The sequence below is a fragment of the Lipophrys pholis genome, assembly GCF_963383615.2.
Source record: "Lipophrys pholis genome assembly, chromosome: 1".
NCBI lineage: Eukaryota > Metazoa > Chordata > Actinopteri > Blenniiformes > Blenniidae > Lipophrys > Lipophrys pholis.
Genome location: NC_137635.1, coordinates 7,174,233 through 7,314,872, shown reverse-complemented (window position 1 = coordinate 7,314,872; position 140,640 = coordinate 7,174,233). Strand labels below are relative to the sequence as shown.

The following is a 140,640-nucleotide window of genomic DNA, read 5'->3' as shown; positions in this document are numbered from 1 at the left end:
CTCAGTTTGGCTTGAAAACAAAGTGTCTGTGAGCCACAAAGAGAAGAAAATGATGAAAAGGGTTAATAGGGAGGAGATACAAATATTGATAGATTCCAAGTTGGTGGAGATTCACCGATACCAATACCGATATCAGGTCCGATACTCCACGGAGCACCTGTACTCGTTAAAGCTCCGCGACACAACCCAGCGAGGCTCAGTGACGTCTTGCTTCGTAGTCTGCAGGTACTAAGAGAGCCGGAGCAACATCTGCGGTTTGGAGATTCTTTAAAATGAACTAGAACGACAAACGTAAGTCAGGCTGTGAATTATTTTCCGATAAAATATCATGAGGAAGAGAAAGATAGTTTGTACAAACAACAGGAACATCATCACAATTGATATTTGGGACCAGCAGAGTCAGCCTCATCAGCATGTAACGCCGAGACGTGCTACATGCTACATGCTACATGCTAAAGAGTTTTCAGCGCTCACACACAGCGGTGCTACATGCTACATGCTACACATGATTAAGTGTGACTGATAAACTTATTAACAGTGAGTTAATAAATAATAATATTATAATAATAATAATAATAATAAAGGTAAATAACTGAGTTAATAACTAATAATATAATAATAATAAAGTTAAATAACTGAGTTAATAACTAATAATATAATAATAATAATAAAGTTAAATAACAGATGAGTTCAATCCTCAGTTTACAGTTGACGTCACACAGCATCGGCACATATAGAGTATGAATTATGCTTTATTGCATTTAATAAGTACTCGCATCTGTACTCATATCGACAAGTAGCTAAAGGTTAGTACTCATACTTGTACTCTATATATAATTGTAATTGCTCTATATATAACTATGTATAATAGTGTTATCGGTGCATCTGTAGGAACTGGTGAAAGCGTTGAAATGTAAAGGTCAAGCCGATGATTGCTGAATGTTTCATAGACTGCGTATGGCTGTATTCATACACTGTGTGCAGGTAACCGGTACGTGGAGTTTGTATTGTTGGTGAGTTCTAGATGGTTCCATCATGTTCACTAAATGTCTCCCTTTTGTGGGTTTGTGTCGCTGAGGCCCCACATAATCTTCCAGTTAACAATCCAACAGATTTTACTTTTTCTCCTCTCTCTGCCATGTTCCTGTCACCTCTGGGCATTTACCAAGTGATTCATAACACTCTGCAGTCACAGAGGTGTTTCTGGACAATTCCACACACACTTTAGTTTTTCTACCAACTTCGCAGCTTGTTTGTTCCTCTTTGTTTCTTCTCTCACAGCCTCTCCTGTCAGGTTTCCCATGGCTGGTACTGAAATCAGCTTGTCAGACATCAGACTCTGACCGTCACTGAGAGAACAAGGGTGGCAGCATCAGTGTTTAATTAGAGACACACCAATCGGGTTGTTTTTGACTCGTGTGTGTGCAGTACCACTGTCTGGCCAGCGGTGGCACTGCAGCAGCTCTGTGCCTGGTGTTCAGAGGTTCAGGTAAACAAGAGAAGATGTGAACACACAGGTAGCTTATGGGAGTCCAGCCGGGCTGCAGGACTGGTGGAATTCAGCTCCACTTTGTCCAGGTTGTTGGTGAGATAAGCAGGATGTTCTGAGGAATCTGCTGTTTGTATTTTTCTAGCCTCAATGAAGTGAAGGATTCTGCTGCAGAGACGAACCCGCAGGGAGCTGCTGTTTCCTCACATGCTCCCTGAGGTTTGTGTGACAGGGAGTCTTGTCCTGGCTTTGTTTATGTGTGTGTGTGTGAGTGTGTGTGTGGTTGGATGGTGAGATTTTCACCAGCTGTCTTTCGATTTCATCCTTTTGGCCACTCAGCACTTGAATCACTCATTTCAACCAAGTCTGTTTCGGAGGGTGTTTGGTCCCTCTGAGTGGATATTCCCACTGTTTAGCAGTGTGTGTGTGTGTGTGTGTGTGTGTGTGTGTGTGTGTGTGTGTGTGTGTGTGTGTGTGTGTGTGTGTGTGTGTGTGTGTGTGTGTGTGTGTGTGTGTGTGTGTGTGAGCTGATGAACCCCCCCCCCCCCACTCCTCCTAATGTTATCTCACTTCCTCTGGGCCTCTGACAAACCCACCAAACAGGGAGAAAATCGAGCTCTTTATTGGGACGCCTGTCAGGACTCCCCCTGGATTTATGGCCAACAGACAGCGTTTATCACTCAGCCGAGAGGCAGAGCAACAAAAAAAAAAGGAGGGGGGGGCTGAAAGGGAGAATTGGGAAGGAGGAGGGGGGGGGGGGGGGGGGTAAAGGAACATAGTGATCCTGTTCCCCATTTGCATAGAAACAGACTGGAAACCCCTTCTGGAAAAAACTCATGAAATTATGACACAGTTAACATCTTGAACACATTGGAAAGACAAACCAGGGCCTCCGAAGATCTTTGTTGAATTTATTATGTAAACTGTTGAAGATCGGTGAAAATTAATTGCACATTTTTTGCCCGTGTGCAAAAGACAAAGCCGGCGGAATGAACACAAGGTGACAAGGTGCTGAGAGAGAGAGAGAGAGAGAGAGAAGAGAGAGGAGAGAGAGAGAGAGAGAGAGAGAGAGAGAGAGAGAGAGAGAGAGAGGAGAGAGAGAGAGAGAGAGAGAGAGAGAGAGAGAGAGAGAGAGAGAGAGAGAGAGAGAGAGAGAGAGAGAGAGAGAGAGAGAGAGAGAGAGAGAGAGAGAGAGAGAGAGAGAGAGAGAGAGGAGAGAGAGAGAGAGATACTGAGAGATACTGAGAGAGAGAGATACTGAGAGATACTGAGAGAGAGAGAGATACTGAGAGAGAGGTTATGTTATTACTGTGTCTCATGTTCACCAGAGACTTTGACTTTTGCATTTTCTTCCCACTTTGAAAGTGAAGTTGGTGTTTATGTCGTCACTTTGCACTCTGAACCACCAGAAGACCTGCTGTCATCAACGTGTGGATTGTTTGAACCTTTGGACTGGCCTCACGGCGATAGCGGCGGTTTGTCTTTAGAGTCGTTCACGATGTCGACACACGACTCCTGCATGTTATTCTGCAGCGTTAAGTTGGACTATCTATCCTGAATCAGGTTTCCTTCGTCGTGTTTGTAAATGTGACTGAATACTTCTCTGCCAGGATATTGCAGTTTGTCCATCGACCTCGTTCTGCTCAACACAACATGGCAGGAAAACGGAATTTGACACCTGCCTCCACTGAGAGATGAACAGATCAGATAATGACGCCATAAAGCAACTAGTTGTTATGTTATTCGTTTTTTTATGCGACCAGAGTTCAGACTCATCACGTCTCGTTATCGACCCGGAGGAGCAGGAGGAGCAGGAGGATCAGGTTGGTGTTGTTCTCCTGCTGCTGTGGGTCAAAGGTCACTGTGGCCTGTCGGGTTCCAGGAACAAGTTTAGTCTTCAAGTTTGTGTGAAATGAGAAAGATTGTCCTTAAGGAATTCAGTTTGCAGGATTGATGAATTTTGTTTGAAGGTGAAGTTCAAGGTCATGTGACCTCAGAGAAACGGAGTGGAAGGATCCTTCTTAGGCCCCGGCTCCATTCCCACAAAGCAAATCTTCCGTTGTGTTTCAGTGTCTGTTTACACGACGACGGTGGTCAGAGCTGCTGAAAAACGCAGCTTTCTGGAAATGGCTCCCAAGGTGGAACTTTTTGAAAACGCTCCGTGTCGACGGCAGAAACTCTGCTAACGCACGACCGCCACCGGCTGTAGTAACTAGTTCCTCTGCACATGCTCAGTAGAGCCAATCAGAACAAAGTTTCCTCTGTGGTGTCATCACTCCCAGTCCTTATTCTCCTGGGATTTTTATTTTGAAAGTCACCGCAATAACAATCCACCTTGGTCTGGTCATCTGTCCATATTTTGCCATCCATCCATCCATCCATCCATCCATCCATCCATCCATCCATCCATCCATCCATCCATTGTCCACTGCTTATCCGGGGCTGGGTGGCGGAGGCAGCAGTCTAAGCACGGATGCCCAGACTTCCCTCGCCCCATATTTTTCATTTTTGGAAAATAAGAATAAAGAAGAGGTGGACCACCGGTCTGTCAGTCTGCTAAAGGTTTAACTAGCATTGGTGACTGGGCAGGAGGGGGCGTGTCTTTCCATCTCAACACTGCGACGGCTGTAACGGTACCAAGGAACAACCCCGATAATGTCAGATGTTATTGGCAGGAACTATTTATAAAAGGGCCGGAGAGAGAGAGAGTTCACAACCCTTTATTATCTCCCCCTCCCCACTTCCTCTCACCCTCTTCTGTCTCTGTCTGCTGGGAGGATGAATTAGGGACGACAGAACCTCTGGGGGGGGCAGGTTAACGGAGTCATTAACACATGATGATTTAACCGGTTTGATTTACTGTCGTGCTACGATTTTCTGGCATCTTCCGCTTTTCTCTTGTGGATTGGAGGGAAAAGAATTTTCTTTTCCTTTATTCGGGCCCCTGAGGAGTTCCCCTCGGTGAGTTCCTCCTCCCTCCTCCTCACTCCTGCATCTTCTTCTTCCTCCTCCTCCCTCCTCCCTCTTCCATCTTCCTCTTCCTCTTCCTCCTGCTCTCCACACCTTATGTTCAAACCCTCTAATTATTCCTCATTTTCTCTTTTTCCTCCGTCACATCTTCAGTGTTTGTGTGTATTAAGATTTAATGCCCCCAAACAAGCTTTCAGTGTCGCCCCACTGAGAGGCAGCAGGGCGCTCTGCCCCCCCCCACCCTACAACACACACACACACACACACACACACACACACACACACACACACACACACACACACACACACACACACACTGCATTGAGTACCTCTCTAAGCTGATAATGATAAGATGTAGCCCTGATTGTGTTAAGGTGAAGTGTGTGTGTGTGTGTGTGTGTGTGTGTGTGTGTGTGTGTGTGTGTGTGTGTGTGTGTGTGTGTGTGTGTGTGTGTGTGTGTGTGTGTGTGTGTGTGTGTGTGTCAAGCCACATCCCGACCAATCACATCCCACCTACCCCATGGTTCCTGTCTAAGCGGGGGGGGGGCTTCCCACCTGACCATCAGGAATTGGATCATGCAGCATCATGATTGGATTTGATCTTTGATTGACACATTGTCTGCTCCTGCTGTCTCCGTAAGCACCCTGGAGGACGAGGACCGGCAGAGTGTGTCCACACATCTGCATACACACACACACACACACACACACACACACACACACACTGGAAACAAGGGAAACTGGGGCAATAGTTGTAGCACTAATCTTCCCTCTTTCTTTTCTCATATTCTTCTTTCTCCTTTTGGGTTTTTCCTCCCTAAAGCCCTCAGTCAGAGGGAAGACCCCCCCCCCCCCCCCCCCGCTCTGCCCGCAGGCCGTCCCAGTTCACCAACCTGGTGAATAATTAATGCCGGCAGGCCGAGTTGATTAAAATAACACATTGGGTCTCCTTCGCTGAGAAGAGGCGTGATGCTGCTGGTGATGTGGCCACAGCTGAGGGGAGACTTATTCTTCATATTAACTCCCATTAATATTTTATAGGTGCAAGACCATATGAGCCCATATGTGGTTTTTGGGTTATAGCAAGTTTTGTAGGACGTGCGCTTTGGGGGGGAAAAAAAAGGGAAGGGGGTGCGAAACCGCATCAGTTTTATACCGTTAAGATCCCAGCATGCACTGGATTGACGGTTTTAACCTAATGGGAATGAATACGTTTCAAGTGTCTTATTATCCAGCTGAAACTGTGAATTCAAACTGCAACTCTTTAGTTATTACCGCAGGAAATGAGTGACTGTAGTCAAACAGCTCAAGGTTTTATTGAACATTCATGGAGGCAAAATAAGCAATAAAGCAGAGAAGTTCTTTTTCGGTCGCAGTAGAATCTGTGGAACAGAGGATTTATTCACTGTTTGCATTTTGATCTCACGAAAGCCGTTGAGGAAACCCCCTAATGTGAAAAGTCACATTTCAGTAGTGAAACGTCACAGTGGCGTCACGTTTGTTCCAGTTCTGTTCATGTCTTCAGCCCCGTTTTCCATTTCCACCGTTTCAAGTGAAAACACTAAAGTTCCGTTGCGTTTTGCTCCGAGCCTCTGGAGACGCAACTTTCTGAAAACTTCTCCCAAGTCTCAGTGTGAACGGGAGGAAAACTTTACTTTGTTAAAACGCTTCAGCTCCGTTTCTGTAGACGGCGGAAAAGCTGCTTCTGTTTATGCCCACTACGCTGTCGTAAATAGTTCTTCTGCACATGCTCAGGAGAGCCAATCAGAACAAAGTTTCCTTTATTTTGACAGTCACTGCAAAGACAATCCAACTTCATTGTCTGTCTAGTAGAATGTCCGTTTACAGTGCAATGTTCTCTGCCCACGTGTCTTTCGTTTTAATTCAAAAACAAACAACAGCACCCACTAGTGGCCCAACATGAAAACTACATTCTTTTCAGCTGTTCTGGTATTTCTGTGTAAACAAACATTGTTTTTAAGATGTTGCAGCGTTAAATGGGAACATTTTCTGAAACCAAAACGTTAAATCGGTGTGTTTTCACTTTGTCGTCGTGTGAACAGGACCTGACACTTTGTTCCTCATCGTTCACAACGATGAACGTTGACAATCAGTTGTGGCAGGATGTGAGTAACAAAATACAAACTACTGTAATGCACTAGTATTTTGAGATGGTATTTTTTCATGTAGTTTCACTCCCAAAATTCTGTATACTAATATAATATACAAGAATCTATATTTGTTATGTTCAGTGTTTTTTGAATTTCAGTGTTTTGGGGATTTGGTAGTGTTTTCTGAAGTTTGTTGTGTTTTGCAGGGCCAGGCCACCGTATGATTTCATAGTTTCTCGTTAATGTTGTAAAATGTTCGATATATTTTTCAGCCTTTTTAAAAAAACAAAACAAAAAACGTTTTTCTTCAGAATAAATATAAACATGTACCATTGTCCTCCTCCTCTCTCTCTTTGTGTGCATATTCTCTCTCTCTCTCTCTCTCTCTCTCTCTCTCTCTCTCTCTCTCTCTCTCTCTCTCTCTCTCTCTCTCTCTCTCTCTCTCTCTTCATAAAGTTTCAAGATTTGCTGGTGACACATGATGCATGTTGACTGATTCTCTTCTTTAAAGAGGAAACCAATGAGATCACTGTGTGTGTGTGTGTGTGTGTGTGTGTGTGCGTGTGTGTGTGCGTGTGCGTGTGCGTGTGCGTGTGCGTGTGCGTGTGTGTGTGTGTTAATAGTGACAACAAGTGAGGCTCAGAAGGGAAATGGATCCAAGGTTGTTTCTCACTTTCAATGATTTATTCATTCATGACCTTGTTGCATTTTCAATTCTTGCTCGTAAGCATCTTCACTCGTTTCTCCGGAGCGCTGCTTCCTCTCCCTCCGTTTTTCTCTTCGTCTCTGCTTCACGTCTCCCTCCCTTCATCTGCTTCTCCTCATTTCTGCACTGAGCTCTTCCTTTATGTTCTCCCATGTCCCTCTTTCACTGCAGTCATCCTTCGCTCACATTAGGAATTCTGTCGCTGTTGACTCTTTGATGTTTCTATTTTTACACACAGATAGATGTTGAGATGTTTTTACGTTGCAGCTGACCCGCTCCGCTTGTTTTTCTGTGTTGATGCGTGTGTCTAAAGCTGCTTAGCTCAGCAGTTTGCCACAGTTACTTGACCCCAAAAACACTCGCACCTCCACAGGTGAGTTGGAAGTCTATACCTACTATTAATAGGATTACTGCTTGACCTTTGACCCTCCTGGGCCAGCTCGCTAAGTATACAGCATGCACATGATGACTGGAGGATTAATGCCTTGATCCCCGGATCTCTGAAGCTCGTCACCGCCCGGGCGAGCGAGCCAGTGAGCGAGTGAGTGAGCGAGTGAGCGAGTGAGTGAGTGAGCGAGTGAGTGAGTGAGTGAGTGAGCGAGCGAGCGGGTGGGCGGTCGAACGAGCGAGCGAGTGCAGGCAGACATGCAGATCTAGTGATCACACACTCCGATACGCCGGACGCCAACCGACACCGAGTGACAGTTTTATTTTTACAATGAGCTTTCTCTGGGTTGTAGCTCAGGCGGTACTGCCCCAGTCTCCCCCGGCTACCCTGGTCCCTGACCTGGTCCCCCCGGTCCTCCCTGGTCCCCCCAGTCCTCCCTGGTCCCCCCGGTCCTCCCTGGTCCCTCTGGTCCCCCCGGTCCTCCCTGGTCCCCCTGGTCCTCCCGGTCCCTCCTCTCAGAGCGGCGGCTTTACGAGGGTCTGGCTGCAGTAAAAGCACGGGGTTGCAGGGGGGCACAGAAGGCTGTCAGAGAGGAAGTAAATTACACAAATAAAACTCCACACTGGCTCTTAGCCTCCCCCGAGAGAGACACAGAGACCTGGGGGGAGGAGAGAGGAGATATATTTCCTATAACTTCAGAGGGCGAGACAGACAGAAGGAAGAGCGAAGAGGTCAAAGGTCAGGATCTGCCCAGAGTCCGGTGGTCGTAGATGGGAAGAGAGGGAAGGGGAAGAACTGATCCCGGCCTAAGATTTAACCACGTTCCACGAGGAAGAGACGTTCACAGATTCACCATCATTCAACTGTGTTCATGAGCTTTCTGGCAGCTTCCCTCTTTACTGTGGCGCCTGCCGCCTCCTCCCCTCGGCCTCGTGCTCGGCGCCGCGTCACGCCGCCCGTCGCTTTGGGTAACAGGTAATTCTTGCTGTCAGAGATCTGCACCAAGTTCTATTTGTTCTGTTTTTTAACGTCGAGCTGCAGGAGCAGTGGGCAAGTGACCAGCAGGAGGAAGTCGGGTGTGCTTTGTAATGGGCAGACATTATTTTGTAACTTGGCAACATTAACAGTAAGAGGAAACCCGACTCTATAAGAGGGTTTCCGCTACTCAAACAAGGGAGTGAAGAATGGACGTTGGCGCACCACTGCGATGAGTAGTTCATTCATTCAGTCATTCCAATGTGCTGACACATATTTCTCACTTTGTTTTTATCCTCGTCCAACAGTTCCAGGTTTCCATCTAGTATTTATTTCCTCAGCTATCAAAAAGCCAAAGATAACCACATTAACCCAGTGAACACTGAGAAAACTAATCCATCAATATTGAACTCCACGTATTCATGTTAGGAGTAGATCTTCACCAGGACCCAGCCACACAGTGCCAGCGTTTGTAATCTGTAGTGTTTGAGGTCCTTCTATTCGCTGCTCCACCAACCGTGAGCAGGAACACATGAGGCTCCTGAGCTGCTGCCGCCCCGAGTTCTGACTGCAGGCCAGAAGCCGAAGGCCTGCAGTCATGTGACCAGTAAACCTCCTGGCAGCTCGGCATGGCGGCAGACGGCAGAGCGGGTAAGTTGATTATATGGAGTTTTTACCTTCGTTAGAGAGCTAAAGAGACATCGAGTAATCCAGGAAGGAGAAGAATAAGATATAAGAGAAGAGAGAGTCATCATCATAAAAGCATTTTTCAGGTCTGATAACTTTCTGCTGGTGAATAATCTGTTATCAGGTACATTTATAGTCCTGCTGCCATCCATCATCCGTCCATCATCCATCCATCATCCATCCATCCATCCATCCATCCATCCATCCATCCATTCATCCATTCAATGGCCTTGGGCGGCTGGAGACGATCTGTGTCATGTGGGGGTCAGCCATATTGTGTGGGACAACAAAGATATTCTTAATGATACATCTCACTCTGCTCTTTTGCCAGGTGATTGAGTTCTTGGCACAGGGATGGAGGGAGGGAGGGATGGGGGAGGGAGAGCGAGAGGGATGGAGGGATGTACGGTGGGATGCAGGGATGGAGGCTATCCATTGTTATCCCTTTCTCTTTGCTGCATGTTGCTGATGGTGGAGTTCCTGCTGGTGGGTGTCAGTGTGACTTTACATTATTTAGCTCCTTTTTAAGAGTAATTTCATTTCAAGTCTGGTTACATTATCTTAAGGTACACCTTTGAAATGAAACAGAAAGGTCATTTCCATATTCATTGAGTCCTGAGTCGCTGATGGCTCGGCCCAGCCGTCCTCCCGTCCCACTGATTGTTTGCCCTCATCTATTGACTCAGCCTGTTTAATTAGTGAGAAACAACTGACTGTGTGTCTGTTTACAACCTGTGTGCATCTGCGTCCGACTCCCTGCTCAGCTGCAAACAGCAGCTGCACGCCGCTCATTCCGCTATTATTAGGCGGCATCTGCAGAGCCTGAGCTGCGGCCGAGGCAGTGCACACGGCCGTCATTGCATTATTGGCTGCCGTTACTCAGGAGAAGCTGCTCCGACTCAAATTATGATCATTGCTTCAAGTTGAGCCTGGAGCGCTTTGGCTAACGGCCTGAATCTGACCGTCCAATTCAGAACTGCAGTCGTTCAGTGACACGCCTGCAGGGCATCGTGTGTGTCTGCCTGTGCATATGAAGAGATATATAAGATATATGATATATTAGCTGTGAATTCACTTATGAATCCACGTGTGAATTTGCCTCCTTCCCTGTTTGTGTCTCCCTCCAGGACACAATCTGCCCTTGTCTGGCTGCTACGCATGTATTTGCATGCTGCTACACTCTAACACGCTTATTTTATAGGGAATTTCATTTTGGGACAGATGAATGTCAGCAGATCCATTATCCTTTATCTGAACTCCCCAGAGCAGGGAGGAGAAGAGAGTGGATGAAAATGGCTGGATGGATGGATGGATTGAACGTCTGTCCTATGACACATTCCCTGTTAACTGTCATTTTCTGCCCTTCATGAATTATTCACACACAGTTTCTTCACTTGGTCGATGCTATCACCTCTATTGGAAAAGCTCACACTCTTTACATTCTTTCACACCGTGGCGTGTGGCTATAATGGATCTTCATACATCTGTTTTATCACAGCTATTTCAAATCCAGATTTCTTTCACATTCGCGTCTTTTTTTCTTTTCTTGTTCCCATTGTCAGTGTTACTTGGATTACTTTCGATCAAGGGAAGCTCTTATTCCATGTTGCATTTTGCAGTATCAAATGTACTTTAATAGTATTGTCAATAATGATATCACAAAGCAACATACTCAGTAATTTATGGTGCCATTACATCAGTACAGTTTGCAATAAATCAATAAGGATGTGAGTTTCACTGGCTGTGGTACTTTATTGTTATATTGCCTCAATGTGTTGGGGCAGAAAGGCTGTTTGACTGAGCAACACTGCAGGATTTAAGGTGGAAATTCAGTAAGAGGTCACAGGAATGATGATGTGGCACATTTCAGCTTCAGCTCTCACTATGAGGAGACTTGGCTCACTACATGCAGGGTTTCATAAGGAAATAATACAACAAATAAAATAGAATTATTGAACAATCATCATTACATCACGTAGGTTGAGTTGTATTACGCTCACAGCTCGGACACTCCGCAGGATTCACAAGATTCGTCAGTTCTTCGTATTGACCGTATTGTCCTCTGATACAAAAGTCCTCAGGAACGAATGAATTCTGCTTTTTATTACCTTTATTAAGATGATTTAAACCATAAGATATTAATGGTGGGAAGCGAAGAGGGAGGAGAAGAGATTAATAAATGAGATGGGCTGTTTGTGGCTTCGAGGTTTTTCTCTTCATCTCCCCTCAGTTTAACAGAAACTATTGGAGGAAAACACACAAACCCGACGTGTGCCTTGTGGTCAGACAGTCTGGACGTCCTGATGCTTCACGGTGTGACGACTCTGGTTCTCTGCAGGGAAATGACTTTTTTTTTATTCAACATCCAGGAGAAGAAAGTGAAAGGAGAGGGCTGAGGCTGTTTGCAACGTTTTCTAGAGAAAAGGGAACATTTTTGTTACGTTTTGGGGGAAAATGTGAAGCATTTTGTAAATGTGGACTAAAGTCCCAGGTTTGGTCCCACTCATCAGTTCATCAGCTCTGTGTTTTCTCCTCAGACACTCGGCCTGATGGAGATGTGGGATCAAACCACCGTTATTGGAAGACGACTCGCGTTACCAGCCGAACCACAGCAGCTCAATACAAACAATTCATAGTGAGGAGTGAGGAAGTTACACACCACTGGGTTTGTCTCTTCTGTCAATCAGTAAAGATTTAGATTCGATGCTGCCAAAATGCATTATTTGTCCAAAGACATCAAACATACGGCCAGTGGGCCCTAATCGGCCCGCAAGAGGCTCCAATCTGGTCTGAAAAACCAGCCAGCAAAGTGTAGAAACATCAGGAAACGGAGATTTTAAAAAAACCTTAGAAATTAGGAGTAACGACACTGAGATATCAGTGATGCTGCCATGAAAGAAGCTCGCTGGTTGCTTTTAAACTAACCTCAGAGCCACACTGTCAGGGGGAGTTTGTGAAAACACCCAGAATGCAACAGCATAGGAGAAGAACTTTTCACTGTATTTTGCACCAGAAGGTTTCATTAAATTTTCTGCAGGAATTGTTTGGCTTTTGCGAAAATCTCGACACTCACACTCTGCGCCAAGAGAAATAAACAGTTTGAATGTAAAGCTTATCGTGGCTCCATTCCACCGGTCCGGCCCACTTCAGCTGGAATCGTGCCGCGTTAGTAGTTGTACTTGTCCTGAAATGTGTTTGACTCACTGGTGACACGTGATGGACACACTGAGAAATGAAGCTGCATCATAAAGGAAAGTCGCAGAGCAGAGAGGCTGTTTTGACGGGTCCTGCTGGATGATTCTGTTAACTCCTGATGAGCTCTGACACGGCAGGCCTGTTCTCACCCCACCCCACCCCCCACCCCCCCACCCCCCCACACCTTTTTACACATTTTACTGTGGCACCTTTTGCTTATTAAACATGCAAACCCTGATACACAGCGATCCATGCCAAAACACCCCAAGGCGCGCGCGCACACACACACACACACACACACACACACACACACACACACACACACACACACACACACACACACACACACACACACACACACACACACACACACACACACACACACACACACACTTTCTTACATCGTCACTGAAGCTTAGCCTTCAGTTTTACTTTGCAGGGTCTGTTGGCAGCTCGGATGGAAAGACAGGGGAAGCTCCAGAGACGGACGAGTGAGAGAGAAAGAGAAGAAGGGAAGAAAGGGAGGCAGAATGGGGCTCTCCATCATGCTGTCAGTAAGGTGCAGCTTTAGACTTAGCAAGGAATAAAGAGTGTTTTAAAAGGTGCTGCAAGGTGCAGCAGAGATGAATCGGATAAATGACTTCTCTTTCATTCAAAGAGCCCAGCAAGGCCCAGAGCTTCAGTGTGTGTGTGTGTGTGTGTGTGTGTGTGTGTTGCACGTACAAGAGGAGAAAGTGATGCTTCCTGCAGTGTGAGCTTGAGAACGCAGAGTTGTTTCTGGGCCGGCTGATGTTTTTGTTGCTCCTGACACTTTAACATATTATGTTTTTCTGGCTGTTGCCCCTCTCCTTTCACCACCGAGTGGGAAAACTAATGTAGTTCGGAGGAGGCATGTAAAGTGGGACAATGGCTCAAAAAATATTGAATAAGGAGTGAAAGGGAGCGGCGGTCTGAATGACAATAGGCCGGAGCCCAGGGTGAGGACGGATGATGCCGGGGGGAGTAGGTCCAGATTAATGACAGATCTCCACTGGTTAAATATTATCAGCTTTCTTTTTTTATGTATCAGCCCCCCTCCTGTCCTGGTATCACACAGAGAAAGGCAAGATGTGGCCAGCTAATGATCTGCCTCTCTGGGCCATTCTCTTTTTGTACTAGCCCATTTACTTACTGCTCAGTCACTCCCCTCTCCGTGGGCTGACAACACAGATGGTTCGGGTTGCCGTAGCGACGGGCTATGGACGCCATCGGTCCAGAGACTAATCTGCGTGCCTTTATATGGAGTCTTGAATGGTGCTGCAGACATACGCCCGAGTATTTTCCTTCATTTAGCTGAAGTCAGAAGAATAAAAATAAATGAATTGATCCTGACCTGCGAGATTCAAAGTCCCAAAGGTTGTTTTTTTCATGATGCAACAGTGAAAAGAGAAAACATTCGTTTTAAATAGTTTTCTATTTATCAAGAGTCGCCTCATATTATTAATATGAACAAGTACAGAAAGTGATGCTGGGAGATGCAGCCGGTCAACGTCGAAAACAAAACGGTTGTTTTATTCTGTGGGCGTCTGTTTACGCCTCACCGGAGCGCCGGGCCTCGGAACTTTGTGTCACCTAATGTGGAACTTTTTTAAAAGCGCTCGGTACGAACGAACGGAGCCTCAGTCACCTCCCCTAGTTACCTGAAAATTCTCTGGTGATACTTTTAGATGCATGATAAACCGAACTGAATCCATTTTGACACAAACCATTGAAAAAGTACAAACTTGGTAAGCCGGTCCAGGATTTCTTGGGTCTTTGACAGGCTGCAGGTCTGTTTGTTTGAAAGTTTCCGGTTTTTCAGAGTCCTGCCCTCAATATCGCAAGAAACTGTGTAAGAGTGTTGAGCAAGAAGACGTCTGCAGCTTCTGAGTATGAGACGCTGACGTGTTCTGGTGTATGAACCGCCATGTGAGGCCGCTCATATTTTCAGTTCTTCCTCTTTTTTCTTCTTTTTTTTTTTTTGTTTTAAGCCCTGCTGGTGTTTGCGTTTGCATTTCCACCTAAATATGACGGGCGGGACGAGTCGGGCCCGGAGGCCCAGAGGTTGACATTGATATCAGTTTCCACTGTGAAGCAGGAGGTTTTATTCCTGCTGCCTGTGGCTCAGTTGAGTCGACCTTTTGACTGTAAAAAAAAAAAAAAACACAACACAAAGAAAATATGTTGTGATCAGGCAGTTTTGTCCGTCGGTCTTGTTCCTCGGTGCCAAAGTGTCGTTGACCCTTGAGAACCTCCTCTTGTCCGTCCAATTAACTGCTCTCTGTCATTCACCAGCATATGTATTTATACACACACACACGCACATGAGCGGGGCTGCTGGGGGGGGGGGGGGGGGGGGACAGTAGCACAGAGGGTGAGAAGAGGAGGGGGGGGGGGTGTCACCTCCCCTCCTCCTTTTGAAATGCTGATGACTCCTCCTCCCTCACCCTCATCGCTCTGCTCCGCTCTCTTTTAATGTGGCCGAGTCATCCATTCCATTCACACCCCCCCCCCCCCCCCCCCCCCTAAAAGGCCGGGCAATAGGGGCCACGGCGGTAATGACGGCAGGGGTATTTGTCATGCTCTGAGCCGGGGCAGTGTGTTTCCCTCCCCAGGGCCTTTGTTGTCCTCTGATACTCAACTTGCTGGCTAAGCAGAGGATTTCACATGTTTCATTAACGTCTGAAACGTCTCTCACACACAGTCGTACTGACAGTGACATTGTGTGTAGATGCTCTTAAAACTCAATCGACTGGAAACGGCGTCGGTCTTTGGACTCTGGAAAGGTTTTGATCGCCGTACACATGGAAGCTCCAGCCAGGCTGAACGCGCTGTAGCTTTCGCGCTGGGATCCTAGTCGGTGTTGACTTCGTGGTATCAAACTCTACATGAGCGGTGCTGTGGTGTTTAGCCCGACTCGATATCCACTGCATACCAATAACGGTCACTGCCGATCCCGATGATGGTGCAGTGAATGGGCTGTTGCGTTCAAAAGAGTGAGCAGTACTCTAAATCTGAGCTTAGTGTGTATTGTTCCTGGTTTCAGAAAAAGTTGTGTTGTTCTTCTTTACCTTCAAACATAAAGACGCTTTTCGTTTCATCGCAACTAATTTACCCTTGATACACAGTGAAAAGCCAGAACACACACATTCCCAGGAGAGAGCAGCCGGTTGCACACGCACACGCACACGCACACACACACACACACACACACACACACACACACACACACACACACACACACACACACACACACACACACACACACACACACACACACACACACACACACACACACACAGTTTCAATGATGGCTGAAAACACATCCAGCCTGCAGTCCAGCCTCCGTGCGCTCCATGGCACACATTCAGTCACCACAGTGAGCTGCCCGGCCCGGTGCCGGTGTTGGGGGCACCACTCAAGTGGAGGTCAGTCGCCGAGGCGTCATAATGCTCTGGGCTGGGCACAACAAGACCCGGGGCAATCCACTTAAAGCGAACCACTAACCCCCCCCCCCGCCGCTGCCGCCGCCGCCTCTCGTATCCCCTCCGGGAGCCACGAGTGTCACACTTCTGAATGGAAAACAGGAAATTGCTCCTCTGTTGCTCTTGAAAACGTGAAGAGGGAGAGAAGAGGAGGAGGAAAACACTCGGAAGATGAAATTGTTAAATTGGGGAAACATCGGCGAAATCAAGAGCGTGAGAATTTGTTCAGTGGAAAGAAAAGGGTTTGGGGGTTTATTCCACTCTTTCGTTGGTTCTGTGAAGTCGAGTTAATCCAGTGAGGGGAAGGTTAAGAGGATGGATGGAGGAAATACATGCATGGATAATCAGAATGTAGCCGAGCTGTAATCACATCAGTGATGCCAATCTCTGAGTGCTGCGCCTCCATTGGTGGAGTTCGATTCCCTGTCTCCATCTGTCCGTGTGTCGGTGTGCCCTTCAGCTCAAAACGTGAAGCTTTTCTGAAACATAAACGCAACAATGATGTTTTCACTTGAAACGTGGCGTTCAAGTTCCAGGTGGAAAGTAAAAAGCCGCTACACTAATCACCACCACTGGGAGCCTTCAGTAACGCCCCGAACCTCCAGAGGTTCCTCAGGCACCGCCCACTGGCCCACCGCTCTTTTGGCTCAAATCTCCTGCACATGTGGCAAATAAAGACATGTCTTCTTATTCTCCGTTATTGAGGCCAAACAAAGTTTTCCAGCTTTCTTAAATGCTCTGCGATAACTAAACTCACTCGATATTTGGACATTTTCCTAGATGTTAAAATAGTGGAGACAAAATGGAAATCATTACTGCTGACGCGGCACATTAATAAATACACTCTTCTTATCCTAGTCTGACTTTCTGTCCAGCTTTGCATTCGGTGGTGAAATATGAGAGATGCACAGGATATATAGGAACATTTCTATTTCTCAGGGGACGGAGATTCGGCTGTTAGAGAGACATACATCACTGAGGACTTCCTTCACAGTCTGAACTTGTTCTCTCTTCCTGATGTCTCATCTCTTCTTGCTCTTTGTCTCTGCTCCATTCTCTGTCCCTCTTGTCTTTCTTAATAGAATTAGTCCCATGTCCATCCGTATGTACTAAACATCTCCCAGTTTCTGACAGCTAATGGGGGCCATTGCAGGTCCAGGATGACTGATATTGAGATATCCTTCCTCCAGGGTAACATCCATAGCAATTTCCTCTTGATTTTCTGGGTGATGGACTCGTAGCAAAGGAACATAGACCTAATGGTCATTGAGGAGATGAGCTCTCTAACTCAAGACTGCACGATTACAAGCTGTACAATAAGCTAAGTCCCCCCCCCCCCCCCCCCCCCACTGAGGTATTTCCAGAATGCCGCCGGCCACGATGGATTTATGAGTAGGCCATACTTTGGTAAACACCGATGGTGGGCAGCTTTGTCCAAACACCCCCCCGGCTCCCCCCGTGATATAGTGAAGGTCCCCATAAAAAATGGGAAAACCAGGTTACGGCCACCATAGAACCAGGCTAAACAATAAAAGGCTTTATGGGCAGATATAGGCCTGTACCATAAATGCTGGAATCTCCTGTCGGAAGGACATTAAAGGGATAATGATCAGGGGGGGGTTTGAGTGGGTTTGGGGGGGGGGGGGGGGGGGGGTCACAAAGATCCATGCAGCCACTGAGAGGACCTTTTTTTTTTTTTTTTTTTTTAAAGAGAAGACACACAGATGCAGACTGGGGATGTGGAGCTCCGTGGGTCAGAGTTTGTCTGAATCCGGTAGATTGACAGGACGGAGGTGGAAGTGATGCAGCGTTCGTCGATAACTGGAGCTTGTTCTCACATCGAAGGGTCGGGCCCTCATTACACGTTGGCTCGCTGTCGGGAGGCACAGCTGCTGGGTTTGGCTGCCGATGCTTGTACGGGCTGCACAAAACCAGCTGCGCAAACAAACACACACACACACACACACACACACACACACACACACACACACACACACACACACACACACACACACACACACACAGAGTGCAGCCAGGGGAAAGGAGTGGTAGCAGACAGGCCGTGGAGTTTCAGGTAGACTTAAAGGCAAACATGCACCTCAGCACTCGGGCATGAACTCGGTGGAGATTTTCTTCTGACTGGGGAGACGAGGAAGTTTGCTGTTCAAGCTGCAGGAGTCGGGGCGGAGATATGGAGGATTACCAGACTGATCATCGCCGTCGTGGGATAAAGCTGCTGACAAGCAAACAGTCCAGCACATTTTGTCCCTCAACGTCACGGAGAAATGGACATAGGATCACTGTCGCTCGGCACATTAGGACACATTTCAGCTTCCTGGAGTGTTTGCACTCACAATTTCTCTTCCTTTAAATCTCCTTGCTTTGGAGCTTTATCAGGTCACTGAGAAGATTTGAGGAAGATGGAAAGCTTTACTGAGGCTTGCCCCAACTTCTTTATCGTCTGGGCATTAGCCATCTGCTGGCACATGTGCAGGAGTGTGTGTGTGTGTGTGTGTGTGTGTGTGTGTGTGTGTGTGTGTGTGTGTGTGTGTGTGTGTGTGTGTGTGTGTGTGTGTGTGTGTGTGTGTGTGTGTGTGTGTGTGTGTGTGTGTGTGTGTGTGTGTGTGTGTGTGTGTGTGTGTGTGTGTGTGTGGGCATGAGCTCCTATGTTTGTGTAGTAGCCACTAAAGCAGACAGGAACTCTAAAATTAGGCCCAGGTCATTCTAACTCGGACATGTCTGGCTTTATCGTGTCAGCAGATATCTTTGACTCAAGCCAAGTGCCGCCCAGCGACACGGCGGTCCGATCGGTTGTTGTCTAACCCTCAGCCTGGTCAGCGTCCGCAGGCGGCCGGAGCCTCGGCAGACTTTTCCACCACTTTAGGACAATGTGAGTCTGCCTTGTTGTGATTTGACCATCCACTCCTATAAAGACCACACACTGCAGGAAGCCCTGTAACCCGGGGGGATTTATTACAAAAAACAACCCACATCTCCATTGTGCAGCAACACGAGTGTCAGCGGACTGCAGGTTGCAGATGTTGGTGGATCATCTCCAGAAACTGCAAAACGCTCAGCAAAGCTTCTCAGTCATCAACCAAACGGTTGTGTTCTGCTCCGACACTGCCGACCGCTTTGCAGTGAAGGTGTTCCTCCTTCTTTTATCATGCACAATAATCCAAGTGACCAAACAAGCCATTGTTTGTTCTAACCTGTCGGATCGTCTCCTCGGGGAAGGAATGGCGAGGGGGGCACTTTTTACGGCTTCCTCACAGCCCTGATTGGACGGAGAGAGAAGGAGAGTAGTGGCAGTAAAAATAGTTTGACACCCTCAAGGTCCAGCCAGCAATCTCCTCTCCACCCTGGCTCATAAAACTCTTTGAATTCCCCCCTAAAAATCCGTCTCCCACTCTTCCCCACCCCCTCAGGCCTCCGCCCACCTTCTCTGTCTCTTCACTGGACTCTCACTGACGGCTGAGCTGTGAACCAGGGACGTTTTGTTTACCTCTCCTGGTGTCCCTTCATTATGTGTCGTTATGAACCATGTCTTCCTTTGAGCCGTCTGCTTCTGCTTCGATCGAGCCCCTCCATTGGCTGCCTGGACTTTATGCAGCCGCACTTTGAAGCCTGAACCTTCAGAGGCGGCGACTTGGGGGATCGAGGCACAATCTCATTTCTTCCCGGCTTTTCAGTGCCAAAGTACTTTTCCATGTTCTCAGGAGTGTGGCGCTTGTTGATGCTGGAACAAGAAAAGCCACCTGGGCTGCTGTGTTAATGTTAGCTGAGCCTCTTGTGGCTCTCTCTCTCTTTCTTCTCGTTCTTCATATCGGCTTTACATGTCTGTGAAGGTGCACTTCAGAACACCAATGTCTCTTTCTTTTCCTGTTTTTGTGACATCAGTTCTCAAGTATGTCCCAGGACTTGTGTCACTCAGACTGGACACCGTCCAGCACTAAGCCAGGACTCATTTTTCCACTGACGTAATTTAATTCTCCCAATTCTCCAAATGTCTCGCCATAGTCTCCTGTTCCAGTTTCTCTGGACGCCTGTATGAACGAGTCTATATATTAAGCTTATTTCAACCATAATAATGATGCGTCTTGGCCTAAAGATGAATGTTTGGGAGGAAAAAAATCTGTGGGAAAGTGACTTTTTCTCCAGTTAAATCTTGTATTCACCCCTCCCCTAATAAGTAATGATCAACAACCCGTTATCTCTCAGCTTGTTCTGTGCAATCACAGGGTATTACCCCAGGATGAATGCTCTCCCCTTGGAGAAGAAAACAGAGCCTGGAAAATTAGCATTTTCTGACAGCCATTACTCATAGTGCTAATCCTGTCAAGGAATGTGTGTCTGCCACTATCTAATGCAGCGAGGGGTCGCGGCGGCCCAGGCCTGCTCGCTGGCTCTTATCAGGCAGGGTAAACACACTGGGCCTGCTTTAAATAAGTGTCACAGTCGGTGGGGGCGGAGCAGGCCGAGCCCCCCGCCAGGCTCCATGCAGATAATCCCTCTGAAACTGAGTGCTTAGACCCAGCTGTGGTTGGGGGGGGGGGGGGGGTTCCACTAGATAACAATCAATAAAACCACGCTATTCAGAAATGTACAGAAACAGTCCGACAGCTCGCATTGCGAAGAATAAACTGCTTTCAGGAGAGCAGAATGCTAGTTGGTTTTAGTGTCTTAATGATGATGTCGACATTCGTAGTTCTCAGATACAAGCCAGTTTCACATTCGGCGTCTTGAGGCTGTTTGGTCTTTAATCTTCATCATTAGAGATGCATGTGAGCCTCCATCCATCCTCTGGATCACATGGCCAGCACAGCTCAGCACAAGAACAAAACACAACACGAGCCTCATGATGTATTTGTGGCGGAAACGGGACGCCGCTGCTTCATAGCAGAATGTTGTCGTTGCAGCGCCGCCTGAGTTTTCCTTTATGGCAGGGGTCTAAAACTGTTCAGGGGCCACATGGCAGCCCAGAGTCATCGTGGACCGGACCGGTAAAATAGAGCCACAATAAACCTTTAAATTTAAATGTTAGGATTTTCTTTGTTGCGGCGCAGAACGTGATGAAAATGTTTCTATTTTCACAAAATCAAACAATTACTACCAGAATCTCAACATAAAGCATATTTTAATGAAACCTTCTGGTGCAAAATACAGTGAAATGTCCAAAAACCGTCTTTTTACAAACTCCCCCTGACAGCGTGGCTCTGAGGCTGAACGCTAGTTTGCATTTTCTTTTTGTTTGACGAGTTTTAAAGGACGTATCGTCAATATCTCAAGTTGAGTCTCAGGCTCCATTTACACAAAGTGAAAATGCTAAACTTTGGTTGCATCAGTTAACAACCGTGTCAGAGCTACTGAAAACACAACGTATTGAAAATGCTTCGGGTCCGTTATCCGTGTGGATGTTGGAAACATTGCTACTGAGCGGTTCCAACTAGAAGAGCATCGTCTGATACAGGGCCGTCAGACTGAGGTCCTGGAGGTGCCGCCCTGCATGTTCTCCACGTCTCCCTGCTTCAACACAGCTGATTGCAGTGAGCAGCTCCTTATCGGGCTTTAGTGTTGAACTCGGTGATGAACCATCAGGACACTCAGGCGTGTTGAAGAAGGGAGACATTACAAGCATCGTCTAATAAAAGAACATCGTCTAATAGAAGCATCATCTACTGAAAATGACCACAATCTCAACATTAAATCAATTTATATGAGACCTTTTGGTGCAGAATACAGTGAAATCTAAAAATAAAAACTCCTCTAAATCCTATATAACCACGTTGCTTGGAGGCTTGTGGGGCCGGATGGGAGCGTGTTGCCGGTGGGCTTTGGCCCGCGGGCCTGATGTTTGACCCCCCTGCCTCCTCTCAGCTGGGACCGCCGGAACCGACTCACACCCTGCATGTTCATAACAAGTCACAACAATATTGTGTGGAATGTGGCTCAGTAAACTTTGACATTCCTTGACTTTCCTCCAGCTGCATGAAAAGTTAGTTGGAGTTAGTTATTGTGACTTTCCCCAGGTTGTTGAAGCCTCCTGGGTGAGCAAGGTGGGAAATGTTGAATAATGTGGGATGAGAGCGAGTCAGCCAGTGGGTCACCAGGAGGTGAGGCTGCCTACTTCCCTGGGTTCAGGAAAAGTTCAGCCGCATAGCATTAGGCAAATTAGGGAGACAGCGGCTGGGGGAGAAGGAAAAAAATCGGAGGGTAGGGACTGATGAGAACATGGGGGAAAAGGGTCAAATTAGTTGGAAGGAGGAGTCCGGGTGACGCGTAAAGAGACGCGCACTGCCACGGATGTAGAGAGACGCATTCCGCTGCGGCGCTCATCACGTCCACGAAAGATATGAAAGACCAATTACTGAGCTTATATAACTCCACCATGTCCTGAAATACGGTTCTATTTAAAGCTGGGTCCCGGAGAGAGAGGGAGATCCGCGACGGCGGTCCTGAACGGGTTAACCGGAGGAGGAGGAGGAGCGACGCATGAAAGGCTGAGGGAGGAGAAAGAGGAGAAGGAGGCCGGTGGAGGTGGAGCCTGGGATCCTCAGCTGCTGTGCCTTGTCACATTGCTGCAGAACATGAGAGCAGCTCGGTGTTTCTTGGGAAAGATTTAGCTGGAAACCCAAACGCGAGGCGGTGCTGCGCGGTTCTGGACACCGGAGGAGCGCAGCCTGAGGCCGGGGGGGGGGAACCGAGGACACACCGCGACGAGAGCTTCGTTCCTAACGGGACAACCGAGCCGTAATCCAGAGGACAGTCACTCCACAACTCTCCCGTCTGCGTCCCCGGTAGTTATCGACTCGCACCGGGGAGATCCGTCCTCCATCTGCTGGGATTTTATTCACCGTGTGGATTCAGGCTCATCCGGGCCGATAGGACCGCGATTTATCCCTGCTCAAGTTGTTTCCTCATTCCGTTCTGTGTGTGAGTGAGTGAGTGTGTGTTTGTGTGTGTGTATGTCTGCGCCGGACACAATGCAGACTGTTCTTCTAAATTATGTGTTCAAATTGAGCGCAGCCGATTAGGCAGATTTACGCACCAGCGTCTTTTCTTTCTTTTTTTTGTTTTGGGTGCGCACCGCGCCGTGAGAAGATGCCAAATGTTCACATGTTCCCGCTGCGGTTGGATTCCCCACTTTTCCCTCGATTTTGATGCAGTTTCCCCCCCGCGTTTGGCCCCTCTTCGCCGGTGGCGAGTTGAGCACCACAAGGCTCGTGCGTGACAATAGTTGGCGTATTTTCTTTCTCTGTTATTTGATAATATCCCCCCGCTGTCGCCCTGCTCCGTATGATGTATGAGAGTGTGGACGTAGTGGGACTGAATCCCAGCCCGAACCCGTTTTTAATGATGGATTACTACAACCAGAGCAGAGGATGCTTGATCCCGGAGAAAGGACTGGTGCCCGGCGCGCCTCATCCGTACAGCACGTCCATCAGGAACCAGCACTGGAACGGCTCCAATCACTGTAGGTGCCTGATCCTGTCCCTGTCTGTGTGTGTGTTCCATTAATGTTGTCACCAATCTTTAATTCTCACTCTCTACGCACCATAACGCGTCCTGATCAGTCCTGCATGTCATCGCCATCACTCCTGCTTCAGAGCTGCAACATACAGACTTGACCCACTTTCCTCCTCATGTCTGCGCCCAGGTTGTTGTTTTTTTTTTTTTTTCTCCTCTCTCTTCCTGAGAATAAACCTCAGCTCGACTGCAGCAGCAGCAGCAGCTCTGATCCGGGCCACGTTATCCCAAAGCATTTGCGTTCCTGAAATATGCACTTAATACAAGCGAGGTTTTGCAAGCCATGCCAGCGTTAATCAGATCAAACTTTCCTGCCAGTGTTATCCCTGCTCCCCTCTGCTAATCTGGACAGCTGCACCCACAGGCTGCAGCTCTTGAGCAGCACTGGCCTGAGAACTCAACATCTCCTGTCTTTATCAACAGCATGCGCTGCTGAGATAATTCATGTTCAGCCTGAAATGTCTTGTTTTAATAATATTTATTTCTCATTATTTTAAGGTTCACTGCATGATATTTGTGCAGGTTTATTAATAGCATGTCAGTGATTCATGGTGCTTTTGATAATGAGTGAGACTGAGTAATTTGGCCTTCAGGTTTCCTTGGCTGATGTTTCTCAGTATCTGCAGCAATCAGAGTTTTATTGCAACAGCAAAGTACAGCAGGGCCTCGTCTCCCTTCTCCCCTCAAAGGAGCAGCAAGGCACAAAGCTCCGGCAGGCCTTTAGAGAACAGATAGCTCTGTTGTCCTTCACTGCAGAAGGAGCGTAAAAAAGGCAGGAATCTCCACGGGCTCTCAAGGGCCAATTTCCTCCTCGTCTCAGGACTATAGAGCCACAAAGGGAAATTTAAAACAGGAATTTTTTGATGTGTAGCGAGAACAAGAGCAACCAGAAGTATTTTGTTTATCATCATTTTCTCTCATTTGGCTGCTGATTCTTTTGGACAAGAGCAGAAATTCCTGCTGTCAAATCCAACGTGCCACCTTCCTTCTCCCCCCCCCCCCCCCCCCCCCCCCCTTAAAATGAGAAAATATGCGGCGCACTTCACAATATTTGTTGAATTGGTCCAATGAGTGGCTGTAGTGGCAGCATTGATTCAAACCATGTGAGCTTGTCTGAGGGAGACTGTGGGGGTTTGGCCCAGGAAGAGACCTCTGATCCCTCGCTCCACTCCACATTGTTTTGCTCAATGAAGGAATGGCGGGAGGGGGGAGGGGGGGGGGGGGTGTAGCTTAGCTGCTCTTTGCCATACTGCTTGAATGTTATAAAAAATTTAGTGCACAACCAGGGAACATGGGCGACGAGCCCGTTGAGCAGCAGATCAGAGTGTCGTCACGTGGCCTCAGCTTATTGGATCATCGGAGTTGGAAACAAAACGGACAACAGAGGAAGATTTCTTCTTCACCTCCTGCTCTTAAGCAGGAATTCAAAGCAGTCAGGCTGAAAAGCGCGAGACGACCCCAGAAACATCTGTTGGCTTTATCAGTTTCTGAACTTTTTATTTTTTCCTCACAAGCTGGAGCCTCCTGCTCTTCAGCATGTGGCTTTAGAAACAAATTGCTGGTCGCTGTTGTTTTATTTTTTTTATTTTAAAGCTCCTCAGTGCTTTTCTTTTTTTTTGCCCCGTTGTTTTTTTGCCCTCTCTGCTCTGGATCTAAGTATTCATTATAGGCTTTACTGACGGAGTGCACTCTGTGACATTTTGGCAGAAGGGAATGTGGCCTAAAACGGCCTTCTGGGCCCGTTAGGTGGCCGGGCAGGAATCCAGATCGAATGGATGCTTCATCCCCGGTGTCATTGGTTCTTTAGAGATGCTGCCCCTGGAGATGTTTGGAAGGTTTTCTTCTGAGCTCCATCGGCTCTGGTTGGTCCGGTCTGAAGCAAGCGGCTGGTCGTCTGGTTGGTAACGGTGAAAAGGCTCTGGCCGTGCAGATTCAATGCACTGGGTTCTCCAGCCGGAATCCTTCCAGCAGCTACGAGCTCATGCATGAAAGAATGTGCTTGGTCTTGTTCACATGACTGTCACACACTAAAAACTGGGGGTGTGAGGGAGAGTGGGATTGCGTGGTGGACTCCAGCGCTCCGTCGCCCATAGGCCTCTTATTCTTTTCATCTTTCCTCCTTTCTTTCTCGGGCTGTTCTCGGTATAAAGAAACGGGCCACCAGGGATTTCCATAGAGCTCATAGGAGGCCGAGCACGCAGAGCAAGCTGCTGCTCGTTTCCCTTGTGAAGACGAGCGATGCCAAGTGGGCTACATGAGCAGTGTGTGTCTGAAGGGCAAGTGACTGGCAGCTTAATCTGACTCATGTGGTATTTAAGTGCGGAAGTCCTTTGCTTAGCGGGAGACGAGGCCCAAGAAAAAACAGATGGTGTTTTATTGTTTCTCGGTGCAATGGACTGTAAGAGCAGGATCCATTTTCAGTGATGTTGACGGGGGAGGGTCCAGGGAGAAAATAAGTTTGAAATTTGGTGCGTGTGTGTGAGAGAAGCATCAAGTTTCTCTTCTGCCTTTTTTTTTTTATTTCTGTGTGCATTTCTCATTTGACAAATCTTGAAAAATGGGGGGGGGGGGGAAACAGTCTTGGAAGAGGCCAGTTTAATTTAATTCATTAGAGGTTGACAATCGCCTGTAAAAGCAGAATTAAACCAAATGTGCTTTCTTGACCATTAAGGATTTCTTAAGAGGCTCCATACAATTTTACTCCAGTGCAATGATCTGATTCTAAACATTCAATGTTCCCAACCTGTCTATTATTTCTTACCTGGTGGGCCTTGATGTTATGGCTGATGAAAGAAGTTTCTTTGCTGTGAGGCTTCGTTGGTGCAGGCAGGATGGATGGACGGAGCTGAGGCAAGTTCCTGTGTTCTTCCAGGGGGATGGAAGCATCAGGGCGGCTCCTTATTGCACCACGTCTGCCCCCTTTCAGCCAGCAGCGACAGTGATTTAGTGTGTGTGTGTGTGTGTGTTGGTGAGAGAGAGATCAGTGTGTCCAGGGGAACACGCCTGCTTTCACCTTCAGGTGAACATCAATAACACATTTTGTCATCAAGGTATGTTTGCAATGGTGAAGGGGTGAGTGGAGTTCAGCAGCTCTCCTGGGAAGAGCCGCAGGGCAGCGTTTCACAACCTGCCATCACTCGCTCCCAAAACAGCACCTTACCACCAACCTCCAAAGCTGTTGCTGCTTTTTCCTCCTTTTCTTTTCCTAAATGCAACTCATAGTTTACTAAATAGAGCAGGACCTTCACCCTGCTGAAGGTTACTGGGAGCGGCCCAGGCTGCATTGGATGGTGGCCGTTCTGAGCTGTAATGAAGGTGTAATGAAGGTGTGTGTCGTCACCTTGAATGCTGGCAGGCCAAAGCCTCTAACACACAAACACAGATAAAGCTGAGTGGCAGCTTTGATCTGCTCTCGGTGGCGTGAGGCGGCATATTGAGTTTATCAGGGGGTGAGAGTTATTTTTATCTTTTTGGTGTGTGTGTGTGTGTGTGTGTGTGTGTCTACACACTCAGGCCCCACTGATGGGCCTCAGCTTGTTTGTAGAGAGAATTAGCTGGAGGCATCAGTCAGTGTACTGTACAGCGGTTTAGTTTGACACTAAATCCCCCGGCCAGGCTGGTGTTCACTGCAGACGGAAAAGGTCCAGGCAGTGCCATTGATTCATCAGGGCTTAAAGAAGGCAGCTGATTGCAGACCTTGTGACAATAGGGCCATAATCTCACTATCAATAATTACATTCTGCTGGATGTATGTCCTGTTACGCCCTGGCACGGCGGTGGGAGGGAGACCAGGACTCCTCAGGTTAAGGGGGTTCACCCCTCTAAAATATTCATAGCTTCTTCATTTAAATCAATTCGGCTCTGGAGGCGCAGTCGAGCGTCAACTGTCAGAAATTGAGCTGCGCCTGTTGTAATCACTTCTTTACTTATCTCTACAGATGGCTTGTTCGCAATGGGCTCTGCTTGGCTAACTCCACAGCTCTCTCTCTCTCCCCCTCTCTCTCTCTCTCTGTCCTTCTCATCTCTCCATCCCATCTCCATGTTTTATCCCCGCCCTCCCGTAATGGAACACACATAAATTCATCGGGGTATTGAACCACGGACATTCATCACCCCAGAATTCATCTGCGAGGCATTTCCATTCCCAAAGTGTCTCCTTTTCTTTCTTTCTTTCTCTCTCTCTCTCTCTCTCTCTCTCTCTCTCTCTCTCTCTCTCTCTCTCTCTCTCTCGCTCTCTTTCATTCTCCACGGTGGCATCCTCGGCGTGGCAGGCCTGAGCAGGGCAGTCAGTGTCACGATTAATCTTTAATGCTCGCCTGCCCTAATTTTTCCTCATATTTTCCAAGATTTCCTGCCCCCGACCCCCACCCCCTCTTTTTTTCCCCCCAACATCCACTATATATAGAGTGATTACATGGAGCGTTGCCTTGTTTCATCAGTTGTGGAGGAATACTGGCTGCCTCTGCCTCTCCTGTGTACACACACACACACACACACACACACACACACACACACACACACACACTCGGACTGTTGCTTCCTCCCTCCGGGGATCCGTGTTCACCTCGAGGAGCTCGGGTGCCACAGTGGACTGCTCTCTTATTTTGACAGCGGGACGACCAAGAAAATAGGGTAGAGGTTAGTGTGCTAAAAATACAGGAGCTTGGCAGTTCTTCCTGGGCAGAAAATAGCTCTGTGTTGCTGTCGTCTCTGGTGGTGTTGTTCACTGAGAGAGAGAGAGAGAGGTGAATCACTCAAACTAAACCGTGTTTATCACGTGCACTCGAAAAAACATCCCTGTGGTGACAACGGTGCTTTTAATAAGCAGCAGTGCCGCTCCTGAGAAAGACGACTCAGTGTTTCACCTGATCTCACTGAGTAATACCTGGAGTCTTTCTTTCTTTCTTCATTTCACTTGGTGTCGGTGTCTCAACAGGCCCGGGGGTCTGCAGGATGACTGCGCCCTTCTCTATGTCTTGATTTATGGAGGCATGTTGAGAAACCTTAGAGATCCAGGTTGTGTGTCGTGGGCTGGGTTTGGCTCGGTCTGCTCCGTCCAGCCTGCAGACGGAGGAGCTGGGACCGTCTGGACGCCTCCTCCTCCTCCTCCTCCTCCTCTCTGTCTCCCACAGCCGCTTTGAATCATTTCATTTCGTTCTGTTCCTCCGACATTTGAGTCTTAAACACCCACCTGGGACCAGGATGAAATGGACTGGAGGTGAGACGGAGGGGCGGAGTGCTGGATGGTGATGGATAGGACGGCGAGTTTGGCTGGAAGAGGCAGACGAGCTCGGGTTACCCCCCCCCCCAAATAACCTTGTTTGTGATATGTTTATGCATTGTGCGGTGGAGAGATGGATCTGAACACGTGTAGGTTAAGAGAGGTGACGAGTCGAGGCCCAGAGCGACTGAATGGAGGCTCTGTGTTTCCAGGGAGGGGCTCTGATATCAAGCTGCCTCTTTTCAAAGAGGGGAGAGAAGGAATGAGATCTTCCGCTCTCCTCGCTGTACTGTGTAGCTGCTGCTGGTACTTGGTCCTCGAAGGGTTAAAAGCTGGAGGACAGAAAGAAAAACGAGTCTTTTCTCTTTGGGTGAAACACAAAGTCTGGGCTGCTGGTGGGGAGCTCGGTGATGCTGCGTCAGACTGCTGATGGAGAAGTCCGTCGCTGTGCAGGACTTCGAGTGGAGAGGACACATTCTGTTATTCCATGAGATTTCTGGCAGGAGCCTGAAGAAGGCTTTATATAGTCGACGAGAAACGTCAGGGAAAAGGAGGAAGAGCAGGAAGAGGAGAGAGCCCACTAAAAGTGCGTTTTAACTGACTTCCAGTCCTGTTGCACAATAAGTTAGTCGCTCTGGGATTAAAAAAAGAATTCGACCCAGTGCTGAGTGAGGGTCTGTGCCCTCCTCTTCCTCGCGCCGGAGCTGACTAATGGAAAAGGTGACAGTGGTTTGAACTGGAGTGGTCAGGCTCCTCTGCTGCTCGCCGTGCCGCTTGGTGGCTCCGCCCTCCGCCGGACGTGGGAAACCTTCTGCACTGTGGCGGCTCCACAATAGAGCTGGATTATTGTTACGGGGCTGTCAGCACCTCTCAGCTGAGAGAAAATGAGAGAGAGGGAGGGAAGGGGCTCCAGGAGAGCTGGCATTTTCTAACCATAATCTCTGTGGAGACTTTCAGCCGGTTTAATGTCATTTTTAGGCTTTTGGATTTTTTTTGTCTCCCCGTTTTCAAACGGCAAGATATGGCGAGCAAAGAGAAAACCAAATGAAGGGCTGGAACCGAGCGAGAGGCAGCTTTGGCTCTGTGACTGATATTATTAGTGTTGTAGTGCCACTGATAGAGACTTGGCCTTCATCCACTGGCTGCCAACAGGCCAGAGTGGGCGAATCGACTGTGGTACTGAATGACCTACATCCCCGTCCTATTTAACACTTTACAGCTTTCTTTATCTTGCCCATCATTTAAGCTTTACCGGCGTAGCAGCAACTGCCTCAGCCGAGTTCCAGCCACCGACACCATCCAGCCGTCTTCAGGTCCTCAGTCCAGCGGAGGAGGAGACGCTGAAGCGTCATCTTGCTTTTCACCGAGTGCTTCGCGTGCAAATGTGCTGCTTCTGGTGACAGTCGAACGAACACGGTCCCACTCACCCTCCTTGAACTGTGAATTATGGATTGGATGTAATGCAGCGATTAGACACACACACACACGCACCGCAGGGTGTGTGTGTGTGTGTGTGTCGAGGTGCCCTCCTGCTCTTAGTCGGTTTTTCGACATTCGTCAAGAGAAGAAATCTGCCTTTCATGGCTGTAATCCCCAACGCCGGGAAGACCTGGGAATCTTGGTCAGCTGACGTTAAAAGAAGCGGTGGAAGGTGGAAAGGAGCTGCGGAGAGGTTGTAGTCCGCCTCCCGCTCCACCCCGCATCCCCTGCAAAGCCTGCTGGGGCTCCCCCTGGGCTTGACGTCTCCACCCCACCTGCCCCGGCCGCCCGGCGGGGGGCCGCATCACGGAGCTGGCCTACTTCACACTGTTTGATGTGCAGGAGGAGAAGCTGGCGGCGGCCTGGCAGGCAGAGAGAAGCCCTTGATGCCGGGGTTGGAGAGGTGGAGCAGGCATCAGTGGAGAGGCTTAATAACTGTATTAACATCGGAGGCTCCCCCAGGACGCACGCCTACACAGCTGGAGCGGCGAGGAGGCGGAGCTTCTCTCACTGCTCACGCTCTGGCCTCATTTCTCTCAGCGCTCTCTCGCTCTCTCTCTCTCGCTCTCTCTCTCTCTCCGGCTCCATTTACTGTCATTTTCAAGTCAAAACATATTAAACTAGCTAATTAAACACAAAAGCCCTTTTCCCCTCCACCGTTTGTCGTCTGTGTTGCTTATTTCATCCATTTCCACACAACGTGGATGTTCTCTATGACCTCCTCTTTCTAATGTCTCATCATCTTGTCCCCTCGACTCTTTTATTGTTGCTCTCCTGCTGCTGCTATTCATTTCTGACTGACATTAGTTTCTCTAAATGTCTCTTCTCATCACACCAGATTAAAAAAAACAAAAAAAAAACTCATATCAAATTAAACCCCAAATTAAACGTACCGTACTCCCTCCTCACCTGTGTGCCACTATTCATGACAGTCCGCTCATCCATTGAATTATGCATTGAATACTGTTGAATAATTGATGGTCCCACTTAGCGTAATGGACAGAGTTAACTGGGATTGCTGTGCGTTGCTGTTGCAGTGAAACTGGGTCGCAACAAGCAGGGCCTGGTCGCAACGGGACCCGGGGTCACCGGGCCGGCCGGGCTTAACTTGACCCGTGTGTGTGTGTGTACACACACATGAAGACCGACATGCTTTCTTTTTAACCCCCAGCATTCGATAGACATGCTTACACTCACCGATGAGACGTGCTTCAACCACACACACACACACACACACACACACCTACCAAAGAAGCATCTGACTTTACATTAAAAAAGGAAATGTTTACAGAAACATTTTTTTTTTAATCAAGTATTATGAAGGTTTTAGTTGAGTAAATTAAAATGAATTAAGTTCAAATATTCCAACTGACGTACTGATTTAATCCTGTTTTGAAAATAACTCTCGGTTGTTTCATAGAAACAAAAGTGATAGAGAAGAAAACGGAGCTGCTTTTGTTAAAAAAAGAAATTGTAAGGTAAAAGTAACTGTCCAAGAGTACCATTTTTATCAATGTCGGAAAATCTTCATAATTCAACTCGAAATGCCCATTTGATGAAGCCTCACCGCAGTGAATCATGAAGATGAATCAGAAAATGTTTGTTGAAGGACGTTTACTCCAGAAATGAGTCGTACTCGTCGTTCCACCTGGTTTAAAGACGGTTTTGTTCATATTTCTATCGTGTGTGAAATGTGCCCAGACTACAAGGAGCCTGTCATTGGATAACTTTCTATCAACAATACTTCTGACTGGTTTTCATCCCGTTTTTATTAGTGGACAAAAGTGTAAATTATTTCCATCTTAGTTTTCATGCCCAAGCTTTTGTTTGAATCTCGTTAAGTCGGGTCCAAACGTATCGTCACGAAAACTCCAGAACTTTATGTCCTAAGCAACAGTTAGATTTCAGCCGAGAGCAACTGATGAACCAGTAAAAGAAAAGTGAAAATTAAACAAACGGAGGTGCTTGAAACATTTGTAGAGGTGCTTTCATGTAGGGGTGGGTACAGAATTCTGTACTTTTATATTAACTGACTGAATCCCCTTAAATCAAACGGTACAATTTTCGGTACCTAAACATCCTTGTGACTGACGCAGTGGAAGAGAAGGAGATTTTCCGAGCCGGACTTGAACACAACATCGCACACGAGCATAATGACGTCAGCCGCTGCATGATTCAGAGGACGAAACATGACGGAGGGAAAACGCTCGAGAGGCTGGGCTTTTCAAAACGCCGTGCCGATTAAGCTCGCTGCAATATTCGTGAGGCGAAGTGCGCGGCCAGCGGCGAGAATACTTCTAATCTGAGGAAGATCCTGGTTTGGATTTTACTAAAGGCTGAAGAGTGCACAATTTGACAGTCTCGGGTCTACCGTCACAGATCTACAGCTCTACTGTCACAAAGTTTCCAGAGAGGAAATGAACAGGAGGAGCTTGTTTTTAATATGAGCATGATTAAGAAAAAGTACTGCCTAGTTGTAGTTAAGTTTTTATGCTGTAGAAATTTGTGAAACTGCGACGTTACAATACAAACAGTTTAATGTATTAAGAAATGAATATATTAAATAGAAAATGTCCATATTTTATCATCACATAAATACACAAAAGTACAGAGAACTGGTACCGTTTATCGGTTCAAAGGTGAAAGGTTCCATCTCGAACAGCCTCGAAGAAACTCTGCAGCACTTTAACAAAATGTTCCTTCAAATGTAAATCGCAGCTTTTTTGAGTTGTGTGAAAGAGGTTTTTTTTTGTTTAAACCAACACCGTAGGGAAAGATCAACATCGTCTCACTAAAACCAGCCGACTGACTGGTGAGCCGCCATATCACAGGAAATGATGTGTGTTTTGTGTGTTGTGTGTGTGTGTGTGTGTGTGTGTGTGTGTGTGTGTGTGTGTGTGTGTGTGTGTGTGTGTGTGTGTGTGTTGCGATCAAATGGCTCCCCCCAGGCTACAGTGAAAGGTCAGGATCCATGCAGGAAATTAGTGTCTGCAGAAACACACACACACACACACACACACACACACACACACACACACACACACACACACACACACACACACACACACACACACACACACACACACACACACACACACGGAGCAAGGGGAAAAGCATGTCCTACATTAAATTCTGGGAGCATCCCACTGCACTCCTCTCGTCAGCCATTCGTCCTGAGCACGGAGCCTAATGTCCCTATTGACAAGCACCTCCGTTTTTTAAATTTTTTTTTTATCTTTGCATTAGCACTGACACGCAAGACAAATGAGTCTGCCTCTTCCCGCCCACCCGCTCACCTCTCGCTCTGCCCAAATCTTCCACTAAGGAGCCCCCTGACACGGCGGCAGCAGACATCTAAATCAAGCCAGCGTCATCACTCATCATTAGGAGGAGCAGCAGAAGGCCAGGCTTCCAGAGGGAAGTGTGAAGAGCTGCTTCTGAAACGCTCCGTGTCTTCAGCCGGGATTCAAACAAAACATTGAGGACTCGTCGGCTTGTGGTGTGACTTTCTGCAGGACAAAAGAGGAACGATATTAAAGTTCATTTCTTGAACTGAACGTGGGGTTTTGTGGCGTTATCTTGGCTCACCCTCGTCTCCGTGACACTTCAACTGGAAATGCATCGTTTTTGTGTTTTTGTTGAAGGAAAGTTTCACGTTTACACAGTGATGTTTTAAAAACTCTGTTAACACGGAAACTCTGGAAAAGAGGAAGTTTTCATGTTGGGCCACTAGTGGGTGCTGTTTCTATTTGTAATTAAACCACACGCGTTCTCTGCGCCATAAACATTAATACTGGCGAGTATTTTAGTGGACAGACGGAAGTGGGATTGTTATTATGGTGACTGTCAAAATAAAAGTACCAAGTCCAGGAGAATAAGGACAGAGTCATGACACCACGGAGGAAACTTTGTTCTGACCGGCTCTACCGAGCATGCCGAGAAGCAGCGTTTCAGAAAAGTCGTGTTTTCCTCCGTCTACACGATGACGGAGTCGGGTCGTGCTGAAAAAGTTGCTTTCAGTGGCTCCAAGCGCCGTTGTCGTGTAAACAGACACCAAAGGTACATGGAAAGGTTTTCACGTTGAATCAGACACCAAAAAGTTCTGCCTGATGAACATGTGGCTCTGCCGCCTGTCACTTCCTGTCTGGCTGCCAGATTATCCCACGTTACCTGGTGAATAGAGGCGAGACGATGGACGGCAGGAAACGTTCGTGTCTATCAAAGATGAATTCGAGGAACAGAGTTGAGGGTCCAGTGCAGGGAAATGATCCGAGCTTAGTTAATTAACAGAGCAGGAGAGGAAACGTCGTCCATCGATAAGCCAATATTTGTATCTTAGTGATGGCGGGCAGAGCGATCCTCTCCGTGAGCAGAGCTCCACTCCTGCTATTCTAAATATGCCGGCTGTCTCGGAGGCATGTTTTAGACACTTTAACCCTTGTCCTGACCCAGTAACCCCCTGGAGTTCCCGCCACCGCCGAGCTCTTTAGCGGTCTCGTGACAGGATAATAGCTCGCCTGCTGCCTCCTCTCGGTCAAATCCCTTCACTCACGTCCAACAGGAACCCTAACGTCGGTGCTGGGAGCTCATTTATGAAGGAAACTGTTGTCATTCTGCTCCTGGGGTCCGGTGGAAGACTGCACTCCAGTCCGGTGGGGCTTGAAGGCAAAGGTAAATTACTCACGAGTTCAACTATTAGCTGCAACTCGTGTTGACGAGCACATGAAGCGACGGCCCTAAAGGCTTTCTGGGTTTTAAGGGAAACGGCACATTATTTAGCATCAGTGAACACACACATATCGCCCGCTCCAGTCACGCACATGCTTTCACCAGCGACCTCGCCCCCACTTCCACTGTCACGCTGCTGCTCTGAGGCTGAGGAGATCAAACCCTCCTAATCTATTCCTCTGTGATTGACTATTGTGTTCTCCTGGGGGAGGAGGGGGAGGAGGGGAAAGGGAGAACATGGGTGGAGAGAGGCACTTTAACATGACAAAGCCTGTCCCCGGTGATCCTCTCTTTTCTAACTCGATCCTTGTGAGCTCTTCTCTTTCTTCCTCCTCTCTTGATCCCTTGTTCCCCTCTCTCCTCCTCCCAGCCGCTCCAAGTCTACTTCAGCCCTCTAATGCAAATCGCTCCTTTAGCGGCCTTCATATTTATGACCCCTCTCCTCCACTGTCGAATATGCGCTTAAGAACAGCGGGCCTCAGATCCTGCCAGTCACTGTGGATTAGAGCGTCAATGGGCAGATAACCTCTCTGTTCGACCGACTGCAGAGCAAACACTTCAGCATTCATGAAGGTCCTTTGGCCTCCAAACACTGTGTGGCACTGGGCCCAGCAGAGATGAATGGGCTCTGGTTAATGTGTATGTGGGCTTGTGTGAAGTGCATTTTCCATTATTCCTTCACCTGCGATTGTTTTTAAACGCCGAGGGCGGAAATGTGTTCACAACCTGCCTAATTTAAGTCATGTGTCCCGAAAGCTTTTGACTGTAATGTTCATAAAAGATGTCTGGGGTTTTGCTCTTTTCATGCTAATTTCAGGGTCACGGGACTATTTTCAAGCCTCTGACCCTTCAACTCCTGACGACTGGGTTCTTGTAATGTTGTTGACCTTCATTTTTATGAGAATAGAGGGACTTGAGTCCTTTTGGGCTGCTGCTCTGTTGCTCCGGGGCTTTAGAAGAAGCTTCCAGTCCGACTGACTCTGAGGCCCGGGTGCTGCCGTGTCCCGCCGCTGACTTCTAATACGAGTGAGGAGTGTAACTCGGCTGCACGTGTAGAAAACGGCACGCACAATTCCATAATTACCCGTCGCAGGCTCTCCGTTAAGGAGGGTTTTAATGTTTCATGAAGCCATTTTCACAGTGGAAGCACAACCATTAGAGAAGAGCTTGCTGAAGGCCGAGCTCTCGCTCGTGTTACGACCTTGATCTGGAATCGTGTCGTGAGGCTGCAGCTGCCAGTTGTTCTGTCCGACGTTTTAATTCACTGCCAGAGTTGACAAAGGGAGGCGACGCTGCGGCTTCTTTTCCTACTTTGAGGAGTGTGTCTGGGAGCAAACATGGCGGCATGCAGGACTTTTATTTGAAATGTTTATTTTGTACCTCGCAGTTCTCTCTCTCTCTCTCTCTCTCTCTCTCTCTCTCTCTCTCTCTCTCTCTCTCTCTCTCTCTCTCTCTCTCTCTCTCTCTCTCTCTCTCTCTCTCTCTCTCTCTCTCTCTCTCTCTCTCTCTCTCTCTCTCTCTCTCTCTCTCTCTCTCTCTCTCTCTCTCTCTCTCTCTCTCTCTCTCTCTCTCTCTCCCTCCACGCTCCGCCCTGCTCTCTCGCCCTCTGCCTCCTAATCTAGGTCAGGCGTGATACTCAGCTGATGGTATGCGTCTGCTGAATGCGTGTGATCAGCTTGTGAATAAAAGTAGCAGATCTAACATTCATTATGTGGATTAACGGTCCAAAGCTCTTTTATGGGCGAAGATCTGATCGTGCCCGTTTGCATTCCCCACTTAGACATTTCAAGTGAAAACAGGATGTTTTTGTTCACAGTTTACACGGCAACGGAACAGAAACGCTGTTAACAGGGAATAATAGAACATAAACATTGGGAGTACATGGACATTCATATGGACGGTTCCACCTTGGGAGACGGTTTTCAAAAAGTATTCCGTGGCTCCGAGCACGGTTGTCATGGAAACGCAATGGAAGTTAAGCGTGTTCACTTAGACGTTAAACGGAGTCTCACTCTCTGCATAAAGCACACGGCAACTGTTCATGACAATGTAGGAACAACATGATTGCAACTCTACATTCAGAGCGTTACTGATTTCAACCGTCTTCAAACTGCCTTGGCAGAATGTTGACCATCAACGATACCAAAGCTTCTCTTTTTTACAGAAGTGCTCATCAAAACTTGAGGGTTACACCGTATGTAGAAAATCTACAAATAGACTCATTCTCAAAACCACAGCATATCTATATCTCTATATCTATATCTATATCTATATATCTGTGTGTGTTAATCCTGGTGGGAATGTTTGTGACAGATTTCTATAGTTACCTCGAAGGAACTAATGCTTGATATACAATAAAATCCTTGCCTTCAAGTATTGCAACTAATTTTGTATTTTTCTGGAAAAACTTTTTTCCAGTTAATTATACATTAATTTGTTCCAGCAAAACACTCCAAGAGCTTCAATAGATTTCTACTGGTGATCTCATCTGTGTGTGTGTGTGTGTGTGAGTGTGTGAGTGAGTGAGTGAGTGAGTGAGTGAGTGAGTGAGTGAGTGAGTGAGTGAGTGAGTGTGTGCTTTCAGCACAGAAACAACCAACAGCACCCACCAGTGGACCAACATGAGAACTACATCATTTTCAAAACGTTGCCATGAAATGCGAAACTTTTCTGAAATGAAAAATACCAAAATGGTGGTTTTTCACTTGAACTGTTGTCATGGAAACGAGGTCTAAATGGCCTGAACATGTGAGCGTGTGACTGTTTGTTTCAGTCGTAAAGTTTTTATCTGCTTTTCCTTCTTCGGATGAATGTTCTTCTTCCACTCAGTCTTTCACCGTGTTGGTGTCTCACATGTTACAGGCTGCTGAAGTTCACCACGGCGCGCTGTGCCACCTCCTGGCATCCTCTGACCCCCCCCTCCCAGCTCATGCCAAATACCTCCACTCACCCCAGGGCAGGTGCCAGGTCGCGTGGTGCCAGTGTCAGTCATCAGGCTCAGACAGCTGCTGGGTAGAGTTACACCGTGTTGCTCACGCTCGCCGCGGCGCCATGTTGCCCGGGATTTTGTGCTTCTGCAGTGAGCGAGCCGTCTCTGGATACTTTCAGATGTGTTTGTCTTGTGCTCAATTAGATCCTTACACATTAGCAGAGCCTGGAGAATTTATGAAATGCATTTGTGCTGCAGATGCCCCTTTGTGTTCCCTGTTTGCCAAGAGACTGGCGATGAGCTGTACTCAAAGCGGCGACCATGGCTAACAGAGTCTTCGCTCAAAGTCCGCCCCCTGCCGGCCTCACCTTTGCCATCTGTTCAACCAATCGCTGCCCCTCCCCTCCCCCACCCACGCTGCAGTTTGTCCACACATGTTCTCAGTTCTGTCTCCATTTGCCGGGGAAGCGGTGATAGGAAAACCTGGTGTGTTGTTGTTCCAGAGGCCTGGCAGCGCTGAGAGGGAAGTTGTCTGATAAAAACCAGGCCTGACCCAGACCACAACATGCTGACGTTCACACGGCCAAGAGATATCGCGCAGCGTGCGCTCAGAGTCCGTGTGCATGTTTTCGTTTAGCATCGCCAAGAAACAACTGGAAATATGCATTCCTTTATTCACCTTCACATTTATACCTGGAACAAAGCCTGGGCTCACACACACGTGAAGATCTCATAGATAATCTAAGACTGAGTGCAGCTCGGTGTTTTCCCTCCTCTGGGCCAAGAAAAACAAGCCCGTTTCCTGGCGTGGAGAAAAGCCTCCTCGCCCTGCTCCTCCTCGCCCTGCTCCGCCTTGCCCTTCGGCCTCTGCCCAGACCCTCATCTATCACACACACATCTGTGTGTTTTTCTTGCCGTAACACTCTGGATGGGGGAGTTCTGCAGCCCCAGTCTGGAAGACGATCCATCAAAACGTGTTGGTGGCCTTCAGACGCGGCGCAAAATGCAAACTGGGTTCTGTCACGTCGATGTCTGCTTGCTCTGCAAAATGAGAAAATCTGCAATGGCTGCAAAACAACTGGCTGTCACTCGTCTGAAGTTTCGACCAACGTGACCTCTTCTCAAGTGGAACTGATCCGTCATTTACTTCAGAAAATGATATTACAATCAGACTAATCTCCTTAAGTCTGCTCCTTTTTTTTTAACACTGGGAGAATCACAATGTCATATTTTGACAAATCATTCGTCTTTTCAAAGTGATTATTCTCAAATGCTGTTGCACAACACTGCAGATGTATTCTGATTATTTTGAGATTTGTCAGTGACAGAACTGTAAATGTTCTCTGTAGCTCCATCTTCCTCTGCTTCCTCTTCTTTCTGAGGGATGATGGACGATCCTGAGTAATGTTTCTGCCAATTAAATATTAAAAGATCTTGTTTGGGTTTCCTGTTTTAAAGACTAAAGTCTCAAACTGAAATCGTCCACAAATCCTTGGCTGTTTCTACTCCAATGTGAATGTTTTTGGATTTCCTTCGTCTCCCATGTCGATAAACAGAAAACATTGAGATGTGGATCAACGTAGGACATGTTGGCTGAGCAACAGCAGGGAGATTTATCCAAAGCAGAATTAGTCACAGTGAGTGATTATAGTTGGCTATTGCTGCGGCTATAGTTCTTATTGGATTTGTGAGCTGCCAGTCTTTTCCCATCACTATGAGGACGGATCGGAGGTGACGTCTGGACACACTGACGGAGGGTTCAGACCACAAAAACACCAGAGAGTGCATGAGAGCAGGTTAGTTGTAAAGAGTAGGAGGAGGAGAAGGTGGAGCTCAATCAGAGGAACTGGTGGGAATATGAAGATCAAGGTGAAAAGAGTCGGAGGAGGGCTGGATTCAGTTAGAGTGAATATCTGAATGTGGGACCCCCCCCCCCTCTCTCTCTGTGTTTTCACTTATGCCTGTGTGCTCCCCCCCCCTCTCTCCCTCTCTTGTTCACACTCTGTGTTTGAACACAAACACTCCCCACCTCTTCTCTCCCTCACAGCTGTCGGACTCGTGCACGCCCGTGGTCATGTGATCGTGCACGCTCACCCGCCCTCACCCCGGCTCGTGTTGCGATGGCGTGCGCGGCTCTGGGTGTCAGTAATCAGTGCAAAGGCGTCGAGCGGAGCCGAGTTTATTTGGAGCGAGGAGCTGTTATGACGCTCCGTCAGAGAATGGCAGGATTTCCCTGTAAGCAAGGAAACGGTCCCAGTTCCCCTTTCGGTAATTGAAGAGTGCTGACACAGCATTCCCCTACTTGTGTGTGTCACTTTCCTGACGCTGAGCCACATTCCTCACATGGAGGCTGAATATTTCTTACAACTCCAGTACTTCGCCTGGTGATGCCCTCCTCTGCTCACTTGGTGTGTTTGACTGCAACTGTTGCTGCAGGTCGTTTGTGTTCATGATGCAGTTTCCCAGGGTTCTGTGTGGCGGGTTCTGTGTGGCGGGTTCTGTGAGGCTGGTTCTGTGAGGCTGGTTCTGTGAGGCAGGTTCCATCCCGGGGCTGTTTCATTCACCGTCCCACTTCATTATTTTAAGGCACTCCAAAGCCTGTGGTCTGTCTGGAATCCTGAACTCGGTGTGGAAAGACAAATGGGACTATATGCTCTTCCTGCTATGCCACACATGCTTGTTCATGTGCAGATAATCTACTGGAAGCCGGAGAACACGACGGTTCATGAGGACGATTCAACAATGTGGAAGATTGTTGAGGCTCTTCCTTTATTTCTCTGTCTGCAGCCCCTCTGCCTTCTTCTGTTTCTGCAGCTCTCTTCAGCACAGTGCAGCCGGCCTGCTAATGCAGTTAGCCTCCTCTAATGATGGTGAAATCTCATTAATATGCTTCACAGCTGGACCAGTAACCAGTGGGGATGAAGGTAATCAAATCTCCCAGGACTAACCTAGAGCTGAACCTCAGGAGCCGCTTCAGCAGGCTGCCCAGTGTGTGTGTGTGTGTGTGTGTGTGTGTGTGTGTGTGTGTGTGTGTGTGTGTGTGTGTGTGTGTGTGTGTGTGTGTGTGTGTGTGTGTGTGTGTGTGTGTGTGTGTGTGTGTGTGTGTGTGTGTGTGTGTGTGTGTGATGCTTTTGAAGTGCTGATGTTAGCCAGGCTATTTCCTGTCAGGACTACAGCTCAGGATAGTTCATCATCAGAATAGATTTCATTTTGGTCTCGTGCATATTTGTCCATTTAAGTCTCGTCATGCTATAATTGCTTAAGGAGGATGTGGCTGCGACGCCCGGCCGTCGCTCTGAGTGCACTTGTGGCTCATGATGTATGCAAAGTGAATTTGAAGAGCGGCATTACAGACCACTCACACTTGAACTTAATTAAATCACCAATGCTTTGGCTCTGAGTCCAAGAACATCACACTACATTAAGTTATTAAGACATCTGGGGGTTTTGAGAAGGGGGGGGGGGGTTACATGCACACACACTTACATTCAGATGCACACAAACACACTTTGTCTATAAATTAAAGCAGAGATGAAAGTAAGTTAAATCAAGACACTTTGGTATATTCATCACTCAGAGAACTAACTAATGGCCGAGTGGCCTCATAGTTTGCACACCAATCACAATAAGTGGCTTATTTTTTTAATAAATTATAGAATTAGCATCTTGTTGTATGCAGTTGGAGGAAGTTTGATGTGACTGAACTCTGCTGCTTCCTGTCTCTGCGGCGTCGGGCCTGTTTCTGCTGGTATCACCTGACAGTCGGTGCTGTTTGTTCCTGAAGCGGCGACTGGTCTGACAGCATGCCGGGCGCCACACTTTGATTCAGCCTGGTGTCTGCTGAACAACAACTGCTGTGACCATATGCTCCCCCCCCCCCCCCCCCCCCCCCCCCCACCCCCACCCCCACCACCACCACCACCAAACTACAACAGACCTCTTACTGCTCAGTTTTTGGTTTGAAAGCAGCATTTCCATAGTTGCTGGTTCTTCACGGCAAATAGTGTTATTGTCTATTCATCTGCGCTCCGCCTTGGATAAAGGAATGATATTCTAGCCGTAGCCTGAGTATTGGTTACCGCGGCCACTCTGCGGGCTCTGGAGGGGCTCTGGTCTGAAAACCCTGCCAGACGCACACATTTTCAGCGTTAACATGTTAACATGGAGGGAAGCTCTCCAGGCGAGTGTGAGTCAGATCCTCCAGTGTTTGCGTGTATGATTTTCATTTTTTCTTCATGCATCACACAAAAGGCAGTGTTGTAAGATGGTTGGTGTTGATCAGAGCTTGGATGCATGCTGGTGTTGAATAATGGCTGAGGGAGGGCTGCTGAGGCCTAAGTAGCTCCGTCCTGCCTGCCTCTCGGCCCACAGGCCTGCCATTGTTTTGCTTCATGCCTCAGCTTGACGAGGCTCCAGAAGCTCGCCATTGTATTTAATTACAGTCGCCAGCCCCTCACAGACTCTTGTCCTTGTGTCCCAGATTTCCATGGGTGCTCTCATTAAGAGTGTGTGTGCGTGTGTGTGTGTGTGTGTGTGTGTGTGTGTGTGTGTGTGTGTGTGTGTGTGTGTGTGTGTGTGTGTGTGTGTGTGTGTGTGTGTGTGTGTGTGTGTGTGTGTGTGTGTGTGTGTGTGTGTGTGTGTGTGTGTGTGTGTGTGTGTGTGTGTGCAGGAAAGCCCCTTCACCCTGCTTACATGTAGGCAAAGATGCAACTTCTGTGTTTATGTGTGTGTTTGTGGAAACATGGTGTTTCTAATGAACGCAGCTTCAACGTGGATGAATAGCTCTGTGGCCACTAATAATGGAGGACCGTAATCAGTCCACATCAAGTGAGGCGGAGGAGAGCAGCAAACTGTGTGTTTTCTTTTTGCTAATGAGAAAGTATGCCCTGTTACGTAAGGGCCGCTCTATTTAGGTTTAATTTGTTTGACATGAGTGTGGTGACTGTGGCCCAGTGGCATCGGCAGAGACGGCTCATAATGACGCCAATAACACGGCAATAAACAGTGAAGGGCAGGCTCTCCTCCCGCCTGCACTCTGTCCTTCTCAGATTCACTGTGAGCAACTCTGTAACCTCCCGCGCTCAAATACTGTGTCCTCATATTCCTCCTGGAACACAGCGGGGCGGGAAACACTCCAGACTTCTGTAAACTAAGACTTTCCTCTGCAAAAAGAAGACTTCTGCTTTTCATTGCTTATGAATCCAAACAATCACTATGATAAATTCACAAAACGTATTCAATCAGGAATCCCCCGATGGTGTTGGACAGAGTATATACCAGCTGAGATTTACTGCCGGCCCCGTCCACTTCACCCAAAACTACCTTTTTTCTGTCCATGTGTCCATGTGACACCGAAACTACTCAAAACAATGTAGTTCACATGCCAGGCCTATAGGTGCCGCTGTAACCCTGCCACAGAAATACACTAAAAACAGAGAAGACAGGGAGCATGGAAAACCAGACAAATCAGACTCATGGCCTTATTAATCCAAATATCTTCTGCAGCTCCACCTGGAGGAAGCAGTCCGCCATTGTTGTCAAGTGACGTCACGCAGACGGTCATGTGGTTTTCTGGTCTAGAGGTGGAGCGATGACATCATCGTTTTCATCAAATGTGCGTCTTGCTTGTTGACACGTCAAAGTCGCGTTTTCAAATTTCTCCACTCTGGAACCCGTTTTAAAAAAGAATAACTCTTTCAGCTCCTAAAACGCAGCACCGTGTGGCTGATCGGACAAATACCATGTGGTGACATTAAACAGCGTTGTTTCAGGGCCAGACTGTGCACCACAGCGCCACCATGAGGGTGGCATAGCTCAGTTGGTAGAGCGGTCGTCTCCCAATCGGAAGGTTGCAGGTTCGATTGCCATCTCTGCATGCCTCCATGTCCTTGGGCAGGACACTGAACCCCATTGCAGTGACAGCGCCTTGCACGGCTGCAGCCTCCAATGGTGTGTGAATGTGTGTGTGTGAGTGGATGTAGTGGATGTGTGTAAATCGCTTTGGTGCTGTTGTCAGCGAACAGGCGCTCTATAAGTTAGTCCATTTATTTATCATGACTCCCAGTCCAGGTTCTCCTGGCCTGGCTCGCTGACTACAGAGTGTTCAGCGTTTCTGAAACCAAGACATAAAAACAATTCGTTTTCACCTGAGACGTTGTAAGCCCCCCCCTCCCCCCGGACTCCTATTGGCCAGTTTACCCGGAGCACTCCTGGAGGCGGCTGCCAGTGTGAAAGTGGAATAAGACATCTGCACCTCATAAATGACACGTGTTAATGTCCTCTGATTGGATATCACTCCAAGGTGTCGCCCTGCCAGCTTTATTACTGTGTAGCTTAACTGTCCCGGTCACCTGAAACCCGGCTGGACTGGCGGAGTGTTTCCTGACAGCAGAGAACCGGCCGCCACATTCTGCCGCCGCGACCCTGTCTTATTATTTTTCCAGGAAGCCTTGAACATGCGTATTTGTTCATCGGGTCGGTTTATTTTGGTTGTACTGAATGTAATCTTTCCCTCTCACCATCTGCTGCACACACACACACACACACACACACACACACACACACACACACACACACACACACACACACACACACACACACACACACACACACACACACACACACACACACACACACTGGCAGAATGGCTCAGATCCTCCAGTTTCGGCGGCGTGCAGCGCGCCGCTCTCAGCTGTGTCCGATGTGAGGAGGATGTTTGTTGTCTGGGGAGCCGTGGCGTCACGTGGACCTGCTTCACACTACGGTCCTGCTGAACCAGCCCACTGAAGATAAATATAGGTGGATTATTTACGCTCAGGCACTGTGATGCAGGTTGCCGCTGAGCCTCTTGCCAACCCTCCAAATCCCTCTGTTGAGTTGACAGCAGGCAGAGCCAGGCACACTTACATATCCTGTTCTCATTCCCACATGGTGCCACAGCGCAGAGTATTCAGAGTACACGTCGTTTTGTATCTCAAATGAAACTTGAAAGCATAACCCAGGCTTTTTCTCTTCAATCCTAGACTGGTACGATGATGGAGCAGATTTCATTAAAGAGGGGAAACGTCACTAGAATGGTTGGTCAAACAGCCTAAATAATGCTGAGACTGAGAAGTATTCCCTTCAAAACACCAATAAAATGTCAGAGGCTGTATGGTACTTCAGTTTTTCTCCTCTGAGGATTTAAGCATCATTCTTCTCCTGACATTAAACTTTGATATGATAATGGAATAACAACCAATAACCTAATCACAACCCATACATAATAATAGCCAATAATGTAGTAAGGGCCTATAGTATAATAACTACCAATGGTACACTAATCATGACCTATAATTTTATTAAAGAATAAATAAATTGCAAAAATAACAAATAATGGCATAACAACTAATAGCAGAATAATCAGCTTTTATTGGGACTTTGAAGAGTTGCACTGAAAGGTTTGTCTTTATCCTTTATCTTGAGTTTTATAATCTGCTGGTGTATTCAGAATAAAAACCATCATGTTATAATCTGTTTAAAAAAACAGCTCGTAAATCCGTCTTTGTCAGATTAAGACAAGAATACTGTGCATTTCTGTTCAGCTATAGTAAATAAAACCTTTAACAATGCACCCAGGGGTCATGTAGAGTCGAAGGAGAGCAGCATTAGAATAGCGCGGAAGCCTCTCTGCAATCTAAAACTCACACAAGCTCCTTTTCTTCAGCAGAAAATGAAAAAAGTAAAGCCTGACAAGGAGCTTGTCTTTGTTTGTGGGATCCTTGTGTAAAAGGGCCTAAAGGCCGTGCGTTTGCAAGCAGGGATTATCCACTTAGTTGGTCAACTAAAGGTCACAGGGTGAAGGTCTGCCCTGTGAATGTATGTTTTTATATTTGATTAAAGAGCCGTGTTTTGTAACACACAGGATATTGAGGTCAAAGTCCAATACATATTGCATGAAGGCAGGTTACTTGCTCATAATCCCCGGGCACTTTGTTTACCACGTACAAGCGTGGCTCGCCCATAAAAAGACTCTGTGTTGTTTGGTTTGTCGTCCCCTGATGAAGCAAGAGTGTATAAAACCTGCTGTTTGTTTGTGTGATTGTGAATAAGTAAAAAAAAAAAAAAAGAGAGAGAGAACGAGATGAAAAGAGTTTAAAAAGACCTGGTTTTCTCGGTCGGAAGCGCTCGGCAGTGTGTGTTGCTCCTCACTGCTCCGGCTTGCACATGATTCATCTTTTAATACTTTGAAGTACTGCAACTTGAAAAGGCTGCTCAATTTAAAAATAAAGGCACAACTCCAGGCCTTGTATCAGAGAAACAAACCTTTCTTTGAACCCTGCCAGCATTTCAGCCTTTTGCTGTAACACACACACACACACACACACACACACACACACACACACACGAACAAGACCTAATTGAAGCAGTAAATAGGGCGCTGCAGAGGCTGGATTTATTGGCGCTTTGATGATCCCGGTGCGTGGGGAAGCGTTTGCTCTTTGAAGGCGTTTGGCGGAGCTCCTCCTGAAGTGGCTGATCTGAGAACACCTGATCCAGACGTGTCGTCCTCACGTTCTCTGATGCTCTTTCAAACACGCTGCGAGGCAGGGAGCAAGTTCCCCTTCTGGTGATTCGTATTTGATGTTGTCAACTGTGTTTGTGTGTGTGTGTGTGTGTGTGTGTGTGTGTGTGTGTGTGTGTGTGTGTGTGTGTGTATCGATTAGTGCTGACTGTCTGCTCCACCTGATGCTGCTCTCTAACGGCCGGTCGCTCTGTCCTCTCCACAGCGATAGAGACCCAGAGCACCAGCTCGGAGGAGATCGTGCCCAGCCCGCCCTCGCCGCCGCCGCCGCCCCGCGTCTACAAGCCCTGCTTTGTGTGCCAGGACAAGTCCTCGGGGTACCACTATGGTGTCAGCGCCTGCGAGGGCTGCAAGGTGAGACTGCCGCTCCTCCTCTGAATCTGCCAAGCAAGCAAGATGCTCGTCAATCTTGGCGCCTTCACGCCATCTTGCGCCGGGAACAAAAGCCTCACATGGTGGAAATGATAAGTCTCGTCATTTCTGAGTATTTCACACCCTCGTGGATTTTCTCTGTGTTTAATGCTGGAATTTGATATTGGAAACGGGTCAAAAGTCTCTTTCTGTGTAGAATCATTGGCTGTAATCTGCGGCGCTGTGCTTTAGTCTGATAATGGAACTGCTGAGGCCTCTGGAACGTTGCCTGTGAGCGCGGCACCTTGATAAGTTGTTGTTGTCTTGTTCTCTTAGTGGAGTTTGTCGTCTGTTCAGGTCCATTGTTGTTGCTCCTCGTATCTCCTCTGCTGACGTGGTCACGTCGCCGTCACGCCGCTATCAATACAGCTGAGGAGGCGACGATAGTGACGATAGTAACGTGAATAGTTTTCCTCCTGGGAGGATAGAGGATGAGGAGAGGCTGGATGAAGACAGGCTAGGTGGCTGCAGGAGCGGCGGCTGGAGATTTCAGAATTTGGGGGAGAAAATAAATCCTGTAAAATATACTATACATGTTGTTATTTCTAATTGATAGATATATGTCTAGTTTGTGGCTATATATATTTAGTATTGTATCATATGGATTTGTTTCTCATGAGAATTGCTCAAATTTAGCTTCTCACACCTCCACTGGCCTGGTCACACCTCCGATCTATTCCCTAAAGACTGTTTCATAATGAAATCTATATTTTATGGTTCTGTGTCAAATATACTTTAAATCCTGGGGGGGGGGGGGTATGTAAAGGGAAGAGAGGAATGCAGACGAAGGGATTGAAAGGTATAAAATAGAGGGAGTGAGAGAACAGAGAGAGCAGCAGGGAGGTCTGGAGGGGCAGCAGATCAGGACAGGGGTGAACCCGGTGACTCCAGAGAGAAAGAGACCGGGGGGAAGGGAGGTGAGGGAAGAATGTGCCGATGGAGGAGGGCAGCTACACACACACACACACACACACACACACACACACACACACACACACACACACACACACGGCCTGTTTACAGTTATCAATGAAACTCAAGCCGCTTCCCAAAGTAAATAAACGCTGACGCTGCGTCGCTGAAGATCCTCGGTGACTCGGAGATCTTCACCTTCACTGGAACCAAAACAAGAGTTGAGACACGACCAGTAGGATCCATGGTGATAAAAGCAGCTGCTGGTTGCACTTTTAATGAAGACTAACAAACGGGTCAGTGACGTCAGTAGTTTTCAGACGGTGACCAGGACTCCGGCCCGGCGGCAGGTTGTCACTCAGAACTCATTGCTTCTCCTTGTTCTACTGCCTTTTCCTCCAGTCGATCAACATGAGTGCTGGAGATGAGAACTGATGAGATTTGTAGGATTCGGTTCTTCATCGATTCTCATCTGGAAAAAGAAAACCTGCAGTATGAAGAGCAGATTCACTCTGAAAACACGACCGTCATTCAAAGTTCTCGCTGCTGTGAACCAGTCTTGCATGTCGGTCACATTTCCTCCCTTTGATGAAAAATCCGCGTTGCAGGTTTTGCAAGTTACCATGTTGTCGTCCTCTTTCCTGAAACGGAACCAAACTTCCGAGGGTTTTTTTCTAGTTGTGCGCCGTGTTTCCTGCTGGCTGCTCTGGTGAATGACGTCATTCTCGCCCACGGGAATCCATGAAGGGTTAGAGCGACCGGTGCCACCGTGTCACTCCGTCTCGGATCCCGTTTACACAACATTTAAAGTGAAAACGCCTCATTTTTATGTTTTCATTTCAGAGAACTTTTATTTTTACTCACCAAAGTTTTAAAAACGGTGTTCGTTTACATGGGAATTTTTTAAAACCTGCATTTTCAGTGTCTCTGAGCACCATTGTCGTGGAATCAAACACCAAAACGTCTTCTAAACGGGCCTCAGTCCACAGCTGCAGGTTGTTTTATGAAGTGGTGCTTGTGAACTTTGACCCCAGCCTCCGTTATCTCCACTACAGCCTCCGTCTGTGTTCATATCTCCTTTTTTTTTTTTTTTTCCAGAGGCGCTTCCACAGAATAAACTCTGACTTGATCTGCGAAGGTGTTCAGCAACGAGTCCTAATCTGCTTTTAATGTTTCCTCTAAACACGGTTCCCTATCGTCTAATAGGCGTTGATTAAAAAGGGCAATAAGTAAAATAATAAGGCTGAATCGCTCCTCCCCGCAGCGAGTGCGTATAAAAGTATGATTGTTTTGCGGTCTGGTGTCGGTATTGGGACACATGCTGTGACACTCAGGAACAGGCGGTTTTACCATGTCGTCTGTGTTCCAAGCGAGCCGACAGGAAGCGGAGCTCCTCGGGACTAAAGTGACTGTTAATACTGATATAATACCTTTTAATTATTATAAATGTTTCCCAGCTTTTGAGTGAAAACCAGAAACGAGTGGAGCAGGTGGTAGTTAGAGTCTTAATTCTCCAAACATCAAAGCTGCCATAGTCTGAGAAGTGGGTTTTAATTTGTTTGCATCCCAAAGGTGTCTTCATAAGAAATGAAATATTTTGGATGTACCCCACACACACACACACACACACACACACACACACACACACACACACACACACACACACACACACACACTCTGACAGTTGCTAATGGATCATAAAAACAACATCACAGCGGGACGACGACATAAAGAGGACAGAAAGCACGGAGTCGACACTATGGCCCGTCTGCTTTTAAAGACTTGTGCACTCTGGGGATGTTGCAGAGATTTTAACTCATCACTTTATATATGGAGGAGAAAAAAATCTAAATGAGTTCATTTCATTAAACGTCTCTCCACAAAGCGACCGACCGGCTCTGATTGCCTCTGTAGATGAATAGGCGCCGTCCCAGATGACGAGGTGGGTAATAGTCAATCAGGGAGAGAAAATGTGCGTATTGACTTTATTATAATGGCAGAATCGTTCTATATGATGAAGTACAGAGAAAAACACTTTTTAAAATGCACTTCTGGAACAAGCAGCTTGAAATCCAGATATTGTTTTATCAATACGGCAGATGATCAACCAAACGCTGGCGCTACAAGAATCCTCGTTGTAGAAAGTAAAACGAGAAAGGACAGTGAATTAGCTTTATATTTGTCTGTGTGCGACTGAAGGAGCAGTTCTAACTTTATTAATCCTGGTTTTTGTTTACAAGACGACGTTTTGAGTGAAAACGCATCGATTTTACAGTGTCAGGAAAGTACCACGGAGGAAACTTTGTTCTGATTGTCTCTACTGAGCGTGTGCAGAAGAACTATTCATTGCGGCAGCGTGTTTTCAAAAGGTTGTTTCCAGTGGCTCCGTCGTCACGTAAACAGAACCCAAAAGGCCACGATAGTTTCACGTTTTCACTCGTAATCGTTGCCGGAAACGTGGCTTCCTGCCGGTTGTCGGTCCACAAGCTGCTTCATAGCTGCAGTGCTAATTTGAAAAATTCAGGATCCCTTCAGTATTTCTCTGACTTCAGAGGAGATGACTTGGCACAGCACACTCAATAATTCAGCACTACAGGCATGTGAACGTATACGTCTCATCTGAGAGCGGGGTAAGTCGAGGGTTAGCTGTGTGGCTTTGCTGCAGCATGCCAAACTACAAAGGCATTTCCTGGGGGGGGGGGGGGGGGATCGCTCGCTCGTTTGTTGTTTAAGTTCTGCCGCCTGCACACTCTCAATAGGATTGCACTTCTTTCTCCCTGCAGATATTAACACTTGAAGATTAAATATGCAGGCCAGCCCCCTCATGTTTATGTTTTTGTCTTGGAGGCATGGCGGCGTGGAGCAGCTGACTCCTCCCCCTGATATCCACTGCTGCTGTTCCTCCCAATGTGCTGCTGGAGCTGCTTGGTAATAAAGACGGAGGCCAGGTCGACACGTGCTCGCGCGCAGTAGGAGGCTGGGAACACTCTCCTAATCTGGGCATAGTGTGAAAGTCACGTAAGAGAGGATTCCTTCGCCTCCCCATGAACTCGGCAACCCCAGTACCCCCACCCGTCCCCACCCTCGGTGAAGCGTTTCAAGGCGAAGGCCGGCGCGCTCTCAAACACACGGCAGGTAGACAGCTGCGATCTGAAGAGCACATGACACAATCATAAATGTGCCGTTGGCCTTCACTCCTCTGACCCCCCCCCCCCCCCTCCCCCGCTCGCTGCTCTCATCTCCTCTGAGCACCGCGGGGGGGCTGACAGCCCCGCTGAGGGCTCTTGTCGCCGGGTGGATTAAGCGGTGATACAAAAAGAGGCTTAAGGGCTGCAGGAAGCAATGACTCCTAAAAGAAGGAGGGGGGGGCAGAAACAATTCAGCGGCCCACGAGCCGGCGGCGGCAGCCAATCAGGAAATGCTGCACCGAGGCACCTGAGCCTGATGGAGTCAGGAGGAACGGGTCAATCCCCCGGTGACCCCGGGGTCAGGGTCAGGCCACCGCCGGATCAAACAGGACATGATACACGCCGGCATGAGGACCAGAGTCTTCCTCCTGCAGCAGCAGCAAGACTCTTCCTCTCCAGGAGGTTTTCTCACTGGTTCCTCCTGAACGGCTGCAAGAAAATCCAGTGTTGAATGAGGAAGGCCTCGTGCTGCACCGAGCTGCAGGTTGAGAGCTTGTTGTTGTTTCTGTGAAACGGAGACGAAGGTGACTGGAGTTGACCTCGTGGCGTTCACGCAGTCCGTCGTCGGTAACGGGCGCCGGCGGTGCCCCGCTCCGAGACGTGACAAAGTGCCCACCACTTCCTCTTTGTACTGAATCACTTCCTCTCTGCGGCGCAGGGCGAGATGTGAGAAGAGGCCGGTGATCCGCGAAGGACAAATTGCGGGCTTAGGTCCACCGGCCATCTGTCGGGCAGCAGAGCTAATCCCCCCGCATGGGACGGGGCTCCCTGGCAGCTCCTGCCCCACCAACCACCTCCACCCCCACCCCCACTTAGCCGGACCCACCCACCAAAACACCCCACTGTGTCACGTCGATACTGACACTGACCTGTATTACATGCCGCCGGCGCCCTGCTTGCTGGCGACTCACTCGGTTGTGTCTGATTTGCATTAACCTGGTTTTTACGTCGTCTTTTTGACTCTCAGGTTTCCACTGATTCCACTACAGCCAAAGGAAATACAAGCTGTGCAGCTCCACAGAGAGAAACACAAGTACACAGCATTTACTCTGGGCATTAGAGGAATCCCTCTTATCACATAATTACCATAAACAAAAATACACAGTGGTTGTCATTTTTATGAACCCCTTGAATGTAAACAGATTTTCTAATAAACCAAATGATATATTTAATAACAGTTGTATTACTTATTGTTCACATTTCTGCAGGTTGAATTACGTTATTGTTTTGTGCTCTTAAAGGTCAAATATTCCTCTGTCGTGGAACAGTGAGTGAAATCTACAAGCTGCAGATAACGACATGAGAAAGTGCAGAATTCATGTTTTGATGGTTTGTGGATCTAAAGCAATGGAGGTTTTCTGGACTCTTCTTTGTTGAAATGAGTTGATTTTAGATCGCAGGGTCAGATTTTTAAACGTACGTCTGACGAAAGCTCAGCTGAGGATGAATATCAGTTGTTATATTGATAAAAGAGAAATTCCTTCCAGCCGAATGTCTCCGTCTCCATTTAATGAACTTGGCCTGGATGTTGGATCGTATATTTCAGGCTGTTTAAACTAGGCTACAATAATGTGTCACCAGGGCCGTGTGCATTTTTCCCATGATGCTTTGGGACCCGGAGTGTCTCCAACGTGTTTTATTAGTTGTTTGTGCAGGAGGAGGTGAAGAGGTGGCGGCTGCTCCATGAGCGCTGTGAAGAATTAAAGCCTTTAAGGACTTAACTGTGTGGACGTCCTTTGTCTTTTAACTGCAATATCGTTGAATTCTGTCCCTGATCTCTCTGCTCACCGCCGCTGTCTCTCCATCACGCAGGGCTTCTTCCGGCGGAGCATCCAGAAGAACATGGTGTACACTTGTCACCGAGAGAAGAACTGCATCATCAACAAAGTCACCCGTAACCGCTGTCAGTACTGCCGGTTGCAGAAGTGCCTGGAAGTGGGGATGTCCAAGGAGTGTGAGTATAAATCCTTCTTATCCAGCCTGCGCTGCTCCAACCGGGCTCATGGTTCCTTTAGGCCCCGTTTACACCACAACGCTTTAACGTGAGAACACCTAATCCGTTAAGTAAAGTGTTGTTTCCACTGCAGCAGCGGCCACTCTGACACCATGTCTGCTGGGCCACGGGGGGGGGGGGGGGGCGCTGTCACTTTGTAATGAAACTACACAGACGTGTGCAGAGAACAAGACACTATAAAGGTGAAGAAAATGGAGAGAACCCGACATCCGTATGGACTGATGAGGAATCAGATGTCATCAGGGAGAGTCTCAACTATTAAACTACTGATCTGGACGATAAAACTAGAATACGACCGCCAGTCAAACCACTACGGGTCGGCCATGTTGGTTTACAAGCGGAAGGAAGGGACTATTTTCAATGCGAGCGGAGGTGGGGGTGGGAGGGGGGGGAGCATGCGCAGTAAGACTAAGAGAATCTTTCCACCTTTAGAGCCGAGATAAGAACTTTGCTGATGCAGTGGATCAGAACACCGGTGTCGTGTAAACGGGGCTGAGCAGGAGAGTCTTCATCAGCGTCTCTGGGAGAAACTGTTGCAAATTAAAAGCAAAATGAAGCGTGTTCCTGTTCGCGAGCCGTTAATGATAACATCCAGCATGCAAGCAAACAAAGGGAAGCCGTGATGGAGGCGGGCGAGAGCAGCCAGGGTGTCGCCAGGCTGCCAGGCCTCCCTGATGAATCTGTTCTCACCTGCAGAGAGTGAAAGAGCAGGCGTCTGCTCCCATCACTGCACCCCGAGGGCTGTGTGAACACACACACACACACACACACACACACACACACACACACACACCCACACCCACACCCACACCCACACCACACACACACACACACACACACACACACACACACACACACACACACACACAGAGTCAGATTTGATAAAGTAATTGGTTGAGGTGTGACCGCAGAGAACTCAGAGGCCAGCAGGCTTTTTTTTAACCTCAACTCAATTACACAACACACACTGTTATACACACACACACTCACTGGCTGCAATTTCACACTTGGCGAGACGGTGTGTATGGGACACATTTGGTCTAATAGGAGCAGATAAAAGGTTGGTGAGCGGCGGCGTTTCAGGGGAGGGCGTGTTCAGGTGCAAGGTGTCACACACACACACCTGTTAAACACACACATCCATGTAAAGAGCCTCCGTCTCCGGCCGGCTGTCTTCCCAGCGCTGTTTACCCCGTCTTTCTGCCGCGGTGAGTGCAGGGAGCGCTCCCCGTGCCACCACTCCATGGCTTACAGTAAAAGAAGTTATCCTCTGAGCTCCTTACCTTTGAATGGGGCCATTAATCATGGTTAGAAGGATCACAGCAGCCGCCTCTTTCTCTCACACACACACACACACACACACACACACACACACACACACACACACACACACACACACACACACACACACACACACACACACACACACACACTTCTGCACCAATCCATACTGTGGCTATAGCCTGGCATTTGAGAGCCATCTAGTGGTGGGTTACCAGTACTGCATCATAGCGTGACAAGCAAAAAGGTTTTTTTTTTCTCTAAATGGAGGTCAAACTGGGAATTTTCTGAAAGATAAACAGATTTCCATCGAAACTTTGCTGAGCTGATTGTCTTTTAGGAGATATTCCTCTAGACTTTGGTGCAGAGTGTGCAGATTGTCCGTCTTGTGGTCGCAGCGGTGACTTTGGCCTCTCAAAGTGTTCCGGGCCGGGCCGGCCATCTGGGGGCCAGCAGGGACTCTCACTGCCTCCTGACACGGACGCGAGAACGCCGGCACGCCTCAGAGTGCACGTTTTGCATAATGTCAGGATGCACAAATTATGCACATACTAGATGACGAGCCGCAAAACTGATGAACAGAAACAGACTCCGCCGCCAACAGGCGCTGTCACCCGCAGGCAGAAGGTGGAGCCCCGCGAGCGCCGGGGGGACGTCGGAGTGACCTTGTGTCTGCTGGCAGGCGGCTCCAGGTGACGGTGCCAGGCCGGCTGCCGGGTGGCGCTGCCAAGCAAGACGGTGTCGGGGGCGGGGGCGGGGGTGGGGGGGGGGGGTTGCTTTAAGCTGGTTTACTGTCGGTGTCATGATGTGTGGAGCAGGTCAGCGTGAAGGGCCAAAGTTTGTCCCTGGAATTAATGTCAGGATCATATTTAAACATCTGACACGGTTGGATCTGCTGGAATGGGCTCGTTAATGTTGGGAAATATTTAAAATGGTTTATGACGTTTGAAGCTGATCTGAACCGTTTATCATCCTCTCAAAACATGGATATGAAAGTTTATTTACGTACAGACAAATTTTGATATAAATGTAATTTTCAATTCATGCAGTTTCACGTTTTTTCATGTGTCTTGAAACTGGTACTTAAAAAAAAAAATCTAAAATACTGTTTCCTTGCTGTGCTCTCTTTTGACGAATAAAATAAAAAAAGACCCTTTTATTAAAAAAAAACACATATATATATATTTGTTATTGCACATTAACAAATCTGACAAAGTTTGAATATCCTCAATAATCTGCTTTTTGGTCTGGAGACATTATTCCACTAATTTCCTCAACATTTTTATTCCATGTTGAGTTTTTGTTGATGCTCCCTCAGTAAACTGTACATTTATCCTTTTACCTTTTAGTTTGAAAGATGGGCCTAATTTCAAGATTTAACGGATTAATATTTAAAGTTTAACGGAGTGTCTGAAAGATCAGGAGAAATCCTCAGTGTCTCCAAAGGAAATCATTTTTTTATTGAAGGAAATTTAAAGAAAACGAAGCTCAGGTAGTTGAAACATTCAGAACCACAGGTTCTGCATCACGTCCAGCAGGTTGAGAAACAGACATTCATCAATATCAGGTTGAGAAGCTTTAAAAATTAAGTGTGGCTGGATGAAGCTCCTGAACTGAGATGAGCTTTATCCTCCTGGTGATTCCAGCAGCTCCTGGAAGCTCGCAACCGATCAGAAGCAGACGTTGCCACATGTAAATAAAAGTCTGCATTGAGTCAGATTTCAGCTCCAGCAAGTTTCCTGAAGCGCCGAGTCTCTTTTCTTTCAGCTCGGAGGATTTCCACTCGGCTGGAGTGAAGAACATCCCCGACACTGTATTTATGTTGGAGTTCAGAGCAGCCGCCGTCCCTCAGCTCCCCTCCCCCTTTTATCTGACTCACAAAGTTATCGCCCACGTTTTCCTGGAGGAAGGTGTTATTCTGCGATAGAAAAAGTAATAAAAGTAAAATAAGATGAGGCACAGAATGATGGAGAACAGCACAAAGGGAGGATAACATCAGCTGGAGAGGCAGGATAGTGGAGAGAGATGAAGAGTATTGAACCCGCCGTGAGAGAGCATGAAAATCTGGAGTTGAGAAAGTGTGTGTGTGTGTGGGGGAGGAGAGGAGGGGCGAGCGAGGCTGGAGGACATGGGGATAGAGAGAGAGAGAGAAAGTTTCATCACTGTCGTGGACGGCTCTGCGCTGCGAGCAGCAGCACGAGAACATTGACATTTTTATCTTTCCATTGAATTTAATCTGTGTGATGGACGAGCTGCCAGCGCTTTAATTTTCCTCACACGAATTATCCCTGTCTGCCCACCTCTCTCTGCCGTGTACACACAGACACACACACACACACACACACACACACACACACACACACACACACACACACAATGCATGCACGCCACCGCATCCAAACTGTCCACAATGAGAACCAATGATTGAATGGTGTGTGTGTGTGTGTGTGTGTGTGTGTGTGTGTGTGTGTGTGTGTGTGTGTGTGTGTGTGTGTGTGTGTGTGTGTGTGTGTGTGTGTGTGTGTGTGTGTGTGTGTGTGTGTGTGTGTGTGTGTGTGTGTGTGTGTGGTGTGTGTGACTCGTGTAAATCATTTTTTTGCAATGAATCCGCAACTGCAAACAATCCAGGATGTGAGTTCGTCCATTAGCATTCATGTTCTCATAACACATTTTGAAAGATGCATCGCTTCAGCTTGACACGCTGGCAAACATCTAATGTGCATTTGGGTCCCCACACACACACACACACTACACACACACACACACACAACAATAAAACACCCCAGCAAAGCAGTGCCCCCTCCCCCCTCCCCCCGCCGCCGCCCCCAAGTTATTGCATGTGGCAATCCGCCATGACAGATCGCCAGTCGTGCCTAATAGTTCTTTAATGACTTCATTAAATTGTGTTGTGCGGCTTATGATTGTGCTGCCAATTTGTCAGTGTGGGTAATGTCTGGGCACGAGGGATGCCCCGCTTTTATTTGTGAATTAATTGGACATTGACTGTGATGCAGCCCCCCCCCTCATCATGCCGGTCAGGACACACAGAGTCACGACCAACCTACATCAGGACTGTCCCAGATATTCTCAGCAGCTCACTACAGTTTTTATGTATCCGGCCTCAGAAGCTGCTGAGTGTCCAACAGGATGTCACTTCTGCGCTTTTCAAAATGTTTGCTGCTTTTAGTTATTATTGTTTTCTCAAGATCTTTTCATTGACAAAAACAAACCAGGACTGGAAATTGAAATTTTCACAGTGTAGAAACATAAAACGACCAGAGATCTGGACCGATATGAACAGAAACGGTTTATTAGTATATCATCAGAAGCACCTTCACTTCAGGCAAACATTTGATTTCCAGAACAGTGATAGACAACATCTTGCTAGTAAAGGTGTAAAAGCAATAAAACAGACACTGGGAATCCTGAGTACAGCAAGAACAGTACACTGCAAAAGAATAAGAGCCCAAATATAAAATACAAACACTATATTAGAGAAGAAAATGACTTAAAACTGGTGAAATTATGTGTCCATGTACATTTTACTTGATAAGAAATCTAGATTTAAGATTATGCTGTAAAATCAAGGATTAAAGATAAGTAATTAACTTTGAAAAGATAAGATTTAAATCTTGGCTGCTGATTGGGGCCAAACAGAAACCTGACGGAGGTGACGAGGAGAGCCGTGTCACACTCGTCCTCCTCCTGCTGATAGAATTCAGAACCTGAACAAGTCTGAGAGGAGCAGATGAAGCTTTACGCATCTTCTTATCCACAGCATCTTTCCTACGATTCATCATGCAGCTGCAGTCCCTCTGGCTTTATTACCTGGTGTCACAATCGCTTCTTTATTCATTTGATGGCTCGTCAGCCTGGCTGGACTTGTTGGGAGACAAACGGTTGCGTGAGCCGAACATCCAGCGGAGCGGCTCTGATTCCGTCTCTGCCGTCATCTGGACCGGCGCTCCGGAGGTTAAGCCGGGATTTACTGCCCCGGGTCACCAGAGGCTGCGTTCGGCCTGAATTCTACAAACTGGCACTTCTCTGGTGCGACAGGCTGTCCGGGCAAAGTGACACTATATCCTCAACAAAACCATCTCACTTCCTCTGTCTGCTTCAAATTAAAAGCCCTGGCCTGGGACCGGAGGCCACGTGGGTTAGAGCGGCCTCTGGTGGCGGGGCAGGGCGACGCCAGCAGAGGTCGTTCAAGGTCAAAACACAAAATCAACAAAATCAAAAGATTGATGAATTATTCACTTATAACAGATTTTAAATCATAAAGTGAAAGATGATGAAATTAGCAATGATAATTAAATAGCGCATTACAATATATTAATAAGTACAGGTGATTCTAAAATATGACAGTATGTTCTAAAACAATCAAATTCACAAGATCAAATTATGAAGACTGTGACAGAAAAGTGTTAAATATGGAATTTTATATGCAACAAATCCTAAATAGGTATAACGATATGAAAACTTTGGTCGATGCCGATGACCGATAACAACATATAGCATATATATAAAAAAAGTATCTCCCATTATCTGCATTTGTAGATAATGAAGAATAGACAGAAGCAGTGGATTTGAATGTTCTTTTCTTTTTATTTCAGTACAAAACTCTTATTTTGTACAATTGAAACTATAATTATCTACTGAGATATATTCAGATCAAAGATTTTGACGTTTTTACAGAAAAACTTATATGAAGTGTCGTTATATCGTCCTCTGATATCGAACACTCCATCACTGCTCGCTGCATATTTCTGTGTTTTGATTGGCGGAAGCGTCAGTCGGCCACCAATCAGCATGGAGGAGTAGCGCAGCGCCGCCATCACAGCAGGCCGTCTTGGTTTAGGAACATGTTGCAGGAGGAGCCCGGTAGCCCCGCCCTCTCTGCCGCCGTGTCCTGCCGGGCGCCGAGGCCTGTCGACTCGCTGATGAACGAGCAGCGGCGCTTCCCCCTCCGGACCCCCCTCCGTCAAACACCCTGATCCCCCATCGGCCCCGGCGCCGCCGCCCTATTGGCCGAGGTTAGGATTAAGACCAGAGCAGGCTGATGTGAGGTCAGCAGCCGGGGGGAGGCGGGCGCCTGGAGGGCCGCTGATAGAGAGGAGTTTAGAGAAAAGGTCAATGATTTAACATGGAGGAAGGCGAGGCGGCGACGCGCATCGTCTGAGGGCGAGGCAAACCCAGAGCGTGTTGTTTCACCGAGCGAGGGAGAGAGGAAAACGCTGGAAGGGCTTTTTTCTTCTTTTTTTTGCTTGTATGGTCGGCGAAGCCGAGCCCCTTTAAAACCATTAGACGCAGGTTATTTGTCATATTATGTTATTAGATTAGCCGGGACCCCTAATGAAAGCTGTGGCAATTTGTCAGCCTTATGGAGAGCTCCAACCCCCTCCACTATTTATCAAAGAGCACCACATCCACATCCACATCCACCCCCAGCCACCACACACACACACACACACACACACACACACACACACACACACACACACACACACACACACACACACACACACACACACACACACACACGGCGTGGTGTGGACGGGCCGGGAGAAATGGATCCAGCTCGTAATGGGATTCCGATGCTAAACACCCCGCCTCGTGTTTTTTGTCATTTGGGGTGAGCACACCAGTCTCAGCCAGATCGCCCAGAGGGAAACGATGGCGGATTATTTCAAGGTCCCCCCCCCCCCTCCATTACCATAGTCCTTCTAGGATGGAGCTGTCCCTGAACATTCATCATGCAGCGTGGGGAGAAGAGGAGATGAGAATCCTCGCAGCATTTCTGCTGATGACTTTGCTTTTGATCTTGATCTTTACCTTGAGGTTGTTAATGTGCGTCTCATATGACTTTCCTACGTTGTGCGCGGAAACTTAATGTTTGATATAGGGCTGGGCGATTTGGCCGACAAAAAAAAGAAAAAATCTAGAGTTTCGATTTGATTTTCTTTCTCAGGGCATTTAAAAAATGACTGGAGACGTCAGATGCTTTGTCAAAAGTGCAACTTTACTGCTGTGATTGTCCTCAGAGTTAAAATGCATATAAACAATTGCAAAATAAAACCCACAAGGAATGGGAGAGAACTCTACAACCTCAAAAATGCAGAAAAACGGGAATTTGGAAAATAAAAATCTTCTTTAGCTCCAAATTTGATAAATCGATTAAATGTTTATTTTGCTCAGCACTGGTTCAATACGTGCTTCAATCCAAGTGATGTAATAAAATATGAGACGATTTTGTCCGGATATTCACCTGTCCTGGTTGTGTTTCCTGTAGCGGTGCGGAACGACCGGAACAAGAAGAAGAAGGACGAGAAGAAGCAGGAGTGTACGGAGAGCTACGTCCTGAGTCCCGACACCGAGCAGATGATCGACCGGGTTCGGAAGGCTCACCAGGAGACGTTCCCGTCTCTCTGCCAGCTGGGGAAATACACTACGGTCAGTGGTGGGAAGCGCTTTGCTGGTGGGCGCCCTCCGCTCTCAGGCTGACGTTGATGTTTAATGGCGTGTCTCTGCAGACCAACAGCTCAGAACGCCGGGTGTCTCTGGACGTGGACCTGTGGGACAAGTTCAGCGAGCTCTCCACCAAGTGCATCATCAAGACGGTGGAGTTCGCCAAGCAGCTTCCCGGCTTCATCACGCTCACCATCGCAGACCAGATCACTCTGCTGAAAGCTGCCTGTCTGGACATCCTGGTATGCCCCCCCCCAACCCCCCCCCCCCCCCCCCCCCCCCCCCCTCCCCCCCCCCTCCGGTGACGCCGTTGGAGTGTGTGAGTCTTTAACCTGCTCTGTTTCCGCCCGGCTGCAGATTCTGCGGATCTGCACTCGCTACACGCCGGAGCAGGACACCATGACGTTCTCAGACGGACTCACGCTAAACCGAACCCAGATGCACAACGCCGGCTTCGGGCCGCTCACCGACCTGGTGTTCGCCTTCGCCAACCAGCTCCTTCCCCTGGAGATGGACGACGCGGAGACGGGGCTCCTGAGCGCCATCTGTTTGTTATGTGGAGGTATGACCCTTCGTCCGCTTCCTGGGTTTCAGCCGGTCCCTGGTGGTCGATGCAGCCTTCCATCGCAGGGGAAACATTTTCACACGTTCCCACCATGTCGATCAGTGGTGTGAAAACTCATTTTAGTTCAGAGGCCACAAACATCCCATCTTGACTGGATCAGAAGCAAAATAAAATAAAATATAGCCATAATAACATTTAAAAACTTTCTTTGTTGTAGCGCAGAGTTTACGTGTTGAAATGTTGATATTTTCACAGTTAGTACAGAAAATTGCTGCAATTTTAATGAAACCTTCTGGTGCAGAATGTCCATAAGAACTTCTCCTATGCTGCTGTAGAATTCTGGGTGTTTTTACAAACTCATATTTCAGCTCAGCTCTCAGTGTGTCTGCTACTCATAAGACACTTGTAAAAAAATAAAGTCAAAGTTTTCTTTGAAAATTTAACAATTTGCTTGGTGTCTTGGCCAGATTGGAGCCGGTTTTGGCCCACAGGTCTTATGTTATAAGATAAGATATCCCTTTATTTATCTCGCATGTGGAGACATTTGCAGTGGTACAACAGGATAGTAAAGAGAAAGAAGCACACATAGCAGGAACAAAAAAAAAAGCAGATAAAAATACAATATAATAGAAAAATTATAATTGTTAATTGTAAATATAAAACGTAGCCTTTGAACAGGTTCAATATTTTCACTATCTCTTCACACAGACTCAAACTGTCTCCTCGTTCTACCATTTTCATGCTAAAGGTCGTTTTCAAAGTCAGTTTGAAAATCCGCTTGCGTTTCCACCGAGCGCCACCAGGTGGCAGGCTGTGATCACAGCAGGATGACATGTACTGGGATGTGTTTGGTCACAGATCGACAGGACTTGGAGGAGGCCGACAAGGTGGACGTGCTTCAGGAACCTCTTCTGGAGGCGCTGAAGATTTATGTGAGGAAGAGGAGGCCTCACAAACCGCACATGTTCCCCAAGATGCTGATGAAGATCACTGATCTGAGGAGCATCAGCGCTAAAGGTCCGAAAGAGTCACCGGATCCGTTTTACGACTCGGTTCAGGACATATTCATGTGAGTGACTGAGTGAATGCTAATGCTGACGTGTTTCTCCCTGCAGGGGCTGAACGTGTGATCACGCTGAAGATGGAGATCCCGGGCTCCATGCCGCCGCTCATCCAGGAGATGCTGGAGAACTCGGAGGGCCTGGAGAGCGGGGCGGCGGGCAGCCGGCCCGGCGGCGCCCCCCCTGGCAGCTGCAGTCCCAGTCTGTCCCCCAGCTCTGCCCAAAGCAGCCCCGCCACACAATCACCATAGAACACGGCCACGTGTTGGTTCTTCACAACGCTCTGGTTCTCCTCCCCGGATGTTTGGAGGCGGAGCCTCGGAGGAGGTGGAGGTGGGCCTTGACCGTTAAACTGCTGAACCCTGGAGCCTGGCAGAGCCGACCTCCTCCTCTTCCACCACACAGACCCCCCCACCCCCACCTCCCGCTCCGCTCCCCCCACCTCCCGCTCCGCTCCCCCCACCCGCTCTGGAAACACTGGCCAGACGGGAGGGGCGGAGCCACCAGGGGCGGGCCGCGGTTAATGGGACGCCTCCGAGACGTCACGCCGTAAACACTGCTGAGGACTCTTCTGCCCGCCCCTCCCCCCACTGTCGCCTCCACCGCGCTCCTCCTGCTGCGCCTCCTCCTGACAGACGCAGTGGAGAGCCGCTGGAGGGAAAGGGGGCGGGGCATGGTGTGACGTGGGCGGGGCGCAGCAGGACTCGGGACGATGAAAACAGACTGACTTGACAAACACCAGACACTTTTTTTTGTTGTCGTCCTCTGAGGCAGACTGCAACTGTGGGACTCGTCAAAAGACCCTCCTCCTCAAAGACTCTGGGTCTTTTCCTTTTTGTTTTTTTTTCAATTTCAAAAAGCAGATTTCGTACAAAAGATATATAAATATATAGAGAAAAATTAAGGAACTATTGTGATGGACATGTCCGGGAGAAAATGGCAGGATGAAATGAGGACATGCTTTCTGAGCTGAGATTAGAAAATTGTTGTTACTCCTCCACCGTTTGAATCTTTTCATACCCACAGAGAGTATTGAGAGAGACGTTTCACTTTCACATTTGTACATTATTCTGATTAAGAAGAAGAATTGAAATGTTGGAATTTCTCTGCAGTCCACACACACACACACACACACACACACACACACACACACACACACACACACACACCAGGGAAGCACAATATTGGATATGTGCCGATATTTGAAAACAAAACATTGCCAGATGTGTTGATTCGTCAAAATCACGTGTCCACAGGATCCGTCAGTTTCCCACATCCCATTCATTGTCTATGTGAAACGCACCGCGGTGCATGCTGGGTGCGGGTGCGGGTGCGGCGGTTCGAGCCGCCGTCGGTTCATTTGCATAAAGTCAAATCCACGCAAACGTTATGCAGACGAGGCGTGGAGACTGAGCGGAGGTCCGACGCAAAGCGGGACTTTTCCTAAAGCATCTGAAGTCGCAGTATTCGGAACCAAAACCAGGACAGATTCAGTAACAGCAGATTATTTCTCACCTCAAACGTTTTCAGTGTTTTAGTAAAAAAAAGAGAAAGATGTTCCATTTTTCAGTGTTTATGCGGCAGATACCGACGTCATTGTGCTTCCCTAACACACACACACACACACACACACACACACACACACACACACACACACACACACACACACACACACACACACACAATTGTGCACAGAAAACAAGTCGCAATGAAAATCACCTCCTATTCCAGGTTGGATTTGTTTTCCTTTTTTCTTTGTTTTGTTTTTCTTCCAGGAGAACAGAAAAAAAAATGATTGTATGAACTTGGTTGTATGATATGGTCACAGGTCCTTTCAAGAAATCAAATTAATGAAGATTCATTATCAAGGTATATTTTAAGTAGCCTTTGAGTTTGTGTATATAAGCTGTATTCATTTCTTTAAAACTATGAAGAGTTTTAGGCTTCACCTGATTTTTTTTTTTTTTTTTTTTTTTTTTTTAAGAATACCTTTTATGTGTTTTGTTTATAGGTTTGTGATTCAAGAAAAATACATTTTTGAGCACATTTAACTGAAGGAAGTACTTTTTTTTTTGTGTGTGTGTCCGGCTGAAAAGTGGGACCGACCCTTCACCAATCACTGGCTGTTCAGAATATGGCTCACAGACAGTTTCAACCGTCGCCCCTTTCATTCTGAAAACACGGCGTTAATGTACAGCAGAACAAACAAACAAACAAACAAACAAACAAAAAAACAACCTAAGTAGCACTCTTGGTGGGGCAAAGCTTTTTGTGGCCATGTAGCAGAACGAGAAGGTGTTTGTGAAAAGCTGGTGAGTGAGAGGCCGTCGGTCAGGTGGCCGGCTCAGGTGAGTGACCACAGAGAGTGGAAATGTGAAGAATGGTGTAAATACACTCTGTATTGAACCCGGTGATTCTCTGATGGGATCAGTCTGCAGTGGACTGGAGGAGACTAGACTGTAGCGCCCCCCCCCCCCCCTGCTCCGGCCAGTGGTCGGCTCTCTGAGCTCCCAAATGTGATGTTGGTCAGCTTGAATCCTCACCGATCCTCCTCCCCTCCCCCCCGACAACCTGTGGGAGAGGAAACAAAAGAAGAAATATGTGACTTTTTACCAGATCCAGAGCAACCTCATGCCCTGTGACTCACTTTACACCAAAACGCCTTCACTATGATCACGCGTCATGTAGACCTTCATTACTGTACACACACACACACACACACACAAACACACACCAATGTCTCAGGAAGGAATCATTCTGTATGCTTGGCCTGTTCTATGTAAATGTCCTTGTGTTGCACCCCCGAAGCCTCCAATCACAGATGCACATGTACACACACTTCTGCTACTGAGCCCCTCGAGTTTTATTTTTTATTTTTTTGTTTTCTTCTCTCACTCACCTCGGTTGGCCTGGCAGACCAGGACTCGTGCAGAGAGACGCCGACGCTGAGCGCTCGACGTGACGCAGCATAGGATGCCAGTGTGGAGTCTCTCCGAGTGCTTCATGTGTACCTTTTTTCTTTTTTTTTGTACGGTCAAAGCTGCTTTCATCATTTTAGGACTTAACCTGTCCAGAACAGCGCACAACGTTTCCCTCCACAGCTAATCTGGAATAGCAACAGACACGTCGTCAGTTTTGAGAAGTTATTGAATATGTTGCAATTTTGTCAAGATTATCAAGCGACTTTGGAAAAAAAACCCACAAAAGAATAAAAAAAAAAAAAAGAATAAAAATAAAACCAACATTTAATAATGAAATGTGTTTGTGTTGTTTATGTGTTGGGTGTTAAACCAAATATGCATCGAGTCAAATTCATGAGGATGAGTTTCAAACTTTAACTGATAATCTAAATATGAAATTAACATTTTCTCTGCGTTGCACCTGAACATTCGTCTGACAAAAAATACTGACCAATTTCAATCATGAATCTTTATTTATTGCGTGAACAGAAACACGTTTCCATGATGAAACAGCACAACTTTAGTCTGCAACAGTTTGCCCAGTCAGTCTGGAAATATGTTCAGATTTTTGGTGAAAGAAATGTCATAATTAGTTGTATTTACTGACCTCTGGATCCTAGTATTAGTTGTTTTCGCCAGAAGCTCACTGCTTCACTGGATGTCATAAATAGGGAAACGAAAATCTGTTGTTTGCTCCGTGATTTTAACATTAACGTCTTCAGCTCAAATAATAATGAGCGTAATGCTGATTTGAAAAATAAAATAAACATTTGCAGACCATATATAAGGAAATACCAGATTCCAATGCCAGTAGGCAGCATAAGAAGATATATAGTATTTATCCCTGTGAATCTTTGTGGAGCAGTGAAATAGGCATTTCCATAAGTACTAACTAGTTTATTATTGGAGGCACCGAGAACTGACAGCCGCCGGTAATACCAACATCGGCCAGTTGGTGGTGCAATTGTTACTCCCATCACATTGGCAGTATCGCCGCTTGAAGTCTGGATTTACAGATTTATTCTGTTGCGTTTGCTTGTTCTCGCTGTGTGGGGGGTTTTCTTGTCCACAGCCCAATGCAAACATGTATTTGAAGTCAATCTGTGACCTTTGCCCCCTGCATGAACCCAGTCCGCAGGGGTTGGCGCCATGCGCTTATGTTGAGCGACGTGGTACAGAAGATGGATGGATATTTCCAGAAATAACTAAATACTCAACCAATAATTATAATGCACAATAAAATCTGTGGCGCAAACAAATGAAATATTCAGATCAATACTCTGAGTTTGTTTCATGTAAACTGAAGTTTGTTTTGGTCTCGCGTCACAGTCTTATGTGACACTGCTTTGGCAGCTGCTGATGCTAATATTATACATTTATATAAAGCCTCATTTCCAGCATGAACAGGTCCAAACATGGACAAAGCCAATATATGCACGAATGTACACGAAGGGAGTAATGATCACATTGTTTTAGGCTGCTATCATCATGATGATGATATGAACACATGCAAACCAAACAGGTATGATGAGGTGAGGCCGTGCTGCAGGCGCAGGCGCATCACAAAACACCAAAACAAACTGTTTGCACCACAGGAAGTGTGGTTAGAAGACAGTAATTGAACCTTGTCTTCATATGCTTATTTTTAGAGAGCATTCGATTAAAACTGTTTTTGTATGTTCCTTTCTAAAAATATCAAACCATTTGTGTTTGCGGGAAAAGTCCAGTATTTGAAATCGATACAGCTCCATCATCATGTATGTGACTGACACAAAACAAAATTCTGAAACTGCAACGCATCGCTATTTAATTCTATTGATTAAATAAAGTATAATGTGTGATCGAGTTCTGGAAAACGAAATAGAAAATGTGAATATTAGTTTAAGAAGTACGGAAGAGTTTTAGAGCCACTGAAGAACAGAAAGAATTCAGAGGCTAAAAAAAACCAAAAACCTTCGCGCGCTTCAGAAAAAGTCGAAAATCAAAGTCGAGATATTTTTTTTTTCACGGTGGGAAATAAAAAGTCCGTCCATCCACAGGCCAGCGCGTGTGACTGCTTCCTCAAAATGCAAATCAGGCGGTTTAATGAAGTGATGAAAAGATGCTTCAGGATAGAATCGAGCTCATAAACACGGTGCAGTTATCATCAGTATCAGGACCAGAAGAGACGGAGCAGCCTGCTGCCTGGTTCCGTCGCGGAAGTTCGTATAATACGAAGGACAAAGACACGGATCCCGGGCTGCTTATTTAAATGTGTTCTTATTAATCAAGGAAGTCCTGTGTAAACTCACATGTCCATAAGCAGTAAGCAACCCGATATAGTCACAATTAAGTGATTTAATGTGAATTCACATCTACGGTCAAATGATGAGGGATGGATAGAGGTCTCTCCGTGAAAAAAAAACAAACTCGAATTTGATTTTCGACTTTTTCTGGGGACACGAAGGTTGTTTTTTTCAGCCTCCGAATTTTTTTTTTTCTTCAGTGGCCCTAAAACTCTTCCGTAAAGAAGTCAATAATTGCTCACAGAAAAATAAAAAAAAAAAATAAGAATTTAGAGGTTCACGAGAGCTGAACAGCTTCCACTCGTCCATAAGTCCCGCCCCGACGTGTACTAGGCCCCGCCTCTAACAAACTCTAAACCAATCAAACTTCTTCGCGCGGAATTTCAAATATTTTTAAATCACGATCGTGTCACCTCAGGAAAATCCCTCCGCCAGAATTGTAAACAAAATAGTTTCCGTCGCGGAAGTTAAAGCTTTTTGAGCTTATTTCGCCCAATCACGAAACACGGTAACATGTCTAAATTAATAAACTCCACACAAGTCTTTTGACCGATTTTAAAATGCAAGCAGAGGTTTTTTTTCTGTGTGATAGGTTTGGCGGAGTGATACAGACACACCGCGGCTTTCCGGCTATGCCTGCGGACGCACGCGACTGTAGTTTACGTTCGTCCCGCGTCGTCTCGTTAAAAGTTCGATTGTTCTTAGTGCGATGAAAATATCGTGAATTTGTTCTTTATTTCGTCTCGGTCAGTGTTTATGGATCGACAGAAGTTCACACGTATTTGAACGGACTTTCAGGTAAGAGGGAATTCAACGGACACGATGTGTGTTTATCGTGTTTGCTTGTACTTTAGTTCGACCGTCGAGTTTTGACGTTCAACACATGAACCCTTTTTAATTTCATCTTTAGTCAAAACATGTCGACTTTCTTTTTTAAATTTGCTATACCTACAGTTGAAGTGACACATCGCGCAACATATTTATAGTTTTTAAACTTCTTACTTTTTATTACCGTACGTACTTTGTTTATAAAGTACATACTTTCAGTAATATTTATTTTTATCTGTATACAAATAAAAGTCTTGTACCATTTCTTTATACTGTATGATGACAATACAAGTTATTGCGATAGTGACTTGAGCAACGATACACGTGGGGTGAAGCTGAATCCTCGTGAGAAAAGCGAAAGATTTAATAATTCAAACGGGCTACATTTAGAAAAGAAATATGACGAAGTAACTTTACTCCCTTCAAACTCCAGATTACTGCAAAGTAACGCCATTCTGTTCGCAACTTTTTTAAAAGCTTTGTTCCCTTTGAGAAGTAAACTGTGACTTCCTCCCTGGTTGATGGTTTTTCTTTCTTTTGCAGGTAAAATATTGAAAATGCCCCTGCGAGGGAAGATAGTGGTGATTAAAAGGAGCGGAGGAGATGGAACCGAGTTTCCTCTGACTGCCTCGTGCTTGTTTGGAAGGTGAGATTAAATCTCTGGCCTGTGTGTGTGTCTAAGGATTGACTTCATAATCTGCACAAATCCATCTGAATGTGAAACATCCAGACCTGTGGTCCTCGGGAAGAAGTGTTCCTATAGATAAATTCTATATTCTATATTGATCCGGCGGTAGAGTCTTCAGCAGCCGACAGACATGAACAAAAAGTCATAAATAGGCATGTTAGTAAGCACATTAACCATAAAGGTTAACCTATGCTCCGAGAACACCGTTTTGAAATCTATTGAAATGCTAAATATATTAAAAGTCAATATCTACATATTTATAATACTCAGTCAATATACAATATCTACAATCACATTGGATCTATCAAACTGATGTTGAGGCAGCTTTTAGTTCCTCTGCTCACAAACCTCCTGCTGACACACTCGCTCCTCTTAAATCAGACCATAAAACACTATTATCTGCTCAGGCTTTCCATTAAACACTAGATTTCACTTATTTTATTACCTTTATCCTAATAAAGTTATTCTTTTTAGATATACTAATTTGTATGTCTTTCTTGCCTTGTTTTATTGTTTCCTTGAAAACCCTGTGGATTGTCTGAATGCTGCTATAGAAATACATTTACCTTGCTTTAAAAAGAACGTATTGCTTTTATCGGTCTAATGATCAGTTCACAAGTTCTTATTAATTCCAACCACGATCTTGGATCTTTGTTAGTCTATGATGTACAAACTGTAAACCTCAGTCACATGTTTAAAGATAAATATTTGAAGCTTTACTTGATTTTTATATAGATAGATAGATAGATTTGTGTAATTTGTCGTTTATAACCACAAATGTAAAGAAAACACTTAAAATATTCTTTGATTCACTGCTGACATCTTAGAAGACTGATGATAATTGTTTGCATGAAACTTGTTTTTAACAAGCTTGATATTTCACTTCTTGTTTCAATATGAAATATTAATGTTTTGTTTGGACTGATGTGATTTACTCCTGATACACTGATTTATTGCGCGCCATGTCTGCTCTGAAGCATCGACAACAGACCACATCAGGAGTTTGCATTATTCTATCCCATGATATTTAATTAACTGGCAGCTACATTAGGTTCTGTAGTTCCTCTTGCCGTTATCTAATTCTGCGCCTGTTGACACTGTGACGTTACAGGAAACCTGACTGTGATATTCGTATTCAGCTTCCTCAAGTTTCCAAGGAGCATTGCAGGATTGACTTGAATGAGAATAAAGAGGTAAGATCACGTACAGAACCACACCGTCTGAACTTCTGTTCAAACTAAAGTCACTTTAGTCAGGGAGGAGTGACGTACCAGTCCGTGTTCTTCACGACTTTTAAGAAAAGGGTAAACCTTGTTCATATACAAGAGACGAACCGCAGATTTTCTCTGGATCAATATTAATCTCGGAGCTAATAAGGTGGCGAAGGCTATAAGGTTTTAATGAGTGTAGAACGTGAGGGCAAAGGAGGAGCAGCCGGCAGCATTTGATCGTAAATCCACCGCTTTACTTCCGATTAAGTGCAGAAAATCCCCGTTGTGTTGGATAGCAGCAGCTGACCAGGAGCACGAGGTTCGCCGGGGACCGTTAACTGACTGTAGACCAGGATGTGGGCTTCTAGAGCTTCAGATGAGCTGTACTCCAGAGAATTATTAGAATTTGATTAAGACTTTATCTTTTCCCAAACAGTTCTTAGTGAAGATCAGAGGCGAGCAACGGATTTTCTCAAAATGAAATATTAGCACTTCTACTGAGGGCCGAGACACCAGTTAACTTGAATTATGCTCAATGACAATTCTCTTGTTAAAAATCTTACCTTATTTTATATTTATTTGGTTTTTTGACACACTTTGTATGAGCTGCTGTTTTCTCAGTCTTTGTTTGGGAATCATGACTGCGTTTTTCTAAATTTCGGGTTCAGTAAACATCATCAATTTAAAAACTACATTTTCATCAAACATCTTTTTTTCACTGTCAAACGCCCATTTTTCTCTTCTCGCCAAAGTCAAACAATAATGTAAAATCGGCGTGATTTAGATGTTATGAAGTCAATGTTGGCCACGTTTGGCCCCCGGGCCTTATGATGCTCAGCTCTGCTGGAGATGCTTCGCTATCTGTACAATCTCTCTCAGACGTACTCGGATTCAGGTCCTGTTTGCACGTTTCAAGTGAAAAGAAATCAATTTTGCATTTTCATCTCTGGAAAGTTCCACCTTGGGGGCAGTTTTCTAAAAGACGTGTCCTTTTAAACAAACACCTGAAAAGTTTTGTGTTTTCACTTGAAATAGATAAAACAGGGCCTGAGTTGTCGTGTTTTTTTTTTTTTTTTTTTTTTTAATTATGTGTACTTATCGATCATCCGCTGTGGAGAGAAAACGCTTTCATTAATCCTTAAAAGGGGTTGATTCTTCTGTCCTAAAGTTGCAGTCTAATAATAAAGATGTCGAGTCTTCCTTCACATTTCATCGTCTTTCTGCTCCAAGCTGATTTGATTGATCATAATAATGGTGTGTTTTCTCTTCCAGGTCATTTTGACTAATTTGAGCTCGGTGAACCCGACCCGTGTTAACGGGGAGGTTTTGCACCAGGCTGAACGTTTGAAGCATGGAGATGTAATCACTGTTATTGATCGTTCTTTCAGGTGAGTAGTGGGGGAGGTTTTTTTTTCTGAATGATTTTTTTATTTGTATTTTTTTCCCTGAGGGTAAAAGGCATTTGAAAACTAGCGGCTATTCTTTACTAAACTAAATATAGTTCAAGCCAATTTGTATTGAATTCAGTTGAAATAAAACCTCTGACATTTAATAATCATGACTTTAGTATGACAGCTGAATATAAAGTCTTGTTTTGTTTGAAACTTGTTCAGGTTTGAGTATCCTCCAGCAGCCACACCAAAGAAGAGGTCTTCCAGAGGAGGCAAACTCGACACTCTTAAAGTAATTAAATTCATATTTTTACCAGTATTTCAGTTTCTCCGTTGTTTACTCTGATGTTAGATCTTGTTATACATGATGTGTACATCAATGTGTTTTGTTCAGGTTCTGCAAGATCAGCAAGTGGGTGACAAAGCCCAGAAGAGGGTTTCTGAAGTGTCCACAGGTGAGATTGTAACTGTTAAATGGAAGTTGTCATAATTCTTTGTATCGATAATGTTGTTGAAGTACAAACCCATTGATCTCATTGAAGTTAAAGAAATAGTTTCAGAATTGCATTGAGCACACACTTACTCCAGTCTGCTGTCATACAACCAGACACTAACCTACATGATCATGTCTTTAGATCCTCTGAAGGATGGAACCAACAACAACAACATTCAGCAATCTTTGGAGAAAACCGTGTTGGAGTCCCAAGAGGGCGGTAGCTCCCGACAAAGCAAGAGCTCCCCGTTTAATGACCTGTATCAAATGATCAAACAGTCTCTGGATGTCAAGACTCCTCGGAAATCCTCCATCAGTCTCCTGCAGACACCGTGCTCAAAGTTCTGCACCCCGAAGCCTGTTTCAGTCAGGAAGAGTGAAGTCAAACCTGCCACTGTAGGCATCGGCGCTCACAAGAAGGACGATGCTAACGTGGAGGGCGGCGGCACGCCGCAGTCTGCGAAGAAGAAGAAGACGTCCTCCCTGGTCCTTCCCACTGAGCCGGCCGGAGCCAGAGACCAAGCTGCTTCACCTCAGCGAAGGAGTAGTGGCACTCCTGAGAAGAGCACTGTGAGTGAGGTTATTGAGCAAATCACTCAAACACCCAAGTCACCTGTGAGGAGGCGGAGCAAAGAAACCACACCAACCAAACCTTCAGGGACAAAAGAGCAAGCAAAGCAGCTTCAGAGGGCATCACCAAGAAACTCTGCCAAAGGTTTTTACCTTTTTGATGTGTCAGTATTGACCAAAGTAGAGGTTTTATAAGACACAACTGCTACTAAGCCCAATGTTTTTTTTTGTTTCAGGAAGAGAAGCCTCGAAAAAGCGCAAGAGTGGAGAGCTTGGTCCAGACTTGGCTGCTCAACAGTTGAAAAGGAAAAGAGTTTCTTTTGGAGGTCAGCTGAGTCCAGAGCTGTTCGACAAGCGTTTGCCTCCTGATTCTCCGTTACGCAAAGGAGCTGCTCCGAGGAGAAGCTTATCTCTCCTGAGACCCAAACAGTCCCTCCTCAGACGAGCCTCCGTCATCGGCATGCTCAAGGTAAACAACTCACTTTTTGATAGTTTTGCTTTGTACTCTGCTTTTACTGAACTTGTCGGGTTTTTCATAGGAAAGTCCTGGAAGAACTAAGAAGTCATCAGCTGCCAAGACAGCTTCGCCTAAAACTCCAACCCCTGAAAAGAAAGGACGGAAATCCAAATCTTCTCCTGCCATGAAGTCACCAAAATCTGCATCTTCCTCTCCTAAAGCTGCAACTCCTGCAGCGAAATCCCCCAAATCGGCATCAGCCTCTCCTAAAGCTGCAACTCCGGCAAAGAGGTCACCAAAGGCTGCAACTCCGGCAACAAAATCTGCCTCCTCCTCTCCCAAAGCAGCAACTCCTGCAGCGAAATCCCCCAAATCAACATCAGCCTCTCCTAAAGCTGCAACTCCGGCAAAGAGGTCACCAAAGGCTGCAACTCCGGCAACAAAATCTGCCTCCTCTCCCAAAGCAGCAACTCCTGCAGCGAAATCCCCCAAATCTGCCTCCTCCTCTCCCAAAGCAGCAACTCCTAGAAGCCTGTCCCCAGCAGGCAGAACACCAGCAAGAGACCAAAGAGTCCCGACACCAGCAGTCCAGGGACGTTTCTCTGTGTCTCGCATCGCCACACCGTCACCAGTTGCAGAGACAAACGCCTTCACCGAGCAACTGCCTTCAGTCGCCGTCACCCCCATGCTGCGTTTGAAGAGGAAGAGCATGAAGAGCACTTCGAAGAAGACTCCAAGTATCTCCAAGAGCGCCATCAAAGTGATACAGAGACGAAGTGGAATTTCACGAGCGTCCTTGAAAGGTACATCCTTTGTACCTCTGACGAAGTTTCCTCTTTATGTTTAACTTTAAGTCACTGACTGATTCCCTGTGTCAACATAACAAGTTCACAGTGACATCTTTATCAATGCTTAACATCGTATGGTACTTTTACCAGTCAGAGTGTCTGTTTTAGGTTTCAGGAGGGGGAATCCCAGCATGATTTCAATTGTTTGGTTTCTTTCTGCTCTACAGTTTCAAATTGCTGGGCCGACATCGTGAAGTTTGGGAAGCCAAAGGCTCAACTTGGAGCTCAGTCACATGTAAAGATCACTCAAAAGACTGTGAAGAAAACGGCGCCTAAACCTCTGCAAAAGGTAAGATTTATAAAAGTCACAAAGCTCATTTGTTTCACCACATTTACAATTTTTTGACTAGTGTCAAAACAAAACATTTTACTGACTCACTTATTTAAACATGAGGCTGGATGGACTGGTTGGTTTGTATTAATGACTTAACATGTTGACCTTGTTGAGTGAAGTATTGTGCCACTCTCTCCTCAGACTCCTGCGAGGAAGCTGAAGGGCCATGTGAGCACCGGACACGCAGACTCGCCCGCCACCATTGTCGTGGGCCGAGCTCACAAGCGAACAGTGAACCATCCGACCGGCGCCGCGCCGAGGGTGATCACCAACATCGCCCTCTTCAGGAAGAACATGAGAATGGATGAGGACTTATCGGGTACTTTCTCTAAACAGCCTCACACTTCAGCTCTCATTCAACTTGAAGTTCTGTAACTGTTTTCTTTGTGTTCTGCATTTCCAGGCATTTCTGAAATGTTCAAAACCCCCGTAAGCAAGAAGAGATCTGTCAGCAGTGCAAACGGCGACGTGGCAACGCCAGCAGGTCCGGCTGCGTCAGTGATCGAGCCGTCGCTGCTGAACACACCAGAGGAGCCAGGTAACGCCTGGTTTGTTTTGTTGTCAGAATGAACTACAGAAATAAAACTTTGTATTCTGTAAGGTGTTAAAGAGTCAGTCAAATAATTCCTGTAGGGAGAATAACAAGCATCAAGTGAAAGATGATGTCTCTTCCAGGTGAAATGGTGGTGTCTCCTCTGAGCGTGGCGTCGGTAATAAAAGGTCGACGATACAACAGTGAGGCAGTTCAGCGTCTGCTGAATGGAGATGAAGAGTCCAGCTTCACTAGTGACGCCTCAGCTTTGCAGATTGAATCTGAAGCAGCCGCCGTGAAGACTCCCGGACAGAAGTCCGAAGTCCCAGATTGTCTCACTGGAGTGAAAAGAATCATGAAGACGCCGAGACAGAAGGCGGAGCCCATCGATGATATGAGGGAGAAACTGCTCAAAACGCCTGAACAGCAGGAGTGTCTCACTGGAGTGAAAAGGATCATGAAGACCCCCAGACAGAAGGCCGAACCTGTTGACGACATCCGAGGAAGACTTCTGAGAACTCCCAGACAGAAGCCTGAACAGGAGGAGTGCCTCTCCGCAGTGAAGAGAGTTTTTAAAACTCCTCAACATGACGATAAACTCCAAAGCCTGAAGACACCTGAAGCTCCACAGGTGGCTGACGTTCTGGAAACACCATCAACCATGAAAGTATCTCAAGATCTGTCTGAGGCAATGGAAACTCCAATCACAAAGATCTCTGGGGAGCGTCTCACGGAGATCAGGAGAATGGTGAAGACACCAAGAGAGAAAGGTGCTCCAGTGGAAGACATGGTTGGAGTGAAGAGGATCATGAGAACTCCCAAGGTGAAAGGTCAGCCGGTTGAAGACAACTTTGGTATCAAGAGACTGATGAGATCACCGAGGCTGAGAGGAAACAGCCCAGTGGAAGACTTCCAGGGACTGAAGGAGCTGATGGAGGAGCCACTGCCTGAACCCGTGGAGCAACAAGAGACCAACCAGGTGAGAATCCTGAGATAAGAGTCATTTTCAGTGTTTCCTGAGGGAAAGAGTAGCTTGAATAGTAATTAATGGAATCATCAGATTGACGTCTCAAATGAAACAAAAGTTTCTGACAAAATGAATGAGTGACACTTAAAATAACTTTATTTTGACAGGATGATCCGGAGCCTGTGCAGTGTGGCGCAGACGTAGTCCAAGGTCGGTTAATTTTCATCAGTTTCATCGTCCCGTTAAGTCGGAGTGTGTCGGTTAATGTGTCGCCTTTTCTCTTACAGAACTGGAGTTTACACCACAAAGCGACGAATCGTCAGACGCTGTTAATGTTTCCAAACTTGACGTGACAAAAGGCCAGTTCTGTCTTAATTAAGCTTTTATTCTTTGCTTCTTCTTTTGAAACTTGATTCTGGTGAAAATCTGTAAGTGGGAAAGCTCTAAAGAGTTTCTGTGTGATACAATGAACGTTGTTTATTAGACTTCCTGGTCATTATCTGTTTTTATGTTTACAGCTATTGAAGCCGTCGATGAACATGTCGATCTGCAAAGTGTTCCCGATGTTCCTGGGCCATCAGATGTCGAGGAAATCGTCCCTGAAGCAGCTGCTGAAGAGAATCTACTCCGCCAACAGCGAAACTTCGATAAAGTTGACGAGGATCTACAAGCCCAAGAAGAAACCACTGCTGGGAAGAGTGCAGAGGTGGAGGCCACCGTCCCAGAACCTGGACAGGAGAAAACCATTCAGGGGACAAGTCCAGCAGCTCCAGTCAGAGGACGACGAGGGAGGAAGGTTGAAGCTGCAGCGCCCCCTGCTGTTCCACAGATGAAGAGAGGCAGGCGTGCAAAAGGCGCAGAGGTCGTAGTGGAAGAAACTCCTGAGGCTGAAGTGGCAGTCAAACCCAAAAGAGGGAAAAGAGCCAGAAAAGTTCCCGATGAGGAGGAAGTTGTTCCTGCAGCAGAGAGCGAAGAGAGCCGACCAGCTGGAGCTCAACTCGCTGCAGACGACGACGACGACAACGCTGCTCCAGAGAAGCTCGCCGCCAAACCCAAGAGAGGGAGGAAAGCTAAACAACCTGAAGGGGCGGAGCCAGAGCAGCAGGGCGATTCCCCGCCTGAGGTGACTGAAGGTGAGAGGTTCATTTTATTGTTCAAAACTATCAGCAGTACCGTGTCTCATGTTTTTAAACTTGCACTAAGAATTTAAAACCTTGTTAAGGCAAAGCTGAGTAAAGTGGTCCTTCTCTTTTTGTGCACTACTTTTAACTTGTTTTATGACTGAATTGAATTTAACTGATATGCAACTATGTTTTTGTTTTTTCCCTCAGAATCAAATCCAGACGTCGGTGGCAAGTCACAAAGTGAATCTGAGTTAAATAAACCAGCAGACGCTGATGAATCTCAGAGTTCAGCTGCCGGTCAGAGGAAATCCGTCCGAGGCAGGAGAGGAAAACAAATGGAAGCTGAAGAAAAGCAGGAGGTGGCAGAGGAACCCATCAGAGGACGACGAGGGAGGAAGGTTGAAGCTGCAGCGCCCCCTGCTGTTCCACAGATGAAGAGAGGCAGGCTTGCGAAATGCGCGGACGTCGAGGTCGTAGTGGAAGAAACTCCTGAGGCTGAAGTGGCAGTCAAACCCAAAAGAGGGAGAAGAGCCAGAAAAGTTCCTGATGAGGAGGAAGTTGTTCCTGCAGCAGAGAGCGAAGAGAGCCGACCAGCTGGAGCTCAACTCGCTGCAGACGACGACGACAACGCTGCTCCAGAGAAGCTCGCCGCCAAACCCAAGAGAGGGAGGAAAGCTAAACAACCTGAAGGGGCGGAGCCAGAGCAGCAGGACGATTCCCCGCCTGAGCTGAATGAGGGTGAGGTTCTATTTTTGATTTGAACATTCCTCACTTTTTATTGTTCAGCACTACAGAAGATCTACAGCACAAAGTATTTAAAACCCTGTAAATTCTAGCAGCCATATTGTTATTTTCCTCTTGTTTCAGAAGCGACACGGAACACAGACGTCAGTGAGAAGCTGGAAGAGTCACAAGCTGATGAAGCTCAGAGGAAATCCGTCCGAGGCAGGAGAGGAAAACAAATGGAAGCTGAAGAAAAGCAGGAGGTGGCAGAGGAACCAGTCAGAGGACGAAGAGGGAGGAAGATTGAAGCTGCAGCGCCCCCTGCTGTTCCACAGCTGAAGAGAGGCAGGATCGCAAAGACTCAGGAAAACTCTTCCCATCAAGCTGCAGATGAAACTCTGCCAGAGAGCGAGAAGTCTGAGCCTCAAACTGAAGTCCAGCCTGTTGAAATGGTTATTTGTGAGGAGGCCGTCGTAAAGCCTGCCGCTGCAAAGCCCCGCAGAGGAGCAAGAGCCAAGCCAGAGGCTCCCAGCGTCTCCATCCAGGCCCAGGAGGAAAAACCCAAACGTGGCAGGAGAGGAAGACAAGCCGCTGAAGAGCAAGAAGTCGCTTCTCAAAACCAGACCACAGCTGAAGAAAGTGGAAACGGCGAGCCGGATGCTGCAGTCCTCAAACCCAGTAAGACCAGAGGAGCTAAACCTGCACAGGGTGTACCTCTGCCAGTTGTTCCAGCTAAAAGAGCGCGACGAGCAGCAGCAGCGCCCCCTCTGGAGGAAACGGGTAGTGCGAAGGTGAATTCGTCTGAAGACTGGAGCGCTGGCAAAGAGGCAAAAACATCCAAAACCGTGAAGTGGAACGCCGAACTGAAGGTCATCAAAATCCCCAAAACCGCAGTGCGAGCAGGTCGTGGGGGGAGGTCAAAGGTCGCAGACAAATTCGACAGCGGAAGCCAGGATGTACCGGAGGCAGAACAAGCTGAAGAGGATCTCTCAGGTAAAGCGGTCGATGCTCCGCCGGGGAAGAGAACCAGACGAGGTACCAAGACTGCCGACGTGTCCGCTGATAAAGAAGAACCTCCGGAAACGCTTCCCAAAGTCAGGAGAGGACGACCAGCCAGGAAATAGACCTGCTTGTACATAATTCTTATCTGTTTTATACTTGTGGGGCTTGTGGGGCATTGTAGTGTTAGTGCTTTACAATTCAGCACTGATTTGTTTTGGGGGTTTTTCTAACCTTGCTTCAGGGAGATATTCTTTAATTTGCTTTTATTTGTTTCGGGTTGTTCTCAATCATTCTGCTGATATTTTATAATGGAAAAAGTGATTAAACTTTGTTATGAGATGAAAAGAATCTTGTGGGGTGTTTTTTTTTATTTATTTTATGTATTTATGTAAACTGATCTGTTGTGTTTTTGACATGTACATACAGGGGAGGGTTTTATTCATTCTAAACATACTAAGACGACATACTTCTTTAATAGACTACTGGTTTATCTTAAGTGCAGTAAACACCCTCATGTTTGGTTTATAGTTATAGTAAATGTGTAAGTACATAAATCACTGGAATTTGACAAGGACCATAAATCTGTGGTCTGTTTGCTTGGTTTTTGAATTATTTATGTGAATTTAAAAAATAATTCAGTTAATGATAGCAGATATCACGAATCAACGTACATTGAAAGGCATTTACAGTTATCAAATCTTATTTTAAAAAAAAAACATACAATCTCCGTAGAGTCTCCGTAGTTGAAGTTCGAAGGGCGGAACCTTGTGACTTAAGCGCGGCTGCAGCCCGGACAGAGTTCGTGGACGGACGAACGTAGAAGGCGCCTGGCCTTGAAGTGGCGTCGGGCTTTTTTTTCTTTCAGTCTTTTGAGTGAAATTTGATTTACCGCCATCATGTCTTCTGTTACCGACGTCCAGGCCACTCCGAAAGGTTTCAACTGCAAACTCTGCAACGTCAACTTACCGAACCGTGAGTACCGGAAGCGAACTGAGCCACGCGCGACTTTACGTTTCAGTGTCGCTTCACTTTTTCTACAACTGCAGTTTCTATAATCGATATAATCCTCTAATCTTACATTTTGGATGCAGGAATTGAAGACACTCTCCTCAAAGCTGTCACAGTTCGATCAACCGCATCTTCAGACTTTTTCAATAGAAACCAGGTTTACAGTTAATCAGCCTCCATCCTGAGTTCTTCATGACTGATCGATCCAGTCCAGACTAAACTGCATTTGATACTATTGATCATAACATCTTATTACTGAGACTGTAAGATATCGTTGGGGTTAAACTGGTTTAGATCATATTTATGAGACACGTTTATATTAATGACTCTACAGCTCAGACTAAAGTTAAACATGGGAGTCCCACAGGGTTCCGTCTTAGGACCTATTCTTTTCACCTTATACATGCTTCCTCTGCTGAATATTATCAGATAATGCACTCATCTATTTATCAATGCAACCAGACAATACCGGTGAACTTTTTAAACCAGAAGCTTGTTTAAAAGTCCACATGAGATTTTATTTAATTTTAATCCGAACTCAGATAAAACAGAAGTTATTTTATTTGACCAAAAGCATCTGATAGAGCTTTCTGGCACCCTCAATGTTTATCCACTTTTGTATCTGGGCAGTGTGTAACATGTAACTGTGTAGTTTTGGTCTTGTATACTTCTAAGAGTTTGTTGTGTTGTGGCGTCCGTCAGAGGCGAGCCTGGATCAACATGTGAAGGGGAGGAAGCACCAGACCCTGAGCACCGTACGGACCACCAGGAAGACGCAGGAGGAGCACAGCGTGTTCGTCAGCGGTATCACACCTGATACCTCCCAGACGGACTTGGCCGAGTATTTCCAGCAATTCGGCTCCGTCTCAGACGTCGTCATGGACAAAGACAAGGTCCGGCGCCTGGACTTACTGAGATTTAACAAAGTTCTGATGACCTAGCCACAGATACAAACATATAAATTAAGTATTTTATGCTCCTTGATACAACATTTTTCTCAAACTATTTACGAGGAAGCAGAAGTTTTTGTTTTGCTGTACTGAGGAGGACACATGAAGAAGAAGCGTTGACTCATTTTAGTTTGGTTGCCACATAAAGTCCAGAGTGGGCTGGACCGGTGAAGTAGTCCCTTGATATCCTTTGAGTGTACTCTGTAAATGTCTTCTTTATTGAGGAGCAGAGTGCACGTTGTGAAAACGTCTGTTTTTCCAAATCTGAACAATCGGCACCAGAACTCTCTGCAACCTGAACGTAAAGCCAAATGAATTATTTTGGACCCTTTAATAAGATGTTTATTTGACACATTGCTTGCAGTTATCATGGTGCTCTCAGGTGTGCAGTGTTATTTTTCTTAGATGTGGATCCTAAAAGCAGAACCAGTGACAAGCTCGTCTCTCCTCTGGTAGGGGGTGTACGCCATCGTCCAGTTCACCGAGACGGAGAGCATCCAGGCCACTCTGTCCTGTCTCCAGCACCAAATGAAAGGCTTGAAGCTCCGCGTCAAGCCTCGAGAAAAGAAGGACTTCAAGCTGATTCCCAAGAAGAAGAACGACTCCCAGAACCTCCAGCAGCTCCTGGAGAGGCTGAAGCCTCAGCTGTGTCAGCAGGGATCTGTGAGCTTCCTCTCTGACCTCCTGACCTTCACTTCCCCCGGAAAGTTCTCATGGTTTCCTCTGAACCAGGCCGCCGTGTTTCTTCTCTCCTTCAGGTCGATGCTCAGATGAAGTACGTCGCCGAGAGATTTCAGCTGGGAGACAACGAGAAGAAGGCCCGAGGGCTGCTGGTTCAACTCCTGCAGGAGGTTTTCGTGGAGTTTTTTCCAGGTGACTGTTGCAAACACACACACAAACAAACCATGTATTTGGAGTAACGCTCAGGATGTTGGGTATTCCTGGTGTGTTGCAGACAGTCAGATCCTTCCCTTCGGCTCGTCTGTTAACTCCTTTGGGATCCACTCCTGTGACCTGGACCTGTTCCTGGAACTGGAAAACACCAAGGTGTTCCAGGCCCGCGCCAAGTCCACCTCAGAACAGGTTGAGCAGCTGCACACCTTTCGAGAATCGCTGTTTATGAAAAGGTTTTGGCTTCACGCGGATAAAGTTCCTCCTGGTCTTGCAGGCGGGGGAGGGGACGTCGGACGACGGCCGCTCCGAGGACTCCATCCTGTCTGACATCGACCTGGCCACCGCCTCTCCGGCCGAAGTCCTGGAGCTCGTGGCCACCATCCTGAAACGCTGCGTGCCGAGTGTGCACAAGGTGCAGGTGGTGAGCGGCGCCCGGCTGCCTGTGGTCAAGTTTCATCACCGCGAGCTCAACCTGCAGGGAGACATCACCCTCAACAACAGGTCGCTCGCTCAGGATCTCGTGAGGAAGACGTGTCGTCGTCCTGGAGACTATCTAAATCTAAAAAGTTTTTCCCGTGTCCTCCACCAGACTGGCCGTGAGGAACACCCGCTTCCTGCAGCTGTGCTCGGGGGCGGAGCCTCGGCTGAGGCCGCTGGTCTACACCATCCGGTACTGGGCCAGGCAGAAGCAGCTCGCCGGTACGACGCTATCCAAGGAGGAGGAGCCTAACCCGCCGTGGCCCTCAGACCTGTTCAGATGCTCGCTTAAATCTGAACGGTTCACTCAAAAAGTCAAAAGCAACTTGCAAGTTGTGTGATTTTCTCTTTAATTACCAGCAAAATGATTTGAGGAAGAATTCTGTAGCTCAGAAAGTCACCATGTTTGGATTCCACTAAAACTCTGGCAGTCAATACTTTTTATTGTTGGAATAGAAATACAGAATTTTAAATCTAAAGGAAAAGTGTGATTAATCTCATCAAAACTTGTACAGAAAACAGATTAAGTTCTTCGAAGCCCTGGCCTAAACAAAAACTATTTGATGCAACTCTCTTCAGTTGCAAACATAGCCAGCAGAGGTCAGTAGAGGATCATATAATCCTTTATATGCCATAAAAGCTTAAAAATATACAAACATCTCAAATACAAACTGTTCACTGATAGAAGGAAACAAACATGATATACGTTCTTTATTAAGCAGCACAATGATAATCTGCTAGAGGAAGAATGTCAGTTTACAGTACAAACTGCTGTTCAGATGTTTGACACTAATGCAGGATGTTTCTGTCTGCAGGTAACCCCAGCGGTGCCGGTCCGCTGCTCAATAACTACGCTCTGACGCTACTGGTCATCTTCTACCTGCAGAACTGTGAACCTGCCGTCCTGCTCACAGTGGAGCAGCTCAAAGACATGGCCTGTGAGTCCACAGCTTCTCCTTTTACCCTGATAAAACAGCCACCGGAGCCCATCGGAGAGGACGAGCAGTCATCCTGGTGTCGGCTCAGGTCTCTTTGTTGTGTTGCTTCACTTAAAACATTTTCAAAATGTTTTCTTTGGGACTATTACATGTTCCTGGCGGTTCAGTGGCCAGATTGGATCCTCTTGCAGGCCGGTTTTGGCGACAAACATATTTTAAATCTCATCTTGAAAACAAAGGCATCTTTCAAAGCATGAACTGGGACATAGCGCCACCCGGTGGCGTGCAGGGCAGGCGGAAGGAAGGAGCCTGTCAGCCTGAGCTCGGAGCACAGAAACCCAGGCTCTACAGGTAGAACCCTGAATCTTTTCCCGGGAAAAGAGCCAATTGTGGAGCTACTCGACTCGTAACTGGTGATTTGTCCGTTTTTTTTCAGCACATGTAGCTGAATACATAAACTTTTCAATTATAAATATCTTTGCACATATTCATACAAACTCAGGATTTCTGATGAAGATAAACCTTCACGTTTAGGATGTTTCCGTTCATGTTGTTGCATTTGGATTGCAGGGATTGTGACCTAATCTTCCTAAATGAAGATAATGTTTGTTTCAGTCGAATGTAGTTTTATTGGTTGTTGTTGACACTCAGGTGAGGAAGAGGAGTGTGTGATTGAAGGCTGGGACTGCACCTTCCCCACTCAGGCCATCGCGGTTCCTCCCAGCAAGAACTCACAGGACCTATGTGAGTATCCCTCAACTCTCTTTATCTTCGCCAACGAAAGGTGGCCAAGAAGATTATGTGTTAGTCTCCCTGTATATATTTATACATTTACTGGTTTGCCTGTAGTTTACCAACTCTTCACAAAAATTATTCACCCAAATTACATGAAACCTTCAGGGATGATTTGTCGTCATCAAAGATCAATCTATTAGATTTTGGGACGTTAGCGGCTAAACGTTTCCGAATAAATCCCAAAAAGCTGCGAAAAAACATCCCAAACAAAGCGAATGAGAGAGGCACCTCATGGAGGAGATCAGCGCCTGTTGCCATGGAGACGCTCCCTGCTCAGTGTGTCACACAGTGACGTAGCTACCTGACAGGCTAGTTAGCATCGATATGAGCTAACGACTAACACGCTAGTGACGCTAACTCGGTTCCCCAAACAAGTGTGGCGTTGGAGAAGTTCTGCGATCTACCGAGTGTAGCTCTAGTTTGTTAATGGTTCCCTTCCAGCTTGGAGCCTCTGATTTGATTGGACCTTTGGTACGTTTGTTTTCTCTTCGGGCTCTTTACTCGCCGGGTTTTTCTCCTTCTACGGCAAGTTTGATTTCGCCAGCAGTGTCATCTCCCCTCGGTCGGGCCGCGTCCTCCCGATCACAGACTTCCTGAGTCAGCCCCGAGAGGGCGGGGCCATGCAGGAGGACCGCCCCCCCCAGCCCAGACTGGGCCCCCTCAACCTGCTGGACCCGTTCGAGCTCTCGCACAACGTGGCGGGAAACCTGAACGAGCGCTCGCAGCGCAGCTTCCAGAGGGAGTGCCAGGAGGCCGAGAAGTACTGCCGCAGCCTGCAGTACCAGCACAAGTCCACCAGGGGCAAGTCGTGGGGTCTGGTGCGCCTGTTCACGCCGCACGGCGCCGCGCCGCCGTCAAAACCAGAGCAGCTGAGCATCAGTGTCCCCTTCAACCTGTCCTCGCTGCCCGAGGCGCTGCGCGACCAGCTGCACCAGGCGGGCGACGGCTTCCGGCTGCTGTGGTTCCAGAAGGTTTGTTCTGCGGTGGAGCGAGTGCTGGGCGCCGTGTTGAGGTGTCAGCTCGCCGCCGCCACTGACACCGCGCTCGGCGAGGACTCGGCGGCCGCGGAGGAAATGGAAACTACGTCGGCTTCCCTCGATACGTCGGCGGACGACAGCTTTGACAGCGGGAGCAGCCCGCTGGGCTCGGCGGTCCTCGGCGCCAAAAGGCCGCTGACCTCTGGCAGCGCCACCGCCGCCACCTCACCTCCAGGCAAAAAGCCCCGGCTGGCGAGGAGGGGAGGGTCCAGCCCCGCCCACTGGGTCTGCCTGCAGAAGCACGTGGTGTGGGCCGGCAGGAGGAAGGTGAGAAGGGAGCTGATGAAGGACGCCGACTCGCGGCCGGAGGGCAGCTGCGTGGAGCTGGAGTCGCAGGTCACGGCTCACATCGTGGCGAAGGAGGCAGAGCTCCAGGAGCCGCTGGAATTCCTGGTGAAGCCACAGATGCTGGGGGAGACGGAGAGCACCAGGGCGGAGTTCCGGCTGGAGCCCACCAGCGACAAGACGGGAATGTTCCAGGACTTCTTCCACTTCCTGGAAGCTTTCCTGCCCAAGATGGCGGAGACGCTGCTAGAGACGGGGGGCGGAGCCACATGAGCGTTCGCCTGAGAGAGCATCGCCGTCGCCGTCTGTTTTAGTCATGTAAATACGAGTTTTGTAAGAAAAGAAGGTTTCCAACTGTTTTCATTCAAACTGTTTTTCAAAAAAGACGCGACTTTTCTGTTCAAATTAAACTTTTAATGCAGAAACCTGAACGAACTGAAGTACATTTTATTTGAACTTTTCCTAAATCACAAAGGATCACTGATGATCAAACAGTCTCACTTTCTGTTCTTTACTTTTTGTGGAACGCCATTTCCAAAATGTTGAAAAACATGAACAGTTTCACAGTAAAAGTCAAATTCAACATAATTTGGGACTGAATCAGTATTAGTTCACTTTAAGGATTAAAAATAAAAGTGTTTTAAAATACTTTCAGGGTTCAGTCGATGTGAAGCAAACTACCAACCTGCTGAGTAAGTAACCAACGAAGTCGAGTCTTTAGTTAATTATAAGATATCCTTTATTTATCTCCCATTTGCAGTGGTACAACCGGATAGTAAAGAAAGAAGCACACATAGCAGAAACTAAAAAAACTGATAAATAAAATATAATAAAATAGATATTAAATATTATGTGCATATAAGTGTGGACATGTACAGAATATGGGGGTGGATGTATGTTTAAAGCATAAAACTCCACAGTAACAAAAGAAATGTGAATTTGACCTTTATTGACTTGAACGGTCGTCTCGGTCATCAGACTTAGTCGTCCGAGTAATAATTTGCTTTAAAAGTCGACCGTCTTTAATAAAAACAGACATTATGACTCTATTTTATGTGTCTGGAGAAAACTAACCTGACGGAGTTGAGAGAGGAGGATTACGGTGGAAGCGGCTGGATGATGATGCAGCACATTTACACACGATACTTTAAACTATTAATTTTCTGGAGGAACTTTAACTTCAATTTGGTGATTTATGAGCCAAAAACGTAAAAAAAATAAAAAGTAATAAGATGCATTTTGTCGCGTTTCATTTCCTCATTTTTTTGTTTCTCTAAACACTTTAATCATTTGTTCAGTTTAGTTTCTGGCCGAGCCTCCCGTCCGTCCTGACATTCGAGCCGTCGCACACCTTAAAGCCTCCGACTCTCAGTGACGGATTCTGGACCACAAACCGCCTGATGACTTTCATCCCTGATGTTTTCCTCGAGTGTCTCCACCCGGAGAAAAGCAAAGTGGAATAGAGGTTCAGTCGCACCAGAACTCCCTCATGATTACGTGCGACTCCTTTGCTGTGATTAAATAAAGAACGGACTCTGGGAGGAAAGCTATTTATCAGCGATTGATTTCCACAGAGAGAATCCAGAGTCGATCCCAGAGGAGGCCTGAAGCCTCCGGGCAGAAATCAGCCGCTTCGGAGTTGCAGTGAGTCACCGCTGCTCTGACGGCGCTTTGTTTTGCAGGCCGACGCTGCTCGAAGTCATCAACATGATCAAACTCCTGGAGGTCAGGAAGTTCAACGTTTACAAGGTCAGGTGAGAAATGGAAGATTTCATGCAATTTTCAACAAAAAGCGCCGAAAGATTTTATCTTCAGGTGCACGAGGAGACTCTTAATATAAATACTCTCAAAATGAACGTGAAGTTCATTGAAACACCCGTCAGACAATCTCTAAGCTGAATCGTGTTACAAAAAGATGTTTTGTTCTGGAGCTCATCTCAAGTGAAATGACATAAACGTAATAGTAATCTCATGTTATTGAGGTTATAAGTCTTCAGTTCCTACAAAACAACATGAACACAAGCTTTAACAACTGATGTCTGTTTTTCCATTTGTGACAAAAATCCTCCGTTATGTGCAAATATGAGTCCGTGTGTCTTTATATATTGTATAAATCTGATTAATGGCAGTGTTCCTTTATCATAACCAAACCTGACTTCTTCTGTTCACATTCTCTCTCTCTCTCTCTCTCTCTCTCTCTCTCTCTCTCTCTCTCTCTCTCTCTCTCTCTCTCTCTCTCTCTCTCTCTCTCTCTCTCTCTCTCTCACCATGATCACACGATATCTAGTTCATCTTTCACTTCTTCTACCAGCTGGCTGTGGCTTGGCTTGCAACTGCAGGTTTGGGTTCGAATCTGTCCACATATCAAAATGTCCCTGAGCAAGACACTGAACTCCACACTGCCCCCGGTGGACGGACTGAGCACGTTGTATGGCAGTGCCTCCAGTGGAGTGTGAACGGGTGAAAGTGACTAACAATGTAAAAGACTTTGGGAAAGTGAAATCTATTTAACCTTTAATGCCACTGAATCGTCGCTGCCTTCACATTTTCTGAGCGTAAACATTCTAAACCCTGGAAGATGTTTGATTTGTGGTTCGGTGAATCACCACAGTCTCCTGGGAGCCTCCAGTCGTTCGTCATCCCTCTGCTTTTCCTGCGGCCTCATAAACGTATCTGCTGTGATTGGTCAGCTCCGCCTCCCAACAACAACAACAGCTAGTGCACGCCGCAGCGCTGCTTTCAGCCTGGTGGCGTTCCTCTGGGGAGCCGAGGAACCAAGGAGAGAGACAGAACAAAGGAGCTGAGGAACCAAGGAGCTGAGGAACCAAGGAGCTGAGGAACCAAGGAGACAAGGAACCAAGGAGACAAGGAACCGACGAGGGGCCCATTCCATGCTGCTTTTGAAACCACAGGAGAGAGAGAGGTAGAGAGAGAGTTAGAGAAAGAGAGAGAGGGAGAGAGAGAGGTAGAGAGAGATGGAGGTAGAGAGAGAGAGGTAGAGAGAGGGAGGTAGAGAGAGAGAGAGAGAGAGGGAGGTAGAGAGATAGGGATGTAGAGAGAGAGAGGTAGAGAGAGGTAGAGAGGGGGGGAGATAGAGAGAGGTAGAGAGAGAGAGTTAGAGAAAGAGAGAGAGTTAGAGAAAGAGAGAGAGAGGTAGAGAGAGGTAGAGCGAGAGGGAAGTAGAGAGAGAGAGGTAGAGAGAGGGAGGTAGAGAGAGAGGGAGGTAGAGAGATAGGGATGTAGAGAGAGAGAGGTAGAGAGAGGGAGGTAGAGAGAGGTAGAGAGGGGGGAGATAGAGAGAGGTAGAGAGAGAGAGGTAGAGAGGGGGAGAGAGAGAGAGAGTCACTCATCACCATCAGAGCTTCTGATTTCTACTCATGAATTACTGTGTTTTGCTTTTATGTGGTAATCAAACCTTCATCCTGCCTCCTGCTGAGCAAACAGCCTGAGAGCTTCTCTCCTCTGTTCGTCTCTCAGCGGCGCCACACGCTGGAGATAAAGATAAATAAAAGAATCATTTCCCCCCCGATCTGTCTGACGGCAGGAAGGAGTCCCACATTCTACAATGTTCTGCGTGTGTGTGTGTGTGTGTGTGTGTGTGTGTGTGTGTGTGTGTGTGTGTGTGTGTGTGTGTGTGTGTGTGTGTGTGTGTGTGTGTGTGTGTGTGTGTGTGTGTGTGTGTGTGTGTGTGTGTGTGTGTGTGTGTGTGTGTAATCTTCATATTTGAAGTAGAGAAATGAAAATGGAGGGGGTCTGAAGCTGAGAGGAGAAAAGCTTTCAGAGAGAGCAGGTAGCTGATCACACTAAGTAGATTCACAATGTCCTGATTTGTCGCCTAAATCAGAATAAAAAATGTTACGTAACGAATCACAAGACTAAATCAACCCCACCGGGAAAAGTTGTTAAAAGTGGAGAAGATGTGAGTGAAAAGTTTGTTAATGTTGGCTGCTGTTATCTGCCCCCCCCCCGCCCCGGGGGCCATTAGCCTCGGTTTACTGGACTGTGAAAACTTCACCTGTCGGCTCGTCTTCTTATCTGGACGCTGTTACATCCTCAGTGTTTCCCTGCAAACACGGCGGCCGGCTAATGAGTTTGTCTTGTGCCTGTTGTTGTTTCTTGCCATTGAGTTTTATGGGCGGTGGAGGAAACACACTCACCCTCACCCTCACACACACACACACACACACACACACACACACACACACACCGACTACTGAGGTAGAATTAAGTAAACGTTCAGGTGAGCCACCGTGAGCAAATATCAGACCATTTCTCCGTTATTGAATCACTTTCGGCTGCGTGGCGACTCACCGTGTCGTCGGCCTCCAGTTTGTTTGGACGTTAATCGTCCCTCGATGTCAGCTTGAATCGCAGGACAATAACGACTCCGAGACGGAGGATCAATGTGGAATACCAGGAGCCACTCGGGCCTTTATGGCCGCTCGCACACTTTAATTGCCTGTTTTTGTGGCTGGTCTGCTGTCAGCTGAGATTTACGTCGGAATCAAGTCGTGTTTCTGACGGGGGCTCAGGGACAGACAGCTTTTTTTTATGACTCTATAAACAACAGGTGAGGGGAGACATGACGACTCCCCCGCCCCCGGGACAAACACACTCATGCGTTTTGTTCTTACGCTGGATTCATCCAACAGAGACGTCAGATTCGAAAGCTGCACCTTCATTTAGGAAATCTACATTTGGGACTGTGAATAAGAGCAAAAGTGCCGCTGTTTGAGGTCCAGGTGTGGCGCATCCAGCCAGACAGGAACGAGACAAACCATGTCCTAGTATTAATTATCCTGTGTATCAATGCTTGAGAACTGGGCGACGTAGCGCTGACACTGCGAAAAAGATCCACCAACGTCTCACTTCATCATCTGGTGATGATCCGTCATCGAGCTGTTTCCCAGACGTGTAGAGCAGGACATCTTTATTTAGACGCATATATCTGTTCGGCCGAAGAGCCTATGAAGCCACTAATATTGCTTTTTTTTGGATTAATTCATTTCAGGCATGTGACATTTCAAACATTTTGTGAAATCACATATAAAACCGACACACACACCAAAATATATACACTTTTTGATGATGATAGATAATTAAATTATAGCTTATAGTTAGAATATAACCCTTCTAATACAGACCGTGCTCCCCTTCCCAATATGCCTGTTCACACCCAAATCCAACATAATAATATTCCAACAATCACCCGTGTAAACAGACTATACACATAATTAAAGCATGTTTACTTCTGCTTTTCAGTAAATCAGGTATTCATTTGACGTTGAGGTGTGTTGAACTCCTCTATTGGGAGCTCCCATTCTTAACAGTTTACATTTCATCGTTTGAGTCACTCAGTAATTATACACGTTTGTTCATGTGAATCATTCTGAATGTTGTTGTTGATGAAAGGTTGAGAAGAAGCTTCATGTAAAGGAGCAGAAAGAAGTCCAGGTTGTTGAATCCCCAATGTATTAGTTAACTTTTTTTATTTATTAATATATCAACTAACTTAACTTGAACTTTAACTTGAACTTTAACTTTAACTTAACACACACAGTTGGATAAGCGGTGCTCCCAGGCGTCGCCAGCTGAACAGCAGACCGTGAAGATAAACAGGAGTTGGACATTAATGTGACCAATTAGCCGACTGCATTAGCACTTGAGAGCTAAAAGCTCTCGGTTACCGGGCGACTCGCTGCTGATATCAAACCAGCGTCACGTGACCACGTCCGGCAAAGTCTTCGCTGAACTGATGAAGGGGTTAATGAAGGTGGCATTTCGTCAAACGACAGCCGACTGAATTATTTAACTGACTCATAAAAAGAAAAAGCAGCCTTATTGAACCGCGACCATAATAAAACCTCTGTCAGCCTTTAAATCGTGAGTGGTGGAGTCACGAGGTCAAAGGTCAAGGGAGGATGACGAGTTCCACTGAGACTTTCTCACTTATTAAATATTATCGGGGGTTCTTCATTGCGATAATGTGATATTTCAAACACGTTGCGGTTTGTTCCTGTTTGAATAATTACTGCATTTAACACGTCAGTAACTCTGATGGTACCACGTGAAGTTACAAGTTACTTCTTTCAATGAAAGTCCAGGATACTTGACTAGGTAACCTGAGTGTGAGTTTGTTCAGGTGTTTAACGGTCCGTTTAAAGACGTTCAGCTGCAGTCGATCTCACGTATTTAAGTGAGTCAGTCCATATTAACGTCCAGTTTCATTAACGGTGTCATTCTACCTGCACTAAAATGATCAAATACAACGTGAACAGAGCAGATCGACAGTTTCTGGAGGAGGAATAGTGTCGGATTAATGATGGGAGGCGGCAGAAAGAGATAAACATGCCAATAGCAGCCGCTTGTAGAAAGAAAAGTTAATCTTGATGAAAGAAACACTTTTTATTTCAATGTTTTATCTAAATGGCGCCAAAATCAACGTCATCGTCCCAAGGAACTTTTACAGAAAAATCCAGGATAATCTGAAAATCCCGTGAAAATCAGGTGAAAACAGAAAAGATTCACGTTTACATGGTAACATTCAGAAAACTATGTAGTGTCCATGTTGGTCCACTAGTTGGTGCTGTTGTTAGTTTTAGTACTGAAAACACACACACACACACACACACACACACACACACACACACACACACACACACACACACACACACACACACACACACACACACACACACACACACACACACACACACACACACACACACACACACAGCAGAGAACAATGACCTCTAGCCATGAACACTGAGAGAACATTCTAGTGGACAGACCACCAAGTTGGATTGTTATTACTGTGACTGCCAAAATAAAAGTACCAAGTTGGATTATTATTACGGTGACTGTCAAAATAAAAGTACCAAGTCAAAATGAAAGTACCAAGTTGGATTGTTATTACGGTGACTGTCAAAATAAAAGTACCAAGTTGGATTGTTATTACGGTGACTATCAAAATAAAAGTACCAAATTGGATTATTATTACGGTGACTGTCAAAATAAAAGTTCCAAGTCAAAATGAAAGTACCAAGTTGGATTGTTATTACGGTGACTGTCAAAATAAAAGTACCAAGTTGGATTGTTATTACGGTGACTATCAAAATAAAAGTACCAAATTGGATTATTATTACGGTGACTGTCAAAATAAAAGTACCAAGTCAAAATGAAAGTACCAAGTTGGATTGTTATTACGGTGACTGTCAAAATAAAAGTACCAAGTTGGATTGTTATTACGGCGACTGTCAAAATAAAAGTCCAGAAGAATAAGGACTGTGAGTCATGACACCACGGAGGAAACCTTTTTCTGATTGTCTCTACTGAGCATGTGCAGAAGAACTATTAACAAATCAGTGTCTCTGCAGTAGCAGCGTTTGTTAATAGTTGTGTTTTTCACACAGAGTCGGAGCGTTTTCCAAAAGTTTTGTTTTCGGAGTCTCTGAGCTCTTTTGTCCTATAAACTGACGCCAAACATGCTGCGATTTGCGTTTTCACGTGAAAACCTTTCGTTAACTCAGTTTCTGACTTAAAACTGTGATAAAAGCTGAATGTGACACTGGGACTTTGTTCATTAACCTGCTGCTGTAGTTATGATCACAATGGTTTGTGTGAGCTTAAAAAAAAACAAGAACATGACTGAATTTCTGGAGTTTTCAGGACCTGTAATCTAGTACAGGTGAGTTTATATTCTTACATTTATCTATTTTAGAATGCTCGACAATAAGAATGAATATACAATATTTATATCATTTACAATATAATAATTATATATATATAATATTGTGAACATTATGTTGGACCAGTGTTCCTGTTAAAGAAAGTAAAGAATGGACTTTACTGCGCTCTGCCAACTATTAGTGCCACGTTACTTCATGATGCGTTACTCAGGTCTAATGAGTAGTACTTTCCTCCCCGTGGGGGGGGGGGGGGGGGGGGGGGGGGGGGGGGGGTAGGAGTGGTAGGAGGGTGGTGGGTGGTGGGGAGAAGGGAGTGGGGGGTATCGGAGCATCAGGTGTCCCTCCAGTATAAAAGCGGAGCAGCGTCCGGGAGGAGACGACAGGGCATCTGGACACACCGACAGTAAGTCTCTGCTTTCCTCTCGCTTTTCTTTTCCTTCAGGAAACTTCATCTCAGTTTGACCGCAGATTCTTGGTGAGACTTTAAGCCTTCCACTCTCTCACTCTCTCATCCTCTCACCCTCTCACTCTCTCCCCTGTCACTCTCTCACTCTCTCACCCTCTCACCCTCCAGATGACCAACATGCTGAGATCGTGGTTGCCGCTCGCCGCGCTCGTCGCCTGCCTCCTGCTGTGTCTCAGCTCGCTGGCCGACGCGTATCCGCCCAAACCGGAGAGTCCCGGGGGCAACGCGTCCCCGGAGGACTGGGCCCGGTACCACGCGGCGGTCCGGCACTACGTCAACCTCATCACCAGGCAGAGGTGAGTCCGAACAGCCTGATTCCTGCAGAGATTCACAGAACAGACTCTAACCAGATGATTGATCAAACTTTTTAACTTCACTGGTTCTTTCAGGTCAGCGGGATTTAGTTATAAAAAACATTAAAAAAAAAAAAAAATCTAAATCATACATTTATTCTCTTATTACTTGTGTATTATTTCTATTGCAAATGAACTAATATGAGTTTTTGGACATACTGTAACTTCCATTATTTCTACATGCATATTTCATTTCTTTTTTTTTGCCCAAACAAAATCAAATACACGGTTTACAACCACCAACCAAACGATATCTCGTCAAACAAAATTGAATAAGAAACAGCAGAACTAAATTATTTGGTTGTATATCCAAAAAGAAGTGTGAAGAACATAAATATTAACTTATAAAATCTAACTTGTAAAAAATGTAACCTCTACTTTATACGTTTTAAAATAAAACTGTAAATATTGTAAATATTACTGCTACTATGTATTTCCTGTTCTTCCATGTGTATATTTACATATATATTTATCTCATTGTTTATTGTGGTCCATCGAGCTGTGTGCCACTATCCTAATAACCACCTGGTCAACATGGAGCTGCTGTTACAACTGAAAATCCACATGTGGGATTAATAAAGTCTGTTCTAATATAATCTAATCTAAATAATAAGATTTTTTTTAAAAACTTATGCAATTATCAATCATTTTAAACGTGTTGGAACTATTATGTTAACACTAATTGTCTGTTGAAAATATATAAATTAAATGACATATATTTTGTTAAACTAATGTAAGAAAAATAATAAGATATAATCATTATGGGAGGGGTCAAAATGCAAAAACACACTTATATTTATTTTAATAAGAGATTATCCAGAATGTAATTGTTAAAAACTAAAAGAGTTAGGGTTAGAGAAAGGGTAATAAAGGGTTCCTATATTACTTATATTACTTGCAAAAATGATCATTTTAAAGTTATCATTCTTGGTGTTCATTGAAGTAATGGACAGATGTAGAGTCACAGAAAATGGTTGTTCTTCCAATAAAGGGTTAAAATCTTCACTTTTCACTGAGCTTCAATCACCAGGAAAAACAGAAACAGCTACTGAACTATGAAAACTGCAGTGGTGGAGAATAATCCACCTCTTTTAATCTCTGTCCAACTGGAATTGATCTACATTCATCGTCAGAATAACATCTTCAACACAGCAGATGCTTTCAAACAGCCATGTTAGATTCCTCCATGTCATGTCTGTTAGTCCCCCAGTGAGGGAAGCTGCAGCGCAATACAATTACCCCCCCCCCCCCCCCCCCATCCCGGGGCAATTAAGCACACTGAGTCTGTCATTACAGGGAGATTGTGAGCTACATAATGCAGAGCCTCAAACAAAAGCAGCTTCAATCTTTAAGTGCTTCTACATCGATTACTGCTCCACAGCTTCCAGAGGTGGGGGGATGGGGGTGGGGGTCGGAAGGGGTGGGGGGGGGGGGGGGGGGGGGGGGGGGGGTCACTGCTTGCTGAGCCTTGACACAAAGAAGGTTCGCAGGAAACTCTGACCCTCAGGAAGGAGAACCTCAGACCTTCAGCTTCAGTCACGGCTCATGTCTGATTCCCTCTAGGTATGGGAAGAGGTCGAGCCCGGAGCAGGCCGTGGCCTGGCTGCTGTACGGAGGAGACTCCAGCCAAGACTCTGATCCACGGTGAGAAACATGAAGGACAAGGCAGCATCAGTGGCCTCCAGTCATCATCAGTCCTGTGACTGACCTGCTGGTCCAATGTTCTCTCTCTCCTCCTTCCAGCTCCGACTACACTGATCAGTGGTGAACAGCCTCCTCCTCCACCTGCTCCTCAACTGATAACCTGCACTGGATTTTGTGACTCTGTATATTTGATTATTTCACGTGCATGCTTATTATCACTCTCTCTCTCTCTCTCTCTCTCTCTCTCTCTCTCTCTCTCTCTCTCTCTCTCTCCGTGGACCTGATTGTTCTTTCAATAAAAAGAAAAATGTAAATAATTTGTATGAGAATCAATGTCCCTTTACAAAACAGATTAGAGTGGAATAAATAAAAGTATAACGTAGACGTGTTTGCCTCCAGCCTGTTATTTCTCGAGGCGGCCGCTAGATGTCACTGTCTGTCCAGGTGACGCGCACGCGGCTTGGTTCTTTGGTTCGATGCTCCTGTTGGGTTCAGACACATCAGAACAGCTCGGGCACAACATCCCGCTGGGGTACCGGACCAAGAGCCGCATTTAGCCTCACAAAGCTGTTTTTGGACTCGGTTCGGAGAACCGGATCAGAGCGGCGGCCAGTTGGCTCCTGATCAATGGAGCTATTTGTGAGCGCACGCGAGCCGCTCCCGGTGAGGTGTCGTTAACCAGCAGCTCGTGTGTGTGTGTGTGTGTGTGTGTATATGTGTGTGTGGGCTGTTGCTCTGCTCAGTCTCTGCAGAGAATAAAGAAATAAATCAGGGAACCAGCGGCTCCCCGGCAGCTCCGTCCAGCGACCCTCCTGCCGCTGCAGCGCCCCGAGGAGACGCCTCCGAACCGGGGAACCGGCCAGGTGAGCGCCGCCGCCTCCAGACCGATTTTCACGGACCGGCCGTGTCGTTATAAAACCGCTTTCATACGATGTGCCCGTTTTCTCAGGTGGCCGTGTAAATATATTCACCTGCTCATTTAATATCTGCGAGGAGACGCGGTGCCGAGAACGTTTTAATTCAGATTAAATCTATTAATCAAACCTCGTTTCATCTCAGGTTCTGATTTCTGTCATGATGGTTTAATAAACCCGGCCAGGTGAGTTAAAGCCCCCCGAGGTCTGTAGTTTATTGTCGGGATGAAATCTGTCCAGTCCGCAAAGACAGACGTCATGTACCTGCTCGCTGCCACTGCGCATGCGCACACGATGTGCGCGTGCTGACAAAAACTGTTAAATAAGATTTAATTGTAGGCGACATATTGATTCAAGGAGCTCACGACACGATGTGGTTCACGATACTCTGTCCACGATACAATTTTTTCACAATGTTTTCTTGACCAAATACTATTATACCAAATACTAATATTTTTCCAAATAAACTGTGATGGAAATGTTTTTATTATTCCTTTTCAATCCAATTCTATATTTCCTCGCCTTCTTTTCAAGATGGAATCGAATTAAGGTTCTTTGTATTCGTGTGGTAGGAACAATATTTGACTGTGAGGAACAGACTCAGGTATATTTACAGCGGAGGAGATAAGTATTTGATCGCCTCTTGAATTCGTAAGTTTACCCACTTCTATAGGAATGAACAAACTCAAATGTTTACGGTTGTTTACTGATTATTGCAAAAGACAGAATATCAGTTGACAATGCATGAAAAACACAATATAAAAGTTATAGTTATTGCATTTTATTTAAAAAAATATATATATATATTGTCACAATATAATGATCATTAATCATAAACTGGTGACTTTCAACATTTCTACTTTAAGTTGCTTCTTCGTACACTTTTTCTTTATTCTGGAAAGTTTTAACAATTTCATGAAAAATTGTCCGCCTAAAGACACAGTTTACAACAACATGTTGTTTTTGTCTTCATGACATCTGTTTTTAGTCGATGTGGTGTCACTTAGATGTAGTTTCTCTTAATGTTTTGGGTCCTTCCGTACTTTCCTCGTGCATCAGGGTGGATGACGATATTTACGTCACACAGGAAAACGCTGACTCTGCAGACAGGCGGTGCAGAAAGTATGAATTGGCTTTTATGTTAACGAGGCATTAAGGTGTTGAACCTTGTCCGGATGAGCTCAACATTTACAAGTGAAAACTGAAAACTTCCGTTGTGTTTTGGGCGTCAGTTTCTTTACTTTATTTTGATAGCACCAAATACAACGCAGTCATTTCTGGGTACTTATTACACACAGAGAGAAAGCCAAGAAAACTGCATTGTTGTTGGTGTTTCTGTGTAAACAGGCATTGTTTTCTAAACGTCACCATGCCAACGCAAACTCTTTCTGAAACGAAAATGCAAACAACGCCAGGCCGTTTGCTGTTTGTCCAGCAGGTTGAAGGACTTTTTCCCCAGACAGCATCACTTTAGTTTACATGCACATTTATTGAATAACTCAGTTGACGTCAGGCTGTTTCTGAATAGGAAAACAGTTTTTAGATTCTGTGAGAATAACAAGTATTAAAAAGAGCAGTTTGATGTGATTCTGAGCCCTTCTTTAAAAAAGCATTTTTTTCCCCCCCTTTTTATTATTAAAAGTGGTGAGAAATAAAGCGACGTGGTGTAATAAGATTGTTATTTTGGAGAAGTTTATACTGTATATCAAAGGTCTTATCATAGGAAGCATTTTTAACAAGTTGCCTAAAAGCTTCTTGGTTTAAAGTCGTTTTTTTTTCTCCTCTTGTTGGAGTTTTCTCTCAAACCACACTCAGATAGGTCTCATCCCAAAGAGCTTTTGATGGGGATTAAAGAAACTTCTGCCCTCTTATCAGTTTCTGTTTTGGAACAGGGAGGTTTACCATAAATTTCAATGCCTTCGGCAGCTTTAGGGAGATCAGCAGGTCTGCTTCTACCTTGCCGGGAATATTTTGTAAGCACTTCTTTGATGGTTTAGGAGCTCTGCTTTAAAATGTCCTCTTTAAACTTTGAGAATATGCTCTTCACTCTACGTCTTTAGGTTCAAACACTGGTTGTGTAGGACAGTGAAGTGGATCCCATTATGGGAGCATGATGAAGTAGTACATCAGCAATAGAAGAAGGCAAATACTTTAAAAGGCCTCGATCTTATCACACACTAAAAGTTACTTGATGTCACAGAGATTACGTCTAACAGAACATCTGAGGGTGTCGGACCGTGACGCTGTTCACCGCCAGCTCTCTGACAGCAGGCTGATTAATTACTGATTAATCACTGATTAATCACTGATTATTTACTGTATCAAATTGGAATTCTAACTGTTGTGCTCTCACCAAGCTTTATATTTTGGAACAAAGTGGGGTTTTTTTTGTGCATATATGGAGCACTCATGCCTCACAGGAAGTGATTGTGAAAACAGGAAGTGATTGCGCAACCCGGAAGTGACACTATATAAACCGGAAGTACCCCTGTGCCATGTGTCTGGTGCAAATGTTGGTAGCCACTGGTGTTTGGATCGTCGCCAGCTCTTTTTGTTGTCCTCCCATGCAAGGGCAGTTTGTCTGTGAGTAAAACGGATTTCTTTATGGACTCCTAGAATTCAGTTTGTCTGTTTTCAGACAGTGAAACATTTTTTTTTTTTCAAATTGTTTTTCTAGTGACACAAAATATTAGGTACCCAAATAAAGTTCATGCACCTGAGGATCCTGAGTCGTGGAGTTTATTGAGCAAAATGTTTTAGCTGCTTGGAAAGATAACAAAAGACACTTATTCTAATCAAACCGGACCAATCCACCGGGAGAGGAATCAGTACCGCCTCACACAGCATCTTCCCCCCAAGGTCATAGAAGAGAAGATCAGGCTGAAACCTGCCCCTTTGTTTCCTGACAATCACTTTACTTCAGGCTCTTATTTTGTTAATGTCCAACTTTCTAAAGATTTTCATGTTTGTGAAAAAAAAGCTTGAAAATGCCTTAAAAACCTGACCTCATATACAAACTAGAAAAACAATCATCTGGATTCTGGAGTAATCAGATTATACTGATCATGTTAACGGTGTATTGTGACTTGCTTTACCAGTAAAGAAAGGAAGTGACGAAACAAAAAGCAAAGACTGACTTCTGAAGGGAAGAGGAGATGAATTTCAGAATAAATGAACAGCATCCATAAACACAGCCGATGTTCAACAGGACCGACGTTTTCAAAATGAGTGCGAGTACCATGTACTGCAAAAGAAATTCCACTTCTATGTATTACAGTCTGATCGTAGGTCGTGTGCTGGATGATGTTACACTTAAAACTTATCCAGCTTTGGATGGGCAGAAGTCAAATTCGGTGTAATTATTCCCGTTTAGATTGTCCTTTTCTGACTTTTATCCCTTGTTTTTTGAAATCTTCTCTTTTTACTTTAAAGTCAATATGTTGAACTTTGCGTTTGATATTGACTTCTTAATGTGTCTTCATCTTCAATACTGCTTTAACCTGATATTTAGATAAACTTTCTGAACTTAATAAAAATCTATTTCAATCCAAAACACGGACAAGCTGCTGTATGAAAGACTTGATTTGAAATGACACTGAAACACTTCATATTTCTTATTCCATCAAAAAGATGACAAAAGGAAGTGAGTTGATTTGATGAAACTCAGACCTGGTGGGGACGGTAAACGCTGGTTAGGTTGCATTTCATTCCTTTAACCTCCAGTTGAAACATAAAGGACATTTAATTTGAATTGCAGTCCTGCTGCTTCTAAAATCTTTAAAATCTTTTTATTTAATGTAGCGTCCAGACAAAATGTACCTTCCATTGAAAGACATGATTGATGATGAACCAGAATCCTGAGTTGGTGTGGTTGAATTGGCTGATGGTTAATCAATAACGATTAGATTTCTCTATTCCAGCGAAGATCAAGTTTCGCTGTGACCTGAAGGCCTGAAGGACGTTAATGTACAGAACATCAGGTGTTTGTTTATTCCTGCAGCCAAACAGCAGTGAAGGATATTAATATGCAAGAGAGCAAAACCTTTATTTGGAAATCATTCGACCGTGGTGTTCTTTAAAATCCTCCTGAACTCATCTTCTCCTTCAAAAGACCTCCACACACACACACACACACACACACACACACACACACACACACACACACACACACCCACACACACACACACACACACACACACACACACACACACACACACACACACACACACACACACACACACACACACACACACACCCAGAGAGAAACAGTTCAATGTTGACTTTACAACAAAGACCCGTAAACAAACGGATGTTTTCTCTGAAGGTCAGAGATTTAAAAGAAACTTTTCCTTCTATACTTCTGAGTATACCTTCTGAGCCTCTGAGGAAACCTGAATTACTTTTCAACGCTTGTAGCAGCAAATGTGACGCTATAATCACATCCAGTGGCAGCGAAGGTTTGAAGCTGCAAGATTTCAACAATGGGACTTTTGTTCAGAGAGAAAAAATTAGAATAATGTTTTCTCTCTGGGGCTTTTCTTATTAGGCTTCGTTTATAGACAATGTTTTCAAGTGAAAACGGAACATTTTGGTTGCGTTCTGGGTTTCTGTTTACACGACAACGGAGCCACTGAAAAAAACAACTTTTTGAAAACAGCTTCCAAGGTGGAACTTTTTGAAAATCTGTGACTCCGTCACCAAAACACAACTTTCTGTAGACGCGCGGGACACGGACATTCTAGTGGACAGACCACCCAGTTGGATTGTTATTATGGTGACTGTCAAAATAAAACTACCAAGTTGCATTGTTATTACGGTGACTGTCAAAATGAAACTACCAAGTTGGATCGTTATTATGGTGACTGTCAAAATAAAACTACCAAGTCCAGGAGAATATGAACTGGGAGTCATGACACCACGGAGGAAACTTTGTTCTGACTGTCTACTGAGCATGTGCAGAGGAACTAGTTACTTACGGCCGTGTTACGCATGTGAAGTAGCAGCGTTTCCGCCGTCTACACAGCGACGGAGAGTTTTCCAAAAAGTTGCTTTTTCATTCACTCTGAACTCTGTTGTCGTGCAAACGGAAATCCAAAACGCAACGAAAGTTTTGCGTGTTCAGTTGAAATCGTTGCCGCGGGAATAGGCCTTTAATATCCAAGATAGCTTTTTAATTCTACGTACCGAAGACTTGAGAGCAAACTGTAGATGAACAAACTCTTGTTCTTGGAACAGACGATATTGGGAAGGCGACCGCTAATGCTGTGATTGGTCCATATATTATTAGAAATATGCAACACATGTATGATTCTATCATCAACTAAAAATAGAAATTGCATGTTGCTTGTTTACTTTGTGCCGCAAAAATATATGATTTCAGGACAGAGGGCAAGGTACATCGATAATCTAACCTTGGTCCATGATTGGCCGTGACTCTGGGCATGCTACAAACTTTATTATATAACTTTATCATATTTAAAATATGTGCTTCCACCATTTATAATTTTACATGTTGCACATATAAGAGTGAAGCATGTTGACTTAAACTGAATTTACGTTGATGATTCTCGTCAATTACTGTAGTTTACTGAGAGGAAAACCCCAGAAATACAATCCTTTATTGCATATTGCTGTTGAAGTGAAACAAGTCAGCGTCAGCCACCACCTCCACCTGTTTCTTTCAGCCTCAGTGAGATTATTGTTGAGGATTTGGAAGCTGTGAGGAGAAGTTATCATTGTAGGCTGTAATGTTTGAATCCATGCTGCGCTCAGTCGAAGCAGAACGGCTTTCAACATAAAGACGAAAATGTGCTTGAATACATTAAAGTGTTATACAGTTCTGTGAAAATCTCTTCAATTAAGTTTTATTTCCTGGCCTTGAAGTAAATGTTGCTGTCTTTTTTTTCCCGATGTGATGGCGCAATAATAACACTTCTCCGTGTGGAAGTGTCGCTCAAACCTTTTATTAGACCCAATTTTAGCTCCAACTTATTATTATTTTACGCATTTTCCCTTGTTGCCATGGCGAGGTGCCGGGGAAAAAGGCAACGGGCTGCTCACGGTTGTCTTGGATACGACAGTTTTCCCTGGTAAAGTAATGAGCAGAGCTGAACCTGTGGGAGCGCAGGGTTATTTTTAGGCCTGACGCCAGGCTGCATGTGTGGATTAAGACCTGTGTGTGTGTGTGTGTGTGTGTGTGTGTGTGTGTGTGTGTGTGTGTGTGTGTGTGTGTGTGTGTGTGTGTGTGTGTGTGTGTGTGTGTGTGTGTGTGTGTGTGTGTGTGTGTGTGTGTGTGTGTGACCATGTTTACAGGCTTTAATGCATCCTCACTGTGAGATCAGCTCAAGGCGTTTTACACTTGGCATACAAACACCTGCGCCACTGCTAGTGACATTGCTCCATCCTGAGGACGCCGCCATCGGAACAACAGAACGCTGAGCTAAAGAACCCGACTGTGACGACGAGCTCCGGGTCACAGGAGGCGTTTGCAGGGTGGGACTTTCTCTGGGGACGGGGTTAAATAGCCCCCGTGTTTCACTATGCTGAACTTTATTAATTAGATCAGGATGATCAAAATCTCCCCCTGGAACAACAATCAAACAACTAGAGCGACACTCGGTAGAGCGCAGATATTCACCAATGCCACATTCGCTTGCAGAACTGAGTTAGCATCGCTAGTGTCTGTTGCCATGGAGACGCTTCCTGCTCAGTGTTTCACTCGGTGATGTAGCTACCTGACAGGCTAGTTAGCATCGATATGAGCTAATGGCAAACATGTTAGCGATGCTAACTGGGTTTCGCAAACAGTTGTGGCGTTGGCAAAGAACTGCGCTCTACCGAGTGTAGCTCTAGTTTTATTGTTTGATGATGAGCAGCCATAGTAATTTAAAATCTCTCTCTTTCTCTCTCTCTCTCTCTCTCTCTCTCACAGAAATAATGTAAATGTGCTAAATTGACTCAATAAAACTTTACATTCCCCAGAATTAATTTAACTAAAAGTCCGATTCCCCCTGAATGAACCAAATCCATTGCAGTCATTCCCACTTTGAGTTTCACTGTTAATATTGATGATGTAAGTCTTGAGTGACGCAAGAATCAGTGTTTTCACACTGAAATCTAATTCTGGACGAGTGGAGCTTCACGGCCTCGAGTTTTCATGGACTGACTGTGGAGATGAGAGCGTGTGTGTGTGTGTGTGTGTGTGTGTGTGTGTGTGTGTGTGTGTGTGTGTGTGTGTGTTAGATGAACTGATCAAGTTGAAACGATTTCCTTCTGCAGCTAAAATACAATAATTGTTTATTAAGAATATTTATTTTGACCTGGATGACGGATCACTAATTTCTGGTTTTACTGGTATTACTTGATCCTGGATGGTAGATCTTGATTATTGGTTACACATTACAGGCAGTTCTCTTGGAAAATGACACCAATTACTAAGAAAATAGCGGCAGTGGTTATGACTGCCCCATCATTAGCTCCGGGCTAATTCCACCCTGACAGTAGAGTAAGAGGAAAGCAGTAGAGCGAAGGAGCTCCCTCCCTTCTCTGCTGCAATTGGCTTTTTCTTCGGACTGCTGGATTTTTAAGAAACACTGTCGTTTCACAGTGCAAACAGGGGACGCCTGGGATAAGCCCGGGGGACCAGTATGTGGTATTAACCACCTGATCCACGTAGATCAGAGTTTTGCAGACGTGTTGGATCGCCAGCATCTGAGAATAACGTCACACTGCCTGAAGCACTTACTGCTGTCGACAGCAGCGGATTTAAAGGCAAAGAAATAGAGTGAAATTAGGTCGTTTGAATAACAAACTTCAAAAACACAAAACAGTCACCTACACTTATCCCAGTTTAGCCGCCAACACTTAAATAACAATAACTGTGGATGAATTTACAGTCAAGGAACATGACGGCTTCTCTCTGACTCACTGACATTAGATTCAACTATTGAAAAATATAAAGTGCCATGGCTGCGAGTGCATTCATTACAGAAGGCAAAGAGCATGAATGTTGAAGACTAAAAATCATTGGAACGACTTAAACAAAGAGCTCAATGAATTCAGCCATTGATAACATACTTATCATCTAAATGAATTATTATAATACTGAGAAGTGCTCCGGGTAGCGATCCTACCATAATCTTCTGCTTTCCTGAGCTTCCCTCATATTGATGGATCAATAAACTTGGTTTATGCTGCAGTATATGCCTCAAAATAAGCATAATGAGCCGGTGGGATCTAACGGTCAGATTTAACCGTTAAGCTGATTTCTCACTCGGAGCCAGGGGATATGTGGATTAGTGCATGAAACTGGAGTCTAAAAAATATGAAAGGATTTGGGAAAATTCTCTGAAATATGCAATTTTACTTAGTTTAAACATCTTTAAGTTTGTTCCACTGACAACTAAACTCTGATTAAATTATCTTTCTTAATGAAATCTGCTACCCAGTTGGCTATGGACGACCAATAACACACACATTCCAGCCCATCTGTTATTGTATAAGACAGTGAGGAAACAAATCTTTACTGTTGTAAACCTCAGGAACCCCCCAACACACCTGTACCATTACAGTTAAAGGAGCCTCATGACACTCTATATGTTAAATATAGGTTCTTCACTTTTAATGTAAACGCCTAAACTGAGTAGTTTTGTGACCTCAATGAATTAAATGCACTCATTTATTTTTAAAACATTGAAAAAAGTTACAGCTGTAAGGTCCCATATTGTCCAAAAATCTCTTTCTAATGGTTTTCTAACAGTAATATGTGTCCCCGTGGTTTGTTTGAGGCCCCAGAAGTGAAAAAGGTCTGTCACCTCCTCACTTGTTCCACTTTTTATTGAATGTGTGCTCATACAGGTGATTCCCTTCATGACATCACAGGGGGAAATAATCACTCTCCCTGGTGGTGGATACTCCTTTTGACCCTCCCACTGGTAGATGAGGTCTGCCCTTTGAAATTACAAGCCGGCACCATTTTCTTTTTTTCCCCTCACAAACGCTACAGGGAAAACAGACACAGCTCATTAGCATTTAAAGGTACAGACACACAGAAACGGCAAGTTCTCCGTAGAGTCACTAGAGGGACTTTTAGACTGGCTGAAGTTCAGGACCAAGGAAGGGTTTGGGGGAAAACACTGGGATTACAATAATGTTGGACCTGTGACAATCATATGAACCTATTGAAAAACAGTGTAATATGAGATCTTTAAACTCAAGTGGGCTTCGTGAACCTGCCCTTGAATCTACCCCCCCACCTCGTCAGTACTGCCAGAGTACTGACGAGTATAAACGCTGAAGCAGATTACAAAGATTCCTCCTTCCTTCAATGACGAGGGTTTATTTTTTACGTCACCACGTCAGACCCAGTGTCTGCGGCGACACCGAAACAAGAGTCTCAGCGCAGATGCAAACTGTCATGGCAACCAGGAAGTCCTCCTTGGATACCGTGATCTCTCCCCCGTCAGCTGCACTTCTATCTTCTTTTTCACAATGGTTCTTGTGCGATCCCCCTCCTCTCCTTCATTCCTGCTCTGACCCCCACCTCCCCTCTCCTGGACGATCTCCTCCTCCGTCACCCGCCTCCTCCTCTCATGTCGTGTCGACTGTTTGGTTTTGTTCACGTTACCCACACTGGATACGTGTTGTTTGTATTTCATTAAGTCCAGCGGAGCCACGTTTCCATCCCAGAACAATGGAGACTTAATCTCCCAGCAGCCCCTGCTCTGTGATGCTGGTTACTTTCACCTACGTCCTGATGTTAAATGGATCAATTAGAGTCGACACAGATCCTCAGTGAGCTAATGTCAGCCGGCCGGCCCACTCACTCAGCCTGTCCAACTGTTGCTAATAGTATTCCCAGCGGAGATGACGGCTAAAACTGTTTGGATGTTTCCAGACCAACTGACTCTTCTATTTATAGACGTTAATAAAATTAGATTGCAGCCGTCCGGTGTGGGAGCTTGTTTAGACTAAATGAGAGTATTTCTGTGGAGATAAGTCCATTGACTGCATGTCTGACGAAAAGGGATTTGATTTCTTTGTGGAGGCTGGATTAAGACTTTCACTGATCCCTCTGTGGTGAACTTCACCCAGGCCGCTCACTCTCACCCTGTTTTCACTCCTTCCAGCCTTGAATCCGTCACAGCGGCTCGATATCCAGCCAGACTTTACATTCTCAGCCAGCTCTCCCTCAGTGCTCTCAACACATCTTCTCTCTGACTCTCCCTGTTGCAGTTGACCTGACAAGTTTTTGTGGAGGAAACTGGCAACAACCAATTTGAAAGATGCCCGTGGCAACATCCAGCTCCGACTCTGGTAAGTGTGTCCGTCTCACTGTGACAACGACGTCTGCTTATAGGAGCGCATGAAGGAGTGAGTGAGTGCGAGGAGAACCCGGATGGTCAGTGGCCACTGCTTTACTCAGGATGTGTATTTCATCTGCAGAGTTGTGATGTGACTTAACGAGCGCTGAAACGGCCTGTAGATCAGTCCAGCCTCCGTCGATTTGCTGCAGTGTCGTTTGCCGGCCTCCACACGCAAGTGTGTATGAGGGAATGCATGAGTAGAGACTGAGCAGTCATCACCAATCAGTGTTATAGATACTTAAGTAATCCTAATTTGTTTACCTCGTTCAAATTGTGGAATTAGATTTCGCTCCCATTTTATCACATATTCTTACAATAATAAACAATGATATATATGTGTATGTAATTCCTGCATTTCCAGCTAATCGTCCACTTTATCCAGCTCAGGGTCACGGGGCTCTGCAGCCGATCCCACTGACCACCGTCTATAACCAGGCAAACACACAGCGACAGACAGACTTACACTCAAGTATTTTAGAGTGAACAATTATCCTCAAACACGTGTTTTTGGAATCTGGGAGGAAACCAGAGACCCCATTGAAAACCAAGAGCGACAATGACAATGGAGGAAGAAGTGTGAGCTTGTGCTTTTCTCACTTTTCCAGTTGCTGGATCACAAGTGGAGACATTTCTTACATAGACCAGATACTGAGGGAGCCTACAGGAGCTTCAATGTTTACCGTGTTCTGTTCTCGGTCTGCATGTATTGATGGTTAGATTACAAAATGCAGCACCTACTAGTGGTGTCACATGCAAATTACAGTGTTTTTAGTGTTTCTATGTGTACGGCGATCGTTTTCAAAACATGCTTTCTTGTCATTTTTAAACGCCAATGATTTTAAGCGAAAACAAAAATCTTTTCCAGAACAACTCCCAAGGTGGAACTTTTCGAAAATGCTTGGGCTCCGTCGAACGGGTGAAAATGACCCCCAGTAGAGCCAATCAGAACAAAGTTTCCTCCGTGGTGTCATGACTCCCAGTCCTTATTCTCCTGGACTTGGTACTTTATTTTGACAGTCACCATAATAACAATCCAACTTGGTAGTTTTATTTTGACATTCACCGTAATAACAATCTGTCCACTAGAATGTCTGTGTCTCAGTGTTCATGTTTAGAGCTCATTGCTCTCTGCTGTGTGTGTGTGTGTGTGTGTGTGTGTGTGTGTGTGTGTGTGTGTGTGTGTGTGTGTGTGTGTGTGTGTGTGTGTGTGTGTGTGTGTGTGTGTGTGTGTGTGTGTGTGTGTGTGTGTGTGTGTGTGTGTGTGTGTGTGTGTGTGCGTGCGTGTGTGTGTGTGTGCTTTCAGTACTAAAACTAACAACAGCACCCACGTGTGGCCTGGCATGCTAACTACATCATTTTCAGTTGTTTTCAGAATGTTGCTGCGTAAACATGAAACTTTTCTGAAGCAAAAATGGAAAAATGATGCGTTTTCATTGGGAAAGACGTGTAAATTGGACCTAACACTAAAAAAAAATGTTGCCGGTTCCAGACGATGGTCGCCGCGTAAACGAAGCCCACTCCGTCACAATGAGATTATGTTTACACGCAGAGGTTTGCATTTCCTGGTCTTTGAATCCAAATTGAACCCAAATCAAACTAAGGAACCATGACGATTTTACAAATGGAAAATACCTGAGGCACACTAACGTAAACCAAACTGACCTTTTCATCCTGAAACATGCAGACATATGGACGGATAATAGTGAAAGCTTTCGAAACTCCTATTTTCTTTCTTTATTATTATATTATTATTTTCATTAAACATAATAATAAAATAAATTGATTTATGTTATTCATATGTTCCTTTCTGCACAATGTTTTCCACTGATTATAAACCCATCTACACTCAAGTGGCTTATGCAATAATTCCCAGGACAATTAGTTCGGACTATTTCTGCTTAAGATAACAACGACATCCTGTGCAAATATTTTCATGTAACAGCTTGATTCTGAGCCAGCGTTGCCATCCCATTATCGAAAGTAATTTCTTGTTAAAGTGCCAAGGAAGGTGCCCGCATTAGAAGCTGTAAACTGGCACCGAGCCACTCTTCCATGTATTCTCTCTGCACTGGGAGCCCAGAACAGACACACTGAAGATCGCAAAGCCTTGACCACGAGCCTGGGAAATTAGTCTCAGTGTTTTTTGCCAAATCCAGACCTCAGAACCTGATAATATTTTATCACATGGCATCACATTGTGGGAGTCTCCTGCTGGAAAGATGGAGAAACTATGGCGAGTTGAAATGTGTGTGCAGACTTTTCAGTGTGTTATAGCCTGTCAGTCAGTCTGATTTGTGCACTCGCCCAGGGCTGAGACTGGATGACTGGCATTTTTAGTAACACTCAGTAAATTGTTTCTCCAAACCAATTCATGTTTTTTTTTAAATTCAAAAAGCAGCAGGGATATTTTTTGCTCAGGCTTGGAGGAGGGTTATAGGAAGGTCACTTTTGATTTGAAACACTGAGCTCTTTTTCAACTCCTGTCAGGGAAGCGGCTCGCTTATACATTTCCTGGAGTTATGAGCAGAAGAAGGAAACATACATGTGCTTGTGTTTCGATCTCTGGCTGTGTGGAGGCCGATAACTAATATGCAAGTCTGCTTCGAAGGCATTACTCCTTCAAACACACCTCCTTCCTCTCCTGCTTCTCTTTCCTCCACTTGACCCCCGCAGGGAAGCCTGAAGAGAAACCCGCCCAGCCTCCTTCGCTCTCTCTCCTCCCACAGAAGGCATCATACTTACTTCCCTCCCTCTTTCTTCCCCACTTCCCCCATCGCCTTTCCTTCCCTGTGCAGCCAGCCCTCTCTCGTCCACATCCATTCATGCAGGGGAGAAGACACTCAGCCAGGCACAGCTCGTACACGTCAACGGCAGGTGGAGAGAGAGAGAGAGAGAGAGAGAGAGAGACACACAGAGAGAGAGAGAGAGAGAGAGACACAGAGAGAGAGAGAGAGAGAGAGAGAGAGAGAGAGAGAGAGAGCTGCCTCACACAGGGCTGGGTGTGTTACGGTGAGGGTGTAGTGAGGTGGTGTCGTTCACTATGGCCGGCAGCCGGTTTGGAAGACTCTCCCTGGAGGAGGGCGACTCGACCAACTCCCTGGAGGGCCTGGATCTCAAGCTGGGGGGAGAAGGTAAGCGCTCAGGTCCGACCTGCTGGGCGTGCGAGGAGCGTAGTGAGGTTGAGATAACAGATGAGGGCTCCAGCTGTGCTTGCTGCTACCCGTTAGGAAGGATGTGCCAGACGTGAGCTGGAATCAAAGACGGAATCTCCGCTAACAGGAATGTTTGCCGGTGACTGAGGGTTTAGTCTGTGTTTTAAGATTCACACCTGCTCCTGGTTCAAACCCCCAGAGTGGAATGACGATAAGCACAGACAGATTAGGACCCAGGGCAGAGGCAGGGAGGTAGAAATACAGCCTGATGCTTCTCAATATTGATGGAAAAAAATACTATGTTCTCTCTCTTCTCTCAGATTTATAAAGAAAAGTCAAGAAAATGAAGAAATGCACTGTAGATACTTTCAATATGGCAACAACAAGTGAACCAGAAGGCTGCGCTCTGTAGGATGAAGCATGTTGAACTGAGATATTGTTTGCTCAAACAGCGCGGAGTGAGAAGTACTATATTTCTCATCCATAATTGATGGATTTGATTAAAATTTGATGTAGTTGCATACCTCACAATGACATGTAGTGAATCCAGAGCTATTTTTATGCTGCGACCCATGGACAGATTGCCTCGCTTGTTGAACTCGTGGAAAAACCCCTGACGTCCAGGTGAGGACAGGAGAATTGAACAACAGCAGTTTTATCACATCATGTTAATTTACTGGCAGCTTGAGGCTCAATCGCTGCTCGGTAATGTAGTGACAGTCTCAGTGAAGCTCGTTCCTGCCAGTCAGTTCAGAGGGCAGGGAGGTTTGTGTGCCTGGTTTAGAGAGAGAGAGAGAGAGAGAGGAAGGATCAGAACAAGGAGAGAGAGAAAGCGAGACCTCCGGTGCATTGTACATTCAGGGGGGGTAAGTAGGGGGGGTCATTCATATGCAACAGTGTTCTGATCAGAGACGCTCCAAAGTGTCAGACTCGCAACCTTCAAATAACTCTGGCTCTCTCACTCTCACCTCTTTTTCACACACACACTCCACAAAACGTCACACCACCGGAGGAATATCAGTGAAACTACTGAAGCAGTGTTCAGATACAGATGATGGATGGTTGAGTGGAGTGTGTTGGTAGGATTAGGCTGTCACAGATAATCGCGGGGTTTCTGGAGAACGGGACAATTTAATTCTGTTCTGTGTGAGGGTATTCGATAATATGGTGACACTGGCAATTATTTCAAGCGTGTCGCACCCCGGTGATGCCGCGTTGCTCTTTCATTAACCGCTGCAGTGAAAACAGACGTACAGTCAAAATGTTTTCCCGTCACTCTGTAAAACTTCTGCCCCAAACTCAGTGAGGTGTCGTGTGAGCTGCTGTCCATCAGCAAAATGTCAACAAATATCTCAAGTGTTGTCTCCAGTGGTGACCTTCTTCCCGCTAATAAGGCAATGCAACCCGCGTCCATATCGTGCCAGCTTGGAACGAGTGTCACCATGGCGACGAGGTCGCTTAAATGGCAGCTGGAAAGTCCCTCGTCCTGCTGATTGGCCGTCCAGGTCTCAGGAAATGTTGTGTTTACATGGACATTTATGCACACAGAGGCAAATCAGTCAAACCTAAAAGATCAATCACTGTAATTATTAACGCAAGCTGACTCTATTTTCCACTTGCAAACTGCACCTACTTGTATTTGCTGCTAATTTCATGTCAGCAAAATGGTCAAACCGCGACACTTAAGCTGGATTTTATAAAGCTGATTAAACAAGAAATGATATCGGCGTTATCTTATTCGGAGTTTGCTTGACAGAGCAACTGTTTCTAAGTGATTTTCTGTAGGCAGGCCTCCCCTCTGCTCACCGCCACAGCGCCGCTCACTCAGCAGGTGTTGAGATAATTAGAGACTCTCTTCAGTCCAATATCCGTCCATGAGGCCGTTTCTTATGGCGCCGCCCTGCAGTCTGTCAGGAGAACCGATCAGACCGATCAGTTGCACCGGCGCCCAAACATAACTGCTTCTACATTTAAAGTTTATTTGTAAAGCTTTTTTTTTAATGACCTTAAACCAAAACGATCTTGTTGGTGTCCAGTTGGGATTTTGTGGAGTCTGAATGTTCTCCATATTTTCTCCAGATACCCCAGGTGAGTCCAAATTGCCCCTCGTTGTAAACGCCTCCTTGTTGACCTGGTGACGCTGCTTCACCAGCGGCCTCTGGCTCCAGACCGTTTGTTAGAAGAAGCTAAAGGATGAAAGAGAAGAACCAGTGTGTTTTCCTCTCAGCTTCCTGGTTTAATAAAAGACCTGTTCACTCAGGATTCACCCACACCGGCGGTTTGAAATGTTTTTGGCTCGTTTGCTGTCCTCTGAGGACCGTGTGGGCTCGCACACTCTGTCGCTGACTCACTCCTCTGTTAGCCCAATTTCACCCGTTCACGACGCACAATCACACATTAATCACTGTGGCGCTGTGCGCGCCACATATTGCTTAATTACAATCCACCGCGTTGGAACGAGCTGCTTGTTTCCGCCGGCGTGTTTTAACAAGACTTGGTGGACTCAGTCCAGCGTCTTCTACACTCAAAGTCCCAGCATGCAACAGGCCAACTTCAACCTGCAGAACACACATGTGTCTGTCTCTAAACATGCTGGATATATGAAACCTAATGATTTATATATTTATATATGCTCACATACATGTACATACACATAGACATCACAGACCAGGAGGCTCCAGTCCGGCCAAACCACAGAGCAAATTGTAAACATTTTGAAGAGAACATTGATTTTTTTTAAAACTAATTTCCTGAGCGTAGCAGACTGAACACTGAGGCAACGACTTCAAGTGAAAACACAAAACTTTCATTGTCTTTTGGCTCTTCGTTTACACCACAACGAAGCTCGGAGTTCCTGAAAACACAAGCGTTTAGGATCGGCTCCCAAAGTGATTGTGATGAAATATCTGATTGGAATCTGTGTGGTCAGGTCAGACAGATTTATCAATCAATCACCCCGAGTGAGGACAAATCAATGACGTGCTCAAACACATAAAATATTTATCAGCTGCGGTAGAATATCTCTAGATATTATTCTCTACCGCCGTCTCAAACATTCATCTTCTGTTCCCTGGAGGATTGATGGTAATTATATTTATCTGCAAACTTGGAACAGAATCAAATGTGAGAGCAACCTTAAGATATTTAAAAATGCCTGAGGAGCGTTTTATTGTCTTGAGGTGAGTCTGACATTTTGGAACATTTTCTGGGTCGTCCTCGACGTGCTCCTTTCTGTCGCTGTAATAGAGTGACGGTAAAATGAGGCTGCGGGAGACAACGAGAATATCAATGAGTCTTTCAGGATCAGGAATCTGTCTCGTGTTTTCACAGGACAAAGAAAGTTTCATCATCGTGCTGCAGAGTGACTCAGCAAAAAGTCAAACATTTATCTTTTTTTTCCTCCACTAACTGACCTAGAACTCATTTTAAACACATTTTTGCAGCGGCTCTGTTCTTATAAATCAGTACTTTTATAAAACTGACTCGGTCTGTGCTGCAGACTTGAGAAAGTTACTTTAGTGGTTTATGCTAAGATTTCCCTCCATCAGTGGTTCTACTGCAGTTTTTAAATGTAAACTTGTCGACTTTATAAAGCAGGAATTGTCTGAAAATGTTCTTCCCCTGGGTGATACTTTATTTTATTTTATATATTTTTAAAAAAAAGAAGCTCACTGGAAGAAGAAGAAGAAGAAGAAGAAGAAGAAGAAGAAGAAGAAGAAGAAGAAGAAAAGGTAGTTGTAGTCATAGAAAAAGAACCAGGAAACATTAAAGTGTTTATGCTTTTTACATTATATATGAAGAAAATATGAGAATAATTGTTTGTGTCAGTGAAGAGAGCAGCAATTGATTATTTTGTTTATTGAAAGAAATTCTAGTTTTGAATAATATGGATTTTTACAGTTATGTATTTCTATATTTTTGAAAGAAAAGAATGAATTTTGAAAAATCAATGTGCAGTTTTAGAACATTGGACAGATCATCTCACCATGTCCTCTTTTTTCTAAAATAATAGACGATCAAAACGCCGAGTTCCACCAAACTCTGGTATTTTCCTGTTCCTTTGTTTGAGAGAATCATTGAAATAAGTTGTAGTGACAATGTGTGAATTGAAATCACATTGCTTTTATGTTTTCGTTTCAGAAAATGTTCACGTTTGTTTTGCAAATGATGTCCACTGACAGAAAAATGCTGTAGTTAGAATGCCAGACCACTAGTGGGTGCTGTTGTTAGTTTTAGTACTGAAAGCGCGCGCACACACACACACACACACACACACACACACACACACACACACACACACACACACACATACACATACACGACTTCTTCTAGAACTTACAATCAAACTGGAGGAGGTGGTGTGAGTCCACCGTGCAACACACCGCTGGTCGATGTACGAGACACTGCCACATTAAATACTTAGAGTTCATCTCTTCATGATCATAATCTGAGGAAACTGAATGTTTCTTCGGCGTTGCTGCTTCAACATGAAGCTTGACCGGTCCCTCTGGATGTGGGATCATCAACATCACAAGGCAAAGCATTATGGGATTGATGCACTGACTGAATCGAATTATAATGTTGGTGAAAGTAAACACTCGTGTTGATCTGCTCACTTCATTCAGAAATCCCAACAATCACTAATCACACTCCGCTTACTTGTTTTACTGTGAAAGGCTTAATCTGCACTTTAAACCAAAATATATAGAGCAGAGCAGAGCGTTTTGATAGAAAGTGGGCGGAGTCAGCTGCACAGCCCCCGTGAGGCTTCAGCAGGGAGGAACAACACCACCTCCACTGCACCTCCAGCTCCTCTGTGTATTTCAGAAAGCGCTGCGCCATAGCAACAGTACAACCTGCACTAAGTGCTGGCTCAGAGGTTTGAGCGTCCCGCTGCTCTCCGGCCGCAAACAATAACAACCTGGATGGTTCGGCCGCCTCCATGACATCGAGTTTAGTAGTAACTCTGGGAGGGGGACGGCCTCTCAGACCTTTAATGTGGAATCACTGTGATCACGGTTCCTCTGCCGTCACCATGGAGAGGAAGCTGATATCCTGGTCGGCCTCGTCAGAAGAGCTCGTGTGGTTTTATTCTTTTAGTTCAGTGACACGTTGCTGACCGACTTCACACCAGGTGGACAATGAAGCAATCCTAGCTTCTCTTCCTCACCTGAAGCAGAAACAGGTAAATCCACTGAGAGCGGGATCCACTGAGAGCGGGATCCACTGAGAGCAGGATCCACTGAGGGCAGGATTCACTGAGAGCAGGATCTACTGCAGCGTGACACCAGATTTACATTTTGACATGTCCCAGGAGCAGCTGGTTGTGTTGTACCTCTGCCGAGTTAACCCCGTCTGCACCCGGAGAGCCTCCTTTGTGCTCCTGAGCCTCCGCCTCATGAATGAAAGTTCTCCAGTATGACGTTACGCCGCCTCGTATTGCCAATTTAGACCCGGCGAAGCGAGAAATGACTTGGGCCTGAGTTCTCACCTGTGAAGCTTCACTGCATGGAAGAACATCTGACTACATTATTAAGCAAATGTCTACATGAAGCTTTTGAGCAGAGGACAGATAAATAGAAAAGTGCAGTTTTGTGGGAAGTGTACGCCGGTTTATGTGATTTGCTTTGACAGCGTCGGAATACAAGTTGAAAAATTCCTGCAGAATACTGAAGAGGCCATTCAAATGAAATCTGTTTTAGAAAGAAGACAGTAAATACTGTGTGTGAGACATTCTGACCTGTACGAACCTCTGCCCTGCAAGTCCAGCATTTCAACATCATGTCCAGGAGGAGGAGAGAAGTAATGTCATTACTCGACTTACGCCTCCACGTCCAACGAAGAAAAGGCAGCGAGACCCAAGAAGCAGGACGAGTTGGATTTTTAATAATCTCTATGAATAATAGATGGTCTCCAGTCATCCTCAGCACTGGACTGAGGATCATTCTCAGTCTCTTTCACACCTTTTCTCATCGTCGGCCGTCGGATGTCGCTGAATGTGTAAAGACAAATCATGACCATGTCCAGATCCTCGCTTTTATCCAAATGTGAATATGGATCGACGGCCTGAGCACCTTGAGGGAACTTTAATCAGTATAGTTAACGAGGAGGAGACGGACCAACGTGGGGAAAAGTGCCGACGTGGCAACAACAGTTTCCTGAGTCACAGGATTCTGCAGGACCTGTAAAAGTCTCCTGCTGCTCTGCGCCTCGCTGCCAAGCCAGGATCTGGCAACCCTCCTTCCAGGATCTGGCAACCCTCCTGCTGGAGGAACGGGACTCGCTGCAGCGCACTTATATAATCACAGATTTAGTTTGCTGATCAATCAGGTCATCTGGGGAGAAGAAGGATAAAGTGCAGTCACCACATGGCCGTCGGCCTCCAGGCTTCAGTTTGGCTCTTTTTGCTTCATTCCTGGTTGAAAGTAACGAGGTGGAGAATCTCTGGTGTTCTGATGCTCCATGAACTGACTGACTGAAGAAACACTGCTGACACTGATGGTTCCTTCTCCGCTCTCTAAATATCTCCTACCTCATCTTTACTCTTTCAACAAAGACAACAAACTGTCCTGGATTTGTTTTTACAGAGAAAAAGAAACGTGAAGTTTGGACGTTTGTTAATCGATTAAACGTTAAAATTCTATTTGCTCAAATGTAGAGCATCAATAGATAAACCCCTCTGTCGATCCATCCATCCATCCATCCATTCATCCATCCATGATAATTGATTAAGTAGTACTTAGGTAGTTATGGAAGGGAAATATTCAGTCAGGTGAGTTTAACAGATGTGTCTCATATGGCTTTAAACCCTCGGTGAGGCTGGTTATTGATCAGATGGTTATTGATCAGATGGTTGTTGATCACATGGTTGTTGATCAGATGGTTATTGATCAGATGGTTGTTGATCAGATGGTTATTGATCAGATGGTCGTTGATCAGATGGTTGTTGATCAGCATTAGTTGTCATTGTCACTCACACCCAGGTTGTTTAAAATGTTTTCACAGTAACTGCTTCGGAAACTCTTCACTGTTAAGTCAAACTAGTTTAATAAAGCAGTGCAATAACTGGCCTGTGTCTCGTGGTCGTGTTCTCTGGACTCTGTTCTTACGGAGCAGACCGCCAGTCGACCACCAGCCCGCATCTGTTGTGAACGTTTAAGTGTATTTTTAGTTCAGACTGCAACGAGCTGGGAGTTTGTTAAATGAACCACAGCAGACAAATTCACCCTGTGAATAAAGAAGCCCACTGCTGTGACGGCCGTGTCTGCTGTGATTAATACCTGCTGCTGATGATGTCACTGTGTTTGGTACCTTAATGACTCATATTCTAAGTGCGGAGCCACGCTGAACTTTACCCGACCTTCATCGAGTCGCCGACGTCACCGTGCGTCTGCTGATTGATCGGCTGTCATATTGAGTAATGTTCCTGGTTTTACTCGCCGGATTTTACATCCACGTGGAGAAAATTGGTCTTTTTCTGAGGCTGCAGCATGAATCGAAACACTGTAGGAATAAAATGACCTGCGACTCGGAACAGATTAAAATTTCATTTGATCAAAGTGCAAACATGCTGCAGTTTGTGAAATATTGATCAAATATCACACCGGTAATACCTTCGCTGTGGTTAGGCTGCTGTCCTGCTTCTGTTATTGTAGGCCAGCCATCCACTCATCTTACATTTGTCCATCCATCCATCCATCCATCCATCCATCCATCCATCCATCCATCCAACCTTCGGACTGACTGACGGTGGGTTTATGAACTCGCAGAGAGAAAAGGAGTGAAGTTTGGTTCTGTATTAAAAAAGATGTTGTCACCTTGGATAGTCTGAAGAACAGAACGAGTGATGGAGGTGAAATGTGAAGCAGCTTCTGCTCACCTCTCATTGCTATGAACTGCACCTCTCTCTCTCTCTCTCTCTCTCTCTCTCTCTCTCTCTCTCTCTCTCTCTCTCTGTACTCATTGTTTCTTTCTATTTTTTCCTGTGTATATGTGTGTGTGTGTGTGTGTGTGTGTGTGTGTGTGTGTGTGTGTGTGTGTGTGTGTGTGTCTGTGTGTGTCTGTGTGTGTCTGTGTGTGTGTGTGTGCGTGTGTGTGTGTGTAGCCATGCACCAGGCCCTGGACACACTGAGTGACAGCACGAGCTCCACAACAGCCAATGACCTGGACCTGATCTTCCTCAAAGGCATCATGGAGAGCCCCGTGGTGAGACTGTCGTCTTTATTACTGTGATCCAAGGTTTTATGAAGTGAACCAAGTGAACTGACAAGAGAAGGTCTTTATTCATACACTTCTGCTCACAGTTGCTTCTTAAAAACAGTTTAAATGAAGCTGATTGGTCGTCATTGTCTTTGCTGCAAATGTTGTTATAAAGCGAATGAAGGGAAATGAAGTAAAATGTTTTGGACAAAGTAGAAGTTTATTTCATTTGCATCCACTTCCTGCATTAAAATGTTTATTGATAGTGTTTTAATTAAAGTCTGCCTTCTCCACATGCCTAATAACATTTAAAATTTTAATTCTACCGCAGTAATGAAGCTAAAGAAAATGCTTAAATTCATCAAGTTCAATCACATTTCCATCTTAATGATTTTCCTTCATTGTTTCCTTGTAAGATGAAAATGCAAATTGAGGAGGTTTCTGGTTTCCCCAGGCAACGTCGATTCTTTTTCTGTTCTGTGTTTTGATAAGTTATTTTTCTATGAGTTTTAAAGGAAGCAAATCATAGCCATTAATGGTAGTTTCTATGTGCAGCTTGTGAATCAGGCAGTGCCGGGACATTGTGTGATGTTGTGCAAACTGAAATCCACATAATAGACGTTGCTGTTAGTGCTGATGCAGCTTGTTGTCTGATAAATCTGCAGCCTCTCTGTGCAACGATGTAGAGCAGCTGCCAAAATTATATTTGTCTCAGTATATAAAGCTAGAGATGAAATCCACTTCTTTCATAGGATTGATTGCATTTTACTGTTTCACACTTGTCTGTCCTTCTAACAAATCAATGAACTATTTCTGGAATAATCTGAACAAGCAGGCAAAACCAGTAATTTTTGACAAGTTGACATGTGTGGTTTGAACTGATTAATCCCAATTGTACTGAAAATGAAAAGTGAAAATGAAAATTTGCGAGCCGTTACTATTCCCTTTAGTAAGTTGATTTTAAATGCCACATAAACACTTCATCAGATTACAAATGAGGGACTGGCTTAAAATAAAAACAAAGCAGATGTTCCTCTATCGATGTCTTGCTCATCCTGGATGAAGGCAAAAAAAAGCTTATTTCCGTTTTTTACAAAATTATCAGTGAAAATGCGCTGAACTGCAGTAGCTGGACTGCAACTTTAAACACCTCTCCTATATACATTCCTCATCTAGTAGTGAGCTAATACGATTATACATCATACAATATATTATATATCATACAATTTAAAGTTGTACTTCGCCGTGACTTTACAGAAGACATTCCTATTTTGCTCAATGTGAACTGAAGTTTAGGACCAGCTGCCACCAAGATTTCCAGAGTGAAAGGGTTAAACACCATCTAAAAAAACAAGTAGAGTAAGCAGGATGAATGGATCGACTCCAGGTTCCATTTGTAGAGTTCTCCTGGAAATCTGCAGTCTTTGGAGTGATTCTTGTCCTTTGGAGGCAGTTTTGTCAACTTTAACCACGACTGCCCGTCTCTGTCTGGACGGGATTAATGTGATATTTACCATCAACAGTCAGTGTTACCAACATTTCTATTGTAACTGATTACTCTCCAGCAACTGTAATCTGCTCTGTTTTCCCACAACGAAGGACTACATCTAGTTCTTATATAATGTTTATATCTCATCATTTAGCTCATTGATTTCTTCACGTAAAGCATCAAAATGCTGTTTTCTGTTAAAACAGTCTGAACAACTGTAATATTTACACGGCGAGGAGGGACGTCGTTCCAGAGAATCACTTTTTGAAGTGAGAAGAAGGAAGAAGCTCAGCAGTGGGAAACAGTCGTTACAAGGTTTCTCTCTCCCATCAGTCTCCCTCTTTCGTTCCGTCGCCCAAAATGCACCAATCACTTTAATTTAACACAAACAGGAGGGAAAGAATAAAAAAAGCACAATTCTGCTCTGCAAACATGTGAACGGAGGAAATATACATCAAGTTCACTTCATTTTTTTGTGCCATTTCTCCGTGGTGTCACATTTAATCCTCGTGATATTATTATCTGACTTGCACTCAAGTGGAAACTGAATGATGACGAGTCAGAAATGAAAAGTAGCTGCAGCACTGAGGCACCAAAAGCAGCTGTTTGGTAAATGTTGGAAAAGTAAATATGTTTGTTTGTGGAAATATCTTGATTGCATCAGTTGTTCATGATATTTGAGTTTCGCTTCCTTGACGATAGTTTCCTCTGCCTCCTGGATCCATTCATGACCCGACTGTGATTTGGCTCCTGGCTCGCTGCTTTTAGCCAGACACAGCTAAATGCACCACAACCACAGTCGGCACGTTTCTAGGATTATGATTAAACCAGCTATATTGACAACATGAGTTCAGAAAAAAAGCTCAGTGATGACAGAGAGACATTCAGTTCTGTGGAGCTCATTATCTACCCACACTCTGTTTATCCTAACTTCTGAACCTCTGTTAACACTCTCAATGAGAATACTTTGTCCTCCTGAATTAGTGCCATGTGGCCTCCAAAATACTAAATCTTAGTGATACAAATTACACCATGTAAAACAATTTTGCTCAAATGGGCTAAGCGGTCAGATTCCCAAAATTATTATCCAATTTCTTGCCAGCCGCTGACATTTACTGAAAGTACAGGGATTAATTGTGCATCAAAGCTTGTGTTCAACATCTTTTCTTATAAGAACAAACCTGATGATTCAAAGCCTGGCAAGTCTCTTCTACCTGCACAGTGTGAAAACTTTTAATTGCTGTAAAGTCTATGTGACGAAGAGGAAGCCTAGTAATGTTCACTGTTAATGCTAAGACATTAAGTAAAAACCAGCCATGGTCTTGATGCTTTAACGCCAAACAGGGCAGCTTCCCGCATGTTTCGTTCTGTGTGGATATAACTTGTGGTTCTGGCTCTGAGCAGCATCCTGAGCTTAAATGCACCCAGCGATCCGTGTGAGTGGATCGCTGTGTTTGTTTGTGTCTTCGTACTGTATCCTGTCTCTCGGCAGGGATTCTTCCTCTCTTCCTCTGCAAACAAACAACGCCGCTGCCAGAGTGGTAGTGAGTCCCAGCAGACAAATCCTCTGAGGCATCGCCCGACACTGAATCCTCTATCGCAGTGTTGCATAGTGTGCTGATGTCAATACTGTTATAGTTAATTTGCATTCGGTAGAAGACAAAGCCTGATTATGCCTGATAATTACATTATGCAACCTGTAGCATTCAGCCTCACGTCAGTGTGACAAACTGAACTGTTGAGTACGTATCAGGTCGTGTTAAAACCCAGAGGGACGCGTTGACAAGGTGTCATGGTCTGTTTGGTCCAGAGACCTTGTATTCAAAGTTTCTAGCTCCTCCTTGATTTTCCTCATTTGAATATTGGATCATAGGAGCTACATTCAGAATCTGCTGTGTCTGTGTGAGCTGGACTGGCTCCGCCCACACATGCCCATCTTGGGAAGAGGAGGAAGTACTTCCTCTCGTGGTGCCATGTGCCAGTGCAGAGCTGTTTAATTGCGGGAGGAGTCAAAGGGAGGTTCTACCTTGATTGTGATTGGCTAAACCCCCGATGACACTATATAGGGTTTGATTTCTGATTGGCTGGTTGGAGCAACACACGTTTTAAAACTGAAACAAGCCAGGGAGAGAGAGGACAGGCTGTCTTCACTTCTGGGGCGTCAGTCCATGTATGGAGACGATTAGTACTGCTGGAGAACCTTTAGGAAGTGGATTTTTCATAATATGAGACCCGTAAAGCAGCAGTGTCAAACAGCACAATTCGTAAAAAAAGGTGTTTGACACTTCTGGGCTAAAGGGTCTGATCGCACAAGACTGATGAGTACATAAACTATAAAATACTATAACATGAAGTTTGACTTTAATTAAAGGGCCATTTCTTTTTAATCTGGAGCAGATGTGATTAAATTACCCTCATCATCATGAAACACACATTTCATGAGATGTTCTGAGGCTCGGGCATCCCACTTCACTCAACGACAGGAACCAATGAACTTTATATTTGAGAGCCTGCCACCATGGACCCGGGGTCTGTGAGTCCTGGCCTCCACTGTCCTTGGGAGCAGGGGAAGAGAAAGTGAAAAATGAAGGTTCCCTGAAATATTGATGTCTCGCTGCTCTCAGAAAAACCTGCCAGGCGCACGGCTGGACCGATCGGCGTGCCGACTTTTCCCGCTTCTTGCATCTCTGAGTGGAGATTCATGAACAGGAGCAGTGTGCTGCTCTCTGCGGGGATCTGAGGCAGTTGCTGCTTCTGTTGTTTGCTGTTGTGCTCTTTACTACAAGCTCACCTGCAGGAGGTTTGGTCCCTGTTCACTGAGAAGGTGTACTAGTGGAAGTGAGAGTAATGAAATGATCTGCAGCACGCTGTGTGTATGGTTGCACGTACAGCCGGAGTAGTAACGTGTCTTATATCCATGAACTCTCAGGCCCATGAGCGCCTGGAGGAGCCCAAGCTGGAGGCCGTGAGGGAGAACAATGTGGAGCTGGTCCAGGACCTGCTGAAGGAGCTCAATCCGCTCACACACCGGAGCCAAACTGCCGACGAGCTCGTCCGCATCCTGAAGGAGCCGCACTTCCAGGTTGGTACAACATGGCTCCTCCCTCACAGCCACGCATTCATCCAATCAACATCATTACTTTATACTGTGAAGTTCATGCCTGACGATGCAGGTCACTGATTTGGAGCTATGTGGAGGAAGTCTTTCCGGCGTGCGGTCTCGGAGGTCTCAGCAGCTTTGTGATTGGTTCATTGTCCTGCCTTCTTGCTCGCAGTCCCTGCTGGAGACTCACGACTCTGTCGCCTCCAAAAACTACGAGACTCCTCCTCCGAGCCCCTGCTCCTTCATGGACGCTGCCCTCAACAGCCAGCCCGTCCCCCCAGACGCAGTGAGGATGGTGGGCATCCGCAAGGTGTCTGGAGAGCATCTGGTCAGTCTGCTCCGTTAACCCCTTACTGCCTGAACGTATGATCTGCTTCCTGGCCGATGCTGGAGTAATTGAAGACTTTTATTTTGACCATAACAAACACAGCAGCTGCAAATGTGGCCAGGATGCAAACAAGCAACAATTAGTATTACTACTGATTAGAATAATAGAAATTCAATACATGTTCCAGTTCCAGGTATATTTTATTGACGTTATCATTTCTTGTAAAAGATGTTTCTCACCATCAACAGTATTTCAAATACATTCAAGGTTTTCCTAACATGATCCTAAAAAATCCCCCAGATTATCCCCATTAGAAGCAATAAACATGATTTAACCTTTAAAACAATCTTTTTTTTTACCTTTTAACTGAACTTCCTTTATAAAATGTGTACTAATGCAAAGTAATGTTATATTTTATTACACCGACTGAATGAAGAAGTAAATGTTTATTCATTATAACCTGTATTGAAGTGTTGATGGAAGCAGAGTTTGGAGAGGAGGTGTAAAGGAAAAGATGAGACAGAGACACGGATGCTATTTTTATCCTTGTGTATTATCTCTTGCTCAGCCTCTATTGTTGTGCGCTATATTTTCTTCTTTGCCTTTAAGCTTTCAAAAGCTTCCTTAGCTCAAAAAAGTCCAGAGTGATCAATGCTCACATCGGCGATGTGCTGCCAGCCGTTCCTGAGCAACCATTTGAGATAGTTTATGGTTTCTGGTGCATTTAGGACTTCTAATATTCAGCTCTGTTGGAAAAGTGAGCTCACATTTTGGTCACAAACTTTCTTTGTTCTTCGTCATTTCACTCGTTCGGTGTCCTGCTGGTGTCAGAATCAAGAACTATCCCTCCATCCATCCATCCATCTTCTCCCTCTTATCCGTTTCTGGGTGGTGGGGGTGGCAGTCTGAGCACTGTCACCCAGATCACATTGCACCCATTAAGAACCTTCCTGCAGGTGGTGAGCCCACGGGAAGGTGGCGTCCGGCGTGGGACACGAACCCACTACATGAGATTGACAGTCTCATGCTCTACCAACTGAGCTAGTCGGGGGCATCAAGAACTATAGTTTGCTAATCGTAAATTCTCATGAGTTCTATCTGCCATCACTCTTATTCACCCCAACCTCACCGCCACCTGTCTTTTAATCTGCCGCGCGATGGAGGACGTTGCCAGACGGCTCTCTGGGGTCCACTAGTACTCAACCCAGCTAATGAAGCATTGTAATATCTGGCTGTGTGTTCGCACACAGGGGGTGACATTCCGAGTGGAGAGTGGCGAGCTGGTGATCGCCAGGATCCTCCACGGTGGAATGATCGACCAGCAGGGTCTGCTGCACGTGGGCGACATAATCAAGGAGGTGAACGGCAAGGAGGTGGGCAACGACCCCAAAGTGCTGCAGGAGATGCTGAAGGAGGCGAGCGGCAGCGTGGTGCTGAAGATCCTGCCCAGCTACCAGGAGCCCCACACCCCCAGACAGGTCCGGGACTAGAGTCTCTCTCAAGTTATCATTTCATTAAAACTGCCTGTCCTCCCTGGCCTCCACCCTGCTGTCTCTCACCTTGTGTGCCGTGCCAAGATTCATATATCTAATTCTACTGCAGGATGACATCGGCTATACGCACTGCCTTTATCACTTATCCAAATAAAGAGGCACTTTCTGCATCTGCATGATGGATGAACGATCAAAGTCACATAGTTTGCTTGTTTCTAATCATTTCAGAGCGTTCACTCACAGAGGTTTGTTTGCTCATCAAATATTTTTAAAAAAGCTGGTTTTCTTTGAGTTACAATAGATAACGAGGAGCAACAGAAGGTTTGTCTCACTGACCCAGTTCAGATTTGAGGGAGTACAGGGATTGTGTTGCTGAACCAATGGGTTGAGAGGATGAGAGGATGAGGGGATGCAGTGCGTTCAGCTCTGTGACTGATCGGTCTGAGCAGCACAGAAAAGGAACAGTGCAGCTTGAGGAGGCCGTGATGAATTCACTTCTCACACCAGGCCAAGATATACTAGAATGCAATCTATGAGTAAACGATGTTTAAAGGGTCCGTGTGTGAGGATTATTAGCAATGCGTTTGAAGCGTGTGTTGCTGCTGGATAAGATTATATTCTGAGCCCCACAGGCAGTGTCAGTCAGTCCACTGCCTTATGAAATGACATTGGACACAGAGATCTGAGGACGTTTCCTGTCACCTCAGTGCTGCCTGCGTCTGCCTTGGAGGTTTTTCAATGAGCTAATAACTAGTAATGAGCACTGATAGACACACACACACTGAAACCTGTGAGCAATTAAAGTTATTAACCTGCAGTGGTTGACTTTGGATTGTAGGAGGAAGGTCGTGTCTTTAGAAAACCCAAACACATGCAGAACGCCTGCTTTGTCCAAATTAAGGTCAAGTTGTCTATCGGCTGAACATGCAAAGAGGAATGAAGTAATCCTGGACAATAAAAGTAAAACATGCAATCAACTAAAGCTAGACAAGCTTGGTGAGACAGCAATGTACCTGTATTCACATTACTTTTCCTGTTCTTGTAATATCAATAAAGTGAAGACAGTCTTCAAGCTCACAGAAATGCTGTCAGGGACACTTAAACACTTTGCAATTCTTCAAGTTATTTAATGAAAAGAGGTGCTACTGAGTCATGACTTCACCTTTCACGAAGCGTAAGAAGGTTTTTTTTTTTTTTTTTGCTTTATATCATCTCATTATAAGTGTACTTAAACCTTTAATAGCGCCTGAGTTTTAGAAGCTACTGAAGACCGGTTTGTGCTGAAACAATCGAGGGGTGTGTAGGTGGACGTATCGTCGCTCAGCGAGTGGCAGTGATCAGAGCTGCTCCCCAAAACCTTCTCTCCAAATATATTCCAGCTGTCTGCGTTTAAGGCCTGCAGCTCCTTCGTCACACGGTGAATAAACTCCACTGACAGCTCTGGCTCAGGGAGGCCGTGTGTGTGCGTGTGTGTGCGTGCGTGTGCGTGCGTGTGTGTGCGTGTGTGTGTGTGTGGGTGTGTGTGTGTGTGTGTGTGTGTGTGTGTGTGTGTGTGTGTGTGTGTGTGTGTGTGTGTGTGTGTGTGTGTGTGTGTGTGTGTGTGTGTGTGTAGAGTACAGTAAAAGGCTAGCAGGCCCGTTTTTTGTGGGTTTTTTTCTCATGCGTTGGTTCAGTATGAGAAAAATGGCTTCCAGTACGGGGGGAAGGGTTGGTTGCCATGGATACAGATTTTGCCTCTCTCTTTATTTCTCTCTCTTTCTGTGTGTCTGTATCGCTCCTCTTCTATCCTTCTTCCAACCTGCCCCTGAGTCCTGTAGCCTTGATATGTTGAGAAAATGAGCCGAGGCTTTAAGTGAGCAAAGCTGCTTCACAGCGACGGACACTTCCTCACCCTGTACATCTGTGACGGTTCAGTGTGCCGACAGAGTCAGGAGAGTACAACATTCAAACGTTTTAAAAATCTGTTTGAATTTGTGTTGACTCAGCGTGTTCTCGTCATCCTCATCCATTCAGGCCTTCGTGAAGTGCCACTTTGATTACGACCCTTCTCATGACAACCTGATTCCCTGTAAGGAAGCCGGGCTCGGCTTCAGCAGCGGAGACATACTCCAGATATTTAATCAAGAGGATCTGAACTGGTGGCAGGTCAGTGGACACTCTTCACCCTCCACTTGTTAGCTTCATCTTCCTCACTGGGCTGCGTTTCTCTGCCAGGCCTGCCACATAGAGGGCGGCAGCGCTGGGCTGATTCCCAGCCAGCTCCTGGAGGAGAAGAGGAAAGCGTTTGTGAAGAGAGATCTGGAGCTCGCTACCACAGGTATGCCTCGCAGCAGCAAGCAGCAGAGCAGAGACGCTCCTCTCATTATGCAGATTCGACACAGACTCCTCGCTGCACCGACACCCCGGCAACAAAGACAACATCTGCTCCTCTCCATATCTGACAAGTATTTCATCTGGCGCCGGCTCCTCTGCCAGCAAGCCTCCACCACTGGTCCTGAGCATCGGTGCAGCTCCGACCTGATCCAGTCTGCCGGTTATGAAGCTACTGGGTCTGGTGATAAGACACCCATGAACAGAAACCTGATCAATAATGATCTGTCCTCTGACTAGTCGTGGACTGAGTTTGATTTGACCCTCGGTAGCAACAGAACAGGTGGTGAGTCATAGTCGGCCTCATGTCCTTCGCTTGTGGAAGAGAGGAAGACGACAGGCCGGCTGTTCTGCCCTTGGAGGGAAGGAAGGACACGACTGTCTGCTCACACACTATACACACAACCCGACTGTGTACATCGTCACAGTGACACCTGAAGAGTTTTGAATGTCTTATATCCAGTGATGGATCTAATTAGGACATACAGTATACAGGTATATGAACAATTAGCCTCATATCCATATAGCAGGTAGTCTGATCGAGGTTGAGATGTTACACTCGGTTATAGCTGAGCTCCTGTTTTCACAAACGACTCTCAGTTCCATATAATGCACCATAGTGAACAGACGGATAGCAGACCGCCTGCTCACAGGTGTTCCCTGGCAGCAGAGCAGGCGCACACGCACACACACGGGAATCAGTATTGGTGCACGCTGCCACCTAGTGGCTGCCTCCTGGATTTATGACTTGCCGGTGCTTCCTCTCACCTTGATGCTCCATCACCCTGACGGTGGCTGAGATAAGTGGCAGGATTTCAGCTTTGATTGTGTTTTGTGTGCTGCTTCCCTCTCAGGTCCGCTGTGTGCGGGGATGGGCGGTAAGAAGAAGAAAAAGATGATGTATTTGACCACCAAGAATGCAGGTAGGTGCGGCTTGAGTTTCAGACAACATGGCCGACTGTGTGACGGTCCTAACTTTGTCCCGATTGGTTCTGGACCAGAATTTGACAGGCACGAGCTACGGATCTATGAGGAGGTCGCCAAAGTCCCGCCCTTCAGGAGAAAGACGCTGGTTCTGATTGGAGCACAGGGCGTTGGGCGTCGCAGCCTGAAGAATAAGTTGCTGGTGTCGGATCCACTGCGCTATGGAACCACTATCCCCTGTGAGTGCAGGAGGTCAACCAGATCAACCAGGTCTGGTTGACCTCAACCAGGTCAACCCTCAGCCTCACCGGGTCTGCGCTGCTTCATCTGTCAACTAAGATTGTTCTCCTTTTCTCGTCACATCAGCTTTGTCTGTCTCGGTATTTATGAGGGCACTTTGAATTTGACACGGATCTTTAGAGTTTGTCTTGATGTCCACCAACAGTCACGTCCAGGAAACCGAAGGTTGACGAGCGGGACGGCCAGATGTACTCCTTCATGACCCGCTGCGAAATGGAGTGTGACATCAAGAACGCCCGTTTCTTGGAGCATGGCGAGTATGACGGGAATCTGTACGGCACTAAGATCAACTCCATACATGAGGTGATCGAAACGGGGAAGATCTGCATCCTGGATGTCAACCCGCAGGTAGAGGAGGAGTCACGCATGTCTGTCTCTTCTTTGTCCTCACATCCTGTTTGGGTTTCTTTTGTTGCTTTTTGTTTTTTTCTCCAATGTAAATGTATAAATCCTCTCTGTGTTTCCCTGAAGGCTCTGAAAGTGTTGCGGACGTCTGAATTCCTGCCCTACGTCGTGTATATCGAAGCGCCGGACTTCGAGGTCCTGAAGGCCATGAACAGGTCGGCCATTGAGTCGGGAGTGGTCACCAAACAGTTAACGGTGAGGAATCTCTGCTCTCTTCTGTCTCTTCCTCTTTGCTTTGCTGGAAACATCTACTGTGATGGGTGCAACGATTAACACTGAGAAACATTGCAATCAACCTGAGATGACAGCAGCTCTCAGTCTAACAGGAATAAACTGAACCAACACAGCCGAGCGACTGAATGCTGGTTTTCATCAGTTTCATGTGAGGATATCTGGTCAGCAGTCCAAGAAGAGCTGGAAAGCTAGAATTTTACTACTAACAATAATCTAAATTCCCCCTGAAAGACGTTCCAGTCACTCTTTTCTAACCCAGCTTTCAGGAGAACCTGTGGTGGCCTTGAAACGTCCTGAGGCTCGTTGAGTCTCTGCAGAGACGTTGCAGCTCAGCAGGACCGACTTCATGTAGGAGAGGAGAAGTGATTCACAGCTTAAAAGGAAGGAAGGAATTTATTTATTTGTTCTTAAGTTTCACAGTGAAATTTGTCCTCGAAGACATCAAATCACGTCAGAAATCTGGACCTGAAATTCAACCAACACATTTAGACAATAACAAAATCAAGTGAAAAATATTTAAAGAATTAAAGGATTTCTTACCGAACAAGAGAAACTTGTTCTGCAATATGAAAAGATCAAAACCTATTTTTGTCATGACATGGGTCAGTTTGTAATCCGATTAATAACTTACCTTAGCCAAAAAGTTCAGTTTTTAATTCCCTATCCTCTGATATGCCACATGATGCAGTGAGGTTATTACTCTGGGGGTCAAAGGTCGGGGGGGTATTTCCGTCAGGATAGAGAATTGAATACTGAACATTTTGGCCTCGGTTTGACCTCAAGCTGACCACATTTCCGTGACCTTGACCTTTGACCCTTGACCCAATCATTTTCAAAATTTCATGGGACCATCCTTGGATAGGGACAAATCATCCCTGAAAATTTCATGCAACTCTGGCAAATAGTTTTGGTGAAAAGTTTGTAAAATACATTCATGCATACAAATAAACAGATAAAACAGACTTTTGAGGGCGAAGGTAATAAATATATGTTAAAACATGAAAATAACTTGGCTTGACCAAGAAAAAATGACTTGAGACGTTCATGTGTGACTTGGTTCCATGTCTGGATAGTCTGTCAATAAAAACAAATAAATTACCTAAACTAATTAAATCTCAGTTGAACTCCAGTCTCACTCTTTAATCTGCTCTTTCCTCCGGGTAATTTCTCGCTGGTTGTTTAAAGTAATCCTCCGCCTGCAGGACTCGGAGCTGAAGAGGACGGTGGACGAGAGCGAGCGCATTAAGAGAGCCTACGGACACTACTTCGACCTCTGCATCGTGAACGACGGGCTGGAGGCGGCGTTCCGCGGCTTGCGCATGGCTCTGGAGAAACTGTCGTCGGAGCAGCAGTGGGTTCCTGTCAGTTGGGTCTTTTGAGATTCACCCACTAATCACCAGCAAGGTGCCATGGGCCGCTGATCGAAGGTCAAAGGTCGACGGACAAGTCACCAGACAGGGGGGCCGTCTCTCTGCGGCGAGCCGGAGCGGAGGTGGGTGTTGATGGAGCCGGGGGTCATGTGACATGTGACCAGCCTCATGTAGAACATTTTTGTACAAAGTTAGCGTTCCTCTGTTCAGCCCAGCGTCACTTTCATTTGTCCCAAATGGAACCATTAGGATTAAAGTTGATTATGAGTGTGTTTGTGTATGCGTGCGTGCGTGCGTGCGTGCGTGCGTGCGTGTTATCATTAACGCGGATGTAGATTTAGACGTTTTGAAAGTTCACAGTGAAAGTTTTTTTTTTTTTTTTGAAGGACTTTTTAGTCTTTGCAGATCTTAATACTTTATGTAGTGTAATGTTTACATGGGCTCCGTAGGACAGATTGGTCGAGGGAAGATACCAAATGTCATATTTGTATCAAATACTTTCAAATATATTTTACCATGTGATCACACTGTATGATTGTATGTGGTCAGATTTGTGCTTGATCTCATTTGTCTCTACAAATTTGAAAACAAAACAGCAATAGATGATACTTTTAAATCAACATGCAATACATCTGTGGAGACTCTCTCTCTCTCTCTCTCTCTCTCTCTCTCTCTCTCTCTCTCTCTCTCTCTCTCTCTCTCTCTCTCTCTCACACACACACATGCTGATAAATACAGTCCTTTTTTGCATCAGTTGTCGTCTCAGTGAGTTTAACTTCACCTGACGTTAGTTCCATTGATCATCTGGTGTTCTGATGGTAAAACTCGGACATCCACAGTGTCTGACGACTGTCTGCTTGATTCTGTTGTGGAGTTGTATTTGTAGCACTGAGAACACATAAACCCAAATAAAAACTAAAAAAGGAAAAACGCCCGAAGAAGTAGCCTACAATATGCACTGACTGTATAGTGAAGGCAGACAACATGTAATGTAACAGTAGTATTTCTGCAGGCTATTAAAGGTTTCTCTCTTTATTTATTGTAGAAATAGTATCAATATTTACCAGTGGCTTCTTATTCTTGCTTACTTTTGCCTTAACATGGTTCAATAGCCAAGGAAACACTCTATTTTTTCATCATGGATCATTCCACTTCTGTCACTGTACATGTTAATTCCTAGAAATATAGAAAAACAAAAACAATGATCCTGTCATCTTATGTAATATTTATTTTATTTTCTCTTCAGATTGTAAGTACTGTATTGTAATAAAGAGTGTATAATATAACATAGGAAATGGTGTTTTTGTTTTTTCTGCCGCTGACACTGCAGCTCCTGTGGTCATTAAAAAAGTTTTTCAAAAACTCTGGAGAAAATCAGAGTTTCTATTCATATCAAGGCACAGTAATCGACAAATCAAAGTCACAACACTGGAGTCACTAGAAAAATAGTCTGTTCAAAATATACAGGAAACAGTACATGAGGGTGGGGGCAGGGTTCAGCAGGCGGGGTCTCTGGGCGTATGGACGGGATCTCTGGGGGCATGGGCGGGGTGTTACCGGGTAGGAAGTCTCTGGGGACGTGGCGGTGGCGGTGGCGGTGGAGGTGGAGGTGGCGGCCTCGTGGGCGTCGTCCAGTGATGTGAATCTAGAGGCAGGGTGATTGGAAACATCTCGTAGGAAGGCGGGGGGCCGTCTGGCCAGACGTTCGACAGCTTTGGGTCGACCTGCATGAAACAAAGTGAAATTTGTAACGGGACATTTTAAAAATGCCCCAGAATTCAAAAACAGGTTGAAAAAAGGAGCTGCATCTATGTTATCGACCTTCCAGACATGATCATGAGCCTGTGAGCTGAGCTTTACACAAGCTGACCAAACAGAACCAGAGAGGATGAACGTTCACACCAAGAATGAACTTTTAGTTCAGCGGTGACAAACAAAGAATTATAATCTATAAAGAGCTGGAACTCTAAATCTCTCTTTGTTCTAGTGGAACATGCAGCTTGAACTCAAATACATATATTTGATTAATTCATATTATGGTCAGAAATTATCTTTCATATCGACATATTTCTGCATCTGGAAAGTAATCCTGCCTCACCACATATTACTGAATAAAGTGCGCTCCTGGTGGTCAAATAAAGATATTGCAGGTGCTGTCATAACGTCACAGCCGGCAAATTATCAGTCAATGATGGAATAATAATACATAAATAAAACTGCATTCATTGGAAATAAAATATACTGTTCTTTGAAGTTTATTTTCGAGTGGTTTATACTCATACATGCTATGCAGCACTCTGTTGTGGCCAGCAGTCTTTCACTTATACTTATGAAATTGCACAAAAGCTCCTGAAATTATTTTGAAATAAATACTTATGCAGAAGCATGTGGTGTGTATTAGGGAAATAATTAATAGTTTAACTTATTGTCTTTATCATTTCTTCTTAGAAAGTGAAATAATCAGTTTCAGCCATAGATTTTTCCTGCTGAAACGCTTTGAAATCCACTAAATTACACCAATAAATTATCATATCGTATTTGTTTTTAATTAATAAATGACTTTCAAAAAGCCTTAAATTAGTGGGAAAACTGTAATACTTTAATTCAACAGTAACTAAACTAAGCTCAAAAAGTTCATCTGATTTTGTAGTTGTGAGGCCAAAGCAAAGCACCAGATATAACAGCCTCTCTGATAACATGTGTCAGTAACATTTATAAATAGAAAGGTCAAGAGGTCAAATCAGGTGACGTCTGTCCTCGAGGTAATAAAGCAGAGTTCATGTACCAGTGAATAAGGCGGCGGGTGATCCACGGCGCTGTACTCAGGTGGAAACCTTTCATGGAGCATGTCTTCCTCTGTGTCATAGTCTGGAAAAGAAATAGTGTGAATCCCTGAAGGACCGGCGTCGTCTTCATCTGCTGTGGTGACGTCGTACGAAGCTCTTCTCTTTTTTGCATGAAGGTAGAAACACAGCATCACAATAGCTATAGACACCACCACGAGCGGAAATCTGGAAACACATTTTCACCATTTAAAATTGCATTTGTTCTGCATTTAACATCAACATTTCTCTTTATATTAAACTGAGCATAACTTACAGATATTTAATGAAAGCCCCCATTGAAACCATCCCTGCATTACTTCAGCCTTCAGGCATCACTGTAAGAAAAACAAAGAGTCGAGTGGTTCTTTAAAACATTCAGGCAAAAACATCAATAACGAGACTTCAGTACGACTAATAAAGTAATCTGGAGTGCAGACTGTGTCCATGTGTCACACAGAACAGCTGATTCTCAGTTTTACCAGCTTACAGTGAACCTTCATCCTATAAAACACTTTGATCACTGGGACCGCGAGCAACACAAACTGCATCCGCACAACTTCAACACATCGAATGTTAAGTTTTAATGAAGAGAAGTTTGTACAAATAATTGTGGCGGCAGGTTCTTACCTTATAAAAATCCTAAAAGTCCAGACCGTCCTGATGTGCAGGTCGCTTTCAAATGAGCATCGAGTCACTGAGTAACAGTTTGATGAGCTTTTACAGCATCACTGTCTTGTTTAAAGACGCAGGGACACAGAAATGGTTCTTTACATTTCTGGTGAGTGTTCAGTGACAATAACCTGAATCACATTCAAAGTTCAATTCCCAACCCAACGGGAAGATGTTCAAAAAGAAGATTTATCCCCAATGAAAGATGAAAATATATCACATGTTGAATTTGACACATTTTCCATTGATTGAATAATAGTTTGTTTTGATGGACGTGACATATTTAACAAAAACTGGGACAAGGCCAACAAATCACTTTATCAGATCTAAAATACTTTGAGGTTGATTTCACAACCAGTCAAGTTAATTAGCGACATATCAAGAACACCAGTGTGTATATATGATATTTTATAAAAGGAAGGGTCTTTTCATGGTAGAAAATGAGCAGAAGTTCACTAATCAGTGAAAACATACATTTAAATACAGTTTCAGCAATATGTTACTCAAAATAAAAAAAATTATTGAAGCTCCTACCATCTACAGTTCATTATGTCATTAACGATATCAGGAACTCTCTGTGTGTGAAAGTTATCAGGTTACATTTATAACAGGCTTGATTACTGGAAATCACTGTGCAAACTGAGGAACACTTCCAGAAATGACAGAAAGGAAATGTGTATTTAAGAAATCTGTCTACACTCGACACATCTCATTGCTTTTTCCCCATAAAACAAAACAATTTCACCCACATGCGTTTGTCTTATCCTGATTTTATTTCAAAAACACAAACTTTTAAATGTATTTCAATGCAAATTTGCACACACATCAAGCTGTACAGATAGTAGATTTATTGGCTTTTCAATGGAACCGTACCAGTCATATCAGCATTCATGATTATTTACAGGTTTATTGATCCTATGAACAGATTGTAACATCAGAGCTGCTCTGATCAATATGGACCCAAATAACAGTCAGGAGAATTCAGACCTTGCCAGTGAAGATCAGAACTCATAAAGACATGTTTTACACTGTTTGCTCACAGTTGAACATAAATATCAGTTTTCCATCCAGAGTTTATGGCCGGCCGGGTTTACAGAGCCGGGAGAGGAAACGCCTCTCAGGAAATGATTTGTGGGTCTTTTCTCACAAGATCACAATCAAAACGTCTCATTGATCCCACAAATCTGCCCTGTGATAGAAACCATGGGAGGAAGAGGAGGAGGAGGGTGAAGAGGAGGAGGAGGAGGTGTAGGAGGAGGAGGAGGAGAGTGAGGTGGAGGAGGGTGAAGAGGAGGAGAAGGAGGAGGAGGAGAGTGAGCTTGAGGAGGACGGTGAACAGGAGGAGGAGGAGCAGGAGGAGGGTGAGGAGGAGGAGGAGGAGGAGGAGGAGGAGGAGAGTGAGGTTGAGGAGGATCACTGCAGCTCTGAGTACGCCGGAGGGTCTGTGTAGGATGGCGGGGAGTCGGCCTGCAGATCAAACTGAAAAAGGAAAGTAGATTCTGAAGAATTACAAGGTTTAACAACCAACTGTGTGTGTGTGTGTGTGTGTGTGTGTGTGTGTGTGTGTGTGTGTGTGTGTGTGTGTGTGTGTGTGTGTGTGTGTGTCCTCATGAGGAAAGCCGTACCGTGTATGGAGGAGGAGGCCCGGCGGGTCTAGAGGAGTAACGGGGAGGCTCTCTGTTAGAAGACTGAAAATAAGCTTCATACAAGTCCATGACTTCTTCCTCCTCCTCCTCCTCCTCCTCTTCTTCCTCCTCGTACATGGGGATGATGAACACAGACGGAGAGTTGTCCAGACCAGAGGGCCAACCTTCTGCTTCTCTACGCTTCTTGGCTACATGGCAACAGAAAATCCACAAAGCGACACAAACACACAGAGCAGGAATCCTGAAACATGAAGAAGAGCTTCACTCAGTGTTCACACGCCTCATCTGACCTGAGAACAGACAACATACTCACTCTATGGTAGGATAGTAAATGACCATGGTGGTGAAACAAAAGGACGATTCTCAGGTAAAACTCCAAGGGGGTAACTCCATTTTACCGTCCGTCACTCTGCTCAGCAGTACATTCACCCACTGAAAGTTCAAAGGTCGCTCTTTATCTCTCAGTATCCTCAGAGCACCCGGTATAAACAGAAAGTCTTTAAAGCTGTATGTTATGATTTCTCTGTGTGCAAAGCTTTATTCAGACGATTAACTCAGAAAGGAGAACATGTACGGTTTGTGTAATTTAGACTAAGATTAAGATCTGAGTGAAAGTGGAAGCAACGAAAGCTGCGTTGATTCAATCTGCTTCTTCTTTTTCTGGCCTTGACCAATGAAATCAGAAACCAGAGAAGAAGTAGATTTAGGAAGTTTGTATTCGCTCCTCTTGACTGATTTTACCTCAAACTACAAATAAAAGCACAGTCCAGACCAGTTTATAGCCTCACTGACCTGGTTTAACAAGCACAACACACACACACACACACACACACACACACACACACACACACACACACACACACACACACACACACACACACACACACACACACACACACACACACACACACACACACACACGCTCTCCGCCCACAGCACAGTGGCGGTGAAAGGCCGCCACCTGTTACAGCAGACGAAGAGTCCCAGAGATGAAGAAACATTGAGAAACCAAGAAGATGAGGAATCTGGTCTCAGAGGAAGCAGGAGGAAGCCTCGGTACCTGGATCTTCTCTGTTCCAGCTTGTTTTCAGGAATGCAGCCGAAGTGCTGTTAAAACACGTCTGAAGAATTCCTCCAGGTTTCACAGTCGTCTCTCACCTGCACCGCAACACCGACGAAACGACTCGAGGTTAAACCACCTCAGACTTTCTGCTGCTTTTATTCAAAGCTTTCTAAAGCAAAAATATTTCTCTCATTTCACACGTCCATCTCATGGAAAAGCCCCACACTCCTGATCACAGTCCCACAATACACCTGAAATAAACGCAAAACACCTGATAATGTTACTGCAGGAAAGGTGGGGGTGGTGGAGGAGGAGGTATAGCTCCTGATCCTGGTAGAGGAGGAGGAGGAGGAGGAGGAGGAGGAGGAGGAGGAGGAGGTATAGCTCCTGATCCTGATGGTGGAGGAGGAAGAGGAGGAGGAGGAGGAGGAGGAGGTATAGCTCCTGATCCTGGTGGAGGAGGTGGAGGAGGAGGAGGTATAGCTCCTGATCCTGGTGGAGGAGGAGGAGGAGGAGGAGGAGGAGGAGGAGGAGGAGGAGGTATAGCTCCTGATCCTGATGGTGGAGGAGGAAGAGGAGGAGGAGGAGGAGGAGGAGGTATAGCTCCTGATCCTGGTGGAGGAGGTGGAGGAGGAGGAGGTATAGCTCCTGATCCTGGTGGAGGAAGAGGAGGAGGTGATGGGAAGTCGGTGGGCGAGGGGAAAGAGGGCAGAGGCAGGAGGCCGGTGTCCATAGCAGGAGGTGGAGGAGGTGGGGGCGGTGGAGTGGTCATGTCCAAGCTGGCGACAGAGGGAGGGGGCGGTTCGGGCAGGTCGGCGGCGCTCTGGAAGGTGGGGACGGAGGGTGGAGGCACGGCGAGGCCAAAGCAGGATCTGTTGGAGGAGGAAGAAAAACACAGCTTCAGTCCTCCAGAATAGAATCCAGCTGTTCAGCTCGGTGGGTAAAACACATCTGCAGCGTAATGTGAATAAAGCGGAATAAAGAAAAGTCTGTCGACGTACACAGGAATGTCCATGGTGCTCTTGATGCTCTCGCTGGTCTCGGCCCTCTTCCTCGGCTGCTGCTGCTGGTCAGCAACGTGCAAGGAGACAACGGATGAAAGTGAAGGAAAGAAGACAACAATCCATCACACTGGATCAACAGCAGTTTAGATCAACAGGCCATAATGAAAGAGCCTCAAGCTCCTCATTCAGCCCGTCGCCTCACCTGAAAACAGTGTCCGACAGAGTCCAAGATGGAGTAGGATATCGGCGCTCGGGAGTAGCCTCTCTCTGGCTCCCGGCCAGAAGTGGGACCGGTGAGCGGTTTGGTGCGAGTTTTGTTTTTGGGAGCGGTGAAAGAACCGATTTCTCTCCGAGCAACCTTCTCAATGTGGAGAGCAGCCGCCTGGAGCAGAACAGCATAGAATCAGTCCTCCGTTACTTTGCTCTCCTGACAGACTCTAACATACTGATGGTGTGTCGGATCTACATGCTTTTACAATATGAGGACTAAATATTGACTTGCTGCCACAATAAGCTGGTCCCTGCTGACTGGAGGTCACCAGCCCAACACTTGACACACACAGAGGGAGGACATGAAGATTCTGCGCCGTCTGGTCCTCAAGAAAAGGACTGGAACCTGGGGACAGGTGAGGTGCTCACCACTGCCCCACCGTGCTGTCCACCGAATAATCAAAACAACACAGAAGAAGCATCACGTTCAATCATGAAATCATGAAAAATGTCAATAGCCCCTTTAAAAATAAGCAGAAGCATGAAACCCATAACTTCATACAGCAAAGTCTCAAAAACATCGTCCTACTTTTAGTTCACTTTTTAGTGAGTCAATAGGAAGCTGCAGCCTGCTGCAGATGTTTTGGTTCTACAGTAGTGTGTCTCCAGGTGTCCAGATGTTTGGGTGTGTGTTTGTGTCTCCAGGTGTACAGATGCTGAAGCTCAGGGTGATTTGGAGGCGGGACGAGTTCCTCACCAGGGACAGCAGGTTGACCGAGGACTCCATGTCTCTGATCTGCAGGCTCTGGGAGTCCAGCAGTCTCAGCAGGGTGCTGGCCAGGCTGTTGATCTGGTAGGTCACACTGGCCAGAGCCTGGGCGGCCAACGCCTTGGCCTCATTGACAGCCTTGGTGGAATCCTCCGCCTGAAGAAGTGAAATCTGCTGGTCTCTTTAAAAGCTTCACATGTCTTGCAGAAGTCAATGAGCGTCTCTCACCTGCAGGTAGTTGTTCTCACAGTATTCAGCCACTCGCAGCAGGTTACTGTGGTTGTCCACCAGACCTTTCCTGGCTGCTGGAACCTCCTCGAATATCCGACTGATCACCTCTGAAAAGCTCTTCTGCTCCGTCATTTCTCCGACAACTGAGAGTTTCCCCTCCGAGTCCTGGCTGCCTGTTGCTCCTGAATAGTTTTGTGAGGAGAGAGGGAGGGGAGGAGGAAAAGCACCACCTCAGGGTGCAGATTCAGAGCAGCTGGTTTCAGGGCAGGGCTGCAGGAACCTGCACCACCAACGGGGTCAAAAACCTCCAGACCTGCCGCCCTCCTGCCTCCATACTCCATTAATGAACAAGTTCATAATCAATCTCATCTTATAAGACGTGTAACTCTGTTAAGATCCGACCTGAGTCGCGTGTGTGATCTTTAAAATCCACTAGAGGTCAGTGTTGATCAGGTGAAAGCTCCTGCAGCCCCCACGTGTTGGAATGGAGAAATGCACTTCCGGTTTCATTCAGAGCTTCATTCAGCTTTGACCTGCTGTAAGATGCTGAAACTACCCGATGACCTGAGGTCAACTAGAAGTATTGAAACTTTCCTCTTCAGCAATATGTGAGTCTTATGCCTCTGAATGCAGAACGACCAGGTTGTGCAGCTTCATTCCTCAGGCCAGAGGACTGTTGAACTGCTGTCAGGTCTGAGGATGTTGCAATAATTATAAATCCAGTGCAATAACTATCATCGTATGCATCGTTGGTACTTTATCACTGCTTTAAATGTGTCTTCTTTTTTTTTTTAATACTTTTGCTGTTTTTGTTTTTCCCCAACATTTTTTAAAAAGCCTAGTTTGGGCCTTGTAGGAGAAAAATGCTGTTTTTGTGTGCGAGTGTAGGTATTGAATGACAATAAATCATCAAAGGTAACTTTCATTTCTATATGTCGCTTCTTTAACATCATATTATGGGATTGTTGTACTTCAGAGCAGCGCCGGTGTCGAGGTCAGACTCAAGACCACATTCTCAAGGTCTTCGTCTCGACTTGGTCTCGGGGTTAGGGGTCTTAGCTACAACACTAAATTACAATCTAGAGTTTATCGCTCAACATGAGAGAATCTCTGTTTGAACCTTTGCTTGTGGGGGTTTGCATGTTCTTCTGGTACATGCGTTGCTTTTCATCATGTACTTTGTGTTCCTCTCCCGTTCATTGTCCCCATTAAAACAACCCATCAGTGGTAGACCCACGAAGCAGAATTGAGATGTTGAAATGTATTAATTGTCAGTGTGAGTCACCCAGTTTAAATCCACATGTGCTCTTCGTTTCCTGACAAAGCTTATAGGAATGTCGGTTTTTCTCAACGTCCGTGAAGCATAATATCACCAATGATGCTGATAGTAAATGATCAGGACAAGTAGTATCTAATTCCACCACCACAAATGAATCATGTAGTTAATGTAATGAAATTAGATGCAGTCAAACTTTTGACTTCAGAGTCCCGAGGCTCTTTTAAAACAGTTAAAAACCTCATTTTATTTTGATTGATTTCATTGTATCAGTGGTTTTGAAGTGGTATAAAGAAAATCACCTATAAAGGACGTACGGTTGTGGAATAAACATAGAAAATGTGGTGAAGCGGGTGCAATACTGCGTCTGTGTGCTGGACAATGTGATAAAATGGAGCAACATTAGCACTTGTGCTAAATTAAAATGAGGTAAATTTAACACCAAGACCAAGCTTCTCACATTGACCATCAGTCAGTATGTGGAATAATAGTGAATTTTAAAAAATTGCATACGTCCAATAAAGGTGAGTCATTTTAAAAGACACTGTTCTACATTCTGAAGCAGCATTGAAGAATCCAAACCCCCAAATCAATAATAACATCAACCTTGTAGAGATGGGCAGCAGGACTGTAGGTAATAAAGCTGTGACACAACAACAACAACAACAGCCTCTTTCTTCAATCATGAGGTAAATAGTGTGAGCATGAAATGATGTTTTGAGTATTATCTACAAAAAGGTGTTTGTTTCTATCGTCCTATAAATAAATTGTCCCACAGCAGCTCAGCTCAAGGTTCCTGAGGACTTGAACACAACCTGTGGACTGTCTGCTGGTCTGATTCTATTCTATTCTATTTTATTCTATTCTATTCTATGTTTGGACCCACTCCTTGTTTTACAGTGTCATCCATGTGAGGCGACGTTATCAACTGCTTGTCACACTCATAAAAATAAAAATAAATCATTGTTTTTCCAATTTCATGATAA

General features: G+C 45.7%; 7 protein-coding genes across 13 annotated transcripts in view; 5 read left to right on the top strand and 2 right to left on the bottom strand.

The window, feature by feature from the left end:
- The window catches only part of raraa (retinoic acid receptor, alpha a), a 154,692-nt gene extending 91,155 nt beyond the window's left edge, over nt 1-63,537 (top strand). The window contains exons 1-8 of one of the 2 annotated variants that reach the window (XM_080463118.1): nt 22,533-23,498; nt 46,677-46,825; nt 52,795-52,936; nt 60,567-60,727; nt 60,808-60,984; nt 61,100-61,304; nt 62,166-62,324; nt 62,423-63,537. In XM_080463118.1, the coding sequence (XP_080319244.1) occupies nt 23,321-23,498; nt 46,677-46,825; nt 52,795-52,936; nt 60,567-60,727; nt 60,808-60,984; nt 61,100-61,304; nt 62,166-62,324; nt 62,423-62,619 (1,368 nt within the window). In that variant the 5' untranslated portion in view covers nt 22,533-23,320 and the 3' untranslated portion in view covers nt 62,620-63,537. Of the gene's footprint in view, nt 1-22,532; nt 23,499-46,676; nt 46,826-52,794; nt 52,937-60,566; nt 60,728-60,807; nt 60,985-61,099; nt 61,305-62,165; nt 62,325-62,422 lie in introns of those variants that run through there. The other variant, XM_080463119.1, reaches the window with a different exon arrangement.
- Nucleotides 63,538-68,222: 4,685 nt separating this feature from the next.
- On the top strand, nt 68,223-79,123 carry mki67 (marker of proliferation Ki-67). Of its 2 annotated transcripts, XM_080465587.1 has the most exons (18): nt 68,223-68,411; nt 68,985-69,087; nt 70,241-70,322; nt 71,613-71,728; nt 71,954-72,023; nt 72,126-72,186; nt 72,367-72,939; nt 73,031-73,263; nt 73,334-74,054; nt 74,267-74,388; nt 74,575-74,752; nt 74,837-74,971; nt 75,109-75,944; nt 76,100-76,142; nt 76,220-76,291; nt 76,451-77,065; nt 77,264-77,794; nt 77,924-79,123. In XM_080465587.1, exons 2-18 carry the CDS (start codon nt 68,999-69,001, stop codon nt 78,901-78,903), a joined length of 5,457 nt encoding a protein of 1,818 aa, XP_080321713.1. In that variant the 5' UTR covers nt 68,223-68,411; nt 68,985-68,998; the 3' UTR covers nt 78,904-79,123. The 2 variants fall into 2 exon arrangements, with proteins under 2 accessions (XP_080321713.1, XP_080321714.1); XM_080465588.1 differs by lacking the exons at nt 68,985-69,087; nt 70,241-70,322; nt 71,613-71,728 and having other exon boundaries at nt 68,248-68,411.
- Nucleotides 79,124-79,561: 438 nt separating this feature from the next.
- On the top strand, nt 79,562-85,588 carry tut1 (terminal uridylyl transferase 1, U6 snRNA-specific). The gene is made up of 10 exons (XM_080465500.1): nt 79,562-79,753; nt 80,492-80,682; nt 81,196-81,402; nt 81,498-81,612; nt 81,695-81,822; nt 81,908-82,134; nt 82,223-82,332; nt 82,926-83,048; nt 83,700-83,796; nt 84,340-85,588. The coding sequence occupies exons 1-10, from the start codon at nt 79,678-79,680 to the stop codon at nt 85,436-85,438; spliced, it is 2,373 nt and encodes a 790-aa protein (XP_080321626.1). The 5' UTR covers nt 79,562-79,677; the 3' UTR covers nt 85,439-85,588.
- Nucleotides 85,589-93,240: 7,652 nt separating this feature from the next.
- On the top strand, nt 93,241-95,702 carry pyyb (peptide YYb). Its single transcript, XM_080465489.1, has 4 exons — nt 93,241-93,328; nt 93,428-93,615; nt 95,236-95,316; nt 95,416-95,702. The coding sequence occupies exons 2-4, from the start codon at nt 93,428-93,430 to the stop codon at nt 95,438-95,440; spliced, it is 294 nt and encodes a 97-aa protein (XP_080321615.1). The 5' UTR covers nt 93,241-93,328; the 3' UTR covers nt 95,441-95,702.
- Nucleotides 95,703-95,809: 107 nt separating this feature from the next.
- On the top strand, nt 95,810-131,253 carry mpp2b (MAGUK p55 scaffold protein 2b; the record flags this gene model as incomplete). Of its 2 annotated transcripts, XM_080458420.1 has the most annotated exons (13): nt 95,810-96,179; nt 106,464-106,544; nt 117,851-117,951; nt 122,364-122,516; nt 122,710-122,865; nt 124,116-124,343; nt 126,372-126,503; nt 126,573-126,675; nt 127,583-127,651; nt 127,730-127,891; nt 128,098-128,300; nt 128,424-128,552; nt 129,794-131,253. In XM_080458420.1, 12 exons carry the CDS (start codon nt 106,514-106,516, stop codon nt 129,968-129,970), a joined length of 1,644 nt encoding a protein of 547 aa, XP_080314546.1. In that variant the 3' UTR covers nt 129,971-131,253. The 2 variants fall into 2 exon arrangements, with proteins under 2 accessions (XP_080314546.1, XP_080314547.1); XM_080458421.1 differs by lacking the exons at nt 95,810-96,179; nt 106,464-106,544 and adding an exon at nt 109,635-109,725 and having other exon boundaries at nt 129,794-131,250.
- Nucleotides 131,254-134,206: 2,953 nt separating this feature from the next.
- On the bottom strand, nt 134,207-135,560 carry LOC308107537 (uncharacterized protein). The gene is made up of 3 exons (XM_080459916.1): nt 135,415-135,560; nt 135,081-135,342; nt 134,207-134,934 (listed from the first exon to the last, which is right to left on the bottom strand). Exons 1-3 carry the CDS (start codon nt 135,438-135,440, stop codon nt 134,869-134,871), a joined length of 354 nt encoding a protein of 117 aa, XP_080316042.1. The 5' UTR covers nt 135,441-135,560; the 3' UTR covers nt 134,207-134,868.
- A 55-nt stretch (nt 135,561-135,615) lies between these two features.
- abi3b (ABI family, member 3b) lies at nt 135,616-138,757 on the bottom strand. Of its 4 annotated transcripts, none has more exons than XM_080463141.1 (5): nt 138,376-138,539; nt 138,136-138,303; nt 137,371-137,550; nt 137,166-137,227; nt 135,616-137,036 (listed from the first exon to the last, which is right to left on the bottom strand). In XM_080463141.1, exons 1-5 carry the CDS (start codon nt 138,508-138,510, stop codon nt 136,445-136,447), a joined length of 1,137 nt encoding a protein of 378 aa, XP_080319267.1. In that variant the 5' UTR covers nt 138,511-138,539; the 3' UTR covers nt 135,616-136,444. The 4 variants fall into 4 exon arrangements, with proteins under 4 accessions (XP_080319267.1, XP_080319264.1, XP_080319265.1 ...); XM_080463138.1 differs by having other exon boundaries at nt 136,295-137,036; nt 137,166-137,230; nt 138,136-138,318; XM_080463139.1 differs by having other exon boundaries at nt 136,303-137,036; nt 138,136-138,318.
- Between the last annotated feature and the right edge of the window lie 1,883 nt (nt 138,758-140,640).

What these genes read in the sequence shown, in the direction of transcription:
- tut1 (XM_080465500.1), top strand. Translation starts at nt 79,678, where the DNA reads ATGTCTTCTGTTACCGACGTCCAGGCCACTCCGAAAGGTTTCAACTGC. An exon ending in TCGTCATGGACAAAGACAAG is followed by an intron (nt 80,683 to 81,195) that starts GTCCGGCGCCTG and finishes CTCCTCTGGTAG; the next exon opens with GGGGTGTACGCCATCGTCCA. An exon ending in AGCTGTGTCAGCAGGGATCT is followed by an intron (nt 81,403 to 81,497) that starts GTGAGCTTCCTC and finishes TCTCTCCTTCAG; the next exon opens with GTCGATGCTCAGATGAAGTA.
- abi3b (XM_080463138.1), bottom strand. Translation starts at nt 138,510, where the DNA reads ATGACGGAGCAGAAGAGCTTTTCAGAGGTGATCAGTCGGATATTCGAG. An exon ending in CGGTCAACCTGCTGTCCCTG is followed by an intron (nt 137,551 to 138,135) that starts GTGAGGAACTCG and finishes GTTCTGCTCCAG; the next exon opens with GCGGCTGCTCTCCACATTGA. An exon ending in CTGTCGGACACTGTTTTCAG is followed by an intron (nt 137,231 to 137,370) that starts GTGAGGCGACGG and finishes GTTGCTGACCAG; the next exon opens with CAGCAGCAGCCGAGGAAGAG.
- pyyb (XM_080465489.1), top strand. Translation starts at nt 93,428, where the DNA reads ATGACCAACATGCTGAGATCGTGGTTGCCGCTCGCCGCGCTCGTCGCC. An exon ending in AACCTCATCACCAGGCAGAG is followed by an intron (nt 93,616 to 95,235) that starts GTGAGTCCGAAC and finishes GATTCCCTCTAG; the next exon opens with GTATGGGAAGAGGTCGAGCC. An exon ending in AGCCAAGACTCTGATCCACG is followed by an intron (nt 95,317 to 95,415) that starts GTGAGAAACATG and finishes TCCTCCTTCCAG; the next exon opens with CTCCGACTACACTGATCAGT.
- LOC308107537 (XM_080459916.1), bottom strand. Translation starts at nt 135,440, where the DNA reads ATGGTCATTTACTATCCTACCATAGA. An exon ending in ATTTACTATCCTACCATAGA is followed by an intron (nt 135,343 to 135,414) that starts GTGAGTATGTTG and finishes TTCATGTTTCAG; the next exon opens with GATTCCTGCTCTGTGTGTTT. An exon ending in GGCCTCCTCCTCCATACACG is followed by an intron (nt 134,935 to 135,080) that starts GTACGGCTTTCC and finishes TTCCTTTTTCAG; the next exon opens with TTTGATCTGCAGGCCGACTC.
- mki67 (XM_080465587.1), top strand. Translation starts at nt 68,999, where the DNA reads ATGCCCCTGCGAGGGAAGATAGTGGTGATTAAAAGGAGCGGAGGAGAT. An exon ending in GCAAACTCGACACTCTTAAA is followed by an intron (nt 72,024 to 72,125) that starts GTAATTAAATTC and finishes TGTTTTGTTCAG; the next exon opens with GTTCTGCAAGATCAGCAAGT. An exon ending in CCGTCATCGGCATGCTCAAG is followed by an intron (nt 73,264 to 73,333) that starts GTAAACAACTCA and finishes GGTTTTTCATAG; the next exon opens with GAAAGTCCTGGAAGAACTAA.